The 144,179-nt window shown below is 42.5% G+C and overlaps 2 pseudogenes across 1 annotated transcript; one reads left to right on the forward strand and one right to left on the reverse strand.

Annotated features, from left to right (window-relative positions):
- The first annotated feature begins 64,660 nt into the window (after window positions 1–64,660).
- Window positions 64,661–104,567, forward strand: LOC111178341 (uncharacterized; annotated as a pseudogene). Its single transcript, XR_016394218.1, has 6 exons — window positions 64,661–64,734; window positions 76,510–76,615; window positions 77,278–77,454; window positions 82,229–90,453; window positions 90,961–91,139; window positions 92,749–104,567. The product of XR_016394218.1 is annotated as an uncharacterized LOC111178341 (transcript).
- A 26,447-nt stretch (window positions 104,568–131,014) lies between these two features.
- Window positions 131,015–131,816, reverse strand: LOC111182756 (small ribosomal subunit protein uS12 pseudogene; annotated as a pseudogene).
- Between the last annotated feature and the right edge of the window lie 12,363 nt (window positions 131,817–144,179).

Genomic DNA, 144,179 nt, shown 5'->3' on the forward strand with positions numbered 1-144,179 from the left:
CAGCTTGGACTAGGATGGTGGTAGTGGAGGAGATAGGAGAACACTTGTCTGGAGAGAGAATATTGGAGGCCACTGGCATCTGGACTGTGATTGCTCTGACATGCTCACCCAACAATCTGCTGTTAATTTGGCTTGATCTGCCTGTATGGTTACCCACACCTGGGATTTCAGGAAGTATTTATTGGCCAAAGAAATGTGAGTATGTTGGTCAGGCTGGATGGAGCAAGTGTCCAGGCTGTCTGATGACATATTTTTCATGGGAAATGAATCCATAGGCTTTGTGGCTTATCTGTCAATCTTTTATGAGCTTTGTTAACATGAATCAGTATTGATAAACATGATCATTTTTGGCACCTTAGTGAGATAGGCTTTTGGAGCCAACAGAGGGAGGGACAGAACCTGGACAGTTGTGAGTTCCCCGAGGTAAATGTCACCTGGTGGAGACTCTCTGAACTGCTACCTTTCCTAAGCAACACCCTCTTTTTTGATGGATGCTTTTCCATTATCATTTTTAAAATTTTTAAGTAAATCTGTAATATCAATAGCTATATTCACCAATTGTTTCTATCTTTAGAACAGAAATTATTTCACCCAGTGGGGAAGGGTGCTGCCACCTAAAAAAGAATTTCAGAGGGAACGTAGTTTGGAAAGGCATATTAAATGTAGAATGATTCAGAGTCAAGGAGACTCTTACCCTACATTGTTTCCCTGTGCATCTATCTTTTTATTATTATGCCATGTTGATTTCTTTTGAAATCATAAAATATTTGTTTTTCAAATCTCCTTTTATCGATACATGTAATGATATTGTCTTAATGGTTTTATTTAGGAACTCAGTAAAGTTAGGCAGTTGAAATAATTCACTAAAGTTTAATGAAGCCCTGTTGGTACTCTCAAGTCTGGAAGATATCAAAGAATGATATAAAACATTATGTGTGCATTTGTGACCACTCACTCACAATATTTTCCTCATCTTTTGCAGGAGAAAATGGAAAAAACGGAGGTACTTTTAATGGAACAGAATAAACCACTGAACAGGTAACTACATTATCAGGGGTTGTGTACACATTAATTAGAGTTAATATTTGTGAAGTCCTTAGAAGGTTACCTGGCACGCAGTAAATAACTACATAAGTGTTTGCTACTATTAAGTTCCTTTAGCTGTACCTGAGCCTAAAATAAACCAGTCATACATCCCAAAACTACCCAACAAAAACAAACCATTTGCCCCTAAAGCAAGTGTGAACATCACATGGTCTCTGTGTGACCTGTTACAGTGGCCTGAGAAACTTAATTTCTTAATCTTTGAGCCCGCTAAGTAGTTGAATACCCATTCACTTTTGGTTTTGAGCACTCGATTCGTGATGACCTTGTGTCAGATCAGTTTGTTTTTTGAAACAAAACAAGCTTCTTTACAGTTCTTGAAGAGCTTATCATTTGTGGAGATGGCTTCGTTTACAGGTAGCCACTGAAATGGCTTGTGGATGGTTAGTAAAGACGGAGAGCATGGCATTAAGAACAGAACTCACATTTTCTGATGATGCCGAGATTACTTGGAGTAAGAAGTTTCAAACTATTGACCCTGCCCAGGCACTGCCTTCACATCACAAAACTGTCGGTGTTATTAAGACCTACTGACACATTCAGCAAACATTGATAAGGGGCCTATTACGTGCCTAGTGCTGTGCTTGGCCTTGAGATTGCAAAGTTGAACATGTCACCTTTCTCCTCACCCACCCCATCTCTCTGGATCTGTACCGGTTCCTGCCTTCTTTACCTCGCTGCAGGGGAGACTGGGGTCTCCTGGCCAGAGTGATGCTCTAGATCCCACCTGCCCTCCCACCTTCAGCTCTTCTGTCTCCCCCGGCTCCACTCCCTCCACTCTTTATTCAGGGTGGGGAGAAAAACTCTGGGAGTGGAGGCCCCGCAGTCTGGTTTGGTAGTGTTAGACGTTTCTCTAGAAGGCTTGCTTTCCCTGGACTTCTGTGTCATAGTTCATTTTAAATATTCCGTGGTTTTGTGTTTTGCCATGCTTCCCCTCTGGCATTTGGGGATATTATTAGCTTTGGAAGTTACTTTTCTATTCAGAAGTGTGACATTATTAACTTGAGGGAGGCGGGCACTAGTGGTGTGCTCAATGTGTCAGTGGTTCTCATACCTTTTTTTTTTTTTTAATTTTCGGTACGCGGGCCTCTCACTGTTGCAGCCTCTCCCGTTGCGGAGCACAGGCTCCAGACACGCAGGCTCTGGAGCGTGGCCCAGCTCACGGGCCATGGCTCACGGGCCCAGCCGCTCCGCGGCATGTGGGATCTTCCCGGACCAGGGCACAAACCCGTGTCCCCTGCATCGGCAGGCGGACTCTCAACCACTGCACCACCAGGGAAGCCCTCTCATACCTTTTTATTGGAACCCACAGGAAGAAATACGTGTCACATTAGGACCCAGTGCACGCACTTGCACACGTGGATGTATGGTTTCCCGATACATCTTCACTATATGTGAGTGTGATAGAATTTTCTAGTCTATTGTATTCTCTATCACTTTTTCTTTTTCTCTTTTTTCTCTCTTCATTTAAACGTTCCTCATAACCTACCAAATGGGTTTCATAACCTACTAGTCAGTAGTGCTTTGACAGACTTGCTGTATTTTTGTGCTATGGTAGGGGCACCCGCTTTCTTGCCTTTCTGTCCACATTCTGTGGTAAGGTGTGTGTATCTTTTATCCCTAAACACCTCGCCCCACAACTTGCCTTAACTTAGTTCTTTATGTGTGAAACTCTCTCCCTCGTTTGTAATTTAGCTTATGTTTCTGTTTTGTCACATACCATTCACTCCTCAACTTTCTTTGTTTGAACTTTGACATTCCTCTCCTGACCAATAGACAAGAATTACTATTTCAAATGAAATAGATACCTCTGTGCTATTCGATCTTGCATATTAAATATAATTTTTAAAAAGTAACACATGTATTTTTCATTAATTTCAGTGTTTACTAAACTTTCATAGTGTGCAGGAAAGCTTGTATATTGGAATGCATTGAAGTTACCCACTTTAATCACTTAATCTCCTTAAGCATTTTTAGGATTTCTGGCTCAGCATCTAATAAACTGAAATGCGTTCATGCTATATCACTCAGTCAGGGAGCTGATATGCAGTGAGGGAAAAGAATTTCATGGTAAAACTTGATTCCTTACCTTCATGTGTTCTTTCTTAATGGGACTATAAAATGATAGTTTAGTAAAGCACCCAACAAGCCAGGATCTATTCAAAACTTTTGGAAATGATAATTCACTCTTCCAAGATAGTTAAGAACTTCATTTTAAATGTTGTAGGTTTGCGGCTTGATTTGTTAGATGAGAGATACATTTGGTTCTAGTTTTAAGGCTAGTGCTGGAAAAACAAGAAGCTAAAATCTATTGCTTAAATCTGTTTTGAACCCTTATCACAATATCGTGGTGACTTCTGTGCAGTGCTAGCAAAATTCTCACTGATTTCAGAGACAAGTTTATTTATAAAGGAATCATAATTATATACATCTAAGATTACTCAGTATGTACAATAAACTTTAATGGTTATAATGTGCAGAATGGTTCTTTTAACCTAAGATAAACCAGTATTCACCTGTCTTTGGAGATTATTTCTAAGGTTTATAGGCAATAAATGAGACAGAATATCCCAGTTTGCTGAGTTAAAAGATCTCATTTGAGTAGTCATAGAAGTTTCCAAATATTTTGTTATTGAAGCCAAGCCAAAGTTCATTTGGTTCTTTGAGTATGTTCTAATTTCAGTCATGATTAATGAGGCCTTTCCATATAATTATAAATATAGCATATTTGCCAAAATATAGCCAAATTATTATATTGTATTATTTTATATTATTATAATATTACTTAGCCAAGTATTATAGGTGAACACATTCCTATACTTTACAATGATTTTAAATGCCATATAGCACAGTTTGGATTGCTTTGTTTTGCCCTATCTAGGGTTTGAAAGTATTGTGAGAAGACAATAAAGCAGACTTCGACAGCTAGTAGGTATATTTACTAATATTAAGGTATATTTACCAAAATCCTTTGACAAAAATCATTATCTAGGATTTCATTTTGATTTCCCTTTCTTCTTCTTCTTTTTTTTTTACTTTCTAAGGCAATTTTTTTTTTTTTTTATGCGGTACGCGGGCCTCTCACTGTTGTGGCCTCTCACTGTTGTGGAGCGCAGGCTCCGGACGTGCAGGCTCAGCGGCCATGGCTCACGGGCCCAGCCGCTCCGCGGCATGTGGGATCTTCCCAGACCGGGGCACGAACCCGTGTCCCCTGCATCAGCAGGCGGACTCTCAACCACTGCGCCACCAGGGAAGCCCTCTATGGCAATTTTAAATGAATCATAAAGTATTTTTTCCATTAAATAAATAGAGCATGCACAACAATAAAATTTTCTGATGTTTTCTTCTTAGTCTTAATTAATTAAGGTACACTAACTTCTTCCTGGACGACTGTTCCTCAGATATATTCTTCCTTCTTTTACTCACTAATTTCTTTGAAGATTGATTGAATTGGTGCAGTATTCTACAGCCATGTGCATTTATATCATTTGGGCTGGGACACAATTAATGCATCATCTCTGCATGGAAGAGGACCTAGGAAGGTACAGGTGATGCAGTGGTACCTTTCTGGCAGCCATATCGTCTCCAGGCAGTTGAAGGCCGGTCCTAGGAAGATGCCAGAGGGGTTGGACTGGTAGGTGATCCAGAGCCCTCTCTAAATTGAGGAAAAACAAAAGGGAATATACATAGAGCTAATGGAAGATCCTATCTCAGAAGAACTGAGTAAGCAGCTCATATATAAATAAACCATGAGGACAAATCCTTCCAGCCTCTCCCAAGATGGCAGTCAGTGCTCTGTAGTTCCCTCATCACATCCCCATCGCCACCGAGACTGCGTCAACCTCGGTCTTGTGTTTACCGTTAGAGGGGGTTATTTTCATTCCTTTCCATTCTCTGTCCTCTTGCCTTTTGAGACACCTACTACATGTTCTCTTACCTCCCTGATGATTTCTTCCAAGTAACCTTATAAGCGATCCTAAAACTTTGGTGTGAGCCCTGGGTCTTCCCTTTGTCCCGTTCCGTTCCTGACCAGTGAGCTCACAGCATTAGCTCAGCATAGGCAGGGGCAGGTGCTAGAAGGTAGTGAAAGAGAGAGTTCAAATAAATACTTCAAAACTACTTCACTTGAATCCCTACTTTTTGAAAAAAATTAAGAAACCATAAAAGGCCTTTAACTAGGAAAAAACTTTTCGTTAAGAATGATTTCTAGGCTGTTTCCTAGCCTGCTCTTGTTTAGTCCTAGTGCACAGTACATGCCTGGAAATCAGTAGAAAAACACCAGAATGTATATTTGTTCGTCCCTTTAACCAGCAGCTTTGAGAGTATACAGAAGCAGGAGTTGATCCTTGCCCCCTGCCTGGCTCCGTTCGTAGGCATTTGTGCTGCTCCTCGCCCTGCCCTGCGCCCCCATTTCAGAAGGTAAACCACGTTACCATCGGACAAGGTTTTACTGGCTTCAGAGAATGGCACAGCTGAAAAGGATATTATTGATGGTTCAAGGGGACAAATTATGGCAGAAATCTGAACAGTATTTGGGAACATAAACTACCGTGAGTTTAATAACCCCCAAACAAGAACAACATGTATTTTTTAAAAAGTATTTATTTCATACTTGTCCAGTTTTTTGGGCCGTTTTCCTTTATTCATTTTCCGTGAGGGGAAACTGAAGTGAAAATGGAAATTATTTTTATCCCCTTTATTAAGGCACCTAGATTGATTGTGAAAAGCATGAGAAGTCACGTCAGGTAGCCAAGCACTTGTTTTAAAAGCATGAATAAAAGAAAAAGAAGACAGTCAACAACAAGATATGACATAGTGTGTTATGGGTTGCTAGTTTTGAACTTCAGTCCTTCATAGCACTAGAACCTAAGTATTTATGTTGTCAAGAAATAAAGTAAGTGTGGACTTCCCTGGCGGTCCAGTGGTTAAGACGCTGTGCTCCCAGTGTAGGGGGCACCGGTTCAGTCCCTGGACGGGGAACTAAGATCCCACATGCCATATGGTGTGGCCAAATAAAAAAATAACAACAAAAATAAAGTAAGTGAGATGCTAGGTTCATTCTAAGTGCTAAAGGCGTGTAGCTGATATTGTTGACACATACAGAGATACTCAGTGGTGCTCTCAGGAATTTCTTTTAGTTGTGTTTCCTGTAGTTCAGGATGGGTTTCTTTTGACCTGTCCTATTTTTTTGTGATAATTTGTATGGCAAAGAAGACAGGTTAATAGCCTTTATTATTTCCTACGTGCTAAGCATTGGGTGATGAGTGTGAGGGGAGATACTGCCACCATCCCAGTTTTACAGAATGTGTTTGATAACAGAAGGTTCTAGTCAGTTCCCAGCAGAGACCATAGTCTCATCAGAACCAAATGGTAGCTGGCTTTAAGTAATGTTGCAGCAATATTTAAAGGCTTAAAAAGCTTCTTTACATTGTTGATTAGCTGTGATAGCCACACAAGGAAAATACTCACTAAAAGAGGGGGTTTTCACAGAGTAAAAAAGTAACTCAGATTTTCCTAAGTTTGTAGCATTACTTTCATATTCTTGAGGTTAAAGATTTTTAAGTAAATATTTGCAATTTACAATCTATTGTTTAGTCCTCAGGGATAGAATAGTGTAATATAAGAAAATTGAAAGTAATATTCCCTTTTTAAATGTATATAATCAACATGTTTCATGTATTTCCTGAATATTTGCTATTTTCAGTTGTACATGATACATCTTGTGATTTCAGTAGGAAATGGACCTTTTAGGCAGACAGATTCTGAAGGATTTCCATATTGGGGGTATGTTATGTCCACATCAATAATTGGAAGAAAATAAATCCAATACCTCTGATTGAAGAGGCAAATAAATATATATGTAAAATCAATTTTCAGTTTACCACCTTAATGGAAGGGAACATTAGCATGGCTAATGAAAAGTTTTCAGCAGCCAACTCAGCCAGCTTTTTCTGTGTAACAAGGAAATAAAGGCTTACTTCTCTTTAAAAAAAAAAAAAAAGTTTTCTTTTCACAGTAACTTCTTGTTTAGTTTTGCTTTGGGTTCTTTGCTTTCTGGAATGCACAGCAGACAGCAGTGGATTTGGAAGTGGCTCAACATATATTTGTAAAATAGAGGAATATCCCTATAATCTAAAATAAGTTGTAAATATTGTGAAAAGTTTAAATTAATACACAATTAAATTATGGATTTTATTACATTTCCATTGTAGATTCAAATTCATTTGCCTATTCTTAAAACTATAAATGTCCGGGGTAAAACAGGTTAATTAACACTTGAATCTATCTTAACAAGCCCTCCTGTCTCCCATCGCCCACTATTCCTATCTTTTTAAAGGTGAAATTAGTATAGAATGAAGATCAAAGATATTTGAAGGGGAGAATAAGTCACAGAATAATTTACATGTAACCATTTGAATTTGGAATAGGAAGGAAGGCTAGAAGTCATTTAACCTTTTCAATTTACAGACAAGGAAACTGAGTTTCTGAGAGCTGATAGGACTGCACAAAGCCACAGAATTATTAAAGGGCAGAACTAATACTGACAGGTAGATAGCACTTCTTCAACCGGGACTTTTAATGATTTTTTTTCAGCTTTATTGAGGTATAATTGACAGATGATATTATAAAATGTTTAAAATGTACAACATCATGATTGATGAACATATACCTTGTGAAAGGATCCCCTTCACTTGAATAATTTTCAGAAATTAATAGTAAACCGCAGTCTTCTTTGTCTTTGCTTTTTGTTTTTTAACACACTACTTGGAAAGTGTGTGTCTTAGGAAAAGGTAGTGGAAAGCAAAGCCCACTCATACCGTGGGTACTGTTTTTTCCACTCTGCTCGATTGGGGGCAGCCTGGTGGGTACAGATAGGAAAGGAAGAGAGAGGCCTAATCGTCACTTCAATGACAATGAAGGTTTTATGCGATAATTTTTAAACCTGGAACCACCTGCTTTTCTAGAAATAGTTGTTCCCTGAGAAGTTCCATGTCTTTCTCAGCTACTTGTGCCCCTGTCCAACCCAGAAAACACCACCCCCTAATTCCTGCATTCTAGGGAGGTCTCTGGCAGATCCCCTCCTGTTGAGAATATTATTACCTGTATGATTTTTTACCGGTAGAAAGGCAGGTTTAGTGTTGTCAGTTAACTTACTGTGTTAGTGTGCTGAGCTTGCTGAGACTACAGATTTATGTTGGACTTCTTTCCCCCTACCCCGTAAATAATTTTGCTTCCCAATTTAGAAAAGTCGAATTCTTAGAACCAGGTACTACTATCATTTGCATGGGACCAAATGAATGCTCTTGGTTCCAAGTACAGTTAATGAGACGGGGTAAATGGGGCAGGAAAATGAGCATCATCACCAAAAAAAAAAAAAAAAAAAAAAAATCCCCATGTGTAACACCACTAGTCAAAAGTGTCATGTTTGTAGAGTGCAGACCTTACCACTCTTTCATCCAAAAGTGTATCTTTCTTAGAAGCTGACTGACTAGATTGGTATATACTTGACTCATCCTTTTTATTTAAACTACAGCAAATGTACCCTCTGACCCATGTGAAAAGTATTGGTTTTAGACACAATACCTGGTAGAAGTAAACAGTTTAATCCGACCTGGAAAAGAAGTAACCTAAATATACCTAAAACTAACCTAAAAATTGTGATAGTGGTAAATAGTAAAATCATATTTCCAGCTTCTAGTATTATATTGACACTGGCATATACACAGTTATTATTCAGTTAGAAATTTTATTTTGACAGCACTCTACCTCATATGTGTTTTTCAAAAGGGTGTTAAACCACTGCCTTACTTTTGACAGACTCCTTAGAGAATGTCTATGTAGCAAAGTGTGGTAAATCGTTGTCACAGTGCACTGAAGCCTCAGAGTTTGTCTTAGTTATCTGAGTATTTCACTGCATTTTGAAAGAATCCTGAATTATTCTAATAATTTAATCCTCCACATCACAATGTACAGTGCTTCATTATGCATTAATTTTTTTATAACTTCTTTACGTTTGAAAGATAATGATGTTTGTTTTGTCACAAGATGCTTTCATGAGAGGTTTCAAATTGTGTGGCCAGGTGTAGTTGTCAGACAGAGACCTAAATGTTGTTTCGCTTTTGTTCCAGAATTCATTTGCACTGGCTGTTTTAATTCAGATTAAATACGAGGAGGAATAGTACTGCCTTCTCCTGTCAATATGTGGAAGCATATTGTGTTTACTCAGCATTTAAATGGTGCTGTTTTGGGTTCTGAGGTAGCCGAGGAAGGGTAACCATGCTACCAGGAATTATGTTGATTTTTACTTATTTTATTATCCGTTTAGGCCCTACCTATAGGGCTTAGTATATAACCGGAAGATAAGGCTGGGTAGACGGGAGGAAAAGAAATCTTTAGTACATAATCCTTTCATATTTTTCTGAAACACGATGGTTCACTTGCCACAGTGTGTATTACACCTGCAGTTTCTTTGGATCTTATTTGAAAACCAGTGAGGGGAGTAACACAAGTGGGTGCAAAGAAAGAGGTACCCCCACGAGCTCTGTATCACTCAGACTGGCAGTGCTCACTGCAGCTACAGGATTCACTGGTTCGTGGAGATAAGACATGGAAGATGTGTCGGGAATGTTTGGCTAATAGAAAAGTTTAAGTGCCAGCACCTGAGAATGAATTCTTTTTAACTTTTAAATAAATGAGAGTTAGATTCATTACAGAAACGTAGGGACCTACTCATTCGCATTCTTACATGTTTTCTAGGGAAGGAAGAAAGGATGGAGTTTGAACTGATTTGCTGGGAATCATGTTCAGAATGGATCCAGGATATTGAAGTGTAAAAGAGGTGAGCTGCCTGCCTCTGGCCTAGACTGTGGCTTGTACTTTAATGGCAGGAGAAATGAGGACAGACAGCAAAGCCTGGGCAGTAGTGTTAGCGGCATAAGTTTGCCCCTGGGCTCCCGTTTCCCCAGTGCCACAGTCGGACTCTCAATTATGGATGATTGTGCTCTTAACTGTTAGGGATTCTGTACATTAAGAGTGAGGAGTCTGGCTCCAGACTTCTTGGGCTCAGATACTGGCTTCGCCTCTTAGGCAACTGACTTAATTTCTCAGATTTTTCATTTGTAAAAACAAACACAGCACAGGGATAATATCAGCCTTTACCTTTCTGGGGTTGTGAAGAGGGTCAGGTGAGCTAATGGCACGTAAGTGCTTAGAGCACCATCAGGCACACCGCGAGCGCTGAGTACGTGTTAGCTGTTGTTACAGCATGTGACCCTATTTAATTTTTAAAATTTCATCCTCTCTGCATAACCCTCACGTAGGGAGAGCAGACACTTAACTGGGTGAATGAGTGAGCAATGACTTGCCTGGTATCTTTAGAATTATTGATTGGTAACGTAAATGCATTTTGTAAACTAACTTGGTTAGTTTTCAACATAAGGCCGTGTAGGCACCGCACTGATTAAATTACATCCAAGCATGATCCTCCCACCTCATCTCAACCATGGTGCTTTATCTTCTTTCTAATAAACCACTTTCTTTCCTGGAACTCACGAAAAGGATTGTGTTTTACATCATGAAGAAGTACACACAACACACGTAAATGAAGCAGTTAACTTTATGAAACAATAGTTACACTACGTGGAGTGAGCTCTTGTTTTCTGTTTTATTCCCTTGTTTCATTTTTGTAAAAGTGCTGCTTGCAATGCATTGAAATTATTTCACAACCCACTAATGAATTACCCTACAGTTTGAAGAACACTGCATTAAACCTGTTTGACTCTTGTCTAGAACCAAAGTGGGTATACCTTTGATTATAACCAATACTCCCTCCCTTTTCATTCTCTTTCCTAACTTCCCCTGAGAGTGGAGCTGGGATTCACCAGCTTTAAACAAGCCCCCACCCCCACCCCCATATGTTTAAATGCCACCAACCTATTTAGCAAGGGCAAAGTTTGTATTGTCATTTAAAGGGACTTTAAGTATTACTGTATTTCCGATTCACTTTCAGCACATTTGTAATATTAAAAATACATAGAGCTCATATCACTATAAGATAGGATCCAATAATCATTTTCAGGAAGGTGTTTAAGGTTAGGTATGACAAGAGTAACAGATTTTTCAGATTGTGATACCTAACTTCTCTGCCCCACTCCTCCCCAGTTAAATAAGGCATTAAGAACATCACGCAGAAAAGTAACTTTATTGGTAGAACAGAGAGCTCCTGAGAGCTGTTGGCGTCCTGAGCTGTCCGTAGTCTCCAGCGTGTTCCGTCTTCGGCCAGCACCGATGGTTGGTTACTTACTGTTTAGAGCTGCTCGTGCCCTGTGACCATGAAGCTGAACATACGCCACTGCCCCTGCTGAGCCCTGATTCTCTGTTCTCACCAACTGAGCCACCAGCCAGACCAAACAACTGTTGATACTTCTTTGAAAGATTGACAACCAGATTCGGGCCAAGGTTACCACACAAGGCCTTACACGTGACCAACTGCACGTTGCCTTTGGTCAGCCTCCCACGCCCCTGCTCCACACAGCAGCCAAGCTGTCCTGGCTCAGGTGCTGTGTCTAATCCAGCACCTTTTCCATCGAACTTGGTGAAAGTCTGAATATTACATTCTCTTCTTCTCCTGCCCATCCCCCTTTAGGTCGTAGCCTTTGTTATTAAATCCATACATCTTTATCATATTTCAAGTAAATCTCTAAGATTTTTTTCTTTCTTCCCTCTGTTTGATTTTGGAGAGCCCCCAGTGGTGCTAGTCATAGCTGATAAGTCAGGAGTAGGGATATAATCATTATCAAGAGGAAAGAGCGTAGTATATTTGGAGGTAGAATAAAGCATAATTGTCAGTGTCATTAACTTTCAGATCTCTTAAGTGTCTTAGTCTGGTTCATCCTCTTCTGATTATACCTTCTGACACACTTGCATAGAGAAATAAACATCATTCTTAGTTTATTTTATTCCTCATATAATTGTTAGTATTGCAGCACAGTTGCAGTATACATCTTATTTCAGATGTGTGTGTGTGTGTGTATATATATATATGTATATTTATATTTATATAGTATTGTATTACAGATACATTATGAGTGAAATAAGTTTCTGTGGAATGACCTCTGGGTACTAACTTTCATTAGCAGCATCAATCCTAAGGGAAAAGTGGCACCAGTTCTAACCCACCGACGTTAAGTACATTTTGGGTATGTAACCAGGTATTACTTAATGTCTTTATTTCTCTTAGCCATGCTTCTGTTCATGGAAAAAGGTTGCCTATCTTAAAATCACCTAAGTACTACTAGAGTAGTAGGAGTAGAGTAACTTCCATAATTATTTTCAATAACAACTTAAAATGGAAATCGTGGGAAAATTTAGAGTATTCTGAAAATAGGAATATGTTTAAGCATGGATTTTGAAATGACAAATCACTTTTATCACTCCTGTGTATGTAAGTGTTTATGACACTCTCTTGTACATAAAAATTTACTACTTTCAAACACTACGTTTATTCTGAGGGACAGTTGAATGAAGAACATTGGGGCCTTTCCCCAGTTCAAGTTGGTGGTCCCAGGTGACTCAGGACAGCCCCTTCACTCTGGCCTCTTTCTCACATGTACACTTGAAATGTGATGGCTTTGGCTGATGAAACACATTATCTTTTTGAAGACTTGGAAACAGCAGTCAGAAAATGTTTAAAAAGAAAAGGCTAGTACACTTTCCTATTAGTAGAATTTGTAAAGTTTTGGGTCTTCATGAAGGCATTTCAATCTTTGTTCTCTCTGCCGACCTGGTATTATACCTTTCAAAATAATGGTTACCAAACAACTCTTCAAATTCATTATTAATCTCAGGGTAATATTTTTCTTTTGCTTGAGTTTTAGTATATAGTCTGAAACTTACTGTACTGTAGGTAGCAAGCTAAAAGCCACTGGTGAAAGTGAAATCATGGCAAGGGGTCTTGTACATCATGAATATGTTCTCATTCATTGAAGATGCAATATCTTGACACAATTTTGTGTTTATAAAATGACCTTGAACTTGCAGATATGCTAAGAGTATTGTTGACAAAGAGATACCGGGAGAGATTATAATCTCTCTGTTTGGGTCCACAGAAGCCAGACACGCACCAGAATTCCTAAGCTTAATGTAGTAAATAAGCAGCATTTGGACTTATGGCTTTTAACAATTTTGACATATGCCCAACTTTGAGACATAAAGGCATCCATAGAATAAAATAATGAAGTATACATTTTTAAAAATCATCGAGGTCTGAGAAAAGATAAAACAGAGCCCTTGGGGTTTGGCATTGTTGCCACGGTAGCCACGCTGAGGGGTGAGATGAGTCAGCAGGCCCAGATCAGCAGGGCTTTGCATCCTCTAGCCCACCACATCAACCGAGGATGCTCTGCTTTCATCTGGTGCCTCTATTGGGCTTTCACCTAAGATTTCATTTGGGGGAGGGCTTCCAGTGCTAACTAACGTACGGTTTGAGAACCGGTGCTCTGACAGATGCAGATTTTACCTATTTGGCAAAATAGTTGGAACGCCAAATACAGTAGACCAACTCACGGTAAAATTAAAGACAGCGAGTCGGCTTCCCTATAGCCCTGTCTGTGTTAGGATGTCAGAGTGTGTAGTCACCCTGAGACGCAGCGGGGGGCACTTGGAAAAGCTTGTTCGTAAGCACACACTGTTTTCTGAGTTGGGCTCCCCTCATCCAGAAAGTTTCCTTAGAAACCTTATGCACGTTGGAGGAACAGGTAAACCCTTTTTATCTAGTGAAACATAATTGTTATACTCGCTGGTGATGTTCAAATCACATTTCTCTATGCGCGTTGTAATGATGGTGCTTCCCCACCGCCACCGCCACCCTGCCGCCCAGCACTTTGGACTGAAGTGAACTGACTGCTTAAAGTGGAGCACAGCTTGATGGAAAAGGACTGTGAGTTTTCTGCAAGTTCACACAGCCTTGTGGTGGATAAAGGAGGAACCGAGAACAAGACATATGGACAGACGATATCATTTTAAGTGCATTTCTGACAATGTTGCTCAGTTTCCTTTTTAAAAATCCTTTTATGTTCAGAGGGTAACGGGGGTGGAGGTGGGCATACAGGGCCAACGTGAAGTCCGACGTAGAGAACGCGTTGCCGGTGGGTCCCCTTGCGAAGCAGGGTCTTTTGTTTTTGTTTCGGTGAGACTTCTGTGGCAAGGAAAACTGTCTGTAACGTTCTTGATGTGGTGCCTGGAAAATCGTGAGCAGTCAGTAAACGTTAGTGTCCTCTCTCCTCATTTTCCTCCTCTTGTTTTCAGCAGCGTGTTTTATTCTGGTAACATCTTTTCATGTAACGTTCACCTTCAACATCAAGTACTGTGTTCTTCAGCTCCCACAGCTTGAGCTTTTGTCTCTCAGGTAGAGAGGTGGTGGGGAGGAGAGGCCAGGTGAACCCAGGCAGGCTCTCCTCTCCCCTGGAGTGAAAGCCTCAGGACTGAGGTGGCTTTAGCGCCCTTATCGCTCCTGATTTCAGCAGGAGTCAAAGACAAAATAACTGAATGAAAGGGAAGATGGCAGCAGCTGTAATCAACTGTTCAGTTCCACTGACAGGAAAAAAAATCATCTTCCAACTTTAAAGGATTTAAAAATAACCTGGAATGCTTCTTAACATGCAGATCCCTGGGCTCCACCCCAGAGTTCTGAGTCAACTTTAGGTCATTCTGATGCACGTGGTCCAAGAGCTGCGTGTTGAAAACCCCTAATTCTAAGATCAGTTCCACCACTGCTCCATTCTTCGCTGATCATCAGTGTAGCATAAAGACTAAATTTCTTTTGAGAATTTTTACCGCTTCTTGGTAATTCTGAGCCCCAAAACCATGGCTTAGAATTCTTGGCTTAAAAATATGTGGACCGTGCCTATACTTACGTGTAACTCTTAGGCAGCTGCATAACACAGAGAACTTTGGCAGTGGCATGAGATTTATTTTTAAATTGCAGCGTCGACATAATTCTTTCTTCATTGACTTTGCCTGATGAGGGAGTCCTATCTCACTGTGGTTTGTTCTCCCGGTGGTTTCCGTAGGGTTAGGGAGAATGCTACAGAAAAAAACGAACCCTGCCTAGTTTTGACTCACTCAGACGTGGTGTGTCTTTCGTCTTTCTGAGATGGGATATGAGAGGCATGCCCCAAAGGTGGCAAATCAGACTTCCACACTCGTTGCCTTCACTTAGCCAATAGCTTGCTCAGAACGTGTATATTACGATGTGCAGTTTCACTAATCGGGGATTTCGGACTCCAGCAGGAAACAGCCTTGAGCCTTGGGAGACTTCTGGGCTTTGGGCTTGGCACTGACTCCTCCACAGAAGCAAGGGGTGCATCTGGCTGTTAGAAGAATTAATGGGCATCCAGGTAAGGGTAGATTGGAGAAATCGTTCCTTGTTTTCCTTTGGGTGGATTTGAGATTTTAGAAAAATTAGTCCTCTGAGAAGAGCTCAGAACTGTTTGTCTTAAGTTTTTCCCTCTGAGTTGGTGTTTAGGATTACCCGGTATGTCATCATTCCCTTTGATGTGAAATCCCCCCTCTTCAAAATGTAGTTTCATTTTCAAATCTTTTAAGCATAGGATTCCATTTCTCTTTCTGTGCATGAAATTTTTAAATAATATTTAATTAATATTTAAATTAACATAAAATAACTCTAGTTGCTAAGATGCTAATTACACGTAGGTTACTAGCTCATAACTTAAGTCTCATGTTTTTTTAGGGAGTATGCTTTAAAAGTTGGGCGGGGAAAATCGTGTTTGCATATGATTTATGAAACAATGATGTTACAAGTGTGTCAGACTTTTCCCTATGTTAAAGGCCAAATTTTGAGGCATACTGCTTAATCTGTTCTGAGGAAGGAGCCGTGAGACCTCTCCCCCTGCCACTCCCCCATGTTTACTCCTGGTGGGACCAGCTCCAGTTCTCTCCTCACGCAGGGGGTTCCGACTGTGGATATTCAGTGCAGTGGCATTTTTCTTGAAGAAGTGACTAAGCCTTCTTAGATGAATTTTCTCTTTGAGAGAGGTGGTAGAATTGCATCAGAAAGGCATTTACAGTAAATGGCTCCCTCCCCCCCTTCCTGTAATGACCACATATGAAAGAATGCATTAATTCTTGTTTTGAGGAAATGAGAGTAGTAGAGTTCTATGGAAAACTCCCTGTTCATCACTAATTAACTAGATTTGAAAGTTAAAAATTGTAAAGCCAGAATCACTTTGTGCTATCTAAATAAATGTCACAGAGATAACAGCTTTTCATTCCATATTCTATATGAAGTAACTAGTTATCTTGAATTCAAAAAGAGGAAATAGTGTTGAATATGGCTATAGTTAATGGCATAAACCTAAACGAATTTCTTCATAGTCATTTTCCTTATTAAATTAATATTTTTCTTAGGTATGTTACTGATTTTGTTCTTTAAAGTTCGATTCTCTGTGGTAGAATATGAAGGCTGGAAGGAAAACTCCCATAGGTCATCAGCCAGGGGTTCTCATGGCAACAGTGCTGCCCCCTAGAGGACATAGTATAAATTTGGTACGTTGTTTGGTTCTGCAGTGAAGGGCCTTGAATCAGAGATTTTAAATGTCCCACAGTGGAAAAGACAGAAAGAACTGCCCTGTATCCCACATGAGTTTCAACTATCCTGTCGGATATTCATGCAGTGAAAATTAGTTTATAATTATCCGATCTTAGACCTAAATTCATTTTACATAAAAGCACAAGATAACCTTGGCATACTTGAAATACGCACAGGATATACTCATTTTCATTCACCTGTACCTCTCCTCTTTTGTTTTCCTGTACTTTTAATATGGAAAGCTTCTGATTTGACTTCTATTAATCCAGGTGTTCTTTATAAGTAAGTGATAAGCATCTACCTCATTACATAGTTAATGGGACCTGAAAGTTATGTACATGTTGAAATATGTCATGTTTTTATTATAAATTGTTCTGCTTTTAGGCTCTACGTTACATTTAAGGTATTATATTGATGTTTTAAAAATATGTGTATACCAGGTAATGTTTACCAATGAATTTCATTTCAGAATAGCAAATATAAATAGGGCATTACAGAATTTTTTGGTTATAAAAAGAAAGCTTTGGGACTAGTGGGGTTTTGAACCAGTGGTTCAGTTCCTCTCTGTAGCTCCAGGAAGGACAGTATGCAGATCACCCAGATGGGAGGGATGTTTATCTTCTATGTGAAGATCTCCAGGGAAGATTTCACATGTACTACATTAATATGTTTTAGTATCTTGAGGTCTTCACGTTAAGCTAGTTCTTATTAATACTTTCCAGGAGTCTTTATTAGGTCCCTCTAAAAACACCACCTTTGGTTTCTCCCTTCCTGTAGGAAAGGACAGACAAGTATGGAGAGAAGCTTACAGGTCATCTTGCAAACGAGCAGAGGAGTTAAAAACAGACTCAGATTTTTTTGAACAAGGGGGCTTTGTGTCACTGTCTTCTTCCCAGGAACATGTTCTGCATGTGCCATTTTAGACTTCTGACTGTGTGCTGTAAATATAGGGCATCTTAGGTAAGGTATGGTCTGTGACACAGGATTATATCGTCAGAGTCACAGCTGTGAGGTCAGGGTACCCAGGCACATGCATGCAGCGCTCACTGATACTTCTTGTTTGGGGCCACATTTTTAATTCTGTAGGCCTTTTTCTTGGATTGCTATTTCTTGTGCATTTTTTGGTTGTTGTTATTCTTATGTGGATGTAATTATCGCTTCTCACATTTTTTTAGGGACACTCATGAAAGTTGTTTTGAGGGTTCTTGACGAAATATCTTCACTCTTTTGAATTTTCTGTTTCTTCCAGGGCCTTTTTGTTATGTATCTTGGTATTCCACTTTCACATGGCAGGCTTTCTTTAATTGTATATTTATGCTTAACTCTTCACTCATATAGAGATGAGGTGGCCTTAAGGCTGCCAGGGCTCGTTATGTTGGGTGCATCTTGCGTCCCTCTGGTGGCACAGAGCCAGCCCTCGTGTGGAGAGTGACTCAGTATCAGAGTGAAGAGGGCTTGACTTTGGGGTTTTCAGAACCACACTAGCTGTTTAGTTCTCACTAGACATTGTGTTTAATTTCTTTTGAGACTCATTTCCCTTTTTTAATTTTTAGTTTTTGTCTGGGTGGGGGGCTATGAGGTTTGTTGTTTCTCATAAAGATAGGAATTAGGCACGGAAGTAACAGTTGTTGATACGTAGACTTTTCAGTTAATCTTCTCCTTTCTACCCTTTTTGTCATCTCTGGCCCATACGGTCCTTGCTTTTTCTGAGTCTAGAGCCGCTTGGAGGTTTCACTGGGTTATTGCCTTAGCAGCAGCAGCCGTCTCAGAGAACCTCTGGGGCTGTGAGCTGCCTCTGCTCAGCCTCATCCGTCAGGACTTCATCATTTTATGGCTTCCAGATGTTGGTTGAAATCTCTCAGGCCCATGATAGCCTTTTAACTGTGGTGGGTATGTATACTTTTTTTTATAACTGTAATGGGATCTCTCATGTGCCCTGACCACCATTTTGAAATGGTAACTTAGTTCGGGCTTCTGTAACAAAGTACCATAGACTGGGTGGCTTATAAACAACGGAAATTTATTCCTCACAGTTCGGGAGGCTGGTTTATAGAAAGCTGTCTTCTCGTTGTGTCCTCACATAGTAGAAGGGGCAGGAGAGCTCTCTGGGGTCTCTTTTATAAGAGCGCTGATCCCATTCATGAAGGCTTCACCTTCGTGACTTAATCACCTCACCAGAGCCCCACCTCCTGAAGGCATCATATTAAGATTTCAGCATGTGAATTTGGGGGGAAAACAAACATTCAGTCCATAACAAATGAGAAGTCCTTTCATTTGTTGATTTGTCAGAAGCACATCTGAAGAATTAAGTCAGAAATGCATTTAGCCAGGAAAACGTTTAAAATGAGGGCGTGATGACTGCAGTGGGTATTGGGGTTTGGAAAAACTAACCCTCAAAATAACTTGGCTGGGAGGGATAAATTGGGAGATTGGAATTGACATACATACACTACTATATGTAAAATAGATAACTAATAAGGACCTACTGTATAGCACAGGGAACTCTATTCAATACTCTGTAATGACCTACATGGGAGAAGAATCTAAAAAAGAGTGGATATATTATATGTGTAACTGATTCACTTTGCTGTACGGCAGAAACTAACGCAGCATTGCAAATCAGCTGTACTCCAATAAAAATTTAAAAAAAGTAACTTGGCTGGGAAGAAACAGTGAGCTGACGTTATTATACAAAGACATGCTTTCCAGCTCTGGAGGCTATAGTCATTCCTCACAGAACACCCCAAGACACTCTTCTAGCTTTATTGCTAGAAGAAAAGATGCATCTTGTGAAACATGCAACTTAGTCATTTAAAAAAAAAAAAAATATATATATATATAGAAGTAGTGGTAGTCGTTCCTAATCTTTAATACAAGTATAAATGTGCATATGCTTACTTTTTAATTTCTTGTCTGCCCTTAGACATAGGAATTTTGGAAAGAATCTCCTGTTCCTTCATTTCTATAACTTTTATTCCTTAGCAGATAGACCCTCATACTTCTCCCTGTTCTTGTAAGAAGCATCTCATATTCTCCCTTTCCATTTTCCTTTGTGAAAAAAAGCTCCAAATTCTTATTCATCATCCCTTTCTCGTATTTGTCCCATAGTTCCTGAAAATGCCTAGTAGATACCATGAAGATGGGAAAAATCAGATATTAACTAATTAGTCCTTTAACTTCTCTCACACAAGGGGTATCCATCTGTATCTCAGAGGAAACTCTGAACTGATGTTTCCAGTCTTACCATTCCCTCATTTTACTCAGAAAAAGCAGCTGTTTCCCTGTGACGACTCCCTGGAGATCTTCCCCAGAGGTCCCCACGGTTAGGGCCGGTTGCTCCCATGTGATTGAACCTAACACAGAATCTTCTCGCTCTATCCTGATCTCTAGTACAATACTGGAAGCCCCAAATCTTTCTTGAGAATTTGCAAAGTAGTACCGTTGCGTATTAATTTTCCTTTGTGCGATGGCTTAGACGTAATTGAGGATAGTAAAGATCCTCTGGTATCTGACCTCTGTATTCTGTAAGTTGTTTACCAGTTTAGAGCCTCTGGACTGTTCTAGATCAAAGAGCAGGCCCTGTGAGGCCACGCCCTAGAAACAGATGTGGAGAGTGCTGAAATGTCCTGAGCTCCGAGGATGCAAGCTCCCAGAACATGCTTGTAATTTATTTCTGGTATTGGCCAGAACAGACATCATCAGCTTGTTCCACGGGCCCTTCTGTCCGTATCCACTTGGAATGTGTTGAGTGCGGCTTGTCAGTAGCCTACTGAAAAATGAGGGGCCTAAAAGCACACTATGACTGAGAATTTAGAGCACCGTCACACTGGTTCTGGGACCTGTCATATCAGTTGACTGCTACTGTTGGATGAGAGAAAAATCAGCAAGTTTTATCTTTTCCTCTGGAGGAAATACCTTGTATGGATGGTCCCAAAGAACTGAGACGACCACGGTGCAATGCTGGTGGCGTTAAGTACACTCACGTAACCCAATGCTGGTTAACACGTAGAACATTTCTTCACCTAGGTTTTCTCATGCCCCATCCAATCAGCCTCCACCCCCACTGGCAAACACTTTCTGATTTATATCACTGTTTTTTCCTGTTCTTGAACTTCATCTAAATGGGATCACAGAGCATGCACTATTTCGTGTCTGGCTTCCTTCACACAACAGTTTCATGTTGTTGTGTGTACCCTAGTTCATTCTTCCTTCCTTTATTGCTGGGTAGTGTTCTGTTGTATGAATGGACCCAATTCTTTGATCCATTCTCCTGGTGATGGACATTTGGATCGTTTTCACCTTTTTGGCTGTTATGAACATTAAGCCACTATGAACAAGCCCTCTCTCTCTCAGTCTCATTCCTTTTTGGATTTAGGCTTAGTTGATGGACCAGACAGTAGATCTGTGTTTACCTTTATAAGAAACTTCCAAACAATTTTCCAAATAATTATACCATTTTATACTCCAACCAGCAGTGGATGAGTGTTCCAGATGCTCCAGTTCCTTCTTCACAATTGTTTATTGTCGGTTTTTCTAATTTTAGCCATTCTCCTGGATGGCAAGTGGTATCTCTTTGTGATTTTTCATGTGCATTTCCTTGATGACTAACATGTTCTTATCAGCTACTTGTATACCGTCTTTCAATCTTTTACCCATTTTTATTTTTCTTGTGGCCATTTTAAAATTGGATGATGGGGACTTCCCTGGTGGCACAGTGGTTAAGAATCCGCCTGCCAATGCAGGGGACACGGGTTCGAGCCCTGGTCCTGGAAGCTCCCACATGCCACGGAGCAGCTAAGCCCGTGCGCCACAACTACTGAGCCTGTGCTCTAGAGCCCACGTGCCACAACTACTGAAGCCCGCGCGCCTAGAGCCCTTGCTCCACAGCAAGAGAAGCCACCGCAGTGAGAAGCCCGTGCACTGCAATGAAGAGTAGCCCACGCGCAGCAACGAAGACCCAGCGCAGCCAATAAACAAATAAGTTTCTAAAAACTGGATGATGATGGTGATGATGCCTGCATGGCATGCGGGATCTTATTTCCCCAACCAGGGAATCGAACTCGTGCCCCCTGCAGTGGGAGCTCAGAATCTTAACCACTGGACCCCCAGGGAAGTCCTTATTATTATTGATAGGAAGGAGTTTTTCTTCCTATGTATACTCTGAATAAAATTACTTTGTCAGAAACTTGTAATGCAGATATATTCTCCCAGTCTGTATCATTTTCTTAAAAATGTCTTTTGATGAGCAGAAGGTTTTAATTTTGAAGTAAATTAATCAGATTTCCTCATATATTATCAGCACTTTTTGTTTCCTAAGTAATCTGCCTCTTCAAGATTGTAAAGATATCCTTCTGTGTTTTCCTTTAGAAGTCTTATAGTTTTAGCTTTTATACTCTGGTCTATGATCCATCTCAGATTAATTTTTGTGTATTGGGTAAGGTAGAGGTTAAGGCTCATTCTTTTGCATATGTTTCTTCAGTTGTTCCAGCATGATTTGTTGACAAGACTTCCCTTTCCTCATTGAATTGCTTTGGCACCTGTATTGATAATTGGTTAGCCATATATGTGTGAGTCTATTTCAAAGGAACCCTAAAGAATGTTTGTGCAGACCACATGTGGCATGCACTTAAGTCTATGAAGTAACAGTTCACACTGGTCAACCTTAATAAGCCTCAGGTGACTGGCAGTCTTGAACTTACATATCATGGAACATTTGCGTCAACGGTCACTAACAGAAACTTCGCAGGGGCCATTTCTTGTTTGCTTTATAAGGCTAACCCAGCTGAGGCCTCTAGAAGTTCCAGCATTCCCACACTGAAGGTCAGGTTCTTATCTGCGCAGAAGTAAGTATACCATCAAATCTGTGCGATCCAACCTGAGCCTGCAGGCAGCTTCAAAGAGAACAAAATATCTGAACTTTAGTTTTCTTATTTGAAAACTTGGATATGCGTGGATTCAAAATGACTGATTTTGGAACTCATTATAATTAAGTGTGGGTCAGACAAGAAAATAACTACTCTTAAGAAAATTTTTCATTAACGTAAAGAAACTTGTGACGAAAAAATTGTTTTGCTGGTTTGTGCATATTGCACACAAAAAATAGATCTGCTGACTTTAAATAAGTCTTATCTACGAGTAGAATCTCTGCTTGGAAAGGTTTTCGTAAACAGTTTTATCTAGCGTTTTTACTTGAATATGGTTAAAAACCATCTTCTTTTCAGAGAGTCCTTGATTTGAGAACCGAAGGATGAATAGAGTAGGAAACACACCGCATTATCCCATTAGCGGGGTAGGATAAATGTCGCTTATCTCTTTTTGACACCCTGAATTTTCGAGTATTAGAATTCGTGTTTTCATGGTATGGCAGCGCAGGGAAGTGGCTGAGCGCAGGACTCTGACGCTGGAGGGCCTGGGTTGGAACACCAGCTCTGCGGGTCCCCGTCGGCGAAGGAGTCAGCCCCTCTGTGCTTCTCCCTAAAACCGGCAGAATCAGAGCGCCTTCCTCAAGTTCAAGGAAGGCAGGAGGCTCAGAGCTGTGCCTGAGTCATAGTGAGCACCATGGGGACTGTTGGCCGGTAGTAATATTATATTACTTTTATAATAAAGGTGCACAAGAAAAGGAAATCTTTTTAAAAAGAAGAAACTAAAAAGCAAAAGTACATTACTTTCCTAGGGTCCAGATATCTCACTATTTGTAGCACACTCCCCAGTCGATTGAACTGGTCAGGTTTTACTGTTAATTTCAGTTCTCCCCCGCAAAGGATGCTGAATTAAAGGTTTTTCTTTTGAGCTTCTTGGGAGGTGTATGCCCTGGAAATACAAGAGGTGCTTCATACTAATTACTAGAATTCCTTTTGTTGCTACAAAGAGACTTTACAGGGAAAGATATTCTTTGAGTCCGCATCTTCCTCTCCTCCTACTTGGCTCTGAGCTCAAGTAAAACACAACAGTTGCTCACTTGAAATACCACCTCCCCTAGCCTGTGTTTGGACTTGTACCGCTGTGCTCAGTTCCTGGCCCCTGTTTTTGCTTTCTCTAGCAATTTCCTGGCCAGAGCAAGAACTAGAGCCGAGTCTCGGAGAGGCGACTGTGACAGGACTGTTTTCCCACCCGTGCTTCCCCGCACGCACGACTCTGGAAGGAGGGGTGTGTCCGACCCTCCCTGTAATCCGTGTGCCCATTTAGCAGGGTTGGAGATGCCCGAAAGCAAAATCCAGCTCAGACCAACCACGAAGGTTGCTAATGCGCTGTTAATGGTGTTGAAATATGACGTTTTGGTTACACATCCAAACCGAGTTTGACTATAGACTGAAGCGTGAGCTTTCCACACATTGTCACAGGAAGGCCGTCATATGCCTTGGAAGCATCTGTCTTCGTTTTACCGTACGTGGTTAAGGCCTGAGGAAGACTGATGTTATTACAGCTGACTTACCTGACCCTACTGTACTGAAAGGTGGGCTTCTCACGAGGCCCACTCGGTGTCGTCGGGTTTTTGTTTATGTTCCCAGTGTTGTTTGGTAAATGCCGCAGAGGCGCAGAGCGGCGGCATGTGGCTGTCATGATTTGATGTCCGGAGGTCACTTTCTGCTGAGCGTGGCTGCTCCCTGCTGCCCCAGGCCCCTGTCATCTCTCGGCTGCCCTCTCCCTGGAGCTCGTTCTCACTCCTCGGTCTCTGTAGCTGTCCCAGCCTCCCGGGCATAGAGAAAACAGACACCAGAAGGTGAGCTCACTCAGGTTCTGGCCCCAGTCGACACTTCCTCTGCACCCGCCTTGCTTTCCCTGCCTCCTGCTCCACTGGAAGAGGAGCCCTTCCCCGTGCCCACGCTCTGGACCTTATCCCCTCTCACCTCCTCAGAGACTTTCTCTCTCTGACCTTTACCTGCCAGCCACCACTGACTTTCTCTCATGAGGGAGTAGACCTACTCAAGGCTTACCAATTGAAAACAAAACCACCGGCCTTCATATTGCCTTCCCTTGCGCTTACTTCTCCGTTCACTTCCCCTGCCAGGGCCAAATTTCTTGGGGGAATTGTGTGAATTTGCTTCCTTCATTTCCTCACCCTTGCCGCCTCCTCGGGCTCCTCCAGTGGCTTCTGCACCTGTGACCAAGTTGATATTGCTCTGGCCAAAGCTGATAGTTGTCTACCTATCCTCCTGTTGCCACATTCGCCAGATATATTTAGCATTGTATCTTCCGTGGCCTGTTTGATGTCCTCTCCTCTCTGGCTTGCCCTGCCCCTCTGCCTTTTTCTCCTGCTTGCCCTCTGCAGGTTCTTTCTATCCACCTCTGAGCGCCAGGCTTTGTATTCAGATGCCAACTGGACATTCCCACTTGATACCTTGCTAGCGCCTCATAGCCAACAGATTCCAAACTGATCCCAGTTACCCAAGCTTGAAACCTGGGATTTACTGCGCCTTTTCTTTCCTCATCTTCCAAATCCACAAAGAAACAAAACCTGGTCAAAATTCCACATCTCAGCCATTCTCAAATCCATCTACTCTGTCTCCAGTGCGTCCGTCTTGGTTACCATCACCTTTGACCTAAATTATTGCATTTTAGCATCCCGCTCCCTGCTTATTGATGTTCTTCCCCAATCCATTCTCCCGACTGCATTCAGAGTGATGCTTCTGAAAAGCAGCCTCATCGTGTCACTTCTCTCCTTAACTGTCACCCGGTTCCGTGATATCCTGTACCCAACTTGATCGGGGCCCTGTAGAGTATGTGTCCTCGTAAACAAATCATCAAACACTAGGATTCACAGGGGGACGCAGAAGGGATTTACTTCCCCCTCCACACAGCAGAACCTAATGAAAATCCCGACTGGACATCACTCACCGCTGCCCTCCAAGGTTCCTGATCGTGGGCTTCATGTTCCTCCCACCCTCCCCCACTCACCTGGTCATGCCTCCCAGCCCCGCCTCCCAGCCCCATCCGCTCCTACCTGTCGTATTCCTACTCCATTTACCACCCCCGTATTCAGAGAGCTCAGCTCTTTGCTGAATGTTCTGATCCTTGAGTTTCACCCCTGTCTTATCTTAGTTTGGGTTCCCCTCAGGGCAGATTCTGAAAAGGATACAGTCTGGTCTGACCCCCCTAGGTAAGAACTGGGTGACCTCTCTGTGCCTCAATTTTCTCATCTTTAAAATTCCACTTTATAAGATTTAATTTCCACTTTATAGTGAAAATTAATTTGTGCATGGAGAGTGCTTTTAAAAGTCTGTCTGAAGTGAGAGAGTGGCATGGACGTATATACACTACCAAACGTAAAATAGATAACTAGTGGGAAGCAGCCGCGTAGCACGGGGAGATCAGCTCGGTGCTTTGTGACCACCTAGAGGGTGGGATAGGGAGGGCGGGAGGGAGGGAGACACAAGAGGGAGGAGATACGGGAACATATGTATATGTACAGCTGATTCACTTTGTTATACAGCAGAAACTAACACACCATTGTAAAGCAATTATACTCCAATAAAGATGTTAAAAAAAAAAACCCAAAAACTCTATCTGACCCATAATAGTAGTCAGTCAAGTTTGCAACAATGATAATAATGATTACTACTGTTATTAAAAATGTCACTTCATACAGGTTTCCATTCTCAACCTATCTAGACCAGATGGGAGCCCCCTCTTACGTGTACCAGTAGCATCCTATGCCTCTTTTAAATCGTAATTGCTAGCTTGGCGACGGAAGGATGACGGCATCCTGTTCACCGTTCAGCGCTTAGCCCAGTGCCTGGTATTATAGTGTACGGTATGTACTGCGTGCTCAATAAATATTTGCTGAATGGAATTAATCAAATGACTTGTAAAAAGAGTATTCCAAATATTCTATACTTCTTACCTTTAATAAGCTGCCTTTAAAATACAAAGCATGCCTGTTAAAAAATACAACATGACAAACAAAACGTAACTGTGCTCCAGGGGTTTGTCTTTAAATCCAGCATCGCCGAGTGAGCCTGGGCAAGCTCTCCGGATGTCGGTGTCTCTGGAGCAGCTCTGCCCGAGAGCCTTTGTCCAGTTCCAGAATTCTTCAATCCTCTGATAACAGGGCGCAGTAAGGATAGAGTACGTTTTTAAGACACTCAGGGTTTCCCTCATAGTTATGTTTTTTCCTGTTAGCTGGTGGGAAAATGTCATCTTGTTTCTTGGGCTTGCAGGTTCTTTCCTAGTCCTGGGGAATTTTTCAAGCTGGCTATAATGAGAGGGTCTCAGAGAACCACAGAGAGGTCTGGTATGTTCTTTTCAAGTTAAACATAATGTCCCTTCTGATTTTCACTTCTGATCGTCTCTGTTTCTGAGCTGACTTCTGTAATTGTATTTAAAGATGTATCAGAAATAAGGTCTATTTTATTTTGACGCCTGCACCCTTGACATCCTTTAAACTGTGTTTCCTGCCAAGTCCAAAGCCTTCTTCAGAACTACTAACTCTAATGACTTCTTTCTTTCTTTATTCTTTTCTCTCTTTCTTTTTTCCTTTAATGGTATGTGTACACACACACACACACACACACACACACATATTATTAAATTGTGGTAGAATACATACAATGTAAAATTTACGATCTTAACCATTTTTAAGTGTAATGGCATTAAGTACATTCACATTATTGAACAGCCATCACCATCCTCCATCTCCCGAACCCTCTCGTCTTGCAAAACTGAAAGTACGTTCCCATGAAACACCAACTCACCATTCTCCCTTCTCCTCAGCCCCTGGCAAGCATAGTTCTTTCTGTCTCTGTGAATTAGACTACTCCAGGAACCTCATATAAGTCGACTCAGACAGTATTTGTCTTTTTGGGACTGGCTTATTTCACTTAGCATGATATCCTCAAGGTTCAACCATGTTGTACCACGTATCAGAATTTCCTTCCTTTTTAAGGCTGAGTAACATTCTGTTGCTCGTATAGACCGCATTTTTGTTCATCCATTCATTGGATGTTTGGGTTGCTTCCACCTTCTGGCTATTGTGAATAATGCTGCTATGAACATAGGTATACAAATAATTCTTTGAGACCCTTCTTTTAATTATTTTGTATCTAATGATTCCTTGAATCTTCTTTCTTGATGCTTCTGTTGTTTTCACGAACTCTTGCCTTCCTCTTTTGGCCATTTACCACCCCTCGCCCATCAGTCTTCTCTGCCATTTTGCTAATAACGAACGTTCTACTGTCAAGATTCTCATGCTTCAGTGTGGCCCTCACAGAGCTGCTGCTATGTGGAGAAAACAGTTTGGCAACTAAGAAATATTATTCGTTCCCACCTCCTGGACACCCACCAATTCCTGCTATTTTCTGAAGACATACCAGTGGTTCCTAAATTTTTAAAAAAAGACACCTTAGTGACAGGGCAGATTTTTGTGGCTATTGACCTTCTGTATTTTGAAATTTAACTGTTAATAGTAGCATCTTCTTGATGTATCAGTCCTATAGTTGTGATATTAATATCTATCTATTTTTCCTCATGAAAACAATATATGACAATCATAGAAAACTTGTATAGAAAAAATGTGTTACACACAATAGCACTGTCAAAAAGCAGCCACTGTTAACATCTTGATGCATATTCTTCTGGTCTTTTTAATGTGAATATTTATCTATTTAAGATCATATTGTCTTGTACTTCTTTTTTGCACGTAAAGTGTAAGCATTCTCTTGTTAGGTCTTTGTAAATAGTTTAATTATTTTATATGACTAAGAGAGATTTACAGGGTGTTCATAAGGTTATATAACATTTTTCTAATTATAAAAATAATGTTTCTCATACGAAATGTCAGATATCTCAGTTTTGCAAAGAAGTAACGAAAATCTAAGTTCTCTGCCCACCCCTTCTCAAGCTTTTTAAATGTATCCTTCTCCAGTCTCTCTTTGAGATTAGCTTCTCTACACCCCCGCGCCCCCCACCGTTTTGTCTGTCCCTCTCTCCACTGATATCATATTTATATACAATTTTATATCCAGCGTTTACCTAACATTATATTTTGTGATTTCCAATGTCGTTAAGTATTCTCCAAAAACCATGATTTAAACATATGAATTTGCTGATTTATTTAGTCACATGCTTTCCTCCAATTTTTGCTGTTTATGTTGTTTCCCGTTTTATGTTATTGTAAGTTACTGTATGTGTGTCCTTGTATAGTTATCTTCCTGTGTATCTGTGATTGTTTCTTCAGGAGATATTTATAGACATGTTAATCAGTCAGAACAGTTTGAGGGTTTGTAAAAAGATATTGCTGATTTCCTGAAATGATCGTCTCACCTCACCTCACCTGCTTTGCTCTTTTTGTTGTGCATTTTTGTGAATCTGATTGATGAAAAAAATCTTGGTGTTTGCTAGTGAAATTCCATACTTTTTCGTGGTAATTGACATTTTATATTTTGGGCTGAATTGTTTGTTAGTATCTTTTACCTTTTACCTTTATAATAATATAAAATATATTAGCCTCTTGCAAGTATTTTATTTTTTGTTTACCTTGCAGTTTTGTCTGCTGGTTTTGAAGCTACAGATTTTAATATTTTAACGTTGTCAGATTGAGGCTGATTACCTTGCCTTTTGTTGCTTTTTCTCCATTGCTTTTGTAAAGCTAAGACTTTTTTTCCTATCTCAAATTCAGAAATATATTCTTCTAATTGTTTCTTTTTCTCCCCTTTTACATTTAACTCTTTAATCTCCACAAAATTCATTCTGATGAAGGTTATAAAGTGGGAGCTAATTTTATTTTTTCGAGAATATTATCTTGTTCTCATGTTTGTCCAAAATCCCAGTAAAATTGTGATGTGAACCAAAACAAGTGCTTTTTCTTATTTTAGTGCCTTGATTTTCCCACTGAGAAAAATGAGGAGGCTGCGATATACCTGTGGACAGGATCAGTAGCTTCACTTCTCAGCTCAGAACTTGCCATGTCTCTTTCCGGCTCGGGAAGTATGATGCTCCGCACAGGTTGGTGGGGGACAGAGACGGCAGCGGTAATAAGGGATGGGGGCCCACGAGCTAGGGACTAAGTAGCCCAGAGTGAGCCTCCCGAAGTCTCGACCCCATTTCAGTTTCCCTCGACTAAGATAAGCTACCAGGGCTCGGCTCATTGGAGGCTTACTTGAACCTCAGGTTATAGCTGTAAGGCGGCACGTGGCGAAAAAAGAATCCTAGCCTGGGAAAGTCAGAGAGCTTGGGTCCAGTTTCAGCTGTCAGTCAACTATCTGTATAACATAGGAAAGTCTCTTAGCTTCTCTAATTTCCTGATTTATAGAATAAATCTGAGATTTAGTCTCAATAAGGTATGGTCTCGGCAAGTGGCAGAGCTAGGTTGTGCTATGACTTTTTGGGGGAACATTTCTTGGTAACTAGTTCATCTTTCCTTATTAATCCAGTCAGCCAGTATGATACCAAGTTTAGGAAGAATATCACAGTATCACGTAATACTCCACCTTGGGGCGTTTCTGCTTCTTACCATTCCGGACCGTTCCTAGTCTATTTCAAGCTTCCCTTCTGAGAGTCTTCCGTCTTCCCTAATAATTTCTTCTCCAGCTACCTCTTGTGTTTAAGAATTTAAAAAGATGAGCCTAGTAATCAGGAAACACTCAGAACTGATGTTTGTCACCGACCTTGCCCTGCCACTTGCCTGGGGTATGAAGTTTTTTAAAAAGCTGAAATAAAGATATGAAAAGCATTTTGAAAAATGTGAAGCATTAGGTGATAAAAGTAATAGTTATGAGGTACAAATACCTGCTGTCAACCATGTTAGTTGTTTTTATTGGTATTAATAAATTATTATTTATTAACAAATTAATAACAGAAATTGCGTTGAGAAACAAAACAGTCACAGGCCAAACCTTTTGAATTTCAAATATGTTTATGTTAACATACTCTGTTTTAGACAACCAGCACAGAGACTATGGTCAAGTAGTTTTTATATGATGAAGTCATGTATCCGTCAATCCATTACACTTTTTAAGGTGTTTTAATGTTTATCTCCCACTTTTTGGTTTCCAGAGTGAAATAACCTCAGATGAAAATTTCTATGGTGTTGATGTTTTCCTCTTGAGAATGTGTTTGCTGTAATAAAATACAGTAACCACTTGAAGTCTATAAAACCTGTGTGAAGTCTGGATAAACCTAAACAGTTTTTTCTTTGTGCTCCAGGAGCACACAGCACTATATATTAAATAAAGCACAAATATCTATACATAGCTGCAACTATGTTTCGTTTCATTACAATTATGTCTTGCCTGATCTTCAAATAACATGAAAAATGAACATAAAGATGAAAATCATCTTTAAAATAAACCTTGAATGGTTATGATCTTCATAGAAAGAGTTTCTTTATTAATTAAACTTTTGTTTTTCATAGTGCATTGCTTTGATCTCGTAATATTTTTTAAAACACCCTGAGGGCTTATTTTCAAGGCTTCCAAATGAATTTTTATTTCTTAAAAGCCGTAATATATTCATGGCTCAGTGAATCCCAAAGGCAGTATTTTTAAACTCCTGTTAAGTTTATTTTTCTTAGCATGCTAGTCTACTGCATAATTTTCTTTGCTCTATGGGTCACGTGATTCCTCCCGTCCATAACACACGCACTTAAAAATTTCACTTCCTGATTGAGCCATCAAGATTATGTAAAATGTAAATCAGTCCAAATACCTAAGAGCAGGAATTTTAAGGGAAAAATGCTGTTTTCTTTTTCTGTTTCATTATTGATGCCTAGAAAATCAGAGTGTGTGTTTGCCTATTTGTATTTGGAAACTAGAGACTGTTAGGGTGGTTTTTTGTTTTTGTTTTTGTTTTTTCTTTTGTCCCTTCCCTTTCAGATTGCATCAGAGTTTGCTTTCATTATAAAAATAAAGTACCAAGTAGATAGAACGTAGCAGTGGTGTAGTTGCAGGACTGGAATCAAAATGGTTCCGATTACTGAGAGAGCTGTTCATTTACTTATTCTTTTCATGATCTGAATGGAGAGTGCAGCATCTCTCAAAAGGTAACGATTTGATATTTCAGAGTTGTAAATGGCCATTTAACCTTTCTGCTGCCTGATATAAATGAAAGTAATTTCTAGCAGGCTGGATGACACTTGGTTTATCATGAATCTAAAAATCCCTCACATTTTCTCAAGGCAATTTTGAAGTTGTCATAGTAACGGCATGATATTTGGAGGGTCTTTTTAGTAGTTCTTTAGCTAGAGTTAATTAATTTTATTAACCCTGGACGCTTTTCTTTTTATTCTTCTCTGACAAACAAGGGCCATAATTGCTCAAGTATGTATTTGGTGTTTTTTATTTCTTGGTGACTATAGTTTGAGGACTTGATGTTTTGCAAATTGTTTCAGGAAAGGAACAGGAATGTTAGCAGTTGATTTCAGATAGTTTAAACTTGGGTTTTTAAATACTTCTCTGTAAAACTGCACTACCACTGTAGGACCAGAATTTAGTTTTATTTAAAGAGATGGGTTATGGGAGATGTTCGCTCAAATTTTACTGTGACTTACACAATTAAATTGTTGCAACTGTCCTCTTTTTTTTTTTTTTAATTCTGCTAGATCCAGAGTAAGAATTGAAGAGCACAGAAGGGAAATGTCAGACTTACAGGAGAAAATTATTTCTTTAAAAATGTAACAGTCAGATACAATACCAAAACCGTGTTCCATAAAAGAAAAAGAAATGGATAAATCTGACTTTATCAAAATTGAAAATGCAGCAACAGTGCTCTTTGAAACTCTAAAATACACTAAAATAAATTATCCTCTAGGAAAGTTTGTGGGAATTTTTTTATTGGGAGAAAGTAGGTCAGGATCTTCTGTCAGTAAAGCTCCGTGGCAGAAATTCTTGCCAATATGGCGATCGGTGAGGAAAGAAGCCCCTCTCTTGGGCAAGGAGAGGGTCAGAAGAAAGAATGGTCTGTACCAGGTCTGGATGCTGGGACTTGAAAAAGTATCAGAGGTTGGATGCTTTTGTTTTCTTGTAAAAGTGATCAGAGAGATGTGACATAATACAAAAGGTATCATGTGAGTTCTGTGGGCTTAGTGCTAATGCCAGTATCCCTAGTGTTGTGTGGAGTATTTGTTCAACCAGAGGTGGTTCAAGACAGTCAGGGTAGCAGCATGTGCAGCCAACAGCAGTAAAGGTGCTAATACATGTCCAGTGATGTCAGGAGTTACGAGACAGCAGTTTCAAAACACTGCAGTAAACAAGGTCATAGTGTCCCGTTTTGCTGGAAGAAGGTTTGTTTTTATGAGCTGGACAGTACATGGATGAAGTAATTTTTCAAAACAAACATCAAATTTATATGTTGGGTTTTTCTTCCTACTTTTTGGATTTAAAAAAAAATTAACCAGATGAGATTTAGTAAGGGTTACATTTTTAAGCAGAATTATACTTTTTCCCTGTTTTGTTTTGTTTTTTTTAATTGATTCTCTGTAGTTTCCACAGAGGAGATGAAAATACTGCTGATCTAGGATTCTTAAATGCAGTTTTAGAGAGCAAGGTATGACCCAGCACACGGCAAATGCCAATCACCATCACCAGTAAAACACTCCTTCTAATTTTGTACCTTTCACACTTATTTAGACAGGCATCTACGTGCGAGAAAGTTAATGGCGCAGAATGCTGCTGACTGCATGGTTCTCGTCTTAATACATTTTCCAACCTTGAACCTGAGAATGCCAGAGGCTCAAGTCTCTGAATGCTCGTCTGAGCTGTTATCTGCTGGTGGCCTGGTTCCTGACCTAACAAGTGGGTGTCCCAGGCGTGCGTGTGGTAATAGCAGCAGTGGTGCCACGTGGCGCCCAGAGGTCGCCTTGGTCTGCCCTGGAGATTCCTGGCCCTTGGTGAAGCTTCTGAGTTGAACTGTGAACTTGGGGCATCCTGAGAAGCGCAGGCATTTTGGAGTTCCACAGCAAACCTGGATGTTAAGTGTAAACACAGCTTATAAAGTGAAAGCAGGGGCCTTGAGGAAGGGAATTACCCTCATCTCGTTCTGGACCTGCTTACTGTGCTGGAAAACAAAGTAAGTTTTGTTTGTTTTTAGTCAGTCTCTCCTACATGTTTTTCTTGCTAACATTATTAAACACTCAGCATCTGGCAAATGCCAAGGTTTTTTTTTTTTTTTCCTTTTCATTGGGAAGTAGGAGATGAAGTTTGTTAAATAGCTGATTGCTTCTTTTATCTTTTCTGTCTCTCTTCCTGTATCTAGCTGCTGGCTGGCTTGTTAAGAGGTAAAAAGAGACTGAAATTTATCATCAATGAGAAAACAAAAAGTTCTCTTTTTTTCTCTTTTTAAATGGTTCAAGAACTTTGCCATTAATTAAGTGACGGTGGGTGACACAGACAAGGCTTTTTATGAGCTGCAGCCAGGAGCATATCTAGCAAAACAGCCCCAGTTCGCTGCCCTTATTTCCATTGGGAAGCAGGAAGGGTGCGTGTACAAGACAGGTATGAGGACGGGGGTGTCTGCACGTGGGAACTGCAGACACTAGGTGGGAATGGCTGTTGGATAAAAGGCTGTAATTTTAAAGCCTGTCAGGAAATGGAAAGGACCTGAAGAATACAAGTTATTTAATGATGTTGGGAAAATAAATTAATATAAAAATGGGATAAAATGTATAAAGTCCTAACCGAATTTTCCCTTCATGTTAGAAAGTTTCGTGCCTTGTAGATTTATAGAAAATATGTTTAATAACTTTAAAAAATAATAATTAAGAGGCTTCATCTCCTGCACAGAAGATTCTGTGACACCAGCCTGATTCTGACACTTGGCCCGTCTTACATTTTTGTTTGTTTGTTTTTTATGCTGGTCCTGTCTCCAGAGATGTTACACGTCTTGATAAATTTTTAATACAAAGCTCTGTGGTTTTGAAAATGCAAAACGAATAGAAATGCAGAGTGGTTTGTGATTTGTAATTAAAATTATCCTCATAAAAGGGACTGCTTTTACCGGAGAATTTTCTTGACTTCTCTGAACTTAAACAGTGACACTTTGAAGGTAGAAGGGGGCAGCATGTCTGTAGTGTGGCGTTGGAAAGCAGAAGTCAGGGGTCTTAGCTTCTAACTCTAGTGTGGAATACAGTGTGAATTTAAGTTCGGGCTTCTGTGCCGTGGGAGTTCCCATTTTATCTCAAAGTGGTGATGGTAGGACTTGAGGTGTCTGTATTTCATTTGAAACACTCCAGGCTCCCTATATGAATGTCTGTGAATTATTAATTCAGCAAACATCTTTAAGTACCTTCTTTCTGAAGGTACTTTCAGTGTTGTGCTCAGAGCTATAGTTTTTCACAATTAAATTTACAGACATTTGGTTTATAAATCAAAGATTGCGAACAGTTTGAAACAAGGGTGAATGAGCAGAGCATTACCATCGAAACGGTTTGTTAAAGATGGTGCCAAGTGAGCAGGGCTGTCCCCTCTGAGCTGCCCCTCCTAATTAAAGGGGAAGGTGGCTGCCATCTGTCTTCTTTCATTCAAGGCAGTAGGGGGTCTGGGGTGGAAGGAAGCAACCCCCCCTCTTATTTTTCTCCCACTCTTTTTTATAGTCGGCTTTCTCCCTAGTCAGTGACCCAGAAGGTTATTGATGATCTGTCTATCTCAGAATGAATAGTAACATAAGCATGCAAGGCACTTGCAAAAAAAAAAAAAAGTTTATAACATGAATTTATCCACTTAGAATTCTGCTTGAATTCTGTCTGAGAGTATTGTAATCCCTTTGTTGGCGTCATTGCCCCTTTTGTCGCTGAGGGCACTACTGGCAGAAAAAGTGGGGGGTTCTACTTTTATTGATTTTGTTTTTTCATGAAAAATTGTTTACACTCCACCGGACATAATGTAGAAGATGGCAGCACGTAGCTGTCCAGTGAGGATGTACAGGAATATTATTCTTATCAAAACCAAGGACACCTGTTAATTATTTTATATATATATATATATATATATATATATACACACACCTATATATATATAATCTCAAGGGAAATTGTGGACAAAGAGGTTAACAGGTCTCCAGGATACTCAGTGGTCTGCTGGTCAACTGCAGCTTTTTTGGTCCAGTCATTGAAATAACTTGCATTGATTATCCTTCAGTTAAGCAATAAGCCTTTTAAACCTTTTCTCGTGAGAATAGGTTATTGGAGAGTTTAGTTATAGTTTGGGGTCATGGCTTTAACTGCTTTTGAAACATAGAGTATTCTAACAAAATGATTGAGCTTTCTTGCCTCGGTTTCCACACCTTTAAATGGAAGAAATATGTGCTGCTTTTAAAAATATTTAAGAGAATATGAAATAATACTTTCTGTCTTTGATAGAAAATTTATTATAACTGAAAAATTCTACACCCTTTGGTTATTTTTGTTTTCAGTTTTCATATACAAAACCTAGCAAAGTGCCAGCCGTTATCTGAAAAGATTTGGTCCTTAACACACTCTGTTAAGCCTCCCCAAGAGGTAGATAGTGGACTCCGCAGAATATGCTGATTTTTGGAGCTCTCTGTGACGTGGAAATGTGTTTCTTAAACCCATAGCAGTATGTTTGGAAAGCCCAAATGTCAGAGTCATTGTCTGTAATTTTATTTAGAGTAATTTTTCAAATTTGTCATCAACCTGTAATGAGGTTTCTTGGAAACTTAGATGTGCTTATGTTGTTGAACGTTGGGAAGAGCAGTCTGTAGATTCTGGAGACACTGACAACAGTTTGGATTGGATGATACCTGAAAAGTAGCTCATTTCCTAATCACTGAAGGGTACACGGTGCTGAGCGGGCGGGTCTTTTTGGCTTTTTCATGTAATTTGGACATTGAACTAGATGCTTCCCTAACTATCTTTTTAAAGTTGTGATTTACACTAATTTGTTTTTACCCATCAGTATATATTTCAGGGCAACTAAATAAACTAATTAAATGAAGCACATGTATAAGGTGTGACTCTAAAGTAATGCAATTAATATTTTAACTCACAGAGCAAAAGACACATAGACGTGCAAATGGATGTTGCCTCCTTAAAGGACTGTGTTAGCTGGGAAGAATTTAAACTTCTCCTACAGCGATGCCATCTTTGCCAAGGACACATTCAAAACGTTTTTTCGCCATTGCCTTAAAAGCCTCCCATCCTTTTTTATTATCCACAGTGATGGGAATTCTCTGGCCTTGGAGGGTAGGAAGGAGCCAGTAGTTAGGTCTGATGAAAAGGTTTATGATCCATTAACTGATTTGAGTCATTGATTCATGTAAACATTTACTGAGCCACCGACTATATGCCAGCAGTCAGCACTGCAGATTCAGAAACTGGCGTGTCAGGGGCCTGCCTCCAGGAGGACAGTTGAGTGGGATAAATGACATGTAAAGAGGTAACATCACAGATTGACAAGTACTATAACAGAGATACACGTGGTGCATGGTGTTGCCAGAGCCCGGCGGGGTTGGAGGGGGGCAGTTAAAACTTGATGGAGGGCTTCCCTGGTGGTGCAGTGGTTGAGAGTCCGCCTGCCGATACAGGGGACACGAGTTTGTGCCCCGGCCCAGGAAGATCCCACATGCCACAGAGCGGCTGGGCCCGTGAGCCATGGCCGCTGGGCCTGCGCATCCAGAGCCTGTGCTCCGCAACGGGGGAGGCCACAACAGTGAGAGGCCCGCGTACCGCAAAAAAAACAAAAACAAACTTGATGGAAAAATGAGGATTGTTGTGTACGTGATTTATAAAGTGGCTTACATAATAGAATTTTGGAAATGAAAGCCCTGAAAAACACCTTCTACTTTAAGGATAAGGAGATGGGAATTTTATTTCTGAAATTCTTTAATTCTCAGCTAGTTGAAAGCCTTATGAGAAGAGGTGTTCATTCTGTAATAGACATCTTTTTTTTTTTTTTTTTTTTTTTCAAACAAAGAAGTTGTGGCTATATAAAAGGTGAGGTCTGTAAAAGATTTTGGACATTGTTAGAGTAACTCCATGTTCTCCAAAGGAGACTGTTTTTGAGGAATGATTCTTACTTACATGTTAAAATTGAGTACTCTGGACACATTAGATATACCAAAGCGTTACATGCCATATTGATTGCTGAGAGTAGCTGTCTAGCTTTCGGGAGACAGTGAACTTGAAGCTGGCCTGCATCCTAAGTATATGGTGGGAGAGAAAAGGCTTCCTCAGGTCTTCTTTCGTGTTTTATTCCGCGGGGACAGAATTTCTGTCCCACAGCCAATAGGTGATCTCCCTGTGGATAAGTCCATTTAACAGTTATTTGTGGAGTGCCGCTCTATGCCAGGCACTGTTCTAGGAGCTGAGCAGAAGCTTGACAGTTGCAGCCCCCCAGGTGCTGGTACATCCTCAGCAGGACCCTGTGGGTGTGCACACGCAGCTGCTGTTTCCTGGGTGCCTTTCCTGAGCATGACAGTGTGGGCCCGGACGTCATGCTGCCTGCGGAGAGCTTGGAGCTAAGGTTCCATGCACAGATGAACATAGAGAAGAGAGATAAAATGTATAAAAGAAAAGAGATAAACACACTACACATTTGTAGAAGAGATTTTTCTCAGGCTGGGCCATCAAGAAATGCATCATGGATCGAAGAGGCTTTGGCCAGACCAAGAAAGGTGGTGTTGGACTTGAGGACTGCGAGGGTCTGAGTCCAAGGACACATGAGCAGAGACATATAGAAAGGGATGGGAAGAACTGGTGCGCGGAGTGGGCAGTGACTAATGTGTTGTTGCTGGGCAACAGTGTGTGTATAAGTGACTAACGGGAACAGAAGGCAGCAAAGGTCAGTTGAGGCCGGCCCAGGAGGGCTGTGAAGGCTTATGACTGAACGATTTAGACTGGATACTAAGTCACGGGAACAGTTGAAGAATTTCGGTCAGGTGAATGACAATAGGATCTTCTGGAATCAGTGTGTGGGGTGGCCTGGACAGTGAGAAAACCATAGCCAGGGAAGCCCAGCAGAGCTGCTGTGATAGTCCAGGAGGGAGGTGCAGGGGGCCTAAGTGAGGGGGCACGACTGGAATGGGCCTGGATGAGAGGGGTTGCCTGGCGGGGAGGAGGATAGAAGCGGAATTACTCCAGATTTTTTTAAAAAATATTCATTGTTTATTTATTTTGGCTGCACTAGGTCTTCGTTGTAGCATGCAGGTTCTTTAGTTGTGGCATGCATGTGGGATCTAGTTCCCTGACCAGGGAGGAAACCCAGGCCCCGTGCACTGGGAGTGCGGAGCCTTAACCACTGGACCACCAGGGAAGCCCCAACTCCAGATTTTTGAACTCAGGTGCCATTTGTTATTTCTATGTCACTTGCCAGGCATTTCACATACATCATCTCATTCAATCTTAGACTAATCCTATGAGGTTGGTATTTTTGCCCTTATTTCAGAGATGAGAAAACTAAGGCTCGGAGAAAGATTTGTCTAAAGCTGCCCAGCTAATAGGATATAGAGCAGCATATTCCAGGCATCCCTGATTTCCATACCTGTTCTCTTTCTACTGTACTAGGTTTTGAAGAGAGCAGATGTGAGAGAGAAGATGATCCCTGTGCACTCTGTACATGTTCAGATTAGATACTGGTAAGACATCCATCAGGCAACTGGAGTTGTGGAGCTGAATCTCAGGGACAAAGTTAAGAGGATCAGAGACGGGGATTTCAGAATCAGCTGCGTGCTCCTTTATTCAACACATACTTGCTGAGTGTCCTTATGGACGAGCACCGCGTGGCAGTGGGAATACAGTGCTGAACGAGAGAGCCGCGGTCTTACCCTACAGAACAGGCTGGCGAGGGAGACTCCATACTGTGGGGTGACTGTAATGTAGGGGGAGGGGAGTGCAGATTTGCTACAGGCACACCGACCCGGGGCACCTAACCAAGTCTGGGGACCAGGAAGTCTCTGAAGGAAGTTATAGTACTTAACATGACACTTGCATGATGAGTGCCAAGGTAAAAAGGAAGAAAAAGGCATATTCCAGGTAGGGGAACTAGAATGTACCAAGACCCCAGAGGCAAGAGAGAAGCATGATACATCTGAAGAACTGGAAATTATGTGGTGCTGAAACGGAGAAAACAGGAGATACGGCCAGGGGGGTGGGCAGCAGCTAGATCAAGAAATGCCCCAGAAGCTGTATTAGGGGATCTGATCATCTCGTTAAGGACATGGGAAGTGTTCATGGGTTTTAGGCACTGGGGTGATGTGATTAGACTTATGTTTTAGAAGGACCATTCTGTCTGCTGGAGAATAGATTTTAGGGAAGCAAGTACCAGAAGCAGGAAAACTGGTCACGAGTTCACTGGAGAGAGGATTCTAGATGAGAGGTGAGGGTGATCCGGATAGAGAGACTCTGGTTGATGTTTAAGAATGGTAGACATATGGAATTTGCGGGGTTGTTGGATATGGGGGATGAGGGAGAGAGAAGGATAAAAGTTAACATGTAAGTTTCTTAACTGGGCAGCTGGGTTGTTGCTGGTACTTTCCTAGGGGACACGGTGGAAGGATCAGATGTGGGGTTTAGGATTATTAGGTTTGGTTGTCCTGCGTAACCAACTGGTATCCTAAATAATTAGTAAAGGGAGCTGAAGGAGAGGGGATCGTGGTCAGAGGGAGGGACATCAGCACGTACTAGTTCAGAAGTGAAGCAGTTCAAGTGATAGTAAGAGAGCAAGGTCGTTGGAGTGGACAGGTCCAGAGGAGGGGAGAGCTGGCCGTGGGATATGAGGAGGTTAAGGAGCTAACAGACCCGTGCTGGACGGGTGTTCATGTGCAGGTTAAAGTCACACAGGTTGCTGGCAGGACTTGCAGGGGAGAGGGTCAGCGTGTAGGTCGGTCACTACCTGCTGCGTAGGTGTGGAGGTTGGGCACTGAGGTGTGTGAGTTGAAAACGTGATTTCCACGGACTGCGTGCACAGCGTCAGAGCGAGGAGAGGAGCTCGAGGAGAGAGTGAAAGGGCCCTAGGACTCACCTCTGGGGTGGGGGGGGGTAAGGGGTGGGAGGATACCGCGGAGGAGCTTCCAAAGGGGAAAACGGGGAACTTCGGAGCCTTAGAAGGCCAGTGGACGTTGGTGCTGCGGAGAGGAACTGTTGAGAGGTGCCCCACTAACGCAGGGGTAAGGGGGGGGGGGACTGTGAGAGGCCTTCGGATTGCTGAGCCCAGAGTCATGAGTGCCTTTAAGGGAGAGGCTCATGGAGTGGTGGGGGCGGGGCATGCAAGCTGTGGAGGAGTGAGTGGGAGTCAATGGGTACCGGCAGCAAGCATCACCTACACTTGCGACAAATTTTAGGTTGAAAGAAAAGACAGAGAATCTTCTGGTAGCTGGAGGGATAGAATCTATTATAGCATCTAATAGTCCTATTGTTTTATATCTTTTGACAATCTTCTAGTATTCTCTGCTGTGTGTCTTTGGTCAAATTATTTACCCTTTCCCTGCTTCTTTTGCAAAATGAGTACCTGCCTCGTGGGGTTGTTGTGAGGATTAAATGAGTTGCAAAGTAGTGCCTTGCACATAGTAAGTGCCATATAAATGGTGGTTAATAAAAGCAAAGTCGGAAGCATGTATATCAACTGTCACATTTTGGGCACTTTTCCCTGAGTGTTCACAATAATTCTGTAGTGTAAGTGGCAGTGACCTCATTCTACAAACAAAACAGAGGCCTGGAGAGTTTTAAGGAACTTATTCTAGGTCATGCTGCTAATGAGTGGTGGAAGAGAGAGACAGGGCTCCTTTGACCTGATCGAAAGTCGATTGTCCTCCCACGGGCTCATGCTTGTGTGTGCCCTCTCGAGCTGTTGCAGAAAGAAAGCTGGACTTGGAGCCTTCCTCGGCTAGAAGCTGGGGAGCAGTTTTACTCTGCATGTCCCCCACCCTGTTCGTTTCACTCATTTGTCTTATCTGTCTGGCCTGTATAGGTACTGAGTTTGCAGCCCTTGTTCTAAAGGCTTGTCCTTTCTGTGGACTGGAGTACATTCTCCTGACTCTTCCTACTTACTATTCAGATACCATCTTCTATGTCTGCTTTCAAGGTTTTTCTTCAGCCTTAGAATTCATCTCTAAAGAAATGGGTGCCTCATCTGAATTTCTTGCCTCTAATCTGGTCTCAGAAAGTGAAGTTGCTGTGCATTCTTAGAGGCTTTTCCTGCAGCAAAGGATCATCTGAACACCATCTCTTCTGAAAGGATAGTGTGATGGTTAATTTTATGTGTCAACTTGGCTAGGTCACAGTACCCAGGTATTTGGTGAAACACCAGTCAAGAAGGTGAATAAAAATACCTGTTGAAGGTATTTTTAGCTGAGATCATTTAAATCAGGGGTGTTGAGTAAAGCTGAGATCAACATTTAAATCAGGGGTGTTGAGTAAAGCAAACATTTAAATCAGGGGTGTTGAGAAAAGCAAATTATCCTCCATAAGGTATGTGGGCCTCATTCAATCCATTGATGGCCTTAAGAGGGAAAGATTGTTGTCCCCCAGGGATGAAGGAATTCTGCCTCCAGACTGCCTGCCGGCTTGAGACCACAGCATCATCTCTTCCCTGGGTCACCAGCCTGCCCTGCAGATTTCGGATTTGTCAAACCCCAGTGGAATTGGCCTAAGCATTTCCTTAAAATTCCATCTCTTGATCTCTGTCTCTTTTTCCCCCGCCCCCTCCACACCACATCCTATTGGCTCTCTTTCTCTGGAAAACTCTGACTAATATAGACAGGAAGATACAGAAATTTAAACTGTTCAGCTGCTGTTGATATTAGCAAAAAACGGCATCAGGCCTCTCTAGGCATTCCTGGTGGAGATGTATATTGCTTGTCGTGTAGGTGAGGAGAGTGAATTACAGAAGGGATGTGGTGCACCCAGTGTAATGCAGAAAGAAGATGTGAGGGCCAAGGAGAGGACTCCCGACTCCTCGGGTGTGTGGTTCAGTTGCTCTCTTGCTATTTGGCTCTCACATGCTTATTAGCAGCATAATAAAGGTACTGGGTTTGCCAGGCATAATTATTGCTAACATTTTATAGACTATTTTTCTAGGGCTCAGGTCTATCATAATTGCTTCACAGATGTTAGTGATTTTAATTCTTACAACTACCCAATGAGATAGGGACTGATATTAACCCCCTGTGACCGATTTTACACACCGAGCCCCAGTGAGCAGCATGGTCATTGCTGCACAGCAGGTGAGAGAGCCAGGCGTGGGGCCCAGGCAGCCTGGCTCCAGAGCCTGTGCTCCTAACCCTTCTGCTCTACTGCTTCTCAGTCTAAGATGTCCTGAATGTAGCCTCTCATCTGTCCCTTTGGGGCCATCATCTAGAACCTTCATCATGGTTAGTGGTGCTTTGGTAGGGCTTTTTGTTTTGTTTTGTTTTGTTTTTCTGTGGTACGCGGGCCTCTCACTGTTGTGGCCTCTCCCGTTGCGGAGCACAGGCCCCGGACGCTCAGGCTCAGCGGCCATGGCTCACGGGCCCAACTGCACCGCGGCATGTGGGATCTTCCCGGACTGGGGCACGAACCCGCGTCCCCTGCATCAGCAGGCGGACTTTCAACCACTGCGCCACCAGGGAAGCCCAGGGCTTGTTTTAAAAGAGAAATGCTCTAAGTGATTTTTCAAGAGGCCTTCCAGTGATACTCTCTTGCTACCTCCTTGAGAAACAGAAAACATTCCCATTATAGCAACAGTATGGGGTATATTCTTGCTGGGGTATATTTTTAGCGACTAGACTTTCCTGTCTAGCTCAGTGACACTGTTGGCTACCTGATTTGCCAAAAGTCATACAGAAATGTGATCAAGTGGTGATGTGGCTTTAGTTCCTTGTCCAGCAATTTGGGGTGTGTTCTGGGGAAGAAGATGGCAAACTTCTTTGTGGGTGTCCTTCAGTTCTCTGAGGAAGTAACCCCCGTAACTGTCATTTATGGGGCCTTTAGTGTGCCAGGGACTGTTTTAAGTGCTTTACAAACATGATCTCCTGGAATCTTCTCAACATTATCATCCCATTTTACATATAAAGAAAGCAGTAATTAGGGAGTTAAACAGTGTTTTCCAGGGCAGGATTTAAACCTCATCTAATGACCCCAGCCCTGTTCTCAGTCACTGTGCTGTACCTCTGCCGCCAGCTCCCTGGTGTCCATGAGGGCAGGAACTTTGTTTTTCACTGAGTTCATCATCATATTTCTGCATCTACCAAGTGCAGTGCCTGACACGTAGTAGGTTCTTATACATATATGTTGAGTGACTGACGGACTCACTCCGTTCTCTGAGATCACTCCCAAATAGCCGTTGGGGATGGGGAGAGAGGGTATTACAGAGCATGTGGGTTTAGCCCTCAGGCACCTATTTGAGGGTGTTTTCTCCTCAAGGTGAGCCTATCAGCCTGGGCTTCAGTCAGTGCTACATGGCTCTGTCAGTAGCTCTCCTTCCCAAAAGAAATCTGCATGGTACTGTGTACATCCCTGTCATTAGCATTCAGGACCGACTTTTCATAGCTGGTATGCCACACTGGTCTAGGGCAACATCTAAGGAATTCTGGTGCTTTTAAGGAATCATCAATTATGTATTTTTAAAACATTCCTTAAACTCTCTGTTTCTTTAATTATTCCAGGTTCCTCTTTGTCTCTCCTTCTGTGTCTCTCATGCTTTCTTGGTCTTGCACACATGCACACACATACCCCTTAGTTTGTCACCTACCTATCTCACAAACATATATATCTCCTTTCTTTTTCAGTGAAATACGCAGTATACTTGGAAAACCACTTTGTAAAATGAAACTGTATGATTTATATGTATATTTTGTCTCATTTTTCCCTCAAAATTCCTTTCCTTTGCTTCTCATAAATGAAAACTAGATACTGTATTCAGTACCATTTATGTAAGCTTATTTTTCCTCTTGGAAATAGTAAGTTATGAAGATGTTCACCGAAAAATTACTGTTAATGTAAGAAGCCTTAGAATTTACATCCAACTCAAGGCCACGCAGAAATGCAGATTCACTCAGTAAGCGCTCACTGACAGCCTGCTTTGTGCCAGACTTCACCTCCTCTTAGCTTTGGAAAGCTTCAAAGTGGGGCAGTTTATGTTTGGGAATGACCAGTTAAAATAGCAAGACAGGTAGGCAAGAATCTAACTTTCAGAAATTTAAATGGGGTGGGGGGTGGGGGGCGGAAGCATGCATCAAAACAGATCACAGTCTTATCTTATTGGAGCTCCAAAATTAATAAGTACATTTGAAAGATGTACTCTGTCAACCTTCTTAACGGAATTTTTGCTGGCACTCCTCTTTTTGAATCTCTGTTCTGAATCGTTTATTCTTTTTATTTAGTAAGGAGGAAGAAAAAGTTCTCCTTAAGAATTCATTAGAAATTAACATTAATCTCAGCATTTAGTGTTCTTCAGAATATGATGATAAAGACTGATTTGAAAGGGCAGTGCCTAGTTTGATCAGCCATGGAAAAGGAGGACAGGCCATGGTCCTGGCCAGCGCATCTTCGCCATGGTGGAAAAATGGTGTTGCTTTAATTGTAATTCTTTCATTCCCTTCCTTGCCAAGCCCACTGGCTTCTGTTATAACATGTGGCGACTTCTCCCTTGGAGACTGACTCAGTCCAAGTTGCCATAATATTTAGGACCAGTTACAAAGACATTTCTTCCCCTAAACCCATGCCAAATCTAAATCAAACTGTCTTCTCCTCCCTGGCCATTCAGATAGATCCAGTTCCTATTTGAAAAGCACAAGGAATACACAGGCCTCTTTTTGTTTCATTGCCTGTTCGAACAGATAAATAAACAAGGCACATCATGCCTAGTGCTGCTTTGAGCTTGGTCACTTCCTTCAAAAATAGACTCTGATGCTGTGTTCATTTTAAGAATTGCAACTTAGATGCTCTAGAAAAAAGAAAGCGTATATTTTAAGTCTGTCTACAATAAACTGCCGCTATCAGTGCTGATGGGGGAGAGAAGGGTAACTCCACAATCACGGGCCTTCACCAGGTGAGGTGCTGGGCTTCTCCTGGACGAGCCTTGAGAGACCCAAGCCCGGGCAGGACAGGGAGATGTTCTCGTCCTTAGCGGCCTTGGATCGTCCACCTGCTAAACAGGGAACGCTAAACAAGTAATATCAATCAATCCATTTTGTTTTTAAGAAAGAGAGCCTAGCGAAAAAAGGTCCCCGATAAGTAAATATGTTCTGACCTCTAAACCTAGTCATTTTTTTTCCCTTGGCATTTGATCCATGTATTACATATGCGTTTTATTCATCCTTGTAAAAATAATTGTATTCTATAACCCAACTTTATGAGTATACATTAATTTCTTCATATTTTTAGCAAGATTTACTCTCCTTCACTGCTTAGTTTGTTTTAAAGTATTAACTTTCAGCACAGTTCATTTTTACGGGTTGTATTTCTGTCTTTTTAATTTGTTGATTATTTGATATATACAAAAGATTATGCATAACATACACGTAAGCTCTAAAGCACGGTTTTAAAAAATGTACTCCAGTGACCCACCACCTGCTTTAAGAACTAGAACATTACAGATGCTTCTGGATCCCTCTGTGAACTTCCTTCCCACTATTCTCCACCTTCCTTGCAATTCTGAAATTTGTGTTTTTAATTCTCTCGATTTATTTTAAACAAACATATAAATCTTATCACACAAATGTGCGTTGCTAAAGGTATTTTGAGATATGTAAAAAATGGTGTCACACCATGTGTAGTTTTTTGTAGCTTACGTTTTTTTCCCCCATATTATATTTATAAAAGTCACCCATGTTTTTGGGAGTATAGCTGCAGTTCCCCTGTATACATTGCTGCAGTGTTCCAGAGGTGTGAATGTATCACAGTTTACCCATTAGCTTGTTTATGGGGAGAGGGGAGAAAAAGAAGGAGTTCTGTTTTAGTCATGTTGACTTTGAGATGCCTGTTGCAATTCCAGTGGAGATGTTGACTTGGCAAGTGGATAATCAAGTTTGTATTTCAGGGGAGAGGTCTCAGATGGAGATACCAGCATGCAGATGGCCTCTAAAGCATTATTTCTCCAGCCGTTTCTGGAATGCTATTGAACCTATGGATTGAGATTTTTATTTAAAAAAAAGTTTTTATTTTTCTTTTTGCTTCTGGTCTTTCCAGTCTGCCTGGTCACTTTGCTGAAGTGTGACTTGTAAAAGAATAAATGAGGAGAATATGAACCTCAAAGAAAACAGGGGAAAGTGTCTTGCAAACTCTAAAGGGGTGTAGAAGGTTAGGTATTTTATTATAACCTCTCTCATGGAGTTTCATTCATTACAACTGGAACTCTCTATAAATCTGCTTTGGAAGCTGAAAAAATATATACTTAATAAATTATTACATTTGATTTTAATACCTTGTTAACTTTTAGCTAACAGCTAATGTTCACCTAGTGTTTACTTTACAAGAATTAACGCATCTAATCCTCACAACAGCCTGTGACAGGTAGATGGTATTTATTCATACCTTACAGACGAGAAAACTAAAGCTCGAAAATGGTAGACTCAGGATTCGAATCCACAGAGTTGGCTCCTAAAAGCTGTGCTCTTACCTAATATGTGGGACTGCCCCTCATTTCAAGGACAGGTTTCAACCAGTTCCTTCAGCTTCAAGCTTTCAAAAATTTTATGGTCACATTTCAGCATGGCCACCTTGAGCCAGCTACAAAACAGCACTCAAGGCCCTGGGCCCTGGCAAAGGGCCTCGTCTGCACTGACTTAGTTGCGCCACTGGACCAGCCTCAGACCTCACAGGGCACTGCCCACCTGCCAAGTGTCCACTGTGTGCCCGTTTCAAATGATGCACTTGATTTAAGTTCCCTGCCTGAAGCCACCCAGTGAATCAGTAGTGGGCCAGGGACTGTGATCCGGATCTCCTGCCTTTCAGGCACTGCATTTGTTCTGTGTTAATAAACCGTATTTCTCCAGGGGATCTGGCAGAAATTTGAAAGTGCTTAATTTTACTGCAGTAAATACTGAGAATCCTTTTTAAAGCATAGAAACCAAGCCCCAGGCAGGGAAAACATAATTTGCTCTCAGGGCCTTTGACAAACTCACCTTGGCACTGGGATTAGATCATAGATCACTGGCCTTGATTCCATCGCCCAGTGGAGCTGGCTGAAGGGGTCAGGACCTCTGCTGTGGCCACGAGGCGGCAGTTGGACCTGGAAATACTCTTGCAAATGAAGCTGGAACGCATGACGTCCTACCCACAGAATCAGCATGTCACAGCTGCTTGCCATCGGGGGTGTGATGGGGAAGGCTACATTCCTGGGACATAGGTGATACAGGTCAGGACCCAGGTGAATTAGCCCAGCAGTCAGAGCTAACACCTTTCTTGCCTTTCTTGCTCTGTGATGGGTGCCGTGCAGTTAACTCCCTACGGTTGTGAACGTGCCATGTTTTCTAAACCCTAGCCAGTCAAGAAGAAATTATAGGCATCCAGAAGGGAGAACAAAATCTGAATCATAAAGTACTTGAGTGCAGAGGGTACAGGGAGTGATTTTTTTATTTTGTCATCAGAAGAATGCTAGATGTATTGTAGACCCTCAACCGATAACACTTGTGATACACTGATAGAGAAAAACTGAGAGAAAGGATTGAGCAAGATGAAAGCTGACTTGCCAGGGCTGGTCTGGTTGTGTTCACATGGGAGCTGGGTTTGAAGGCAGTTTTCGCAGGAGACCCTCAGCGTTAAGGTGCACAAGGGCAGGCGTTATTTCTTTTAATTCTCGTAATTCCCACGGCAGCCACAGATGATGGGAGTCGAGGTTCGTCTCTGCCCCGAAAGAAGGGCTTTAGGCATTCGTGGCAAAAACGGACCTGATTAGGTCTGCGCTTGGCTCAGCAGGTTAACTTTCCTGTCGGTAACTGTTCCTAGACAAGGTGCTTCAAAGCTATGATGATCGGTTTGGGCTTGTCTGTGTTCACACTTTCTCTGTGGTGCAGGTGATTTTGCTGCCACTTCCTGCGGCCCTGCCGGTTCAGAGCCTGCGCAGTGAGCAGCCTGGCGGCCAGATGAGGCAGCAGACGCGGCCTTTAAGACCTGGGGCTGCATCCTGACTCTGTCAGTCGCGGGCTGTGTAAACTCAGGCGAGCCCTCCACAGTCCTGTGTTGATGACCGTGCCCGTCACACCCTCATAGGACGTGCTGCATGAGGAAAGGGCTCCTTGGATTGCTCCCCCTGGAGCCAGGTGACGGGAGGGGTCTCAAGCATCCTCTTAGTGACACTACCTGCCTTCCTAGCTGTCAGGTCTGATGTTGTCCTCTGCCCCCAGTGACCCTGCTTATTATTGGTAAATGATTTCCTCATTGAGAGGCATCCTTTACCAGAAGCTACATTTCTATGTAGGTGGTAAAAATGAGAAGAGTTGCTTGAGAGCTAGTTCTGCCTTCACATGGATATATCCAAAGTTAAAATCGGGCTTTGTGTTTCCAAGAGATGTTGAATGAATAAAAAGGGCAGAAATACTGGACCTTGGTCACAGTTCTTAAACTGTTCACTTAAGAAACATAGCTCTGTATTTACACACAGATAAGCTGAGAAGTCAGTGAGCAGAGCTACCTGCTGTAGTGGCTGTTGTACAGATAAAACATGAAAGATCTAGGAGCTAATTATTCCTTATTTTTGTGCCTCCGTGTCACATACATAATAATTTTAATTTCATGCCAAAAGAAGCACTCCTTGTCTTTGCTAAAACCAGTGTAGCTGCTGTTGCAACTCTTGTCTTCCTTTCCTTCCCTCCCTCCCTTCTTCCTCTTACTACTTCTTTCTTCTTCCCTCCCCACCCCTTCCCCACCCTCCTTCCATCCATCCCACGGTGTTTATATAAGGAAAACACAGACACTAATCCTGCCTTCATGGAATTTACAGACTAGTGGAAGAAACAGGCAGTGTACAGATGCACAAAGGCAACTGCAGGTTATGATGTGCTATGAAGAAAAGAAGCATGTACAGTAAGAGTCTCAATAAAACCTTGTGTTTGCCTCTCCGTGTACATATTAGAAATTAAGGAGAGTGACGGAGCTGTTCTGTTGTCACCTATTGGAGGGTAGATTTATAAGCATAAAGACTGGTTTTAGAGACTTCCCTGGTGGTCCAGTGGTTAAGACTCCGTGCTTCCACTACAGGGGCACAGGTTCCATCCCCAGTTGGGGAAGATCCCACATGCCACGAGGCATGGCCAAAAAAAAAAAGGGGGGGACTGGTTTTATAAAGCTACCTACGACGGAATCACTGTTGGAGATTAGTATTATGAGTTTGTTTCCGTATAGGTAAAGAATAGATAGATAGATAGATAGATAAAAGTTAGTTTTTCCTAACAAGCATAAAAGACAATTTGTGAAAACCAATGTCTCATGTGTGCATTATAGGGTTGGCTGATGACTGTTGGTTGAGTTGTAATAACCTGGAGGAGAAGCTTTTATTTTATTTTATTTGTTACAAATAAGTTTAGAGCAAGGCTGTACATATTCTCTGCCGCTTTCAGAGGAATTTGGAAAGGGAGAGCTCATTTCTGTGGTATTTATGATAGCTGTCTGTTCCTAAAGATGATTTCATGGAAAATTCCCATCAGTGTCCTTAGACTGAAATCAGGGATCGGGTCTGCTGTTCGTGTAAGACTCAGTGGGCAAGAGAGCGTGGAAGGAAAGCCACCGCCCCGCTGAGGGTGGCCACCCTGGCCGGCAGGTCGGCCAGCTCAGGCTTAACTTCTGAACGTGGATACCTCTGCACATGTGCTGGGAGCTGAACGTGGATACCTCTGCACACGTGCTGGGAGCTGCTGGGGTCAGTGCACTTCGTACTTCCTGTCACCTGAAGAGAGGGCTCTGGAGCTCGGGTCCTTCCCAAGGTCTCACCACTAAAGCGAGCAAAGACAGTGCTTTCAGTTCAAGCAACATGTCCAGGGTTTAAATTCTCACAATCCATCTTTGAGTCCCCTCGGGACAGACCTTGTCTCTTCTTCTTTGGCCCTTCTGACTAAAAGCAGCCAGGATTTTTAAACTGACTGACCTTTAAAGATTTCCGAACAGAGGAGAAAATTAGAGCAGAAACCTATTAAAGCTGAAGGTTACCTTTAAAATTACCTTTTCTCATTAGGAGTAGAACACTAGATCATTGAAAGTTTGTTCATGTTTGTGACTGATTGTATATTTAAATAATTTAAAAATCAGTACATTTTAATGTTGGGTGCACTTCATGTCCATATCACCGCCATCATTTCCATGAGGTTCTAGGTCTTTTGTAAACAAATTAAACACAGCACTTTCTTTACGACATGAATTAAATCTAGATCCCAACGATATTTGGCACCTTCTAAATACCCAGATGGGCACAGCGTTTGCCTTGAAGTGAAGACGTGCGTGGGGTTTTAATCACATCATGTTTTATTTTTTCTCCTTTAAATATCGCCTTTTCAATAGTTGCTTCTTAATGAATGACTGGTTGTTTACTGTGGTTTATAACCAAGAATTTGAACATTAAAAAATTCTAATCAAAATACAGATGGAAAAAATTTTCCTTTTCAGTCCCTCATCTTTTATATTAGAATAAAAATAATTTGTCTTCCTTTTGGAAACTTAGTAGTTTAAGAAATCCCATCATTCTCTTCTTGAAAACTTAAGTTTAATAAATCAGTTCTGAGGAAATTTAACTACAGTTCTTAAACTATAAAAAGCTCTTATAAAATAAAAACAAGGGTAAAGCTAGAATAAGTTTCACCTCTTGAGCATAACCGTCATTTGAAAGAAAATGCAGTTAACAAATAATTTTTGCTGTATCTTCTCCATTGTTTAATCACTGAAGATACTTGGATTTTTTTTTTTTAAACAGCAGAAACAAGGCATGGAATTTGTTCTCTACCCAGGTAAAGATCATTTGAGTCCAAAGACCAGATTGCAAAACAGGCCTCAGATACCTACAGAGGTTGAGAGATGTTCAAGACAACCTGAAGGCAAGAAGGGGTGTGCTCTGTTGTAGGAGGTCTTAAATGAGAATTTTATATCAGAATTATACCCTCTTTTATCTTTGAAAGTGAGTATATCTTCATGGCAGATTATTCTCTTGAAACAAGACGGACCCGATGACCCACAGGGAAGTTATGCTTTGGGAGTGCTCATCAAATTAAGAAAAGAGGGACTTCCCTGGTGGTCCAGTGGTTAAGATTCCATGCTCCCAGTGCAGAGGGCCCGGGTTCGATCCCTGGTCAGGGAACTAGACCCCACATGCTGCAACTAAGAGCATGCACGCTGCCAACTAAGACCTGGTGCAGCCAAATAAATAAATATTAAAAAAAAATCAAGAAAGGAAAGAGCTTATAAAAGGGGCCAAGTAGCTCAGAGGCGTTGTTCCTTCTGCTGAACTTCTAAATACGAGCACAGACGTCATAAGAGCAGGTGTTTCCATTGCCCTCTGTGTGTTGCGCTGCTACAACACACACACCTCAAAGACGTCCCATCAGCTCCTGGTTTTCGAGCTTCGGCTGTCCCAAAGGACCCCGAGCACTGTGGGTTCTGGCTAGGGTTGGGGTTTGGTGAAAGTTGTTATTGCTTCAAAGGCAGAGGGCTGAACTTGGGTAAACATGTGGCAACCGAAAGCTGTTCTCTGTTCCATGAAAGCAGTGGCATGATGCTTTCAGATCCTGCCTGCAGACTGCCCGGTATGTCTACAGTTAGCATTGCATTTATAATGGAAATAAGTGATCCGACACTCACGTAGCTAAATATAATTTATAATTTTGAGGTAAGGTTGAAACATGAAAGATCATGCTTTTCAAACTGCTGTGATGACTTAGACAGACAACTCATTTTAGATAATGGTGAATTAAGCCTGCCAGCCATCTGAACATTTTTCACCCATGTGTTCAAACACCTGCAGTTGGGTGCTAAACGTGCATGTTTAATTGCTTGAACTTAACTTATAAAATCCCTAAAGGATGTTTTTATATAGAAGAAAATAAGTCTCTTGCAAAAACTGTCTGCCTGCTCTCCTGAGCTCCTTGCCTCTCTCAGGACGTTTGTGGCAGTCCCTCTTAGAAGAGGTCCGCTTTGAAATACAGGAAGTTCAGCTCTTTGGGGAAAATGCAGAGGTCTGAACCGTGAACAACATCACTCCAGGCATTCCCTGGGGAGTCCACTTGGTCAGAAACAAGCTTCATGCAAGAGCTGTAGTTCATCCAGGTTTCTTGGAAGGTGATGATTAACATGGTCAAAGGTCTGTTTTATCAGCCCAGAGCCCGCCTCTGTTTTTAAGCTCCAGCCATTCACCTCTGCTCTTGCTGACTCTCTGCAGCCACAGAAGATACCAGAACGGGATGAAAATGGCCCTGCAACAGAGCAGGGCGCTCTTGGCTTGAGCCTTTTTATTTGTCCCTCCAGCGGTTCCTAGCTGTTGTGACGTCAAGGCTGCCATTTAAAGCAGAGAGAAAGGAAACCGTGGCCTCTCTTCGCATCAGTAGCCTGGACAAGCCGTTGTTTCTCAGGCATCCACAACGCTGTCTGTCTGGCAGAGCTGTGCATTCCATGCCTGGGTGACCTGGTTAAATGGAGGAAACCAAATGCTCTCCGTTGAATGCTCTCCAAAGCAAGCATTCCACCCTGAGCTTCTGAAGCCCAGGCTTCACTGCGCCCGAGGACTGTAAATGGAGCTGCAGCATTGCTCTGCATTATCTGCTTGCATATGCAGCTTCTGTGTAGTCTTAAAAGAGAGCATATCGTTCACAACGGCCTTCATTAACGTACACTGCAACAGCGACATTACGTGCTGCCTTTGGCCTTTGGGGTCAGTGCTACAAAACCCTTTTTGGAAAACCAGTGTTGTGTTAAAAATCTTCAGGAATCACAGTCAGAAGTTCAAAACCGCTGAACTGCCACTCGTTCTTCCCATCCCACTTCTGCTCACCCTGTTCCCCAATTTCAGATTTCTGAATTCTAGAAAGCTCTTGTATTTACTTACATATTAACTTCTCACGGTGCATTTTTGTGCTTGTATAGCCTCTGCGTGTATATGAAAAAGAATCTCTACTATAAGGTGTAGATCGCAGGCTCTGGATTTTTCCTTATGAAGGGTAACACCTCTTGCTTTTCAGAGAGAAGGAGCTATTTCAAAGTATCACAAAACCGCTCTCTGTTTAGTAACAAGCCAAGATCCCTACAGCAGACAACAATCTTGCAAGGCCAAAAGCTCACTAATAACGTTCTGATCGCTTACTTACATGCCTCAGAATTCACCGACTTAAGACTCAGTCTCCCTAGGGCGTGCCTTCTTGGGTTTCTGTGGCATCAGAGACAACATTATTTTATTAGATTCTTGGAGGCGGACATGACAGTTACGAGAAAAAGCACAGCAATCACATCTTGTATTCCAGCATTGTCTTGGTTAAGTCAATAATACGCTTTTGAGGTTTTATGTTACAAATCCCATTAAATCTTTCTCAAAACAACCCTTCTCTGAACGCTTGATTGAAGGATATTTGCAGAAACCAAAACCATTAATTTTATACAGAGGTGTATATACACGTGTCAGGCGGGATCTTGATACACGTTGAGGCCTTTATAACTTGAATTATCATAAGACAAAATTCTTTCAGTTTATAAACTCTTGTCTTCTGGGGAAAAAAGTAGAGACCTTCAGGTAACTAGATAAAGATAGAATAGGTGGAGTGGATCTTGTAAAGTTAGAATTTACACAGTTTACCAGACTGCGGTCTAGTTTTGCCTAGACAATCAGACTTGCCCAGAGGCTAGCCTGATGCCATATGAATGCCGTATCTATGCCACCATAGATACAGTGGTGGGACCAGGGCATGGAGCTGATGAGCAGGTCTTCTTTTTGGGTGCTTTGGGCTGGGTAAGCCTGAGAATCTTGAAATGAGAGGAAACCTAGGGCATTACTTCCCATTTGTGGGCTGGAGAATTAGTTCTCTTATTGTTCGCTACTTTGTGCATATCAGTCATTCTTTTATTCTTCCTTTTTCTGTTACTCCCATTTCAAGAGGTCCTTGTTATCTGAAGATAACCGCTCCGAGACAACTGTTACTTTTAGAGAATTGACTTAAAACTGAATCAGATATTTTAAACAGTAAAATTTAAAAAAAGATTTTATTGGGGTTAAGTCTTGAAAAGTTTAAGGAAAGTTGAATCTCAGTTTGTTTTACATTATACAACAGAAATTTGGACTATGATGAAACAATAGGCTATTTCTTAGACCAAAGATGGTTCACTTCTGTGGCAGAATCATAAAGAGGGTGATTTTTGTTAGAAGCATTTAATTTCCCCAAGGACCTCGCTTAATCTTTTGATACACAAGCCATTCTCTTGAAGAGCCTACCTCTCGTGTAATCATATCTGTTGACTTTTGCTTCCTCAGTTGTTAACTGTTCAAACTCCCTTTGATCCTTATTTGTCAGTGATGGTGTGTGACTCAGGCAGTTCCCCAGCATCACTTTTATCAGCTATGTGTAAAACTGCAGTTTCTGTTACAAGTGAACTACATTGTATTTGCATTTTTATTCTGCAGTACTGAGCAGCCGAGAAAGTGAGCAGCAATAGATACTGACGTTAACACTAAGTGATCACCTTGTCGTTGTTTATATTCTGACGATCGGTGCTTCCTTTTGCATCCTGGTAACTACAGGGACTCAGAGAATGACCATTCAAGTAGTAACATGGTACACTTAAAGCACTCAGTATGGCTTAGTGGGCTTTATAATCAACCACATGTAGATTTGTATGCCATTCCTGGCACTTAATAGATTTTATAACCTTGGGTGAGTTATTCGCAGAACCTCAGATCCTTGGTGTGTAATGTAGAGTCATAAAACCAACCTTGTGGAGTGGTCATGGGGATTAGAGCCCACATATACAAAATTCCTGGGTAATGCATAGTGCATGTAGCTCAAGAAATGATCCCTGTTAGGGTCACTGTTGCAGTTGTGTGGTGCCGTACGCTTTATGAGACTTTCACGTTCAGTTCAGGCTGAAGAACTTAAAACTTTAGCCAAGTCACTGAACATTTTTAAGGTGTGCATTTACCTGAGGAAACGAAGTTTCAGAAGGTCATATTTGGTGACTGTGCATGTCCCAGATTAGATCATATCGTTCGATAACCATTCTCTTCATGCTGTAGGTGACAACACCAAGTTCCAAGGAAACCACATACCTTTCTCAGGACCACATGGTTTGCATCCGGCAGAGGCAAACCCAGAACCCAATCTTCCTACTCTTTACTGTGTTCTTCTGCCACGCAGTTGCTCTTTGGCAAGTGCACAATTAAAAAGGCTGTCACAGTTGTCCAGGAACAAAGTGATAAAGGTCCGACATGTCTTTTTGAATCGGGAATGGGCGGGAGAGGACAAAGGCAGCAGTCACTGGAAACAAGCGCTGATTAGACTTGGCGACCGACTGGCTCAGCTCTGCTCCCTGAAGAAGGGTCAGGGTCCAAGCTCTCAAGCCTGGTCCTGTGGCCGTACAGTTAATTAAGCTAAGACAAATAGACGTTGTTGGTTTTGTTGTTTCCTGATGAGTTTGAAAGGACCACCCTGTCCAGATGGAAGTATGTAGGATTGAAGGTAGGAGAAGACGCCTGTGTGAAGAAATAAATTTGAGGTTCTGATGCCAAAGAAGGACCGTTGAAACCACTGTGCTGTAGAGAAGTATACACACCTCTGTGTGCGTGCGCGCGCATGCATGTGTTAAACTGGATTTTCTGACATATTCCCAATTCAGGACTAAGCCACATTATAACTTACGGCTCAGTTATAATTACAAACGGTTATACCTTCATCAGAAAGAAGAGCTATTCTCATAGATTCTTCTGTGTCTGTGTGTTTGTTTTGTTGGATGGATCCTGCTGTGGCATGGAGAAACAGACTTTGCTGGGCCCTGTTTTGTAAACAAATCTGCTCACACACACTTTCTTCTATCATTGTATGTGTACACTGGCTCTGCTTTTCCCACCAGACACACGGAAGCCTAGGAATTTAGAAGCTTGTTTTCTTTTAGAAATATGCAGCCATCAAAGAAAAATGTGGGCATGCATTTAAAATGTGCGCATCTACCCAGTGTAAGTTTTTGACTCTTCACGATTCTAACTCTGGGCCATGAACTCCTCAAGAACATTGCAGCCCGATGCACATACGGTACCATACGGTACCCCTGGGAGGCATCCTGAAGCCACCTTAAAACTATTGATTGAGCTCAGCAAATAGAGAAAGCTTTCTACCCTCCAAGTTCATTCTGTGGGATTAGCCAGCCAAGATGATAAAGTATAATACTAGTTTTTCCAAGAAGAGGTGATTCGTCCCTTTCTTAGATTGGACTATGAACTTAGCATAATATATATTTATACAGTCACTTCCTACCTGTAGTTTTTTGCATGTTTTATTTAATATTCCAGCCAAGTTCAAGTTTTTATGACAGGAAGTATGTGAATGGTTATGACAGGAGTAAATAACATTTGATTTTATGATTACAGGAAGTGACTTTTCATGCCAAATAAATCTTTGGGGGGAAAAGTGCCCGCTTATAAATTTAACGTACATAAATTTCCCAGAATCTTTGCTCTCTGAAGGGGAAACAAAACCAGAATGTGGCCTTATTTCTTTCTCTTCTTAACTTTTCTTGTCAACAGATGTCTTTGTTTTAGGATGAGGTATTTTCGGGTATTTCGTTGTGACCCAGTATGACACGGAACCATTAAAAAAACTCTGCGTGAATATAATAAGGCCAAATGTTATAGAATAAATAGCGTGAAAAGTTTGAATACCCTAAGTAGGAAATTACTTTTCCTTCAAAAGTAAATGACCAAATTATCAGTCACCATCGAAGCCAAGGAGGCCCCAGCTTCCAGTTCCTCTGGTTTCCACGTTCCATAAGCACATGGGAAAGATAGTTTGTTTAATATCAGGTCTGCATATGAGCAAGTTTACAAAGAAAAGAAAGAATTGGATAGAACTTCAGTTATGTTCATCATAGGAGAACTTTGATAGAGGCTTTGTGTTTCCCTGACTTAAAAAAAGAAGAAGAAAAAATAGGACGTAAAGCTTGATTTCCCTCATCTTTCTCTTTTCTTCTTAAAGTCTGAGGAGCTTGTAGTGAGAAGAAAATGTCTGACACATTTCTGAGGACTGATGTTACACCTGCATGCGTCACATGAGTGAATGAATGCCTGACAGATCAAAGTAGTACTCAAGAAGTGCTTCCCAGTTCCGGGCGGCTGTGAGGCAGTGGTGCAGCACCTTGTGGTGGAGGGGCAAACCTTGCCCCTGCGCCGGGGATCCTCACTCCACCACTCTGATTGAAGGGATCTCTAGATCCCTTCTGCCTCCAAAACTCAGTGTCACAAATTTTGCAAAGAGGTAGTTTGCAAATTATATGAAGCTGTTCTCAGAGAACACACGGATGTGTTAGAGTTAGCAGTACTTAGCTGTCATTGGTTTTCTTTCAGCTCTGCGGAGAATACATTTGCATGTGACACGAGTAAAAATCTGCCTCGAGTAGTAGTTTTCAGGGCGGCTTTACTTAACACGCACCACAGCCTGGCGTGGCGGGCGGACGTGCTGATGGAAGGCTCCGAGCAGAGTGATCAAGGTGAGGCTCCCTGGCTCTGAACCCTGGCTCCACCACCTGCCGACTGTGTGACCGTGGTCAAACCCGTAAAGCCCCTGAGGCTGTGTCCTTATCTGTAGGATGGGAATAATCAAAAGAACTGAGCTTGTAGGGTTGCTGTGAGGATCGAATGAGTAGATCCGTGGAGGTGCCTAAACCGGCCCTTGTAGTCAGGTTGCTGTCACCATGGACAAACTGGCTGAAAGAGGCTGGGTGATCTGGACCAGAGCAAAGCATCACCGGGGGAAAGAGGCGGAACCCCACGCGAGGCCTCCTGACTTCCCGCGTTGGGTCTGGTGCCCTTCCTGTGTGAGGCCACACCCCAACGTTTCTATAAAAGGGCCACTAAAGAGTGCACTCCTTTCCGTTGTTTAAAAGGAAACTTTGAGCAAACGTTAGCTGTGAAGAACATTTGTGACAGGGTTTTGTTTTGTTTGGGGGGGATGGGGGGACAATGGGCCCAGAGGTCTGGAGAGCAAACACTGATTCTGTGAACTTGGGCTTGCAGGATGTCCACAGCGTAGCAAATTAGAGCAGGACCTGGACAGTTCCTGTAGCTTAATCACATTCTGAATACCCACCTTTAGAAATAGTCCCCTCAGCCTCCCCCACTTACAGGAGTTCCTAGAGGGCAACAGCTTCTCGGCAGCAGCCACGTGGGTTGGGTTCATATTCTCCATACTGTCCCCGCATGTATTTTTATGATCTTTATCCTGTTTTGTTCTACTTTTCCTTTCTCTTTTTGAAACCTCTGCATTGGCCACCCAGGACTTAAGAGGAACTTTCATAAGGCACAGTCTGAAACAGGAACAAACTGCACAGAAGCTTTGAGAACTTGGAGCATGTGTATGAACGTGACACAGTGGGAGGGGAAATTAGATATTCTAACATTTGAGGAAGTGTCTGGCCTCTAATCATTCACCAAGCTCAGTATCAATAGGAGTTTTTTTTTGTTTGTTTTTTGTTGTTTTTTTTTTGCGGTACGCGGGCCTCTCACTGTTGTGGCCTCTCCCGTTGCGGAGCACAGGCTCCGGACGCGCAGGCTCAGCAGCCATGGCTCACGGGCGCAGCCGCTCCGCGGCATGTGGGATCTTCCCAGACCGGGGCACGAACCCGCGTCCCCTGCATCAGCAGGCGGACTCTCAACCACTGCGCCACCAGGGAAGCCCTCAATAGGAGTTTTTTAAGCTGTAGATATTTAAAACTGCACTCCCTCTAGGGTTCCTGTTCTTTAGACATCATACAGAGAGGTCCTCTTTACATTGAGCAAGTTCATGATGAGGTCTTGGGAGTGAGGCCAGAGGGATGACTGTTGTGTAGTATTGTTGGTTTGAATCAAATCCTTAAGGACATTTATTGGTGCTGTTTTTTACTCATCCTCAATTTGAAGGTTATATTCACACCGTGCATATGGTTTCCATACTCTTCTTTTTAAAGTATCAGTTTTGGTAAAATTGTGAAAACATTTCACATTCGTGAAAATTTCCTTCCAGAGTATAAAACGCAGACGGTTTTATTAAAATTTTTCACATGTATTCTTTATGTTTATCTTGAGTGTTCAAAAATGAGAAATACAGGAGCTGGGGTAGAAGGTATCACCACATTAGAAATTGAGGGCTGAGCGGTGCCATGTAACAAATAACGTGAACACATTGGATCTGTTTGTTTTTATTCTTCAGTCCCATTAAGTGGAAGCTCGTGTTTTTCTCTTTCTGCCTGCATGAACTCCTCTGCTCCCGTACCCCACCATTCCCACCCAAGATAGAAGCACATAAACAGCCTGAAAATAAAGGACAGGTTTTTTTTTTAAGCTCCTCATTTAGCAAAATGTCTACAAGTCTCTTCAGAAAATGAGCTGTGTCACGCTGATGCTCCTTAAGATGGGATAAAAGGAATTTTTCTTAGTTTGCCCAGTTATCAAGAAATTCTACTCTTCTCTAAGTGATCAGGTTTGGTTAAAGCCAAGAGAAATACAGAAGGTCACATCTTAGCCCTTCGTGGTCAGTTTTCAAGGGGTGCTTTGGTGCGAAAATCACGTGGTCACTGTTAATGTGAGGGGGTGTTAGAAATAGGTGTTTTTCTGCCCCCATCACAGACAAATCTGAAAATGTTCCCTCTTCTCCCAAACCCCGGGGATGGCACTCAGAGGCTGTGTCTTCAGTGTCTCAGCACCCAGTGGGGAAGGTGATTTCCATATTTGAAATGTAGGGACAAACGAAAATAGCTCTTTTTCCTTGAAGGGTTAATGTTCTAAACAGCTTCAGATTGGTTCACTTGAATCTTAAAATTACTTTTCTGGTCACGCGCACTGAAGGTCTAAGCGTTTGTGAAATGTCTTTTTTTTTTCTTTCTCCTGATGCTGTTCTCTCTTGGCTGTCTTAATTACACAGGGGTTGAAAAACCAAATTAAAATTAGGCGTGGCTGGTAAACAGCGATCGCGTTGCATGCTTTTAGCTTTGAATGCTCGTTGGAGTTACTTCTCCTCCCTGTATTGCTTTCCTCCCCACTTTTTTTTTTTTCCAAAGGAAATATCATAAGCTCTTTTAGAAGTACTCACAGGAAGTGAGTATCCGTATGCTGGTTACTCGCCAGCAACTGAGCGTTGACAGGTTGACAGTGCTGCTGCCCTCCTCCCAGATTTATTTGAACCTTTCTGCCAGAGCCCGGGAATATTCAGGGTGTACAGACCAAAGGGTTTTTGTGTACTGAGGGAGTTAGAAGAGGAAATTGGTCATCGCGCGTCATCTTGGTGGATGGTGATTCAGGGAGCTGTGACGGGGGGTCAGCGAGGCACGTGGCTGCCGCCGTTTCTGAGGTTTCTGCTCACTTCTCAGAGGGCGGGCTGTCTTCTAAAAATTAGTGCTCCCTCCGCCGCCAAAGACGATTCTTTTGCAATGAATCACTTCCAGAAATGAATAGCCACAGTGTTTTGGAATGAAGGTTGTGAAATCCCTCGTTCATAATGGCAGGTTTTCAGTTGGTGGTTTTATCAGAGAGAATTTCTCAAGATCAAAACGAAACTTCCTCTTTAAAAGGAAAGAAAGTACTCTCAATACAGAAAGCAAAAGTATTTCCAGTCTCCTCCTGACGCACTGTCACAGAAGATCTCTGTACTTGTATTTAGAGATACACATCCATATCCTTGCCTGAACGTGTGAGTCCTTGGAATTACGGATTCATTGCCGGTAGCTGGTGATTTCCTACGCAGAAGGTCGCTAACTACAAGAAATGTTACGTGCGGTGAGTAGGTGGTAGATTCCGAAGATTATTGCTAACCCCGTGCTCATCCTCTTGAGTCATGGATTCAGAGGACTGCTAGCAAGCTCTTAAATACTTCTGCTTTGTATGATTTAATGGATGGAGCTGCCGGACTCATGGAAGCCTGTGAAAGGTTTTTCAGAGCATGGGTTAATTGCATAATCATTGAATCTTTTGAATATACTAGTCCTTTGGAGGGAGAAAAGATGTTTTACAGAAGGAAGCAGTTTGTGGGGGGCTCTTAGAGATGCAGTTACTTCTCTTCTGTATTTTAAGTATCACTCCATCTTCTTGTGTGAAAGAAAGAAATGACTACACGGTTTCAACAGAGAAAAAGTTACGCCAACTCTTTTTAAGTGAAGAAATTTCATCCACGTGTTACTCCTAACTGGATTTTTGTCCTCCTGACTATTCACAAGGGGAAACTACCCCATGAAAAAGACTAACCTTCTGGCAGTATCTGCGATGTGTCTCACCCAGAACCCGGTGGGCTTTCCATGGATTATTGGCAGCACTTTTATCGAGGGGGCAAAGAGAGGGAATCCAGTTCCTGGAAACAGTGAGTGCAGCTTCAGAAATTGTTCTGTCTCCTGAGCGGAGAAGTTGTTTGACCTACTGACTCATTTCATAGGAATTGGGGAAAACAACCTAGTGTGGTTTTCATTGTTAGTCCTGGAGGATTCCAAAGTCTGTGTGTCTGCAAATAAGATGAGCTGGAGAAAGGTAGTGTTGCCCCTTGCTGTTTCTACTTGCTTGTTCTCCTGATGGAATTCAGTCCCTTGCTTCCAGGACAGGTCTAGCCTGTGCTGGGAGACCCTTTGTATGGCTGTTCAGTGGTGAGTATGGATGACAGCAGTTTCTGATTTTTACTAGTGTTTGCTTCTCAGTTTCTGAAGGGCATTTAATCCAAGTAAACGCTTTAAAGAGCATTTTTTCCTGGCACGTTTATGCTACGTTTTATGTTGACCTGTAGAAAATACACTAGGTGCGGTGATAGTTATAAATAAGATAGCATAACCCGTAGACAGCAATGAAAGTTAAGATTTAAGATATATTTTGACAGAATAGATTTTTGCAACTTAATGACACGAAGGCAGTTTCGATTTTGACATAGTTAAGTGATTTTTTTGGTAATGTTATTTAAAACACAAGTATGGAAGGTAGCAGTATATTCTAGCAAAAATAATATAATTACTAACAGTTCATGAAAGGCATGTATTTTTGGCTACTAACATAATATTTATGTGCAGAGAAACTTTTGATTCTTGATGTTTTGGTTTTAAAGTAAGTTTTATTGAATCAGCTAGAGGTATCAAAAGAGGACAAAGTAAGTACCCTGTACTTGGATAAAGGCAGAAGCTGAGGGTGCTTGAAGCGTTAGATTATGGCCTGTGTATAATTTCATACGTGATGGGCCCACCAGGCCACACCCTCAAGGCCGGTTCTTCACTCATGCAACAGATGCTTAGCGCATAATTATCAGAGTTGCGCATATTCCCTTTGGAGATGGATGAGGAGAGAGTTGATTCGGTCATGCTGGCGCTGTTTATCCAATTTACTGCTTTATGTCTGAGTGCCTTAGGGTGGGGCTCTTACCCTTTCCAGGGTGTTGGACCCCTTTGAGATTGTGATGGACGCCACGAATCCTCCTCCCACACTCATACACAAACACTTGCCCGCATTTTCGGCGCTTCTGCAGCCACAGTGGGGCTCATCCGCGGGCCCCGCTTACGGGCCCGGCAAGAGCAAGACCTCACTCACCATGACTCTGCCATTCCCTAGCTTCCCAGCAAACTCTAGAATTTAAAAGAGGAGCCATCCAAGTCGGAAAGAAGTCATTCTCTGTGGTTGCTGGGTGGGGATGAATGTAAGGTAGTTTAGCTGAGCACACAAAAAAACGCCATTAAAAAGAAAATGTGGCCCTTATAGGCCGTCACCTAAATTTAAGTCAGTACTGTAATGCGGTTGTGGAAAAACATAGACATGATTCTTGAGTGCATTCAAAGGAGTATGACATGAAAGGGTAAGAAAATAAGACTTGCATTAGTCAGACTCATTATTATGTCCAATCTGAGTCACATTTGAACAAAGATTTTGGGTAATTGTGAAGAGCTCCGATATACAAGCAACAGAAAGTTATATACCCTTCTAGCAAAAGAGAAAGTAACCAGAGGTTTTAGTCCCCAAAAGGCTAAAGGATTTCTTGCTAAAGGTTTTTAAGTAGTAACAGTCTGATTTATCTTTGTAACACACTGCCTGCTTTCAGCAAATTGCAGTCCTTTAAATGGCTGTCCTGTGTAGGGACACTTGTAGCACTTCTGTGATAGCTTTGGCAAGAGCAAATAAATTCAAATAAAACCAAAGAGATGTCGTCAAGACATAAAGTATATAATAAATACACTTCTTTGTTGATTAATAGATAAGAAAATCTCTATTGCCAAGTTGATAAAGTAAACGAGTGGCTGAGGGAAGTTATGAAATCTCTGGGATCTCTTTCAAGATGAGAATAGGGAATTCTGTTTTAGACGGTGGAAACATTTATTAATTCCTTCTACAAGCCCTGAGGGCCTCCTTTGCTAGATGCTCACGATCTGATAGAGGAGGCAAAGGCACAAAAACAGATTCGCAGTGTATGATAAGTGCTCTGGCGGCAAGAAAACAGCACATGCCGCAGGACCTCATAACACTCAGCCACCATCCGTGAGTCTTCCCAGCGGAGGCGGTGTCTGAATTCACCCTTAAAGGACAGCCTTCAAGGAGTTAGCTGGACCAGGAAGGCAGACGTGGTGGTGAGGGCTTCAGGCAGGAGGAACAGTGTAGGCACAGGCTCAGAGCAATAGGTGGTATGGTGGAGGGTGTGGGGAAAGGAATGATGAGAGAAGGTGAAGCAGAAGGAATCACTGATAGAGGGGTCTAATGCGCTGTGCCGTGTTTGCCTGAAGGTGTCCACCTAGGAGGGTAACGAGGCCAGATGTACCCTTCAGAAAGATCACAGGGCTGCCCTGGACGGACACCGATGGCTGTGGATTCCAGAGAGATTAGCGAGGTGAAAATGGGGAAAATGTGAAGTAAGGTTAGTGGCTTAGGTTATTAGTTGGTATCGATCACCACAGAATGAAATCCGAGAGGAAAAAAGGTTTGGAGGGGAAGACAAGGCGACATGGATGGAGCAGGCCGAGGTGTAAGAGCCCAAGCGGGCCGGAAGGCGCTTTTTATGGGTGTGGACCTTGAAATGTAGGTTAGCAGCAACAATTCGAAGTCGGTGGTGGCCTTGACTTGTGTGAAGACCTGTTGCTAAAGCAGTGGGTCACTCTTCCAAATGGTTTATATGGTATTTAAAATTTTTTCTGACTAACTTGTAATGAAACTTTTTTAAAAATGTAGAAGATGAAATAAAAATTACCTCTGATTCCATCACCCAAAGCTCTGTTAATATTTATGTATATTGATTTCCTTCCAGTATTTTCCTGAATATGCACACATGTGCGCGCGCGCACACACACACACACACACACACACACACCCCGTTGCAAGATCAGCATCATTCTGTATAGGCATGTTTATATCTTACATTAAATGCACATCTTCTCCACATGCTTTAAACTGCTTTAAAAACATTTTAAAATGTTTTTAAATAATGGTGCATTATTCTCTAATTTGGGGGTGTTCAGTTTGCTTCCAATTTTTTAAAAGCTATTTTTACATTACAAGAATTATCCTTTTTTTTTTAGTATAAAACTTTATATTTTGGCTAGAATTTTCCTGAGAAGTTTTTTTTTTTTAATTGATTTACAATATTATATTAGTTTCAGGTGTAGAGCGTAGTCATTCATAACATTTTTATAGATTATACTTCATTTAAAGTTATTACAAAATAATTTTATAAAAGGTAGTTCGTATCTATTAATCCCATAGCTCTGTTTTACCCCTCCCCCCCATTCCCTCTCCCGACTGGTACCCAGTAGTTTATTTTCTAAATCTGTGAGTCTGTTTCTTTTTTGTTATATACATTCATTTATTTTTTAAAAACTTATTATTATTTTTTAAATTTATTTATTTATTTATTTTGGCTGCTCCGGGTCTCAGTTGCGGCATGCGGGATCTTTTAGGTGTGGCATGCATGCAGGATCTAGTTCCCCAAGCAGGGATCAAACCCATGCCCCCTGTATTCCCCCTGTATTCCATGCCCCCAGATTCCTACCCACTGGACCGCCAGAGAAGTCCCTACATTTGTTTATTTTATTGTTTTAGATTCCACTAACATACAGTATTTGTCTTTCTCTGTCTGACTTATCTCACTCAGCATAATACTCTCTAGGTCCATCCACGTTGTTACAAATGGCAGAATTCCACTCTTTTTCATGGCCGAGTAATATTCCATTGTGTGTGTGTGTGTGTGCGCACACGCGCGTGCATGTGTGTATGAATACATATATATGTGTATGTATACACACACACACACACCCCACATCTTTATCCACTCACCTGTTGATAGACACGGGTTGCTTCCATATCTTGGCTTTTGTAAATAGTGCTGCTATGAACATTGGGGTGCATGTATCTTCTTCAGTTAGTTTTTATTTTTTTGGATATATACCCAGGAGTGGAATTGCTGGATCATATGGTAGTATTTTTAGTTTTTTTGTGACACCTTCATACTGTTTTCCATAGCGGTTGCACCAATTTACATTTCCAGCAGTGTACAAGGGTTCCCTTTTCTCCACATCCTTGCCAAAATTTGCTATTATTTGTAGATTTTTTAATAATAGCTGTTCTGACAGCTGTGAGGTTATACCTCATTGTGGTTTTGATTTGCATTTCTCTAATAATTAGTGTGTTGAATATCTTTTCATGTGCCTATTGGCCATCTGTATGTCTTCTTTGGGAAAATGTGTATTTAGGTCTTCTACCCATTTTTTAAACTGGATTGTTTGTCTTTTTGATGTTGAGTTATATGAGCTGTTTATATATTTTGGATATCAGTCCATTATCAGTCATATCATTTTCAAATATTTTCTCCCATTCAGTAGATTGTCTTTTTGTTTTGTCCCATTCAGTAGGTTGTCTTCTCGTTTTGTTGAAGGTTTCCTTTGCTGTGACAGTAATTAACCTTTTAAATACATGCATCTTGGATTTTTTTTTTTTGTGGTACGCGGGCCTCTCACTGTTGTGGCCTCTTCCGTTGCGGAGCACAGGCTCCGGACGCGCAGGCTCAGCAGCCATGGCTCATGGGCCCAGCCGCTCCGCAGCATGTGGGATCTTCCTGGACCGGGGCACAAACCCATGTCCCCTGCATCAGCAGGCGGACTCTCAACCACTGCACCACCAGGGAAGCCCTATTTTTGGTTGATTTATTCAACAGCTATTTGATGAGTACCCACTCTGTGACAGGCATGTGGCATTTTTTAATGGCTATCAGTAAAGTTTAACTTCTTTATGTGTTTATTAGTCCATTGTTTCCTTTTGTAAATGTTCTGTTCATGTCCATTACCGACTTTTCTGTTGGGGTGTAATTATTCTATAATGTATTTGAACTGTTCTGTAATTTATGTAGTCGTGTGTGTGTGTGTGTGTGTGTGCACGTGTGCACGTGTGCGTGTGATATTTGCAGCAGATATTTTCCCCAGCTTCTTTGATTTTTAATTTTGCTTATGATTTTTTGAGATATAGAACCCTTACATTTTATTTAGCTGAAAATGAAATGATTTTTGTCTGTTTTTTTTTTTCTTTGTGACTTCTGTTACTTTGGGCTTAGGAATTCCTTCCCACCCAGAAGTTGGAAAATATTCATCTAATTAAAAATTTAGAGAAACATTTTTAATGTAAAATCCACCAAATTAGAAGTGAAGTGTGAGAAAAAGATCCAAATTTTTTTTTTTTTTCACAAAGTAGATCCCTCAACATTGTGTGCTGAGTCATCTGCATTAATCATCTGCATTAATCTTTGGTGCTTCTTTTATATTTCAGGACCTTGTACTGTTATATCTAGCTGTAGGAGTCCATGAGTTTTGGTGCATATTAGCACCCGAGCGGAGATATGGAAATACTTTTTTTCCAACATCTTATTATAAAAAATCTCAAGCACACAGCAAAGTTGAAAGAATTTTACAGTGAACCCCCATATAGACACCTACTGGATTCTGCAATTAATGTTTTAGCACTTTTTCCTTTATCATTGATCTATTCATGTGATACCTTTTAAACCTCCTGAATCATTTGAATTCAAAACTGGGCTCAAAGACATTTTCCTTCATTCTGTTTTTTCTCTAACTTGTAGGCTTGATTTCCAGGAAACTTTTAGCAATTTATATTAATACGGTAAAATAGTGAACATCCTAATAGATACCAAAAGAAACTGCTTGGTTTCTCTTAATTTCATGGATATGGTTTGATTGGTCAGCGTTAATGATGATGATTCACATCACGATGGGTTTGTTTTCAGACATCATTCTCTACTAAGGGCTCCGTCCTCCACTACAGTACAGTTGCTTTTTGTTCTTTTCGGGTGGAACTGAAGAGGACATTGAAGAAAGGGATAGAAAGGCTACTCAGTAGACACCGAGATGCTTGTGTAAGTCTGTGGTGGGTGGGCCTTGCCAGAGCTGGCAAGGGGGCTGGCTGGGCCGCAGTGGGCTTTGAGAGAAGGCTTTTGCCGGAGTCAGCCACGTTCCCGAGTGGCTGCCATGAGGCTCTGCCGCCGGAGCCCTCAGCATGAAGGCTGATTTACCCAGGGCAGCCTGTCCCAGACCTGCCCTGCTAAACGTTTGGCTTTGAATGGCCCTGGTTCACAGCGAGTGATCAGGACGAATAAACCTTAGGTCAAGGAGCTTAGTCACCTCTTTCCAGCCTAAATGATGAGCACCCTAAATTCCCATGAGTTTTTGGTGCTTGAACGCATCTCAGCTTAGAGATGGGTTTGCAGCCATGTCTTAACAGCATACCGACCTACCGCGTCCGCCTCTTGGTGCAGCATACAAGTAGATGATGGAAGAAGGCACAACCTGCGTTAAAAGACTCGCCCGTGGTCACCGCTAGAAATTTACCGTGGTTTAATTTTTTTACTTTTTTTCCCCCATCCGAGCCTCAATTTCCCATATGCAGAATAAGTTGATTTCATTAGATGATATAGAAGATTTTTTTTCTTTATCCTAAACCTTTGATTTTAATCTAGAGCATTAAATGTAGGTCAGTATTCACCCCTTTCTCAGAAATCTGGGAAGACAGTTCTTTTGTTTGTTTGGTTGGTTTTTTTCCCCCAGTTTCTTTGAATAATACTTTCCAGGCTGTTAAGACCATCGATGAAGCTCACCAGACTCTGGATCTAGGGCTAGAATTGTAAAGCCGTTACTTGTGAAAGGAAGGAGAGGGCATTCCTGAGGCGGCGCAGAGGGGGAAGCCTTACTCACGGGAAGCATATTAGCTGCCTACGGAGCATGTTCCCTCCTCGACCTCCGGGAGACTCATCCTGTGGTCCAGTGTCACCTTTGTTCTAAATATTCTGCTCGTGGTGGATGATGCTGCGATAGTATTTTAGAAGTCTAGCCAACCAGTGCTTTGAAATGGAAGGATAGCTATACCGGAAAAAGTTAACATAATCTAAATTGATACTCTAGTAATATCAGTATTCAGAAGAGGCATCCTATTTGAGGGATTTTCAGGAAAAAGAAAAGTTCAAGAACCTGAGTTTTTCCCATGCCGCTGTCCCCTCTCGCCTTTACACTCCAGCAAGACTCAGCTTGTTGCTTCCCAAACCCGCCGGGCCATTTCCTGTTACCCTCCCTCTGAACATGCAGCGCCTCCAGCCTTACCCCTCTGCCCACCTCCCAAGCACCATCACGCCCCACCTAGCCCAGTGCTGCCTTTCACTCTGCAGATACACAAACACTAAAGTGTGGAGTTTATTTGGCTTTCACTAATTTGCCAGAAGCAAGGAGAGGGTAGTTACAAAGCACTACTCTATAACCTGTTATTTTCCACGCTATTAGAATGTAAAGCAGACTGATGTAAGAACCGGCTGTCCCCACCAGTCATCACCATGCTGTGCATAGTGTTTATGAATCGTCTTCTAAATCCACAGCTAGTCTTAAAATCTAGCTTCCGGGCTAGGTCTGCAGGAAATAAGACTGTGAGATCATAAATGCTATGGAGTGAGTATGAAGTTATTTACCAGGTCCTGTTACATTAGCGCTTGGGAATCGTACGAAAGCTGCTTTGTAAGCTGGGTGGTACCTGTTTGGAACCTAGTATCTCCAAAGGGGTTAACATGTCAGAAATATAAATGGCTTTAAAATGAGTTTAAATTAAATCATAAAGTTTTTAAACATAAAATAAGGTTTGGGGTACATTCACAGGCAGTGGGATTATATAACAGGTTTGTAAGGAAAATAAGATACGTGAGGTACATCGTTAACTTTTAAGATAGATGTCTTGAAGAGAAAACTCTAACGAAATACCCTATGGCGTTACTCTCAGGGATTTAAGAAAAACAACAGAGGGCACAGAAACAATGTTTTAGGTAGATGGGAGATATTTTCCAGTATGGAACCTTTCATGTACTGATTTAATTGAGAGCCCTCTCATTTGAAACTGAAGTATGAATATCATCACCACTGTGGTGATAACAGTGTCAGTTAGCTGTGACCTAATCTGTACCAACCATGACTAACCAAGGGTTCCAGGTCACTTCGGTTATATTTCCTGTGGCCTCACTGTTCTGGGGGCAGGATTAACAAGGAATAACTCATTTCCGTGTTCAGGCCTCTAATTTTTCATTCATGTAAACCATAGGTGAGAATGGACCTGACCCAACACAGGTGCAAGAGATTAGTAACGCTAACAACAGTAGGTAACACTTTGAGCTGGGCCCCATATGTCAGGCACTGGGCCGAGTACTTTACTTGGTTGTCTGTTTTAATAAACAATCCTGTGTGGCAGGTGCTATTATTAGACCCATTTTACAGCTAGGGAACTGAGGCACAGAGAAGTTAAGTTTTTTCTCCCAAGATTACACAGCTAGTAAGTGGAGGAGCCAGGATCAAATCACAGAAGTCTGGCTCCTAAACGCAAGCTCTTAATTTGTATCCTATTCAGTTTCCATAAATGACTCATATATTGGAGGTATTTTTATCCCTTGGGGCCACTCAGTTTCATTTAGTCAGTTATCTCTTGTAGTGGTTTTAACGTGTTAGGGAGGATGGATGCAGCCCCCAAAGCTGCGCATCATCGTGCCTTACCTTGCCCTGGACCTTCACCTGGTTACAGCTTGTCATTAACGATGCGCGTTACCACAACCTGCCCCCATGGCTCCAGCCAACGCGCTTTTGGTAATAAGAGAGTAGTATGTCCAAAAAAGGTAATTAACAAAGTAGCTATCCCAACTACCAAAAAAGCGATGAGGTGTGGCCCATGATGGAATCCTCTTTTCTTTTATTACTGGAAATGAATAGAAACTCATTAATATTGTGCCTTCCAGTAAGTTCAGGCCCTATAATTTAAGCGCACTGTCAGGACCCAGAAATCTGTCATCTTGTGAGACTACTATTGCTTGGTAGACTGACTGCATAATGCCTTGGTCAGGAAGAGCGGGTTTTCCAGGGATATGGCACAAAGGCCCTTCGTGCGTTGGTCTCATCTTTTGGCATTACCCCATCCTTACCCCTATTCCATGGTCTCTGGTCCAGCCAGATGAAGCTGGTCATGTTTGCCCTCCACGTGGAATCTCTTTCCTTCCCTCTCTTCCTAGGCAACCACTACTGTTCCCTTCAGATGAAACCTCCTCCAGGCAGCCTTCCCTGACTGCTCAGGACCAGGTCAAGTGCCCCACATGCTTCCACAGCACCCTCTGCTTACCCCTTTGTGCACACATCATACCAAGTTCTAACTTCCTGTTTCTTGTCTGTCTTCCCTGACTTGCGCTGGCCCTTTAAGAGCCAGGATTGGTATTGTTTACCTTTGGATAAACACCCTGACACACAAGACAGTGCCTGACACATGGCAGGTACTCAACAAATGTTCGAATGAGAGAGAGGTAGAAATGACATATTTGGTGACAAGGGAAACTAATACATGAAATATCCAGTGTTGACAGATCCTAAGGTACATTCATGATATTACCTGACTGAATCCTCACCGCAACTCTGGGAAGTCAATTTCTTTAACCCCATTGCACTGACATGGAAACATCAGCTTACCCCGGTGCATATACACAGTTTGTAGGTGGGAAAGCCAGGACTTGAGCTTAGGTCTCCGACCCCAGGTCTTACGTTCTGACATACCATGTGAATATTCCAAGGCCGGTCTTAGTTCAGGTATTAGACTCTGTAACAAAGCAGTGTGTCACTCTTGTTCTCACCAAGTAGGTCCAGAGGGAGAATCCACAGGTTTTAATTTCTCTCCCTTTTAATGTCTTCCTTGGCATCCTCCTACCCCCCTTCCCCACCCACGTTTCCAGTGAAAGCCTTACAGTGACCTGTGATGGATCCTGTCCAAGTTTCTAGGTGTTGACGGTGAATCTTCTGTAGGCAGACCAAGCTGGCTGCTGCTCTTATTTGGGGGAGAGGAGTAGTAGAGCTTTGGGAAAAATGGAGAACTGCGGGGGTTCTGGTAAAGGTCTTGAGCAAATTGAGTAAGATCCTGCTGTATTAGGGAGTACGAAATGAGCAGGGTGGGAGGTGTGTGTGTCTGGGCGCCAAGAAAGGGAGCAAGAGGATATGAGTCGGGGGGCTGGTTCGGTTGACAAGTAAGAGGCTGTTGAGAGGTTGCTGGCTGTGTAATTGACCAGTTGAATAGATCTTAATATCAGACTGGGGTGTTCTCCACGGGCCTGCTGGCGGGGGCGGGCTGGGGCGGGCGGCAGGGCAAGCTAGTGAGCCGGCGGCGTCTTGGACACACAGAGCTAGGTGTGACGGACTCACCTGGAATGCAGGGCCTGTCGTCATTTCCGTAAGCAGGTAACCCGCAGAATACAGAGTCAGGCAGAGAGAGATTGGGGCAACGTTTCCTAAACTTTAAAAGTTCAGGATTTAATACTCAGCCCTGCTCTGTTCTAGGTACTCCTGGGAATGTTGTCAAAGGGAGGAATTTTTAATTTCACACAGGAATTAATTTTGCCACCACGATAGAACGTTAGACGAAGTTCATAAATTCCTCCAGCGGTGGTTTGGAGTGTCAGTTATGGACGTCTCCTTTTGTACCTGGTTATCCACAGTAAGAAGCCATCCCAGCATTTTATTATGGTTTAACTGGGGGGTGGGCAAGGTCAGGATGAAATGGCGATGCAGTTAGAAGTACCTTCTACAGGACATTCACAGATCAGAGTGACTCAGGGAGGTCAAGGCAGGCTGGCGTCATTGCTCATTCAGTCAACAAAGATTTCTTGAGCAGCTGCTATGTGCCAGGCACTGGTCAGCGCTGAGACGGTGATGACAGCGACCTCTGTCACCATGGCACTTGAGTAAATGCACAGAAAAGCAGTCTATTAAAACTCAGGCTCCATGAGACGAGGGGAGAGGTGCTCTCTGATGAAAGAGGGCCTTCCTTTCAAGTGGTTCTGTGAGGAGGTGATTTCCAAGGTTAGAGCTGCAGGATGGGAAGGAGTATGTGGGCGGAGGAGTTGGGGGGAAGGTTCCAAGCACCAAGAACCGCACGTTTAAGAGGCTCTGGAGGGCTTCCCTGGTGGTGCAGTGGTTGAGAGTCTGCCTGCCGATGCAGGGGACGCGGGTTCGTGCCCCGGTCCGGGAGGATCCCACATGCCGCAGAGCAGCTGGGCCCGTGAGCCATGGCCGCTGAGCCTGCGCGTCCGGAGCCTGTGCTCCGCAACGGGAGAGGCCACAACAGTGAGAGGCCCGCGTACCGCAAAAAAAAAAAAAAAAAAAAAAGAGGCTCTGCAGTGGGAAATGAGTCTGGCCTTTGAGGATCAGGAAGAAGGCAGGTGTGGCCCAGGTGAGGGAGGGGCAAGCAGGTGCGGCCCCTCAGAGGCCTTCAGCTTGGTCCCTCCCTGCTCTGGAAGGTGTCCATCCCAGAGGTCTCAGGGACATGCTCGATGATCCCCGGAAGTGTCCGCGGCCCAGGCACCCAGGCTCTTAGGAGAGCTCTTGTCCCCAGAAGGCTGCCTGCCACTTTCCTCTCCTGATACTGTTACTTGTTGAGGGGAATAAATAAGGATATACGGCAAAAGCAGATTTTAGTGAACCCAGTAGTCACACCAGGTGCCCCAAAGTGTGAGAATATGCCCACAGGGACTATACAGTGACTTTAAGTGGAGCTGGTTTTAAACCGATGATCTGCCCGCTGTACCGTGGGTCACACGTGCCAGTCTTGTGAGCGGGAACACAGCCAGGCCGGCAGGATTTAAACAAAAACCCCGGTCAGGGCTGCCAAGTGGAACCTGCGTTCTTGGCCCCCAAGGTTCTGGTGGTCCACCGAGCGGGCGGGGCGGGAGAGGCCCTCTTCTGACGTTAAACCTCCTCCAGTCTGGGCCTCCCCAGCGGGCAGCCTGGCGGCCTCCTGCTTGGCGAGTCCCTCCCGAGTCCTGAGTCCCGTGTCCCGTGTGTCCCCTGTGCTGCCCGTGAGGTCGGGGCAGGCCTCTGGCCACGCGTCCCTCCTCTTTGGCCGCGCACCCTCGCTCTTCGAATCACCTCTCCCCCATTTTAGAAGAAATGAACTTCGAAGCCGGGGGGTGGGGTGAGGCCAGGAGGAAGAGAGTGCTGGGACATGTTGTGTAAACACTGCTCCCGATCCTTTTTTGTCTTTTACTACCTGTAGGGGCAGGTGGACACGGAGAAGCTGCTGGCAGGAAGGGCCGATTGTTCTCAAGGTTATGGGTTATGCAACAGAGCAGAAGAGCTTTGAGGATGCAGGAGGTCAGAGCAGCTTGTCCACAGGCATTTTACGCAGAAGTTTCCCTTTATATAAGATCCTATTTGCTTGACACTGTCATTAAGAATTCCTGTGCCAGCATTTAGCTGGATCTCTGGGGTGAGTCATCATTGCCAGTCTGCAGTTAAAGTAAGTGATTTCCTTTAAAGGACTCCACTTCCAAAGTTTTCCTGAGATGCCAGGCTGAAGCAGGTACCCTTGGCGCCTGTTTTTGAATAGAATGTCATTATATCCTAGTCTGTAAATTTGTACTCGAGTCCATGAGAAAAAAAAAAAGGAGACTATTCCGCCTTCTCTATCCAGTTACGAAGTGCAGGTAGACGGTGATGTAATAGATTCTGTGGACCAGGCTGTGCTGAGCTTGCGTCTGGGACAGTGACCAGACGGATGAGAGTAGAAGCAGGAGATATTTTTAGTCCGTCAGGGCTGCTCTGAGACATGGGTTCTTCCCCTACCGCAATACTTCCCAGCGGGAGGCTCAGTGCCGGGCGCACTTGCTCTGGTTCACTTCACTTCTCTATTATGCTTTCAAATATTGATGAGGCCTGGTGGGCTGCCGATTTGATGAAGCAGCTTTGAAGCCCACACAATTCAGCTCGAGTCTGTGACATTGCTTAGAGGGCCTCTCAGAGGGCTCTGTGTCCCACCCAGGGACCAGTGCCTTCCCTCTGAGGTGTGGTTTTCTCTGGAAATCGGGGCCTGGGGACATAGTTCACTCTTTTTCTCTTTTCCTACATTGAGGTGATTCAGGCATGCGTGGGAGTTCTGATGCTGACATGACCCCTCTACGCGTAGGTTCTTAAAATTTGGGGTGAGCCGATTTAAACCACCAGCGATGGTAAATCAATTGAAAACTTCAGTGAGGTTATAAGCCAAGTACAACTTGCGAAAAGTGATAAAAGGAAGGGAACCTGTCTGGAATATACGAGCTGTCTCTAGAATCACTTTTGCAAGCTGGAGGGCTTCTGTCTGTAGTAAGAAAAGTGTAGGTCAATTTCCATACAAGGGTTTTTGCCTCTTTGGTAAACTTCTGCTTGGCTGGTCGCTGTTTTGATTGAGGGCCGGTCCGTCTCTCTGGCCCTCTGAACAAGTGATGCCAGTAAGAGCATAGAAGGCACCACGTACTGTGTGGAGGAAGCACTGGGTGGGATTAGGAGGCCGGATCCCTGTCTCTTCCATCCAATTCCCGCCCCCTCCCCAATACCCATGCCAGCCCGTGAGCACCAGTGACCCTGGGAGGTTCCCGGGCCTCTCCCTCTCCCTGTTGATGAGACAGGATATAACCTACGGGCCCTGAAGTCAGGCCACCTGGGTCTGCAACCCACTTCTGCCACTTGCTGGCTGTGTGACTCTGGGCACGTTAATGTTGCTTAATGTCTTGGTGCCTCAGTTTCCTAGTCTGTCAAATGGCAGTAGTACCTACCTCACAGGCTGCTGTGAGGCCTGAATGGGTTAAAGTGTGTGCAGTGCCTGCAAGGTGGTTTGCCTTTCTTGGGAAGGATCACAAACGCTGGTTCCAGTGATGGAGTCTCTGTCACTTTCTCCTACCTCTTCAGGCAAATGGACCTGCGTGGTCACGAGAGCCAGTCAGAGCAAGTGACAACCCAGGAAGCCCGAGGGGGCCCTGGGCTGGGGTCTTGGCGCCCTCTCTGTGCCTGCCTTCCTCCCCGGCTGCTTACACAGCAGCCCTTGCCTCCCCAGGAAAGGCTCAGCCCCACGCAGAGCACAGGCTCCAGCAGCCCCCACAGATAACTGTGCAGGGGGACACGGGGCCTCAGGTGGGCAGTGTTGCTGACCTGGGGACGGTGCCCCTGGGCCTGTCAAGGTCCCGGCAGCATGTTTCAAGGATCATTGTCAGACTGGGTCATGGGGCCAAGCTCTTTACTAGCTGGTTCTCTTTGGTGAAAACTTACAGAAAACTTTTCCTTCTCAGTCTACATTTTCAAACGCCCGACACACTTCTCTGAGGGCTTGGCTGGCTACCCTTCAGATAGCCCAGTGAGAGACAAGACCACCAGCTTTCATGCAGCTCACACCTATCCACCTGATACTCCATGCTTTCTACAGAGGTTCTCAGTGGGAGAAAAGTTATGTTTATGGGGCAAGTTCAGAGAGCTTGTGTCTCCTTTCCAGAATTTACTTGGTGGCTTCGCCCTATGTGGTGGAGAACCCCGTTCTCTTAAGTTTGGGTGGTTCCATCCAGCCTCCACCAGGAATTACATCTTTAAAGGCTGCCTGGGTAGGAGAGTCCAGGACTCCCTTGGGGATTGGCGAGGGGCATCTGTGAATCCAAGGGGGGAGCTGAAGAGGTGAGCAATCCGGGAAGAGGAAGCCAGGTCGAGGGCAGATGAAGTTGTGCTGATTGCCTGTAAGTCACAAACCTGAAGTTTTGTCAGATCTCTGGGTAAGGAGAGAACCACCCTGAATAGATAACAGTGTCTTAAATCGACTTTACAAGGAACTAAGCTGAGAATGGTAGATATTCTTCATCACTCAAAATTGTTAGTCCAAAAGGCCTAGAAAAGGCTAGCCACTTCTGGTGGTTAAAACCAAGCGCTCCCAGTTTTCTGCACAAAAAACCTGGAAATCTCTCTCCCTACATCCTGGAGGGTCTGGCCATGGAATGGCTGTGTGAGGCTGCCCCCTTGTGGCCAGCATCAACAGTGTGTGTGTAACCTGTTGCTGGAGGCTCTCTGAAATGCAGTCATTTTAAAGGTCTTTTTTAAAAGACTTTTCTCGGTCACTCTCTCTCTACACGTGTCACTCCATATCCAGGGCTTAACCATTCTGCTTTGTTATCTTTCTAATCCGTACTTTGCCCTCTTTGGACTCCAAGGTCACTACTTTCCAATAAGTTCTTCCACTGGCCTCCCAACTGATCTTTTTAAAATGTAAATCTGCTTGTCTTTCTCTTACTCAGAGCCCTTTAACAGCTCCTCCTTTTCCAGGTTCCAGTGCCTCTCTCAGAAGATCCCTGAGGCCCGCTTCTCTGCCCTGGACCGCGTCTCTGCCCGTGTTCCTCTCTTTTCCTCATCCATTCATCTGCTGACACCTGTGCATTCTTAGGAGTCGTCTCAGGTATCACCTCCTTCAGGGAGCCCTCTGGATTACATTAGATAATGTGATGTAATGTAATAAGGGGCGGGGGAGGGAGAAAACGTGAGCACACCGCATTATAACCAAGTGCTTTTCTTCCCCTCCCGCAAGACATAAGCTACCTGAAAGGGGAGACTTTTTTTCTCTGTGTCACAGTGTCTGGCATATCACTGTTGCTCACCACTATAGAGGGAATAAAGGGAGACAGGATAAAAGCAGGCGAAGACCCAGATCACCGACTGATTCCTCTTGGGCGTGATGGAGCTCGGGAAAGAACTAAGCTAAGCTCCAGGCCCAAGAGTGAAGGCACAGCCAGTCAGTGCGGGCGAAGAGAAGTCCATCACGACGTGGAGCTGGCCAGCTAAGCCCTCCTTCCAGCCCGCCCTCCTGCTCCTCTCAGAATGCTTCTGTGGACCCACCCGCCTGTATTGCACACCTTTTTGATATGTGCCCTAAGTACCGTCCAGAGTCTAGGTCTCAAGAATTATTTGCTGATGGACTTAATTACTTATTTGACAGGCGGCAAGAGCACATCCTGAAGTGTCAATTAAGACCTGTGTTAAATCAACTGTACTTCGATTTTTAAAAAAAGAACAGGGAAGGAAAAGAAAAATGGCATGTGTTTCTGACCGTCTGTGGGTATGAGGCCCTGTGCTGGCCACTGTGGGCCAGCAGAGAGAAGGCATTGTTCTGTGCCTGCAAGGAGCTGAGCGTCTAGCTGGGGAGAAGACAGAGCATGCAGGCCACGTTAGGGAACGAGATAGCAGATGTGAACGTGTCACAAGGCCGTGTGTGATTAATTGCCAAGCAAGGAGCTCAAGAATGTGGTGGGGATTGAGCCAGATAATGTATGTCCAAGTGCCTCAGCCCTTCAGCACTCCTGACCTCAGCCAGCCCTGCCGTCCGCCTCTCTCACACCCTGTTGATCCACCTCATACAATGTAGGTACTCGGGCAGTGCAAAGCCCCACATGCCCAGGCCCCGGCCCACCTCCCAGTCCCGTGTGCCCCCCAACCCTTCAACCCAAAGCTGCAGAGATACCGAAGTGAACTCGCCGTCTTACTTCTGTAGCGCCCACCTTCCTTCCTTGTCCAACCTTGTCCCTCCGTTAAAACCTTCCTTTTCCTTTAAAATTCAGCCTAGAGTTCCTCCGTAAAGCCTGCTGAGTCTGCAGGCAGAGCTCCTTTCACGGGCTAGGTGGCGATGCTCGCGTACTTCTGTCCTGCGAGGGATGTAAACTCCTGCCACAGGGACAGTGTCTTTTCCCTTCATACTCGGAGCACCTGACATGCTGTCTGACGTGGAGCACATGTCCCTTAAGTGTTTGTCATTGACTGAAAGGACTTAGCACATTGGAGGGACTGAGTAAACATCGGTTGGCTTTGCACCGTTAAGACGTAAGTGCTGTGAGTGCAGGAGAGGGTGACGTGCCCGAGTGGTCCAGGGAGGCTCCGTAGAGCAAGAAGGGAATATTGAACTGAACCTTAGCGGTTTTGTACACCTAAAACGGGCAAGGAATGAGAAGGATCCCGGGTGGAGTAGCTCAGTGTCTGTGGCTGCTGGCAACCCAACCGGCCTCTCAAAACAGAAAAACAGACCAGAGGGAGGGAGCCCCGCAGAGTGGGGCGGTGGAGGCAGCCGATTTTAGTTGGAGCAGAGGGTTTACCTAAAGGAAGTCGAGAGAACGCCCTGGTGGAAGTTTGGACTTAGGTAGAGGAAAGACCTCAAAAGCACTGGGCTATCTTGCTGGCAGCGGACGCCCTTTGTTACTTTTGAAAACCATGGTGACTTGATCAAAGTGGTGTTGAAAGTGGGAGCTGCCCTGTGGCCCTGCCTTCATTCTGTACCGCAGCCAGAGGCCCAGGTGGTGACCAAGATGCTTAGCCTCCAGGTGTGAAGCCCCTCTGCTACGCAGAGCCTCACCTGGAAAGGCTGGACTTTCTATAAACAAAGGTTTTCCTTCTGACGCTGCCCTTGACCTGGCTCTGAGCTGTTGACTCTTTGGGTCCATTCAGCTCTGTCCTGTCCTTCTACCCTCGTGACTGGCAATGACCCGGAGAGTGGCAGCACCCCTGCAGCAGGTGGCCTCCAGAGCTGAGTCACCGCCCTGGGAACCGTGCCCTGGCAAACCGGGAGCTCTCCACTTCACCCGGCTCTGCAAGGCTCTCAGGGCACCGCCAGAGCTGCGGAGAAAGCTTTATGCATCTAGAGTGTCACCGAGCTGATAGGAAAGTGAAATAAAGGCAATTGAAGACCAAAAAGGAAACTGTCCTAATGGTAGTTTCTAGCTGGTATCTTTGGCAAAATACGAAGAGTTTTTTTCACAATTATACGTACGGGCCGTGGTGGTTTTATTTGAACATACCCAAATTATCCATTTACGGGTATCTTTAAGAATGGAATGAAGAGGATTTTAAAACGATGGTTTAAGATTCTGTTAGGACTTGTAAGTTAAGAGAGCTTAAGGAATAAAATGATATGAAGAGATACCTTAAGCTGTCAATATTCTCGGAAATGAGCAAATGAGGTTTAGGGTTTTTTAAGTTTTTCTTTATCATTCATAGATACTCTGATGGCTGTTGTTTTTAAAAAATTATGGTGCTTTTAGTTCATCTCAGAGAAGATAAAAATGTAGTGTTGTTCTTGAAAGGAGGGTTTTTTGTTGTTGTTTTGTTTTGTTTAAGTCTGGCTTGTTTACTACACCAGTGAATAGAGATGACCTCAGTCTAAAAAAACAAGTTAAGTGTCTCCTTGCCTGGCAAAATAAGCCTTTTTCAAGTAGCAAAAGAATCGCAAGTCTGATCACCAAGTCGTCATTTTAGCTGATTAGATTTTACAGAAGACAAAACAGAAGGCTCTCTACATTTTCACAACTGAATAGCTCTTAGGACATACTCCCAGCTTATTCAGTTCCTGTAAGGCCGTAACAAGTCTGGTGACAATTAATCAGACAGTTGCCTGAATGCAAATGCTCTGTGTGGTTAACTGTGCTGTGGCCACTGTGAGCTTTCAGAATCGGAGAAAACGGCATCATGTCTCTTGCTTTTTGAGTATGCAATTCTTGAACTTAAAAAAAAAAAAAAAAAGCTTCATTTTTTTTTTTTTAAACTTCACACATCGTGTGCCCAGCTATTCTCTGCAGCTGAAGTGTCCCTGAAGGCAAAAACCCCAGTCATTTTCTTGGGCAAATGGTCTTGAGCGCTGGGTTTTTTCACATGCTCTGACCACCCTGGGGCAGTTTTCAGCAGGGCCGGGGAACTCACTACTTAGTTGCCAAAGATGCTGTGAGCTGTGACCAGGAAGTTGGGTTTTTTCTGTTATCATCTTGTTTACTTTCCATGAGCCACACAAAACTATGGACGGTCCAAAGTGTTCCCAGTTTCTCGAAGGCAGGAAGAATTAATGCAGCTTCTGCCAGCAACCAGAGCCATATCCTGATTCCTACAACCTTTATGATCTCAGATCAATAAAGGCCAAATTGAAATGCATTTGGAAGTTAGAGGTCAGTTGATTCTAGAATCCATTCCAGTCGAGAGAATCTCTAGACTCCCTGGATTTGGGCGTGCAGTTTGGAGAGAGGATTTTAAAAGGAGGGCAGCTCTATTCTTTGTTTTTTGACCTGTGCTGGGAGGGAGAACTAATCTGCTTTGGGAGTAGAAGTTGCAAAAAAGCCAATCCCAGTGACCATACAGAAAGATAATGAGCACTCTCCCTGGACTCGGCATGCCCGCCTGTACGGAAACCGGCAAAGGGTACCAGCCTGACAGCGTTGAAGCATCAGAGCGTCAGAAGGCTCTTGAGAAGCACTCGGGCCCTGAGGGGTTAAAAAGGCAGAGACAGCCAGTCAGCAGGTGCCCGCCGGGCATGGATTTGTTCATCCTGCCCTTCTGAAGTCAGAGCCAACCAACGTTCTTCATGGTTTTGAGTGATTCACAACGTCTCTCTCTTGGCAGGGCCACTTTCCACTCATGGGCTTACGACTGAAGCCCCTTAGGAGCAGGCCAGAGTGGAGACCAGCCTCACACCTCATGTCACATCTTAGAATCATTTTAGAGCACAGGGGAAACTGTCACAGACAAGCTGCTTGTTTCAGAGATGAGACTGAAGCAGGGGCCGTGGTCGGCCGGAGGTCACGGTGTGGGGAGCAGAGGCCGGTGGGAGCCGGGCCGCCCTCCTCTGACCACACAGCTCCTGCCCCAGCCTGGCGGGAGAAGCTGCTGCCCTTGGACGATGCTTAGAAAATGGCTTAGGTCAGAAAGGAGAACCTCATCTGTACAGAATGAAACAAATCCGTTACTTGTGTAGACAGCTTCCGCCCAGCCTCCTTTGTCAGCCTGGTGAATTTATTAGCTCCTGGGCTTCCAGAAATAAGAATAATAGCATTTCTATCTATGTGCCGAAATGGGAGACTTGATAGACCCCTCTCTCTCATTTTCTTTTTTTTGGATGAGAATTAGCTTATTTCACGCTAGTTCTTAATAAAACAAACGTCGACTCCTTCCCACAGGAGACAGAATTGAGCAATGTTCTGAGAGCACACTGTGCTCCTCGGGGCACTGAGTGAATGTCATGCTTAGAAGATGCTCTAGAAGCTTGCACGTGTCTCCTGGGAATAGAGTGAAGGGCGGTGGAGACGGGGCAGAGAAGCCGCCGCTGGAGGAGCAGTGACTCACCCTTCCTGCTTGGCCAAGGACTGCAGGCCGGGCCTCGAGAAGCCCACGGGAAAGGACTCGGTTCCCCGTGAGCCCCGGCGTGAACCAGTGACCCCCGCTGGGCCCATGCACCACCATGTCCTCCGACACCCCCCCTCCCCACTTCTTCTGTGTCCACAAGATCTGCAGAGAAGGACATGCCAGGTCCCTAGCTCTCTGCCAGCGGCTTCCCTGATCCCCTAGGAGGACGATGTCACCTGTCTTTGTATAAGGACAACACCCTGAACCAAGAGATGGATAGAGTTACTCATCTGAGGAGGAAAACCCAGTCAAAGGAAGTTTCCCACCCAAGGCCTCGGTGGTGGTGGGGGAGCGGGGGCGGGGCGGGCAAGGGGCAAGTGCCTCAGGGTCCTTTCAGGTGGCACGGAGGCAGCTGTTACGGCTCGCTTTGTTGTGTTAACCTCGCGATGCTTTCGTTAACTAAACATGTCAGAAGTATCAATGAAGCATGCCCGACAAGATATTTTCGTGGGAGGAGCTGTCCCGCAGTGCCAGTAACAGTAAGTTACACCTTCCGTCCTCCCAGCCCTGGGAGACAGGGCGGAGGGCAGTCAGCTTGTGTTTAGCTTCTTAGCTTCTGAGCATGATTTTACGGGACGAATAACAACGTTTTCCTCCCCATCACCTATATTGTCTTCATCCTTAAGGTAAACAATTTATTTTAAAAAGAGGCGGGAAGAAGCGTTGGGCCGTGTCCCTGCCAGCTTTCCCGGGCATCGCGCTCCAGGGCGCTGGGCCATCCCTCCATGTGCTGCACACAGAGCTGGCCCCAGGGAAGGCCTGGGCGGTGGTTTAACTTACGTCTGCCTCGGATTTTTTAAATACTGGCTTTATTTGTATGGGCTTAAAAAATTATAATCCAGCAGATGTTTCAAATTTAAGCCGTGGGTAAAGTTTTCCTAGCAGAAACTTACATGGTAAGCTGGAGAAACGGAATAGAAAGCCGCACGGGGTTCTCCTTAAGGTTTTTTGTATTCTCATGGGACTCAAAGGCGCCTTGGGCCTCCAGAGACGAAGGGACTGGGGCGGAGAGTGTGGAGCTGCCCCTCCCCGAGCGTCCTGCGCACCTGCAGAGGGCAGCATCTCCAGCTGATGTAACCCAGCGCCCCAGATGCCTGCATTCCCCACAGACAGGGGTACCCGTATACCCTATTCATCAAGGCATCCTGAGAAAGGGGCTCCCAGTCTCTCTGGGGAACCCAGGAGGAACCGACCACCCCAGTATATTCTTGCCCACCCCTCTGTGGACGTGGAGGAAGCTAGGAGGCCCTGGGAAAGCTTATTATCCTGACCCCAAAATCTGGTGCCTCACCTGTGGGCCCCGTAGCCCCTAGAGTTTCCCCTGTCCTAGAACCTAACCCACTGCCTGCTTGTCTGGACACCTGCTAGCCTGCTGAGGCCGTGAGGACTGGCGCCCTGTCTTGTTCACTTTGTGTCTCCAGCATAGTGCTTCCCATCCAGCAAACATCTGTTTCTTCTGTTCTTCATAAATTTCATGTGTTTTCTCATCTCCTGCCACCTCAGATCTCAGTTAACTTTCACTACTGTGTGAGTGTGCGCGCGTGAGGAATACATACGTGAGCTCACGCTCACACACACACACACACACACACACACGCACCCTGACTGCAGTCCTGCGTTGCCTCAAATCCCTGGCAGTCTAATTTCCCAAAGGCCCCAAATGCAGTGGCATTTCCCCGTTCTCACTGATTTCACCTGCCTGCTACGTTTAACAATGCTAGCATACCCTCCCAGAAACCCCCCGTTCTTCCACCTGCCCATGTCACACCTGTGGAGCCCAGCTCAGGCCCCTTTCCTCTTCGAACGCCCCCCCCGCCCCCCCCCCCCGGCCAGCCCCACACTCACCCAGCCCTAAATGACTGCTGTGCTGTCCTCTGCGTGCACCCTGCAGCAACTTACCTGTTCTGTGTGTTAGACGTCATTCCACAGTTAGATTGTAAGGTCGTGTGCAAGTGCATCGGCATCATCTCCTTACCTGGTTTTCTAGTGTCCAGCCCAGTGCCGGGCTCTTAGGAGGCAATCAGTGAGGTCCTGCTGATTGATTTTGAAGCACCTGTCTTTATCATTAGTACTGAGAAGTGACTCGTGGCTCTGTAGCACTGCTGTTGTTAATCAACCTCAATGAAAGACATGACTGTCCCAGCCCCTCCCTCGGATGGACGTGGCCCTAAATTTGCCCCCATACAAGCCGTTTTCCTGTGGAGCCCTTGTTCCATCCTATCGTTATCTGTTTATTTGTTTACTTACACTGGACTCACCTGCCTTGCTTGCTCTCGTGTCCTCTGAGCCTCATTCAGCTCCTGCTACGTTGCAATCTCGGTGAATCCGTGATGCGTGAATAGATGGCGGGACATGGTTAGAATATCCTCATCCCAGTTTCAGATGTATCTGTCTTCTCTTTTCTTGGACTCTCGACTCCTTGCTGCAACATCCCTTGGCTTATGTGCTACCCTTTCCCGCCAGAGAAGCCCCCAGCCCCACAGGTTCTGTGTACTGATGGCCAATATTATTTCAGTCTTTCACACCAACTTTAACATATTGATTATAATGCCTTAGGAACTGTTATCCAGAATGTTAGATGAGCCATCCCCTCATGGGGAAACTTGGGGGTGATGGGGTTAGTTGACATTTATTGAGGGTCTGTGTACCTACCGTGTGTCTTATTTGAGTTAGTTATATTTTCACAACTCTGAGAATTAACATTATTATTTTCACTTTATAAGTAAAGAAACTAAAGCTCAAAAGGGTTAAACAGTGTGTCCAAGCTGTGTAACAAGTGACAGAGGGAAAATCTGAATCCTGGTCTTTCTGATCTCAAAGCTTATGCTGCTCGTCTCTCTGTTCCCAGTTAAATGGGCCATTAAACGGGGGGTTGCTTAATAGTCCTTTAGGGTAAAAAGGCAGAGTGCATAAGTACTAACCTCAGATAAGCTAATGCTCATGAGGAAAGTCAGAGATAAGGGAAAGATACTCATTGGCAGGTTGATTCTAAGCAGGGATTGACAGAGGTCAGCTTCTAACACCTTAAAAGTTCAAAAGGGTGACCGCTGAGCACCTAAGAAGACCACCTTTGGGGGCTCTGTGACAGGGGGCTGTCAGTGGAGAGTGTAGGTTGACCCCTGACAGCCCCTGCCAAGAAAGCAGCAGGAATCCCGTTAGTGAAGCGTGCTCACTGGCTCTCGCTCTCCCCTTTAGTGATGGGCTCGGTACAAGCCTCAGCACCATACTTAGATGAGAGCAACTGTAGAAGGCACAGACTTCCAGTGCTCCTGGGAAGGGGGAAGGGCAGAGAAGTTATGGGAAGCTGAAAATGCCTCTGTCAAGCTTATATCCTCATAGTTAAGAAACCTTAGCACCAACTCGTACAGTTTTCTTGACCAAACCTTTTTGTGCTCTGGTCTCCCCAACTGCAGATGACGTCTGTGCATCTAAGTCTTAAGAGGCTGCAGGCACAGGTCCCAAGTTCCTCAGAGAAGTGACAGCAAGGATGGAAGAAGCATAGTGCAGAATTAGGCTTTATCACATGCTTTTACAAGAAAAGGTTAATTGAAGGAGGACTTCCCAGCAGCTTAAGTGAACTATTCCAAATACTTTTCCAAAGACTGAAAAGCTCCCAGAAAATAGCAGACTGGCATTTCCCACAGTCTGATGCACGTCTCAGCCATTGTCAAAAAGGGAAAGAGCTCCTCTCTGACTTGGGTCCTATCCTCATTTTTATGATCAGACAATTTTGGAAACACGCTATCATTTTATAACGTTGTTTAAATATTCCAGAATTGTGTGTGACTCCACGTCGGCTTGAATTGTGTGTGTTTACCCTGATAGATCTTCCTTCCCATGTGTACTTCTCCACTTGCTTGATTTTTTTTAGATTGATTTTTCTGTTGTAAGACAGTACTGAATATACCTGTTGCTTTTCTCAACCGTTTCTCTTACTGGTCAAGATCCTCTTGAATTTCAATCCCAACTCTGAAGAATCTTCCTAACATAGTACGTCCCTGTTTTGACGGCATCTTGAAGCGCCTGAGCACAGTCCCGCTCAGTAGCACTCGGCTGAAAGGTCACACCTGTGAACCAGGTCCGACGCGTCCGCTGATGAGCAAGCCTGCTCTCTGGCCTTGGCGGTGTTGAAGTTCCTCCTCCGAGGGGTTGTAATCATTAACTTAGACATTTCAATAGGCAGTCACTTGACAGGACAGACTTTCCTGCATGGCCTGCTGAGTCACTCAGCCTCTCGCTGGCAGAAACGTGGGCGTTTGAGAGCCAGGCCTCCCTAAGAAACCTTCTTTGGAGCTGCTCCGAAGCCCTCCCAGGAGCTGGGCAGGCCCCGTGGGCGGAAGACTCGAGCGTTCCCTCGAACAACCAGTTTTCAGGAACGAAGACCTCGACGACGTGGGCTCCCGCTCCTGTGATGTGGTGAAAGGTGCTTTCCACCTTTAAAGTTAGACCACATAGGAGAGAGTCACCCGGATCCTTTTCTAGATTGTCCTCTGCCTGATTCCCAAGCAGGAAAAGGGCAAATTTACAGACTCGTGCTGCCCTCTGCTGGCCCTCTGGAGTCTGTGCTGCTGCAGCAGGAGGTTGCAAAACCAGTTTGGGAAATAGAAGCCTCGTGTGCAGGCTGCTTTCATGCCTTTCTCCGTGACTGGAGGTATAGGGTCCATACAGTGCTTTATTTCATAAGGCGTCTAGCTGAACACACTTTGAGGGGCTGTGAAATGCACACAGCCACACCGGCTTCACACAGAGAGAACTCCAGCTTGAGGAGGCGTGTGCCACTCGCTGGGCAGGAACTTTCCCAGCCTGTGTGTCTTAAGCAGGAAAGAGAAGGTGCTCCTTTTTCCTTCTAAAAAATTCATCTCTTTATCACACTGGTGGAGTAGCGAGCGAAAAAACTGACTTTGTTTCCTCTGTCAACTCTGGGATGTTTCCTAAGGGCTCATATACTGTCTTTTAAATTCCAGGTGCTGGTCTTCTGAACAAATGCCCCCTGAGGAAGTCTGTGCCTGGAAAATATCTGTCTACAGATTTCTTTGACACCCTGTGTAAGTAGAGGCTTGTGCTCAAAACTCAGTCTCACGGGAGCTTTGTTTTATTTTGTTCCTGGAGGATCCCCCAGTAAGTTTTTTTTTAGGCGGTCATCAGTGTTTGATCTCGGTTTTTTTTCTCTAAAACACTCAACTTCCAATTTACTATCAGAAAAAGTCTGTAACACGAACTTCTGCTCAAAATCAAGGGTATGGATCCCATATTCAGGTCTCACAATGGGAAGAGGAGAAGGCAGAAAATACTAAAACCACTCACTTTGGTCCATTCCGTTGGAGATGCCATTTGTAGATCTGAGGGCATCTTTGCAGGGTTTAGTATTCATCAGACTCCTCTGTGGTTAGCGACTGTGGAATGTGCCCCGTACAGCTCAGGGTGTGGGCGCGGGATCCGGGAGCCCTTCCGTTTGGGAGCCGTGACAGATCTCTTAGCCACATCTCTGCTTATAACAGGCTGAAGGAAAACCGATATCTTATTTTTATCATTGTAACCGTCATTTATTGAATGTGTACATGTGCTATTTCTAGTTCCACTTGCTTCTCCTTCTCTGTCTTAATTCTCACAACAACCTTACGTGGTAGGTCTTGTTATTACCCTGATTTCACAGATGAGGAGACCGAGGCACAGAGAGTCAAGTAACTTCCCCCAGTCTGTGCGGGGAGCGAGTTCCAGAACTTGATGTTCCAGCCCCAGAAGTCTGCGTTGGACCATTCCACCAAACTGCCCCATAGAAACGGGCAGCTTTGGAGGACGAGCTGGCGGGCTGTATTTGGAGACGGTGTTTTAGCACTGCCACGATCCCATGCAGGAGGGGGCTGCTGGACTTACAAAGGCTTGAGCTTGCTTAAGACTAGTAGGAGAACAAGGCTTTAGAGACGATGTGACTTGCTTATGGTCACGCCGCCAAGTCAGAGTGTGGCGGAGGGTCTGGGGCCAAATCCTACCGGTTTCCAAGTTTTCTCCTTCCTCTTGGTTGTTAGGTGCCGCTTCTGATGTTCGAGACCAAAGCTGGTTTCAGTGGTTTGCTCACGTGCTTATTGACGAAGCCCTGCACCTCAGAGCCCGTTTATGTTCAGAGGTCCACATGGCCATGTGAAGATTGGCCGTTACAGTATCTATAAAGCACCAAGCAGCAAAGAATGGTGAGTAAGAGCCTGGGCCTGGAATCAAGCGGAGTGGAGTCTGAATCCTGGTCTTGCCATTCCTAAACTTTGTGACCAAGAGCAAGTGCTGTACCCTCGCTATGTCTCTGTTCCTTCACCTGAAAAATGGAAGTAACGCCACTAGCCTTGTAGGTGGTTGTGAATGATGAGAAAATGCATAGAAGGCACGTAGCACAGTGTCTGGCACAGAGTAAGTCTTCCAAAAATGGAAGCTGTTATTATTTATCAGAGTACCTTCCCATCCGCTCCGCAGTTCATGTCGGCCTTCACTCTGAAACGGCACTGCAGCGTCCTGATCCATCTAATAAAACAATGTTTGTGTGTAGTGCTTTTTTAAAAATTACAGTTGTTGCCGTACACGGAATTCCATATGCCTCTAAGAACCAGTGCAGGATAGGAATTTGTATCTCCGTTCTCTAGATCGGCATGCTGAGGCTCGGCAAAATTAAATGATTGCCCAAGATCCCACAGCTAGTCAGCAGCACAGCCAGAACTTCAGCTTGGAGCCAGAACTCCAGATCCTGCGCTACTTATTTATCTGCTTCCTGTAAGAAAGTATTCATTAAAGGCACGTAAGTCAACAGAGAACTAACTCCCCACCGTACGATCCAGCACCTTCCAACCGATAACAGTTGCATCTTTAGTCTGGCCTGGATATTTGGGTTAGGACTCTTGTATCCTGAAGTCTGTAACGTTCTGAAGCTACCTTCTTTAGAGACGCGTCATAGTCAGATACTGTCTCCTTATGAAATATCCTCACGCCCCAGGGGACGTTATCTTAATCCAGTTTGCTCGTGCAAGAACAGACTGGCATTTCACTTCAAGGAAAGACAACGTGTTTCCACTGTTCCGCTTTTGCCACACAGGAGTTACCGGTGTGGCTTATTGATTCACATTTCAGGCTCTAACTTTCCTATCAGATCTGGAAGAAAAAAAAAAAAACAAAGAATGGCAGCTTGCTCCAGAACAGCATGAAGTAAGGAATCGCAGGTGGGATTTTGAAATAGAAACACATTCTTGTAGCCCCTGTGCTGAGAGACACCAAGAAGGGATTTTGTTCTTGAAAGGTGAGCACTTTAATGTGGAGGTGGAGAGTTTAACAATGTTAAGTGTGTGTTCTGTGTGTAAGAAAGAGTTGTTAAAAAATAACATTCCTTTCAAACGATGCAGTACCTTAAAACTGTCAATGGTTAAAATAGAGACACCCTGAGTTACAGAAGTTCAGCCCTGCCGTCTCCTGCCCTGAAAATACAGAACAATCAGGTTGATTGTTGGAGGTTGGAGGATGGGGAGGAGTGGAAACATGCTGATGTTTACTGAGTAAGATCTTTCCTTGCAGTTGACTGTCACTGAAAGACTCAACAAAGTAAGCAGAGGGCTCCCCTGGTGGCGCAGTGGTTGAGAGTACGCCTGCCGATGTGGGGGACGCGGGTTCGTGCCCCCGTCTGGGAAGATCCCACATGCCGCGGAGCGGCTGGGCCCGTGAGCCATGGCCGCTGAGCCTGCGCGTCCGGAGCCTGTGCTCCGCAACGGGAAAAGTAAGCAGATACCACGTGCTGTCATCCTGTTTACCTATGTAAGTCCTGGAAAGAGAATGAACGAGCCCCTGTTAATTTATCAACTGTTTTTTTCTTTTTCACTTCCCTACTAATGAACAATGGGATTTTTTTTCTCTGTGTTAATTTGATAGCCAGTCTGCCCACGCAGACCGCTTTGCAGGAAACCGACCTCTTGCTGGACGATTAAACACAAACAGAGGCCCAACTCAAGATCTCTACTTCACTGTATTTTGTTTAAGTCATTTCACAGTCACCAACTAAATACCTCAGTTTCCCCCCAAGGGCTTACAGACTTCAGAGAAGTATACTACGTGACTGATCCCTGTGCTAGTAATTACTCTTTGTCTGCTGAAAATGCCTCCTCGTGTGAAGAGACATACATGGGAAAGAATATATCCACCTTCGTTCTTCTGAATTTTTTGAAAAACATACTTAAAGGATAATACAGAAAACTTACCATATCTCTTTGTTTCTGCTCAGGTAACAGAACGGTATAGTTGTATATATATGTGTGTGTGTGTGTGTGTGTGTGCACGCATATATGTGCATGCGTGGGTGTGACATAATATTTGATGTATAAGATATGTATGATCTTATCAGTCATAAGTAAAAGGAAGAAATTCACTCTTCAGGGAAACAAACAAAAAAAACAACAAAACAAAAAAACTTCTAAGTGGCAGTAAGCAAAAGCTGTAACTAGTCATTTGTAAAAAGTAAGCAGACCTTTTAGTTCTGGGTTTTGAATTTTTTAACTAATGAGAACAATCTGGCTGCATCTTGCATACTTCAGTCATTGTTATTATCAATCACAATAGCATATCCAGAAGGATACAGGGGACCCCTAAATTAATCACAAAATTCGTGAAATAGTTATTTGAGAGTGCCAGTGATTCTTGGCACTTTTTCAATTTTAAATGCTTGAATTTACTATTCAGTTGAAATATTTAACTGCCTGTCACTTGACAAAATATGTGCATTTCTTTGCAGTTAGTGAGCTACTTGGATGAAGTTAGTGATTGCTACCCAGCAATGATTGCTGCTGCAGCCCATAGTGTGCTATTTCCTTATTTAAAGAGATGGAAAAACCAGCCTAGTAGTGGTAGGCACGTGCAGTGATGCTTTTTCATTGTGAAGGATGAGTCTGCGTTGGGATCTCCTATTGAGGGGTAAGTGGCCAAGCCTGTCAGGGGTAAAAATGGGAATCAGACCTGAGCTGAAGCCTCTGTTCCTCCTGGCTTATATTAACATCCTGCTGAACCCACCTGAAATCCTCAACCACAGGCACATTGTAATTGGCTGTTCTTCCCACAGTCATTTGATGTATGAGGAAAGTTAAAAAGAAAAGCTAAGTTTCTGTTAATTTATTTAAGCAAAGAAAGCAGAATAAGTGAACGGTACAGCCAAGAGTAGAACCATTCTCACAAGGTGACGCTATCATGATAAAACCAAAAAAGGGTGGGGAAATGTTTTAGGTTAAAAGAAACCAAAGAGTCTTAGTGAGTGAACCTCAACGGGATTTGGGGTTGAAAACAAGCCAACAAAGCCACAAAAGAAATTTTTTTGGAGAAAGTGGGAAAAATTGGATATAGGCTACATGTTAGATGATGCTAAGAAATTGTTAATTTTCTTAGGTATGAATAAGATATTGTAACAATATAGAAGAATGGCCTTATTTTTTTAGACCTGCTCAAGAAGTTAGGAAAACAATCTCAGGATGGTTGCTGATTTACTTTCAAATGATTCAGCAAAAAGTATACATATGTTGTACATGTAGATAACATCACTAAAGCAAAAGTGGCAAAAATGAACAGTTATTGAATTTAGGTGGAAGAAATTTAGGAATACATTTATTGTCATTCAAAGTTAATGTATGTGTGGAATTTTTCATAACCATTAAAAAAAAAAGAATGCACATCTCTTTAGTTAGGTGTCCCAGATACAGTAAGTATCTTCTTGAATCCCTAGAACCCTGAAGGGAACGGCAGTAGGCTTCCTAATAAAATGATATCAAGAACCATGATGGGAAGGAGGAAAGAACTGCAGCAAAAAATAATTTAAGGAGAAGGGAGTGCAGTGAGTGGAGGGGAGCAGAATCTTAAGTAAAGCCAACAAAAATCCTTTACTCATAGGTGCAATCTAAGGAATTCCATTCTGGAAAAAACATTAGGATCTCATTAGCATCAATATATTACTTTACCTCTGAGCTATACCATTGTCCTCCTTAGACCCCCAAATCATAGTCATCCTTTGAATCAAACAAAATTATCTTCAAACGAAGGCACCAGGTTTAGGGAAGCGTTTTCTTGAACGCGTACCAGAGCGCCTGCTTACTTGGTACCATTTACATGTATGTTGTAGCACTTTGACTTATCCTGCACCTGGGCACTCTGATCTGGGCAGCTCAAGAATAAAGAGTCACAGACACACACACACACACACACACACACACACACACACACACACACACACCTCCCAGCCCTCAAATCCAGAGCCCCACCCCACCTGGGAGGGTGAGGCTTGCTCTCAACCCTATCACACACACACACACACACACACACACACCTCCCAGCCCTCAAATCCAGAGCCCCACCCCACCTGGGAGGGTGAGGCTTGCTCTCAACCCTATCACACACACACACACACACACACACACACACCCCGCCCCGCCCCGCATCAGATTTGGTGAGAGCAGCACATGTACAGAGATTTGCTAAAGCTCGATTTAGACCACAAAGTAAATACCTGACAGCAGAGCTTCAACCTTTTCCTTTCTAGGTTGTCTTATTTATTCACTCTGAAGGAAGAACAGATCCTAAAGCTTCTTCAGGAAGCTGGTTTCACATGGTGGTTTAGATTTAAATAGTGATTGTCTAGCACCATTTGAAATCAGTGTTCTTGGGGGAGACCAGCTGCGCTGCCAGCGGCAAAAGGAACGAATGGGACCAGCCCTGAAGACTTTGAAAGCAAAGACCAGCCGGTGAGGGGAGCCCACCTGGCGCTGCCGCTGCAGCTGATCCATCCTCCCCGCCGTCACCCCACCCCCCACCCCGCCCAGCTCCCTGCCGCCAGCGGTGAGCAGTGCTGTTACAAACAACAGGTTAATTATGCGACGTCTCACTGCTAGAACTTCACACTCATTTGTACAATAAACCTTCTGTAGTATTTTTCCTGTAATACAGACTCCGTCGTGCATGGGTTAAAAGGCTGAGTGTGTGGCGGATTTATTAATCTTTAGGCCCTTCCCAACCCTCGCATCCTCCTATGACCCCTTAGAGGATGACTGATTTCTTTTGGTGTTCAGAGTCAATATAATTTTCTAGCACCATCTGAAATCGGTTATAATGATTGGGGAAGAGCACCGTGCCGCCGATTAAGAGGAGAAAATGTATTGGTGACCTTTGGGGCCGTGAATAAGAAACAAGAAAACAAATACCAAGGTGGTTTTTCTTCTTTCAGTTTTTGAGTTTCATTGCCCTGAATTACGTGTGTTTTTAATGCTAATAAATGGTTAATAGCATATTGCTAATGGTTGTATTTTAGAGGAATTCCACAGAATTTGTGGGGATATTTGTTTTGATACTGGATACCTAGGAAAAAGTGGGTGAAGTGATGTCTCGGGTCACTTGAAAGGCGTAGAGCGGGAGTATATCCCACTGCGAGCTTGTAGACCTCACCTTCAAACGCTCCCCTGCCTCCGTGGAGTAGAGTGGATCCCGTGGTCCGCCAGGCCCTTTTATTACAGGGCAACGCCAGGCTCAGGTGGGCTGGAAGCTAAATCTGACAAGGCGCGGGAGGGAACATGGCACAGATGACTAGGTTTCTATGTTCAGGACACAACAAAGTTAACGTTTCCATTCGGTTTGGAAAGCAAGGTGAAGAAGGCCCCAGGTCACACTTGAACTACTTTCCTGAATTTTACCGTCTTACCCTGGAAAGGAAGTTGTTAGACCAAAAACAACGCCGGGTTTTCTAGGTCCTAGCAGTGGGGTGAAAAGGCGCGGGAGGGGGCTTCCCTGGTGGCGCAGTGGTTGAGAGTCCGCCTGTCGATGCAGGGGACACGGGTTCGTGCCCCGGTCCGGGAAGATCCCACATGCTGCAGAGCAGCTGGGCCTGTGAGCCATGGCCGCTGAGCCTGCGCATCCGGAGCCTGTGCTCCGCAACGGGAGAGTCCACAACAGTGAGAGGCCCGCGTACCACAAAAAAAAAAAGGCGCGGGAGGGAGCTGTCTCAGCCGCCCACCTCCCAGGGCTCCTCTGCCGCTTCTTTCTGCCCCAGGTACTGATTTAGCCGAAGGCCATCCTGCCACGCCACCAGCTGCCTCCACGTGCCATCCTGCTGCATGGAAGGGGCACCTTGGCAAAGTCCAGGCCTTGTCCTTCCGCTTTCCCTCCGGCCTGGAGCAGCTCCGCAGCCTGACGTCAGGTGACAGCTCGTCCTGCTTCCCAAAGCTCAGGCCTCCACCTTCCTACCCTTCCCACACCCGCCCTGCCTCTCCCCACTCCTGCTTATAATTTGTCCGGGAAAGGCCTTTCACCTCAGGGCTAGGGCTTGGACTTTCTGTCTGCCACGCAAATCAAATGAGACCATTTCGCTTCCTTTTCTGTCCTGTGGTTATTATTTCCCCAGAACTCTGTCTTTTCCTTTCTTACTCTGTTTTCCCTGAGTAACCTTACTTACTCCCCTGTTTCCAGATAGACCTGCTACGTGATGACTTTCCCCATCTAGAGCTCCAGCCACAGATATTTTTCACAACTCCTTGTTTCCATATTTCTAGTTTTTTCATACAAAATCTTTAAGTTTTAAAAGAAAGGATCGCGTGTTCATTCAGACAGCTTTACCAGACTTGGCCACCCAATAAGTCACACACGCACACGGGTATTTGGAAGATAATTTGCGTGACTTTTCAACTGGTCCAGTCGGGACCAAGCAGCCACTTGCCCTGCAACCTTCTTCCACCAGGACGCCTTACTCAAAACAGGCTATGGGGCAGCTGTACTTGAACCTTGCCTCCAGAGGGTACTAGATAGCTTAACCTGCTGTTCTAAACCTCTTTCAATTATTATGCCAAAGCTGTGCTCATTTTCATTGCCCAAAACCAGCTCTCGCAGTGGTTAAAGCTGACCGCCTCCCCTGCCCCGGCCTCACCCACACTCTCCAAGCCTTGCCTCTCTTCTGTCTTAACTTCTTCAAAACCCACCCCTTTCTCTGCACCCTCAGCAGCCTCCTAGGTGGCTTTCTTGCCCCACCTCTTAACCTTTAGTCCAGCTTTTGTGTTTTGTCCAGTTATTCTTCTACTGACACGTGACTTTCCTCCCTCTCTGTCTTTCGTGTGTCTCACCCCTGCCTAGGTGGCCACCCTCTTCTCCAGACACCCCCCCACCCCCCACCCCCAGTTAGGGCCTGGCTTCTGAGCTCACCCAGCTGCTTGCTGCTGCTGACCTGCAGGCACCTGCACATTTCCAAGCGTGTGTGTAATATTCCCTCTGCCCACATCTTCCTCCTCCTTCTCAGCCTGAGAACTCCAGCAATTCTTCAGCGTCAGGCTCAAGTGACTCTAAATCAGATAAGAAACAACAATAATGATGACAATAGTAACAGCTACCACTGAGCTTTTATTTTGTGCTAGGCACTTGCTCAGCATTTTACATGAATTATCTCACTTAATCTAACTTTCAAAATAGTCCCATGAAGTAGGTATTAATTCAAATTTCTGCACGTGAGAGAACAAACAGAAGAATTAAATAATTTGTCCAAGATCATGTAACTGTAAGGTTTTTGTGTAGGAGTACAAACCCAGATCGCTCTGATTCCAGTGCCTCTCCCTTGATCAGGGCTGTTCTCTTCATTGTGGATGTAATCATGGGGCTGCTCGTTTGGTAGACGCCTCTCAGATGGCCCCCACTGATCCCCACCTATGGGTATTCATGACCTGTATAGTCCCCTCCCCTTGAGCATGGGCCGGACCTAGTGACTTGCTTCTTGCCGATAAAATGCAGCAGAAGTGGATGTCCCTTTTGAGATTAGGTTACAAATGGACTGTGATTCTTTCATGTTTTTGCATGTGCTGTCTGTCTCTCTCTCTAAGGAAAGACACCTGCCACGTTGGGATCTGCCCAATGGAGAGGCACATCTGGCAAGGAATTGATGGCTTCAGACAGTAGCTCATGAGGACCCGAGGCCTTCCAAGAGCCACATGAGTCAACTTGAAAATGAATCCCCCTGCAACCAGCCTGGGGATGACTGCAAGTGCAGCCAAACCCTTGACTGTAGCCTATGAGAGACCCTGAACCAGAGGACCCAGTTAAAATGTGCCCAGATTCCTGACCCACAGAAATTGTGACATAATACATGTTTGTTGTTTTAAGCCACTACATTTTGGGGTTATTTGGTATGCAGCAGTAGATAACTATACAACTCAAAGTACTCATGTCTAGACTCAAACTTTCTGCTTACAGTACCTAACTTTTTAGATAAACTTTTTCTTGGAATAACTTTAAAGAAAAGATGTACAAAGAAGTTTTCTATCTCTCACCCTCTGTTATATTGTATGTAATCATGGTACATTGTCAATACTAACAAACCAACATTGGTACCTTATTGTTAACTAAATTTCAGACTTGATTCACATCTCACTAGTTTTTCCACTAAGGTCCTTTTTCTATTCCAGGATTGGGGTCATATTTGTAATAGCCTAATAGATATCATACCTGATAACTCTTTGTGTAGAGAAAGAGAGATGAAATATGTATGTGTTTGCTAAAATTTGGGAGACCTACCCATAGATAAGAAAAGAATATTACCAATGTCTTTAATCAGGGATCTTCTTTATAATTATTTGGAAAAATAACCATTACATTACTTAACTGAAAACTATTATGTGAAGTTACTGAGGTGAGAGGTGGGAGTGGCTCCAAGTAATAAGTGATAAGGCCCTAACAAGTCACAAATACTTTAAAAAAATAAAATATACCTTTCTAAAAAGCAATAATATTGTAATAAACTAAAACGTTTAAAGTTTTCATTTATTAATAAGCATGTCAAATACTACAAGATTCACAAATGGTTCATTTGCCTTATGATGTTGGTATAAATTAATTTTTATTTATGTAATATGCAAATACCTAATTTGCTTGTAACTATTTAAATGGCAACTATTCAACTAAAAGTACTAATCTGCATTTTTCTTCATTCCTGTGCAGAGTGTGATCCTGGCAAGTCACTTGGTCTTTCTGGGTTTTTCTTTGGAATGAATTTATATTGCTAGAATTTTACCACAAATCAGTCATGCACTACAACCACTTAGTAGCTGTAAACATTTTGCAAACAAAACTCTGTGTACAAAGTTTAATAAAACTAACCACTCTCTAATTGCTTAAACATTTAGCTGCATTATTTTGCAGCATTGTTCCAAGTGATTCTTAAAGAACAATCCACATAAAAGTAAAACCTTTAGGAAAGAATGAGTGATGTTGCTTAAAGGAGAAAAGACATCCCATTTCTACGTACACTCTCGTGGTTGAGTTTTCTAAGTAGGGTGTATAAATGAGGACATCAAGTGACTTAGGAGAAAATAACAAGCACAGCGAAGCTTTGGATAGATCCTAAAAAGCTATTAAGTGAGATAGGATTTTTCAGATCTTCTTGGCGACCTACCAAAAACCCAAATAAACAAACCACTAAAAAATAACAACAGAAACAAATTTGAACTCTGAAAATAATGCCCTCATGAGACCCCAAGTCTTAGTGGCCAAGGTTTGTTTCTTGGCTTGTCTCTTAAGGATCAAGCTCTTCTTTGTGGCCAGAATGACTTACCTGATTTTCAGTGATTGACTATTGAATAAAACAGACAATAGAAGATGTTGCAGAAGGACTGGATGCCAAAGAATGAGAAATAAATATGATTGGGGAAAAAAGGAGCAGAATACAGTGTAACCTCATTCACAAGCCGTCACTTCCCAGAACTCTGAATTCATTAAGTTTTCCGCACTTCTCTACTCTGAGAGTGTCAGATGACAAGAAAGCAAGCTGTTAAGTTTACTGAAGAACTGCATGCATAAATATTTCTAATATTATATTTTGAGGTTAGTACATAATTCATTTCTGTCTAATGTGCCTAAAGTATAATCTTGGCGATGCAGGATGATGACTGATGCTCAGAAACCGTGGAAACCATAAATCATCGAAGGCTTCAATCATATTCATCATCCTTTTCTTACTAAAGCCAGAAGAATGTAGAAATACGTTGTAGAGACTTTGTAAACAACTCTCATTTAGCCAAAAATAAAATCTGTATACTCTATAGACAGAATCCAGTATTCTTCATATTTTATTACTGAGATACAAGTCACCTAACATAAAGTTCACCATTTTAACCACTTAAAGTGTACAATTCAGTGGCTTTTCGTACATTCACGACGTTGTGCAGCCTTTACCACTATCTAATTCAAGAACATTCTCATCACCCCCAAAAGAAACTCCGTAGCCATTAAGTAGGCACGCCTCAGTGCCCCTCTGCCACCGGTCTGCTTTCCGTGGATTTGCCTCTTCTGGGCATTGATCCAAATGGATTCGCACAATATGTGCGCCTGGCTCCACTCAACTGGCATAATGTTTTCAAGGCTCTTCCATGTTGTAGCAGTGTCTGTACTTCATTGCTTTTGTGGCTGAATCACATTCCACTGTATGGGTAGACCACATTTTGTTTATTTGCCATCAGTTTGATGGGCATTTGGCTTGTTCTTTACATTTACATTTTTATTTCTATCAATGGCATACATGTCCATAGACTATCAAGTCAGATGGTGCTAGTCCCACGATAACAATGAGCCATCCTCTGCCCTCCCACAAGCAACCACTTTCAGCCCATTTGTTTCTTTTTTTTTTCTTTGCGGTACACAGGCCTCTCACTGTTGCGGCCTCTCCCGTTGCGGAGCACAGGCTCCAGACGCGCAGGCTCAGCGGCCATGGCTCACGGGCCCAGCCACTCCGCGGCACGTGGGATCTTCCCGGACCGGGGCACGAACCCGCGTCCCCTGCATCGGCAGGAGGACTCTCAACCACTGCGCCACCAGGGAAGCCCTCTTGCTTTACTTTTAACTCTCATCCTCTCCCCCTTTTTTTTTGTGCCCATCCTTCAGTAGTTTCCTAAGAAAGGATGACCAGGAGGTAATTTTTTGAGGCTTTTCAGTTTACTCTTATATTTTATTGATAATTTGACTGGAATTCCTGGTTGGAAAACAGACGTTTGTTTTCTAGCCCCCCGTGTTGCTGAGTAGCCTGATACAAAGCTGATTTCTGGCTCCTTTTCTCTGGAAGTTTTCAGGAGATTCTGTTTCTCCCTTGTGTTGTTTAAATTTCATCATGTGTATGATAGAGGTTTTGTTCATTTATTTGATCAGGTATTTAATATCCCTTTCATTCTGGAGGTTTATTCTTTCAACTCTCAAAAATATTTCTGTTGTTTCTTAGGTAATTTCCTTTATTCGTTTTCACTATACTTTCTAGAACTGTTATTTTTCCTATACTGGACCTCCTGGACTAACCCTGTGATTTTTCTTATTTTTTCCTTTCCAGTTTCCTACCTTTCTGATCTTGTTCTACTTTCTGGGAAAATTCCCACCTGTATTTTCAAAACTTAATACAGAACTCTTATTACTGCTAACGTGTTTAATATCTGAGAGCTTTTGTCTGTATTCTTTTAGCCTTTTGTTCCTATTTTGAGGATTCACAGATGCCTCCAAGATGTTAAACAGTTATTCCCCTGCCCCCTTTTTAAAGGTTTCTGCTCCCTGCATTGTTGCTGTTTATTCAGGTTCTTTGTGTTTTAATTTTTGGTTTCGCCTTTCATGTTAGAGGCTTGCTCAGATGTCTTGTGATCCTTGACTATCCGTTCATATTTAAGGATGGGGATCTTAAAACTGTTAGAAACTCTCTATACGTTGGCAGGACTTCCCAACTGCTGGGCTCACTTTAGGGTGGGTGACAGGCAGAATAACGATCTTCCAAAGATATCCACATCCTACACCCCAGAACCTGTGGAAATGTTACCTCACATGGCAAAAGGGACTTTGTAGATGAGATTCAGGTCGAGGCCCTTGAGATGGGGAGAGTAGCCTGCATTACCCAGGTGGGATCAATCTAATCACACGAGTTCTTATAAGCAGAGAACCTTTCTCAGCTGTGGTCAGAGGGAGCCTGTGACTACGGAAGAAAGGTCAGAGAGATGCCTCGTTGCGAGTTTTGAAGGTGGAGGAAGGAAGCCATGAGCCAGGAACACAGTCAGCCTCTAGAAGCTGGAGAAGGCGAGGAAAGAGAATCTCCGCTAGAGCTTCCAGAAGGGAACGCAGCTCTACTGACACTGCTTTTACCCCAGTGAGACCTGTATCAGACTTCTGGCCTCCAGAATGGTATGGTCATAAATTCGCGTTGTTTTAAGCCACTAAGTTTGTAATAATTTGTAACAGTAGCAATAGAAAACTAATATAAGGTGATTGGAAGGACAGTCAGTCAGCTGCTTCACTGAGGATTCCCAGTGTCGTTATTTATAAAGTTTGGGGTGTTTTTTTTTTCCTCTCTTGGTCTGGTCAGTTTCCTCAGAAACGAGCCCTTCATTCTCCTGCTGGGGGGTCTATCAGTTAGACTGGGTCAAACAGAATCACCATAGATTTCACTAGAATAAATTAAGACATTAGGGCCTTCACAAATGTGGGAGGAGGCTGCTGAGGAAGGGAAGGGCTTGAAAGCTGCGGCTAGAGAATTAGTGAAATTGTCACTGAAGACTTGAGCCTGCGGCACTGGGGTGGGAGAAGCTGGAGGTACCAGGAAATTCCAAGAAGCCACAGCATCTACCAAAAGAGGCCGCGAAATGGGAGCTTGTGGGGAGAGATCCGTGAACCCGGCACAGCTGACCGTTGGAATGATGGCGTTCTCTCCTCTCAGCCGCCCGAGTCTTACGCACGTTCCTCTCACTGGCAGGTTGAGCCTGGAATCATGCCAGGAAAGGGGTTCTGGGAAGCGTGGTTCCCAGCCATAGACAGGCATGGTGATGGCTGTGAGTTGACTGACGGTAGACAACCCAGCCGGAGGTATATTGTAAGCCAGGTTGCCAGGTTCTGGAAGCTGAACTAAAGAAAACGGCTGGAAGCTGAACAATGAGGAAAGCTCACTGTTCACAACGTGGACTTAAATCTAACCCTCTTTGTAGTAAGGCACCTAATCCTCCCTTGGCTGTGCCTGAGATTCCTAAGTCCAGAGCTTCTCCAGAGAATGGAATTTGTGTTGGGAGGACGGGAGAGAAGACTGGAGTTTAACTGAGCCCTTACCCAGACTCCCAGTGAGACTGGTTTTCGGTCCCCGTCTTCAGAGGTGGCTGGCTGCAACTCCGACTTTCCCCCGATCTGCACAGGAATCAGATTGCTTCTTGTGGACTTTCTTCTCTGGGGTCTTAGGTTTCGGCCTAAGTTTCCTTACCACAAATCTGTCCCTTCTCTAAGATTTTGTTGACAGCCTCACGGGCTGCTGTCTACTCTCACATTCTCTTTGTCCTTGTTGCTTCATACTTATTTTACCCTTTATCATCATATTAGTGGGATTTCAGAAGGAAGTCAACAAGCCCATGAGTTCACTGTGTTTAACTTGAACGTCTATAAGTTGTTTAAGGAAAATTGTATAATATCGTGCAAAGTGCTCAAAGCCAAGTGGCCTAGGTCTACTTCCAGCTATTTTACCATTTTAAGGAACCACATTTTCTCATCTCTAAAACAAGGTGGTTCCAGGACTTCCCTGGTGGTGCAGTGGTTAAGAATCTCCCGGCCAATGCAGGGGACATGGGTTCGATCCCTGGTCCGGGAAGATCCCACATGCCACGGAGCAGCTAAGCCTGTGCGCCACAGCTACTGAGCCTGTGCTCTAGAGCCTGCGAGCCACAACTACTGAAGCCCATGTGCCTAGAGCCTGTGCTCCGCAACAAGAGAAGTCACTGCAATGAGAAGCCCGTGCACCGCAACAAAGAGTAGACCCTGCTCACCGCAACTAGAGAAAGCCTGCGCACAGCAACAAAGATCCTATGCAGCCAAAAATAAATTTATAAAAAATTTAGAAAACAAGGTGGTCCCATCGAGGTCCTTTTTTAAGGCTCTAATGACAGCTGTGGCCCCTCTCCCTTAGAAGAAAAATAGTACACATGCACAAACACAAAAAATTGAGTATATTTTAGAAGGGTCACAGGTCTCTGAGGCCCTTCCAAGAAGTCTCCAAGGTTGTTAACCCCCAAGTTTAGAACCCCTGGCTCAGATCACCTCCGAGGTCACCTGACATTCTGATTTTTCAAAGCTGTGAGGTTTAAATGTAGTATATTTCAAAGGTGACATTTCAAGGCCTTTTTAAGAGTTAATGAAATAGTTTTCAATGCACTATTTATCAGGAAACCAAAAAATCTGGAGTCCAAGTATTAGTCTGAATTCAGTTCAGAGAGGTCAAGCGGCTTTATCTGCAGCAACATGGATGGACCTAGAGATGATCATACTAAGTGAAGTAAGAAAGAGAAAGACAAATACCATATGATACCACTTATATGTGAAGTCTAAAATACAACACAAATGAACACATCTATGAAACAAAAACAAGTATAGAGAACAGACTTGTGGTTGCCAAAGTGGGGAGTGGGGGAAGGATTGGGAGTGTGGGATTAGCAGATGCAAACTCTTGGGTTGGCCAAAAAGTTTGTTCAGGGTTTTCCGTAAGGTGTTATGAAAAACGCAAACAAACATTTTGGCCAACCCAATATATAGGATGGATACACAAAAACATCCTACTGTACAGCACAGGGAACTATATTCAATATCCTGTGATAAACCATATGGAAAAGAATATGAAAAAGAATGTGTGTATAACTGAGTCACTTTGCTGTACAGCAGAAATTAAACGACATTGTAAATCAATTATACATCAATAAAAAATTTTTTTTAAGTAAATTAAAAAGGCGGCTTAGAGTTTAAGTGGCTTGTGGACTTCTAGATGGTTAGTCGGCATGGCTGGTGGAAGAGGGGGTCCAGAATCTCTCACTTGCTCATCATGAAAAACGCCATGGAATCATGGTGAGAAATCTCAGCAGAGGCTTTGCCAGCAGCCACTGGGGGTAGTCCAGGTTACACTAGCAATGGCCGCTCTGACCGTGCACTCGTATGGCACACAGTTTTTGATAATGATGTCAAGAAAACAGGCTCAACTGGACTACAGACTAGGTAAAACTACAGATGGTAGGTAATAGCATCACTATGTACCGAAACGACTCTATATTAGTTTCGATCTTTTTTTTTTTTTTTTTTTTTTTGCAACACGCGGGCCTCTCACTGTTGTGGCCTCTCCCGTTGCGGAGCACAGGCTGCGGACGCGCGCAGGCTCAGCGGCCATGGCTCACGGGCCCAGCTGCTCCGCGGCATGTGGGATCCTCCCGGACCAGGGCACGCACCCGTGTCCCCTGCATCGGCAGGCAGACTCTCAACCACTGCGCCACCAGGGAAGCCCTAGTTTTGATCTTTATTTCCAGCTCTTTAGGACCTCAAGGGCAGCACAGCTCCTGGGATTCTGTGCATGTTATGCTATGTGCGGATAAGGAGCAAGATGATTTGTTTGGGGCTGCACGTAAGTGGCTGACAGAACTGTTTTTCTGCATTTCTGAGAAAGATGAAAGGAATGAGGGCAGTTTTTGCCTAGGTCAGGAGGAATTGTGAAGGGAAGGATATCTACTAACTGTCCTCCAAGAAATCAGAGCAACGTTGCAGTTACAGTTCTTCATCTCTGGACCCGGCACGAGCTTAGACCAGCCCTGCGAGGCTTAATGTCTTCAATTGTTACCTGATTGAGGCTACTTGGAAACCCAGGTGTATGGCCACAATAGGATTTTTATTGAGTGGATGGATGCCATACACCTGTAACCTTGGTGCCATCTTCCTTTGCCTTAGTAGTTTTGTTCACCCTCTTTCTTTTGCGTGCTGTAAGTTTTAGAAAGTTGAGTCTGCAGAATACAAGTTAAGTTTGATCATTTCATACAGCATATAGTTAAAGCAGTAGCTCTACCAGCCAATCATTCCTTTTTTTAAAAAGACTTTGAAATGAGTTTTAACAGTATTTACCCCATTCTACAGTTGGTAAAACAGGGGTATCCAAAGGGAGAACCGTTGTCTCAGTACCCACACGGTGGGTCAATGGGGGATGGGAAGAGGCACTTAGCATCCCCTTTGTTCTACGCTATCTAGGCACAATGGCCACCCATGGCCATGAGTTTTGATTCTCCTGAGACTGGAGCTTAGAACCCCATTGAAATTGTTTTAAGTTGATGAAAGGATTTTTTGGCATTGATTTTTAATTCCCATGACCTGATTCTAGAGAAGTTCTGACCTCCATGCCCCTCATTCACTCTTTCTCAAGGCCAAGGAACAAACTGTAGCCAACTGCTTTGGACCCACCCTGCTTTGAAAAGGTTCGTTCCACCCAGGTGGCCTTAGTACCCAATGGCCAACCCTGCCCACTGGGTGGAAACAATAGATAATTGCCTTAGCTGGCACTGCCCTGGTATGTGGGTGCGGTTGCGAAGCCTCGTGGCCAAACTGTGCAGATTTGCTGTCTCACGATTAGCACTTTCTAAAGCTAGAGAAGAGATGAGTGCCGGTAGACACATAATTCTTCCTTCTGGGAGATAAGAGGATCTGTAGGTGGACAGGGAGCTTGTCCATCAAAAGTCCTAGGAGGAAGTCAAAGAGGAGGAGGACGGAAGGGCGATGGTACATCTACTGCTTTTACAAATCCTGTCTGCAGGATTTGTATCAACCTGTATCAACCCTGATACATGTTGGATACCACCTGCCATGGTTTAGGCAGAGATGGTACGGGCCTGGCAGAGGTTGGGTAGCCAGTCCTGTGCCAAAGCCTTGATGCGGCAGGAGGTGACAGAACAAAGGTACTGGAGTGTGCCAGTTGGGCGCCAGCCTTCTTAGCTGTCAGAACTGGTCTCGGAAAAAAGCACAGCCCTTGGGTATACTTTTGTAAGAGGCATTTTTACTCTATGAAAACAGCTGCCCCTCCCTTCAGGCTTCCTTCCTGTGACTGAACAGGCCAGAGGGGAAGGTCAAGGGGCAGGCAGGAGACCAAGGGCAAAGGAATAAGGTGTGGATTGTATATGGAGCCATTTTCTTATCCTACCTCACTGACTGACTTCCTGCAAAAAATAGAGTTGGGTAGGGAAAAGGCTGGGAGAAATATAGATGAGCAGAAATTCAACAACAAAACAATGAACAGTTACGAGATTCTTGGGAGGACCCCACCTGTGAATGACTTTGAAATGACCTTGGAAAAGGTCCTGTTTCCGCACTGATGGACTGAAAGAAACCACTAGCCCCATTTTTCGTATCTAGAAGGTAAGGTCAATAGCAATACCTCACTGAGATATCCTGAAAATGAAAGTGGCAATGGCCATAAAGAGAAAAAGAGGGATTGTGGACATGCATATTGGCCTTTTTTATCTGAAGATGATGTGGCCGGCTGAGATGGGCCAGATTCCAGGTCCTTGGATGAGCTTTTCCTGAGTTCATGCCTCTTGTCCCAGCAGCAAGAGTTCTCCTCGGTGCTGTAGAATGTGAGGATTATGGTCTGCTGGGCTGTGGGAGTGTCTCAAAGGTCCAGAACACACGACTTCTTCCTGTTTGTCTACTGGAACACAACACTGGCCCTGGGAAGCAGCGGTCCCCCCATTCCTTTAGCATCTCAGCAGCAATTCAGTTGAATAAAGATTTGTTGAGCACCTACAATGTTCTGAGCACTGTCTAGGCCTTGAGAGGCGAGTTCCTCTGTAACGTGCCCAGAACTCTACTTCTCAGGCCATTTCCACCTCAAGATATTGGTAAACTGATTGCAAGTGCCATCTTTTCATGCAGTTAAAATCCCATGCTGCTCTCCCCATGCTGTTCCCCCAGCATGCCACAACTTTCTCTCTGAAGTACTTTTTTTAAGTCCTGAGAAAGAGACCCAAAGAAGGGCAACAGGAAAACCTGCTGTTTAATCAGGTGAAAGACACTGTAATCCTGTTGCTGACCAGGGTCCTCCCAAATCAGTGGAGGAGAGTCTGATCGTGTGGTTTATCCTTGCTGAACAAATTCCTGTGTGACCCTTTGTTTACACCACCTCCGCACACTAATCTCTGTCTTGTCTGTTTGCAGAGAGCTGGTGGAGATGGAGCTGCAGTTTGTGTCCATGGAGCAGGTTAAACACTATCTGTCCCAACCTGCCTGAGATTTTCCGCTCCCTGGTTGGCAGTACTTGAAGGAAAAAACGGCAATCCACCCAAGCTCCCAGCGAGCGGGAGTCCCAAGAGTCATGACCAGGATCTCGTAGCAAAGTGGAATGCATCTCTAACAGGAAATTTATGGCTGACCGGACTTCGTCAATTCAGGTACGTCTGCCCCTGGCCTGGAATGGAGGGTAAGTGGAAGGTCAAGACCAGAGCTCAGGACTCTGGAGAACTCTCTGCTTAGGTTTTACATCAGGAAGGATCACTGTCCTGTCACAATTCTTCTAACACATGGTGTCTCTGTTAAATCACATAGTACATTCCGCCTTCCATTAACATCACCCACATTCATGTTTTTCTCACCTAATAGACTGTAAGCTTCTTGATGTCAGGGTCCACATTTCCCAGCACACGTTTAGCACAGTGTAGGCACTCAGCATTGAACTGAATTGGCATGAAAAGTGCTATTTCCCGCAGATTCTATCTTTAGAGGATTAACCTACGATAAAGCTTTACATAAACAAAAATTTGCTGGATGTCAGCAAGGCAGCACCACACTGAAGTTGGGAATCCCCACTCTGAGAAGCAGAAGCCTCTCTGTGGTCATTGTCTTAGGAGCTATGGCATAGCTATTGTTATTCCATTAGAAATTGAGGGGAAATACTGTACTTGACCTGCATTCCATTTATTTTGGCACTGGTTGGTTTCCTATTTAAAAACTTTATTTCTACTCATGGGACTTCCCTGGTGGCTCAGTGGTTAAGAATCCGCCTGCCAGTGCAGGGGACACGGGTTCAATCCCTGGTCCGGGATGATCCCACATGCCACGGAGCAGCTAAGCCCTGTGCACCACAACTACTGAGCCTGTGCTCTAGAGCCCGCAAGCCACAACTACTGAGCCCACATGCCACAACTACTGAAGCCTGCACGCCTAGAGCCTGTGCTCTGCAATAAAAGCCACTGCAATGAGAAGCCCGTACACTGCAACGAAGAGTAGCCCCCGCTCACCACAACTAGAGAAAGCCTGCACGCAGCTACAAAGACCCAATGCAGCCAAAAATAAACAAACAAACAAACAAAACCTTCTACTCATATTCAGATGGAGTTCAGGAACTGGGAGCATCCTAATCTGTAAATTTTAACCAGAAATTCTCCCCAAATCTTATATTCCTTAAAAGGTGCTCAAGGGAGCAGGTGAACTCTATAGCTTAAATACATGGCTTTAGGAGGGGCACATGCTTCCTTATACCACGTTTAATGCATCCCACAGCTGTTGAGAGTGTGAATCTACTACCATGGTAGGAGTTGAATTTTCAAGATCAGAGGATTCAGCACCATGGTCAGAGCCAAAGAGATAACAAATTTGGGCATGAAGTAAATCCTCTCTGTAGGAGGAAAATAAAGGGAATCTTTACCTGAAGAATTCTCCTTCTAAACAACGATGAGATACCACTATATACACCTATTAGAATGGCCAAAATTCAGAATGCTGACAAAACCAAACGCCAACAAGGATGTGATGCAACAAGTATTTTCTTTCATCGCTGGCAGGAATGCAAACTGGTACACACAGCCACTCTGGAAGTTAGTTTGGCGGTGTCTTACAAAACTAAACATACTCTTACTATACGGTCCAGCAATTGTGCCCCTTGTATTTACTCAAAGGATTCGAAAACTTATGTCCACATAAAAACCTGTGCATGGATGTTTACAACAACTTTATTCATAATTGCCCCAACTTGGAGACAACCAAGATGTCCTTCAGTAGGTGAATGGATAAATAAATGGTGGTACATCCAGACACTGGAATATTATTCAGTGCTAAAAAATGAGCTATCAAACTTTGAAAATGAGACTTAAGTGCGTATGAGTAAGTGAAAGAAGCCAATCCAAAAAGGCTACATACTGTATGATTCTAACTGTATGACTTTCTAGAAAAGGCAAAACTATGGAGACAAGAAAAAGATCAGTGGTCACCAGAGATTAGGTGGGGAGGGAGGGGTAAATAGGCAGAGCACAGGGGATTTTCAGGACAGTGAAAATACTCTGTGTGATACTGTAGTGGTGGATACATGCCATTATAGATTTGTCCAAACTGATAGAATGTACACCACCAACAGTGAACCCTAATGTAAACTAAGGACTTTAGGTGGTAACAATGTGTCACTGTAGATTCATCAGTTGTAACAAATGTACACTCTGGTGGGGGATATTGTAATGGGAGAGGCTGTGCGTGTGTGGGGATGGGTTACATGGGAAACCTCTGAATCTTCCTATCAATCTTGCTATAATCCTAAAACAGATCTCAAAAAAATGAAGTCTTTTTTTTTTTTAAGAAAAGAATTCATTCACCTTCTTCCCGGACTCTAATGGCCGGTCAAGCCAATGCTCAGGTCAGCAAGAGAAAAGACACTTGACGCCCCAGTGCTGTGCTCTGATGGGCACCACTCTGTCCTCAGGTGTTGCCTGGACAGTGACCTATACCCACAGGTCTCAATCTGAATTTACCCCATTAAGTGTCGTTCTGACTTTGGAGGTAGCTGCTTTCCCCCTGTTGATTTTTCGGTGTCTGCTAATCTGTGAAACGGAAAGAGCCATTGTTTCTCTTAGCTATGTTAATCCAGATGTCTGAGGGGTCCTCCAAAACATAAGGTAGGAGCTGACCTCAAGGGCCCTCCCAAGGGCCTCCCCAGAGATTCTGGGGAGGAAGACCTGTCCCCAGAACCATTCCTTTGCCCCTCCTAATGGCTCTTCAAAGGGAAAAGCTAAACCTATGCAAGTACAGACAAACTTAGATGCAGATGACCCTGGAGGACAGAGGGGACAGGAACTAACACCTACTCATCATCCCCTGTGTGCCAGGTATGAAATGGAAACTACCTCCATCCTCACAGCAGCCTGATGCAGATGCGAGTCTCAAACTTCCTTTCACAGGAACCTGCGCACAAGCATGGGTGCCACACACAGCCGTGGTGGAGAAAACCATTCTTGTTAATAACCTGTGTGCCTTGCATTATGTGATGTATGCACTTCTAAAGAGGCATACGAGTTCAGCTTCACATATGCATTGTGTTGTCTTAGATCAGAGAACACATCATTCAAGTTTTTTTTTTCTTATTTCAGAAAGCTTAAAATCCAGAACTAGAATTGAAATCCTTCCAGTGGGAATATAAAATGTTAAATGAAACACTTGGTAGTAGATGACTAATTGCTTCTCTGATCTATTCTAGAAAGTATAAAATTGAACAATGTAGAATATATAAAATTGAGACCTCAGTAAATGAATATTACAGAGTAACATGGACACACAGGTACACCCACCCTCTTTAGGTCCTAATGGTGATACACTGCAGGTACCATCTCAATAACAGGTGTCCTGGTTATCCATTTTAAATATAACCGACAAGAACCTACTGTCTAGCACAGGGAGCTCTGCTCAATGTTATGTAACAACCTAAATGGGAAAATGTATAACTGAATCACTTTGCTGTACACCTGAAACTATCACAACGTTGTTAATCAACTAGACTCCAATATAAAATAGAAAGTTTTAAAAAAATAAATAACAGGTGTCCTGGGAAGTGGAGCAATGATTACATTCCACAGCTCAGCCTTTCTTCACAGGACTTAGTAGTTAATTACTGTTAGTTGAATGCCTAGATGCTTTCTTCAAGATCTCCTTCAAATTCTCACTTTTTATTCTTTTTGCAAGTTCTAAAACCAGATGCTTCTTTTATGCAAAAGTCTAATTGCTGTGGAATCTAATGTATTTCCTCCATTCATATCCAAATATCCTCCTTCCTGTTTAATTTACAACCCTCCCATGATTCACCTTTTGGTAATGGTCTATAAGGAACCACACCTTTTTTGGTCCTGCCTACACATATTGCTAAGAGTCTTCAACGTTGGGGAAAAGCGTTCCTGAGTTATGTTAATAATATGAGACATTAAAAGGGACTTGTCTGCAAATGCAAAACGATAATGATAAATCAGATTTTTTAGGCCCCATGTGCTTCTTTCTCATACCCCACAACCTATACCTATAAAATTTCTGCACTTTTATGGCATGAGGCTTGCCTAGAAAACTCATCATAAGATAGCAAGTGCCTGGTTAAATATTAAATTCTTCTTGAATTAGTGAAAAGAGACAAAGGGAAGTGAAACCTAGATACTTAATGGGCAGTGTAAAATGAACAAGACAGTGATGAATAAGGCAATGAAAACTGTGTGTTCTGTTTTTTCTTGGATAGTAGAAATTTCTGAACAAGTTCCCAGCATTTACCCAATTTGATGATACTAGGAAAAAATAATGCATGTAAAATCCACATTCAAATAACTTGTGGCATGCATCACCCTTCTTTTCCCATCCTAACAGAATGCCAGTTTTGTTCAGAGGATGAGATATAATGTATCCCCCACTAAAAATACTTGTCTACCACATGAGATGGTACTGCGACAGTTCTGGTCAATGATACTAACAAAAGTCCTCTCGGTATTTATGTGAAAGCCCTTGTTTTCCTGAACTGGGCACTGCTCCTTCCTCCTGCCTTGAGTGGTGATGTGAAGCCAGGTACTGCGACAGCTATCTTGCAACCATGAAGTGATGAGTATGAGAATAAGGGGCCACGGGCTAAGGATGGCAGAGAAATATGGTGGGAATCTGAGTCCAGGATGGCCTATTGCCTCCTTTACCAGCCCTGAATTTCTTATTGCTTGAAATAAATATTTGCTACACTTGTTTAAGCCACTGTTAATGTGGTTCTTCGCTGCTTGCAGCCAAATGCAATACCAACCAATACAACCTTGCACACATATCTTAGCTTCTCTTTCTAAATCTCCAAATTGAAGTTTTACATTTCTTTTAAATTCATAGAGAAGCCAAGTAGCCACATTCCCTAGTTTTGAGCTTTGAAGCTCTACAATAACCTATTGTATTTATTATCATCACTAGAGATAAATGTCAGAGTTAAGTGTATAAAAAATAGGAAACGATAAATATATAAGTAATTACATATAAATAGGTGCTGGATCTCAGGATGAAGGACAACTATGTATGAAATCATTGGAATTTTACTTTTAGGCCCTCATTGAAAAGTCTACAAATAATAAATGCTGGAGAGGGTGTGGAGAAAAGGGAACCCTCCTACACTGTTGGTGGGAATGTAAGTTGGTGCAGCCACTATGGAGAACATTATGGAGGTTCCTCAGAAAACTAAAAATAGAACTACCATATGATCCAGCAGTCCCACTCCTGGGCATATATCCAAACAAAACTCTAATTCAAACAGATACATGAGGGCTTCCCTAGTGGCGCAGTGGTTAAGAATCCGCCTGCCAATACAGGGGACACAGGTTCGAGCCCTAGTCTGGGAAGATCCCACATGCCGCAGAGCAGCTGAGCCTGTGCACCACAACTACTGAGCCTGCACTCTAGAGCCTGCAAGCCACAACTACAGAGCCCGCGTGTCACAACTACTGAAGCCCAGGTGCCTAGAGCCTGTGCTCTACAACAAGAGAAGCCACCGCAATGAGAAGCCCACGCACCGCAACGAAACATAGCCCCCTCTCGCTGCAACTAGAGAAAGCCGTGCACAGCAACGAAGAACCAAAAACAGGGAAAAATAAATAAATTTTTATATATATATATAAAAGATACATGCGGGCTTCCCGGATGGCGCAGTGGTTGAGAGTCCGCCTGCCGATGCAGGGGACACAGGTTCGTGCCCCGGTCCGGGAAGATCCCACATGCCGCGGAGCGGCTGGGCCCGTGAGCCACGGCCGCTGAGCCTGCACGTCCGGAGCCTGTGCTCTGCAATGGGAGAGGCCACAACAGTGAGAGCCCCGCGTACCGCAAAAAAAAAAAAAAAAAATACACGCACCCCTATGTTCATAGCAGCACTATTCACGATAGCCAAGACATGGAAACAACCTAAATGTCCATCGACAGATGAATGGATAAAGAAGATGTGGCACATATACACAATGGAAGCCATAAAAAAGAACGAAATAATGCCATTTGCAGCAACATGGATGCAGCTAGAGATTATCATACTAAGTGAAGTAAGTCAGAAAGAGACGAATACCATATGATATCACTTCTATGTGGAATCTAAAATATGACACAAATGAACCCACCTACGAAGCAGAAACAGAATCATGGATGTAGAGAACAAACTGGTGGCTGCCGAGGGGGTTGGGGGAGGGATGGAGTGGGAGGTTGGGGTGAGCAGATGTAAGCTATTACATACAGGATGGATAAACAACAAGGTTCTACTGTATAGCACAGGGAACTATAGTCAATATCCTATTATAAACCATAATGGAAAAGAATATGAAAAGAGAATGTGTATGCGTATAACTGAATCACTTAGCTGTAGAGCAGAAATTAACACAACACTGTCAATCAACTATACTTCAAAAATATATTGAAATCAATGGAATTTTACCCTTTAGAATGGCAAAAATCACCATCTGACAGCACCAGTATCAGCAAGGTTGTGGGGAGGTGGGATCTCTCATATACCACCCGTGAGCGGGTGAACTGTGCAGCTACTAAGGGGAGCAGTTTTCCACGTCTAGTAAAGCTGATGATGGACATACCTGGTGACCCAGCAAATCTTGCACATGTGCACAAGAGAGATGTAGAAGGGTGCTTGCTGTGGTGCTGCTTTATAACAATGAAAACCTGGAGACAATCTAGGTGTCTGTCAGCAAGTGAATGGATAGAAACATCATGACACAGTCTTACAATATTAAAATGAAGAACAAAACCAGAGCCCAGATCTACACATGGATATGGAAAATTTAGTGGAATGCTGCGGCCGGGTCTCAAGAGCTGATTGTTAAAATTTCAGGAATTTTGCGAGCTGGTTGATATTACATCAGTACTTTGAGATCAGCCATGTTAGGAGTATTTACAACATTGAAATTAGAAAAAGCTACAAATCGCACCCCCTTTCCCCCCACAGAAGAGCTGGTAGTTATTTACCAGCACATCACTAGATAGGCTTTCAAAAACAGCGTTTATTTTAAAAGGCAAGTTGCAGAATATGTGGTGGCATATGTTTAGAGCTGAAAAACATATAGAAATGTTATATATTTATAATATTTATCAATGGTAATAAAATGTAATCTAGAAGGATAAATGCCAAATTTGTGGTAACAATTGTCTCTGGAGAGGGGGGTCATGTAATAGGTGTGGTGAAGGGGAAAGGGGGGGCTTGAACTCTTTATCTGTTATGTTCTATTTATTTTTTAAAATATCTAAAGTCAAAAAGTGAACAGAAAGTTAAATTTTGTCAATTATGGGTGCTAAGTATAAAAATGCTTATTATTCTATGTGCTTATCGCTGTTATTTAGATTTTAAGATAAAAGGCAGAAAATGAGAGTCCAAAGAAAATTTGCATATCATATTTTATTGACTCCACGACACTGACTAGAAGATGCACTATTACTTGTTGGTAAGGGCATGCAGAATCATACATTGCTGGTATGAACGTAAAATGGTGCAGCCACTGTAAAAAACAGCTCAACAGTTCTTCAGAAATTTACACAGATTTACAAATGACCCAATAATTCCACTCCTAGGTATATACCCAAGAGAACTGAGAATGTATGTCCAAGCAATAACATGTACACGAATGTTCATAGCAGCATTATTCCTAATAGATAAAAGGTACAAACACTGCTGGTACATTGCTGGTGGGAATGTAAAACGGTGCAACCACTTTTGTAAAATAGTTTGGCAGTCCCTCAAAAAGTTAAAAATAAAGTGACCATATGACCCAGATATTCCACTTGCCAGTATATAGTCAAGAGAACGAGAACACACGTCCTCAAAAAAGACTCTACACCAACATTCATAGCAGCATCATTCATATAGCCAGAAAGTGGGAACAACCCAAACACGCATGCATACCTGAGGAAAGGATAAACAAAATGTGGTACAGCCAAACGATGGAATATCAGCCATAAAAAGAAATGAAGAACTGATATGTACTACAGCATGGATCAACCTTGACATTATGCTAAGCAAAATAGGCCAGACCCAAAAGGCCACATGCTGTATGATTCCATTTATATGAAATGTCCAGAACAGGCAAATCCACAGAGCCAGAAAGCAGGGTAGTAGTTGCCAGAGACTGGGAGGGCGGGGAGATGGGGCGTGATACTTAACAGGTACAGGATTTCCTGTTCTGGAACTAGATGTGGTGACACAGCATTGTGAATGTACTAAAAACAGCTGAATTGTACACTTTATTTTTTAAAATTTTTTTGGGGGGGGGTCGGGCACTATACCACACAGCTTGTGAGATCTTAGTTCCCCAACCAGGGATTGAACCCATGCCCCCTGCCCTGGAAGCGCAGAGTCCTAACCACTGGACAGCCAGGGCATTCCCTGAATTCCCTGAATTCCCTGAACTGTACACTTTAAAATGGTGACTTTTATGTTATGTGAATTTCACCTCAAAAAAAGTCATTTAAACTGTCTTTCATTTTAAGATGATAGTGATTTGAGACACTGCATTGTAGAAACAAAAGCAAACATGTCTTAGAGTTGATGAAATGTGGTATATTATGTAGAAATTTGCAGGCTCTATCCAAATAGCGTTGTATCAGTTAGGATATGTTTTGTGCCTAACAGCATAATAACAGTACTTAAACAGGTTAGAAGTTTATTTTCGTTTCACATAGGTGAAGTCGTGATGTGGACAGCCCAGGGCCCATAAACTATCTCCATGGTTTGCTCAGACACCCAGATTTCCTATATGTCGTCCTGTATTCAATATTTGGCTTCCATTTTCAAAGTTACAGCAGTCCAAGATGGCTGTTGGAGTGCCAGCCATTATTTCACATTTCTTGGTGTACAGCTGGAAGAGGGAGAGGGCAGAATGCCTTCCTCCCAACTCAGCTCTCTTTGAGCAGAGGAAAGGTGTGCTTAAGTACATGTTCATATGTCCATAAAATGGGAAAGTCTCTATGAATGCAAGACTCCTGTCTATTTTACCAGTGCATCCCCAGCACCTAGCACAAGGCAGAGCACGTTGAAGGCACTAAAAATCATGTGAAAAGAACGGAACATGCAAGGAAATGGATAAATGCATCATAACCATTTAAATATTTTCATAAGTAAGAAACAGGGAAATGTTGAGTACAACATAATATGTGAAAACAGACTATAGTGTAATCCTAATTCTACTGAAAATGTATAGTGTGCCTAGAAAAAAGAAATATACTAACCTACTTACAGATTTTCTAAATATATGGTGAAATTTCTCTGATTTTTAATAATTTTTTTCATACCTTTATAAATTTTCTAAATGTATGCAAAAAGCCAGAATATTTTTCTAATTAGAAAATAAATCAATAAGCTTAAAAATCAACCAATCAGTCAATCAAGAAGAAGACCACTTCAGTCTAAGTGTTAAAACCAGATAGTGAGTTTATAAACCAAAGAAAGTAACCAACAGCCACATATGCTGTGGAGAGTCCAACAATCCTGCTTCTCTCATCCAACAGCTTTGTTTTACAATTGGGGGAAGGAGATGTTGACATCTGCAGTTGATGCCCTTGTGGAACCATGCCTGTCCTACATTTGGGGTAGCAAATTGATTCCCTATCCCATATCTCAGGTTTTTCAATCTAATAGTTAGCATATAAACACTCATTTTTTTAAACGGGAAAACCATTTTAAAGCTTACCACAGGGAAGTTATCCATCCATCAAAGTAAACTCATTGTCTGCTTCCAGGTCCACCCCGATCACTTGGAAATGATTAAATCGAACTCAGCATTTCTCAGCACAATGGAAAGTCACCACCACCCCTGAATTTTCTTGTGTTTTCCCACTATTATGGGCTAAATTGCCCCTTCCCTCCCAGATTTCATGTGTTGAAGTCCTAAATCCCAATACCCCAGAATGTGACTATTTGGAGAGAGTCTTTATTTTTAAAATTTTTTAAGGTTTTTTTTGATGTGGACCATTTTTTAAAAAGTCTTTATTGAATTTTTTACAACATTGCTTCTGTTTTATGGTTTTTTGGCCATGAGGCTGTGGGATCCTAGCTCCCTGACCAGGGATCGAACCTGCACCCTCTGCATTGGAAGGTGAAGTCTTAACCACTGGACCACCAGGGAAGTCCCTGGAGATAGTCTTTAAAGAAGTAATTACATCAAAGTGAGGTCACAGGGTGGACCCTAATCGAATATGACTGTTGTCCTTAGAAGAAGAGGAAATTAGGACACAGACCTGTACAAAGGGAAGACAATGGTAAGACACAGAAAGAAGACAGTCATCTACAAGCCAAGGAGAGAGGCCTCAGAAGAAACCAACCCTGCTGACACCTTGACCTCAAACTTCTAGCCTCCAGGATTGTAAGAAAATACATTTCTGTTGTGTAAGCCACCCAGTCTGTAGTACTTGTTATGGCAGCTCTAGCAAATACACCCACTCATCATGTTAATTACATGTTTGGTGATTGCGATGGTTAAGTTTATGTGGCAACTTGGCTAGGCTATGGTATCTAGTTGATCAGATATCAGTCTGGATGTTGCTGTGAAGGTACTTTTTAGATGTGATGGACATTTAAGTCAGTAGACTTAGACTCTCCATAATATGGGTGGGCTTCATGCTATCAGTTGAACGTCTTAAATAGGAAGACTGAGATCCCCCAAAGAGGAAGAAGTTCTGACTCCAGGCTGTCTTTGGACTCAAGATTGCAGCATGAACTCTGGCCAGAAGTTCCAGTCTGCCTTCCCTGCATATACCAGACTTGCCAGCCCCACAATTACATGAGCCTATTTTAAAAATACACTCCCGGGCTTCCCTGGTGGCACAGTGGTTGAGAGTCCGCCTGCCGATGCAGGGGACACGGGTTCGTGCCCCAGTCTGGGAGGATCCCACATGCCGCGGAGCAGCTGCGCCCGTAAGCCATGGACGCTGAGCCTGTGCTCCACAACGGGAGAGGCCACAACAGTGAGAGGCCCAAAAATACACTCCCACCACCCACACACATACATCTACACACATCCTGTTGGTTCCGATGCTCTGGAGGACCCTAATAACAGTGAATAAGGACTGATATTCCATGTACTTAACTCCATGCTCTTGCACTTGTTTTATGCAAAATATCTATTTACTTCCAAATTTGTGACTGGAAGAGCTAGTCAAATACTTGCAAATTAATTCATCAGTGTGCTGTTCTTTCTTTTTAAAGATGACATTGAGCTTTGCTAGAGGATGTCATCAGAGAGCCAGAAGGAATGAAGGACGATCACTCATCAAAATGCCTAACAATTTACACCCACAGTGTGCTGACAGCCAGTAAATTCCAATAGGATGAACAATTATGGTTATAACTTTAAACTGCCTTTGTTATGAGCATCCTGCTCTTGCCTTTTGATCCTGCCTAATCTTGTTGTACCCAGTACATTTGCAACCTCACTTCTTTTTTCAGAAATGACAAGTTTTCTTTCTGCTCTGTTAAGTACATAAACTGAGCTGCTTATCCAGAGAGAAATCGGATAAGATAAATTGGATAAATGCGGAGGGTTTGGCCAGGGAAGAAACAAAGATGTGAGACAAGGAAGTCTGAGGAACGTCGGGGAGCAAGAAGTGCCTGGAGGGCAGGGCACCTGGGGGAGAGGGGATGGTGAGGAATGACCCCACGCTCACCAGTAGCCAGGAATGCTTATTTGTGACACCAGCCAACAGAAGATAGCTGGGTGACCAGGCGGATCAAGAGCTAAATAAAGCTGACAGAACTACACAGGTGGCACTCACGAGACTGGCATTCTTGTCGCCTTGCTCTAAAAAGTCATTGCCCAAAAGTTTCCTTTCCTAATACACCTGTGAATTAAATTGGAAGAGGCTTTCTGTGGAGGTGAGGGAATGCAGAAACAAACAAGAGGCACCTTGGCCCTCATGAAGAGTGATATGTGTGGGGTAGAGCCAATTAGAGGCTGGGCTTTGAGAGATCTGAGACAGTCCATGAGGAAAACAGCAAAACCATTTGGGAAACCTTGCTCACCAGGGCACTAAGAAGCAGCCCTGTCCAGTAGGACTTTCTGCAGTGATGGGAGTATTTTACATCTGCACCATCCGACGGGGTGGCTACAGAGCACTCGAAATGTTGCTGATGAGACTAAGCAACTGAATTTTATGTTTTATGTAATTAACATGTAAATAGCCACATGTGGCTAGTGACTACCATATTGGATAACACAGCCATGTGGTCCTCATAACACAGTGATTGACGTGTCTCCCAACACATCAACACGTCAACAGTTTGGGAAAGGATTGTTCCAAACAAATGAACTCAGTGATCCTCTTGCTACTGAGTGCTCCATATTTAAATTACTAGCAATCTGAAGAGTTGGTGGGGGGGGGGCAAAGACAATGATGGTGCCTCCTAAAGACCCTAAACCACTGGTTAGCCACCAGGCAGGATCTAATCTGGTAAACAGTGAATTAGAGCATCTTCTGCAGGAAACACTAGTACTTATGTTCACCCAATGTGTACAGGATAAGCCCCTGCCTAGTAATCACTTATAACTAAAGAAACAGAGCTAGAATTTCCCACCTTGGAAGGAAGGTTTCCTTCCAAAGGTGGGATTTATCTTTAAATTTACTTCAATTTGTGGGAGATTTGGAAGAAAAATCCTTCCAGCTATTAGGGAGCTTTCTAAATAGGAGAAATAACATTTGTCAAGCTTGTCTTGGGAGAGTTTTTGTTCAAGTGATTACGAATGAAATGAACTTGGAATGTTGAAATTTCTCATGTTTGACATGATGGCAGAAGAATATTGAGCAAGAAAATAATTTGGCATTTGGTCCCCAGCATGAGTTCGTACACGCAACCCCATTAAATCATATTAGGAAGGAAATGTGCTTTACTGGGAAATGGGCTGGGCTAAACCAGAGACTCCAAAGTTCTGGGGCAACAGCGTGACTTCCCCTCCTTAATGACTGGGGGACACTCAGCCTTGATGGGCCTCTTCTCCTTCATCTACAAGGATGGGGAAAAATGCTTTCTCAGGGTTTCTTCAAGGAAGAAGACTAGAACCATAAATCATTTTGACAAATGCAAAGTACCCCTCAATACAAATTATTTACAGAGATGTTATTTATTTGATTTCCTTTTGGGGGGAAATGAAGCATTAGTTGAGTATAATACGGAAGTGGTTCAATAGCACCATTACAAGTGAGTTTTTTTAAAGAGTAGGGGACTTCACAAAATAATCTCAAGGTATGAAAAGTACTGTTTGGTTTCATATGCAAGTTTTTAAAAGAATTGTTACAGATTGAGAGGGAAGTAAGCAGCTGCAGTATACACTGTGACCAACTTTCAAATAATGATTGTGACTTGAGTCATTTCTCAGAAATAAGTAAACAAATTCTTTTACTTTGATGCTGAATGATATTGATCAAGTCCATCTGCTTGTACCCATTAGAAGGCACCATCTCACATTATTTTGGAAATGGTCATCCTGAGTCAGACTAAGTAGTCATAGTTAATACATTTGATTTCCCTCTCATTTGTTTTTTGCTCCATCCTCTGTATCTACCCAAATTTAGTCTTCTTCCCTCAGAGCCACTTGACCACGTGAGTATCATCCTTAATCCTAAAGAGCAAGAAGGGAATTTCCATGTTAGTAGAGGAACTCAACTAAGAGTAGAATGCTGCATAATTTATTGTCTAAACTGAGATGTTAGAGAACAAAGGGAGGCATTTTAATAATTATGCTGGAACAACAAATACAAACCAATCACCCTAATTAAAAAATAAACAGAAAACATATGTAAAGGTCAGCCTCATTTGTATCAAAGCAAAAATAAAATGAGACCATCATAGACCCACCAGACTGACAAAAATGAAAAAGTTCAACAATCCTAAATGTTGGTAAAGACATGGAACAACTGGAACTCATAGTGTTGGGAGTATATTTTACAACACTTTTGAAAACAATTTGACATTATCTAGTAAAAATGAACATGTACGTATCCTATAATTTGGCAAATCCACTCCCACAAAATATGTACTAGAGGGGGACTGGCCAAGATGGTGGAGGAGGAAGACCCTGAGCTCACCTCCAAATTTAGACACACCAGACACACCAAAATTACAGCTATTTACAGAGCAACAAGCAATGAGAATGACCTGAAGACTAGCAGAAAAGATCTTCTACAACTAAAGATATAAAGAAGGACCCACAACAAGATGGATAGTAGAGCCAGAGATGCAGTATAGCCAACACCCATACCCCTGGGTAGGCAACCCACAAATTGGAGGATAATTACTATTGCAGAGGTTCTCCCCAAGGAGCAAGGGGTCCAAACCCCACATCGGGTTCCCCAGCATGAGGGTCCTGCACCCAGAAGATGAGCCACCAGAACATTTGTCGTTGAAGGCCCCTGGGGCTTACTTTCAGGAGAGGCAGAGGGCTGTGGGAAATAAAGCCTCCATTTTTAAATGGCACACACAAAATCTCACACACCCAAGACCCAGAGCATAAGCAGTAATTTGAAAGGAGCCTGGGTCAGACCCACTTGCTAATCTTAGAGAGCCTCCCAGAGAAGCAGGAGGCAACTGGGAATCATCTTGGAGACAGATGCTGGCAGTTGCCATTTTGGGGAGCTCATCCTACCATGAGGATGCTAGTGTTGCAAGTGCCATTTTGGGATCCTCCCTCTAGTTTATTAATGCTGGGACCCAGCCTGTCCACCAGTCAGTCAGCATCAGTCCTGGGACACCCCAAGTCAAGCAGCTGTCCAGGCAGGGACACAGCCCCACCTACAAGCAAGTTGGCTGCCACAGGACCCCTGAACCACAAGCTGCCCCAGGACATGGCCCCACCCACCAGTGAGCCAGCACTAGCCTCAGGACACCCAGGGCCCTGAGCCAGCCCTCAGGACCTGACCCTGCCCACCAGCAGGCTGACACCAGCCACAGTATCCCCTGGGCCCAGACCCCAACCACCAGCAGCTGGCAGCATTCACACTAGGCAAGGCCTGACAACCAACCTGACCAGGGGCTATCCACACCTACCAGCACACCCACAGTAGTCAGCCCACTGCAACAGAAGGGCACATGCAGCACACATAGAGGGTACCCCCAGAGCATATATCTCTGGTGGCCAGAGGGGAGTGTCCTCCTGGGGCCTATAGGACATTTCTTACATAAAGCCACATCTCCAAGATCAGGAAATATAACCAACTTACCAAATGCAGAGAAATATAGAGAATTAGGCAAAATGAGGAGACAGAAAAATATGTTCTAAGCAAAACAAGATAAAATTCTAGAAGAAGAACTAAGTGGAGATAGGCAATCTACCCAATAAAGAATTCAAGGTATAATTGTAAAGATGGTCAGAAGAACTCAGAAGAATGGATGAACACAATGAGAAGATAGAAGTTTCTAACAAAGAGAAAATAGAAAGAGGAACCAAACAGAGCTGAGGAATACAATAACTAAAGTGAAAAATACACTAGTAGATTAGAAGATAAGAGAAACAGAGTAGCAATCTGGAAGACAGAATAGTGAAAATCACTGAAGGTGAACAGAAGAATGTAGAAGAATTTGAAAAAATGAGGACAGTTTAAGAGACCTCTGAAACAACATCAGGAATATGAACATTTACATTATAGGGGTCCCAGAAGAAGAGAGAAAGGGGCAGAGAACATATGTAAGACATAATAGCTGAAAACTTTCCTAACTTGGGAAAGGAAACAGACATCCAGGTCCAGGAAGCACAGAGAGTCCCAAACAAGATGAACTCAAAGACAACCACACCAAGACACATTGCATTTAAAATGAAAAAAAAAATAAAGATAAAGAGAGAATATTAAAAGCAACAAGGGAAAAGCAACTAGTTACATAGAAGGGAATGCCCATAAGACTATCAGGCTAGAAGGGAGTGGCACAATATATTTAAAGTGATAAAAGGAAAAAACCTACAACCAAGAGTACTCTACCTGGCAAGGCTATCATTCAGATTTGAAGGAGAAATAGTTTTACAGACAAGCAAAAGCTAAAAGACTTCAGCACCATGAAACCACCTTTACAAGCAATGTTAAAGGGACTTCTCTAAGTGTGAAGGAAAAGGCCACAACTAAAAATATGAAAATTACAAAAGGAAAAATCTCATTGGTAAAGACATATACAGCAAAGGTAGTATATCAACGACCTATAAAGCTAGTAGGAAGGTTAAAAGACAAAAGTAGTAAAAATCATCTATATCCACACTAAGTAGTTAAGGGATACACAAAACAAATGTAAAATGTAACATGAAAAACATTAAATGTGTGTGAGAGGTAGTAAAAATGCAAGGTTCTTAGAATGTGTTCAAACTTAAGAGATCATCAACTAAAATAATCACATATATAGTTAAAATGAACCTCATGGTAACCACAAACCAAAAATCTACAATAGATACAGAAAAAAGAGAAATGAATGCAAACATAACACTAAAGATAGTTATCAAATCACAAGCGAAGAGAACAAAAGAAGAAAGGAGTGCACAAGAGAACTACAAAAACAACCCCAAAACTATGAACAAAATGGCAATGTACATATCTACCAATAATTAGTTTAAATGTAAATGGACTAAATGGTCTAATCAAAAGATATGAAGTGGCTGAATGGATACAAAAACAATACCCATATATATGTTGCCTACAAGGGACTCACTTCAGATCCAGAGACAACACAGACTGAAAGTGAGAGGATGGATAAAGGTATTTCATGAAAATGGAAATGAAAAGAAAGTTGGGGTAGCAATACTTAAAGCAGACAAAATAGACTTTAAAACAAAGACTGTCACAAGAGACAAAAAAGAACATTACATAAAGGGTTCAATCCAAGAAGAAGATATAACAATTGTAAACACACATGCACCCAACATAGGAACACCTAAATACATAAAGCAAATATTAATAGACATAAAGGGAGAAATTGACAGTAACACAATAATAGTAGGGGGCTTTAACACCCAACTTACATCAATGGACAGATCATCCAGACAGAAAATCAATAAGGAAATGCTGCCTTAAATGACACATTAGACCAAATAGAATATATATATATACATATATATGTATATATATATATATATAAACATTGCATTCAAAGGCAGCAGAATACACATTCTTTTCAAGTGCACATAGAACATTCTCTAGGATAGATCACATGCTAATAAGCCATCAAACAAGTATCAGTAAATTTAAGAAAATTGAAATCATATCAAGCATCTTTTCTTACCACAGTGCTATGAGACTAGAAATACACTACAAGAAAAAAAAAACTGCAAAAAATGCAGACACATGGAGGCTAAACAACATGCTACTAAACAATCAATGGATCACTGAAGAAATCAAAGAAGAAATAAATAGATACCTGGAGACAAATGAAAATGAAAACAATAATCCAAAATCTATGGACGTCAGTAAAAGCAGTTCTAAGAGAGAAGTTTATAGCAATACAAGCCTGCCTCAGGAAATAAGAAATATCCCTAACAACCTAATTTCACATTTAAAGGAACTAGATAAAGAAGAACAAACAAAATCTGATATTAGTACATGGAAAGAAATCATAAAGATCAGAGCAGGAACAAATGAAATGGAGACTTTTAAAAAATAGAAAAGATCAGTAAAACTAAGAGCTGGTTTGTTAAGAAAAAATAAACAAAATTGATAAACCTTTAGCCAGACTCATCAAGAAAAAAAGAGGTAGGGCCCAAATAAATAAAATCAGAAATGAAAGAGAAGTTACAACTGACACCACAGAAATACAAAGGCTCATAGGTATTACTATGAACAATTATATACCAATAAAATTGACAACCTAGCAGAAATGAACAAATTCTTAGACATGTACAATCTCCCAAGACTGAATCAGGAAGAAATAGAAAATATGAGTAGACCAGTTACCAGTAATGAAATTGCATCAGTAATAGAAAACCTCCCAACAAATAAAAGTCCAGGACTAGATGGCTTCACAGGTGAATTCTACCAAACATTTAGAGAAGAGTTAACATCTATCCTCTCAAACTATTCCAAAAATTGAAGAGGAAAGAATGCTTCCAAACTAATTCTACAAGGCCAGCATCACCCTGTTACCAAAAACAGACAAAGATAGCACACAAAAAAGAAAATTACAAGCCAATATCACTGATGAACATAGATGCAAAAATCCTCAATAAAATATTAGCAAACCAAATTCAACAATACATTAATAGGATCATACACCATGATCAAGTGGGATGTATCCCAGGAATGCAAGGTGGTTCAATATCTGCAAATCAATCAATGTGATACACCACACTGACAAACTGAAGAATAAAAATCATATGATCATCTCAACAGACGCTGAAAAAGCTTTTGACAAAACATCCATCTACGATAAAAACTCTCAACAAAGGGGTATGGAGGGAACATACCTCAGCATGATAAAGGCCATATATGACAAGCCCACAGGTAACATCATACTCAGCAGTAAAAAATGGAAAGCATTTCCTTTAAGATCAGGAACAAGACAAGGATGGTCACTCTCACCACTTTTCTTCAGCATAGTATTGGAAGTCCTCACCACAGCACTCAGACAAGAAAAAGAAATAAAAGGAATCCAGATTGGAAGAAAGTAAAACTGTCACTACTTACAGATGACATGATACTATACATAGAATATTCTAAAGATGCCACCAAAAAATTACTAGAACTCATCAATGAATTCACAATGAATTCAGTAGAATTATAGGATACAAAATTAATATATAGAAATCTGTTACATTGCTATACACTAACAATGAACTATTAGAAGAGAAATTAAGAAAACAATCCCATTTACAATCACATCTAAAGAATGAAGTACCTAGGAATAAATCTAACTAAGGAGGTAAAAGACCTATACTCAGAAAACTATAAGACACTGGTAAAAGAAACTGAAGATGACACAAACAATTGGAAAGTTATACCATATTCGTAGACTGGAAGAATTAATATTGTTAAAATGACTATATTCCCCAAGGTAATCTACAGAATAAATACAATGCATATAAAAATACCAATGGCGGGCTACCCTGGTGGCGCAGTGGTTGAGAGTCTGCCTGCCAATGCAGGGGATGCGGGTTCGTGCCCCGGTCCGGGAAGATCCCACATGCCGTGGAGCAGCTGGGCCCGTGAGCCATGTCCACTGAGCCTGCACGTCCGGAGCCTGCGCTCCGCAACGGGAGAGGCCACAACAGTGAGAGGCCTGCGTACCGCAAAAAAAAAAAAAAAAAAATGGCATTTTTCACACAACTAGAATAAGTAATTCTAAAATGTGTATGGAAACGCAAAAGACCACAAATAGCCAAAACAATCTTCAGAAAGAAGAACAAATCTGGAGGTGTCATGTGTCCTGATTTCACACTATACTACAAAGCTACAGTAATCAAAACAGTATGGTAATGGCACAAAGACAGACACAAATCAGTGGAACAGAATAGAGAGCCCAGAAATAAACCCATGCACTTATGGTCGATTAATCTATGACAGAGAAGGCAAGAATATACAATGGGAAATACAACCTCTTCAATAAATGAAGGTGGGAAAACTGGACTATTTTCTCACACCATATAAAAAATAAACTTAATATGGATTAAAGACTTAAATGTAAGAGCTGAAACCATAAAATTCTATAAAACAGGCAGTATGCTCTTGACATCTGACTTAGAAATATTTTGTATATGTCTCCTCAGGCAAGGGCAACAAAATAAAAAATAAACAAATGGGACTACATCAAAGTAAAAAACTTTTGGACAGTGAAGGAAACTGTCAATGAAAAGGCCTCCTACTAGGAGAAGATATTTGCAAACCATGTATTTGATAAGGGGTTTATATCCAAAATATACAAAGAACTAATGAAATTCAACATAAAAAAATAGATTAAAAAAAATAGGCAGAGTCAAAACTACAAGATATCACCTCACACCTGTCAGAATGGCTATCATCAGAAAGTCTGCAAATAAATACGGGATAGGATGGGAAGAAAGGGACCCCTTGTACACAGTTAGTGGTAATGTAAATTGATACAACCACTATGAAAAACAATACGGAGGTTCCTCAAAAAACTAAAAACAGAACTACCATGTGATCCTGCAATCCTGCTCCTGGGTATTTATCTGAAGAAAATGAAAACACTAATTTGAAAAGATACATTCACTCCCTATGTTCACTGCAGCGTTATTTAAAATAGCCAAGATATGGAAGCAACCTAAATTCCCATTAATAGGTGAATGGATAAAGAAGATGTGATATATGTACACACACACACAATGGAATATTACTCAGCCATAAAAAGAATGAAACCTTGTCATTTGTGACAACTTGGATGGACCTAGAGGATATTATGATAAGTGAAATAAATCAGACAGAGAAAAACAAATACTTCATTATTTCACTTATATGGGGAATCTAAAAAACAAAACAAATGAACAAACATAACAAAACAAACATAGTCATAGATGCAGAGAACAAACAGGTGGTTGCCAGAGGAAAGGGGGTTGGGTGGAGGAGAGAAATAGGTGAGGGGCATTAAGAGGTAGAAAATTCCAGTTACACGATAAATAAGTTATGGGTATGAAATGTACAGTGTGGGGAATACAGTTACTAATTATGTAATATCTTTGTATGGTGACAGATGGTAACTGGACTTATTGTGGTGATCATTTTGAAATGTAGAGAGGGACTTTCCTGGTGATCCAGTGGTTAAGACTGCACGCTTCCACTGCAGGGGGCACAGGCTCAATCCCTGATTGGGGAACCAAGATGGTAACTGGACTTACTGTGGTGAGAGATGGTAACTGGACTTATTGTGGTGATCATTTTGAAATGTATACAGGGACTTTCCTGGTGATCCAGTGGTTAAGACTCCACGCTTCCACTGCAGGGGGCAGGGGTTCAATCCCCTGGTCGGGGAACCAAGATCTTGCATACCACATGGTACAGCCAAAACAAATAAATAAAAATAAAAAAATTTTTTAAAGCTAAATTTTGTAAAATGTATAGAAATATCGAATCACTATGTTGTGTACCTGGAACTAACACAGTGTTATAGGTCAATTATACTTCAAAACCAAGTAAACAAACTCAGAAAAAGAGATCAGATTTGTGGTTACCAGAGGTAGGAGATGAATATTGAATAAAGGCAGTCAAAAGGTACAAACTTCCAGTTTTAAGATAAATAAGTGCTAGGGATGTAATGTACAACATTATATAATATATATATATATTACATGTGTGTATGTATGTATATGTGTGTGTATATATATATAATTAATACTGCTGTATGTTGTATATGAAAGTTATTAAGAGAGTAAATCCTAAGAGTTCTCATCACAAGGGAAATTTTTTTTCAACTTCTTTAATTGTTTTATGAAGTGTAGTTGATTTACAACATTGTGTTAATTTCAGGTGTACAGCTAAGTGATTCAGTTATATATATATATGTTTTCAGATTCTTTTCCATTATAGGTTATTGAATATAGTTCCCTATGCTACACAGTCAGTCCTTTTGTTTATCTATTTTATATATAGTAGTGTGTATTGCTAATCCCAAACTCCTCATTTATCCCTCCCCCCACTTTCCCCTTTACTTTTGTATCTATATGAGATGACAGATGTTCACTAAACTTATCATGGTAGTCATTTCATGATGTATGTAAGTCAAATTATTATGCTGTTTACCTTAAGCTTATACAGTGCTGTATGTCAATTATATCTCAATAAAACAGGAAAAAATAAAGATATGTACTAGAATATTCATAGAAACATTGTTTATAAAAGCCTAAAGGTAGAAAAAACAAATATGCCTAAACATAAAAATGGATACATTGGACTTCCCTGGTGGCACAATGGTTAAGAATCTGCCTGCCAGTGCAGGGGACACGGGTTCGAGCCCTGGTCAGGGAAGATCCCACATGCTGCGGAGCAACTAAGCCCGTGTGCCACAACTACTGAAGCTGCACGCCTAGAGCCCATACTCTGCAACAAGAGAAGCCACCGCAATGAGAAGCCTGCGCATGGCAACGAAGAGTAGCCCCCGCTCACCTCAACTAGAGATAGCCCGTGCGCAGCAACAAAGACTCAACACAGCCAAAAATAAATAAATAAATAATTTTAAAAATGGATACATTTAAATAATAACTACATTCATCAGTATAGATTAACTTTACAAATGTTACATTTATTGAAAGAAACAATTCCAACTATATGTGGCCATCTATATAAGTCCCAAATAGCCAAAACTAAACAAGGATACACGCTTATATAGTAAAACTATAAATAAAAGCATGGATATTATTAACCCAAAGGTTAGGATGGAAGGTGGCTCCTTGAAGAACACATTAAGGAGGGGTGTCTAAGGTCTTGGAATTATTTATTTCTTAACCTGGGTGATAGATACACAGAGATTTATTTATTATCCCTCACACTTTACATTATGTAACGTTCATTCTTTTTTGTTGACATATAACTGACGTATAACGTTATGTAAGTTTAAGGTGTACAATATGTTGATTTGATCCATTTATATATTGCAGTAAGAGTGCTACCACAGCATTAGCTAACACTCTGTTATGTTACATAATTGTCATTTCTTTTTTGTGGTGAGAACAATTAATATCTAGTCTTTTAACAACTTTGAAGTTTATAACACAGTATTGTTGACTATAATCATTATGCTGTACATTAGCTCTCCAGGGCTTATTTATCTACTAGTTCCCAGTTTATACCCTTGAACAACATATCCCCACTTCTCCACCCCCCACCTCTGGTAAACACCACTCTACTCCATTTTTTACAAGTTTGTCTTCTTTAGATTCCACATATAAGAGAGATCATACAGTATTTGTCTTTCTCTGACTTGTTTCACTTAGCACAATGCCCTTGAGGTCCATCCATGTTGTTGCAAATGGAAAGATTCCATTCTTTTCGTAGCTGAGTAATATTCCAGTGTGTGTGTGTGTGTGTGTGTGTGTGTGTGTGTGTGTGTGTGTGTGTATAACATCTTATATATTGGGTTGGCCAAAATGTTCATTCGAAACCCAAATGAACATTTTGGCCAACTCCCCCCCAAAAATATGTATATATCTCACAATTTCTTTATCCATTTATCCACTGATGGACACTTAGATTGTTTCCATATCTTGGCCATTGTAAATAATGCTGTAATGAACATGATCTTTTTGAATTAATGTTTTCATTTCCTTCAGATATATCCCAGAAGTGGGAATGCTGGATCATATGGTAGTTCTATTCTTAGTTTATTGAGGCACCTCCATACTGTTTTTCATAGTGGCCGCACCAGTTTACGTTCCCACCAATGGTGCACAAGGGTTCCCTTTTCTCCATATCCTCGCCAACAGCTGTTGTTTCTAGTCTTTTTGATGATAGCCATTCTAACAGGTGTGAGGTGATATCTCACTGTGGTTTTGATTTGCATTTCTCTAATAATTAGTGATGTCGAGCACCTTTTCATGTGTCTTTTAGCCATCTGTATGTCTTCTTTGGGAAAATGTCTATTCAGATCTTCTGCCTGTTTTTAATTGAATTGTTTATATTTCTGCTATTGAGTTGTATGAGTTCTTTACATATTTTGTATATGAACCCATTATCAGATGTATGATTTGCAAATATTTTCTCCCATTCGGTAGGTTGCCTTTTTATTTTGTTGGTGGTTTCCTTTACTGTGCAGCTTTTTTGTTTGATCTAGTCCCACTTGTTTATTTTTTCATTTCTTGCTTTTACATTTGGTGTCAGATTAAAAAATTTATCACCATGACCTATGTCAAGGAGTTACCACCTGTGTTTTCTCCTAGGAATTTTATGGTTTCGGGTCTTACATTCAAGTGTTTAATTCATTTTGAGTTAATTTTTGTGTCCAGTGTAAGATAGTCCGATTTTATTTTTTCATGTGGCTGTCCAGTTTTCCCAACACCGTTTATTGAAGAGACTGTCCTTTCTCCATTGTATATTCTTGGCTCCTTTGTTGTAAATTAATTGACCATATATGCGTAGGTTTACTTCTGGGCTCTATTCTGCTCCATTGGTCTATGTGTTTATTTTTATGCCAGTACCATACTGTTTCAGGAATTGCGATACCTCCGACTTTGTTCTTCTTTCTCAAGGTTGCTTTGACTATTCAGGGTCTTCTGTGGTTCCATACAAACTTTAGGATTTTTTCCTATTTCTGTGAAAAATGCCATTGGAATCTTGATAGGGATTGCATTGAATCTATAGATGGCTTTGGGTAGTATAAACATTTTAACAATATTAATTGTTCCAATTCATGAACACGAGATATCTTTCCATTTGTGTCTTCTTCAGTTTCTTTTATTAATGTCTTATAGTTTTCATTGTATAGGTCTTTCATCTCCTTGGTTAATTTATTTCAAGTATTTTATTGTTTTTGATGCTACTGAATCAAAATGATTGTTTACTTCTTTTTCAGATGTTTTGTTGTTAGTGTATAGAAATAATTGATTTTTGTATGCTGATTTTATATCCTGCAACTTTACTGAATTTGTTGATTAGTTCCAACAAACAGTGTTTTGGTTGAGTCTTTAGGGTTTTCTATATATAGGATCATGCCATCTGCAGATAGTGACAGTTTTGCTTTTTGCTTTCTGATTTGGATGACTTTCATATCTTTGTCTGGCCTAGTTGCTCCTAAGTAGGACTTCCAGTACCATCTAGAATAAGAGTGGCGAGAGTGGGCCCCCTTGTCTTATTCCTGATCTTAGAGGAAAAGCTTTCAACTTTTCAGTGATGAGTATAGTGTAAGCTGTGGGTTGATCATATTTGCCTTTATGAGGCTGAGGTATGGTCTTTCTATACCAAATTTGTTGAGGGTTCTAATGATGAAAAGATGTATTTTGTCAAAAGCCTTTTCTGTATCTATTGAGATTATCATATGATTTTTATCTTTCATTCTTTTAATATTGTATATCACATTTGCATATGTTGAACCATCCTTGCATCCCGGAGATAAATCCCTCTTGGTCATGATGTATAACGCTTTTTTTTTTTTTTTTTTTTGGCATATGGAAATTTATTACTATCATGTTTTCATCATCAAAACTTATGATCTTGGTCTTTCCTTCCTGCCTTTGTATAAGGCCAAAAGAGAGACATTGGCTACTTTGACAGCCTTAAAGCGGACTCCAGGAATGTCACCAACAGCATGACCTTTGTGACCAAATCCAGCAACCAGAACTTCATCATTTTCCTCAGTAAAATTCAAACAACCATCATAGGGTACAAAGGCTGTGATTTTTTTGCCATTCTTGATGAGCTGAATCCTGACACCCTTCCTGATGGCAGAATTTGGCTGTTTGGCTTCAACACTACTTTTTAAAACACACTTCCCTTGGCGTTAGAAGTGCCTCCAAAAGGGTTGGCCTTCAGGACTGTGCCCAAATGGGCTTTCTTGTACTGTTTATCATGCCACTTCTGGTCTCGTTGGTGGCTACAGAGCTTCCTCGCAGTACGAAGACCGCGACACTTGCCCATCCTGCCGGTGCCACGGGCCTGAACGAAAGAGTATAACCCTTTTAATGTGTTTCTGCTCTAGGTTTTTGCTTTGTGGTTACCATGAGGCTTACAAAAGACTTCTCAGAGGTAACACAGTGCATTTTAATTTGATAGCAGCTTGACTTCAGTCATCTATGAAAGTTTCACCCTTTTACTTCTCTGTTTTTATATTTTCGATGTTGCATTTTTATATTGCATATTCATTAACACATTATGGTAGCTATTATTACTTTTAATACTCTTTTCCTTTCACCTTTATACTAAAATTAAGTGGTTAACAAACTATCCTATTACAGATTTAGTTTCTAGGTCTGATTGTATATTTATCTTTACCAGTGTGTTATATACTTTTGTATTATTTTGTCACTGATTAGCTTCTTTTCATTTCAGCTCAAAGAACTCCTTTCAGCATTTCTTGCAAGGCAGGTCTAGTGGTGATGAACTCTCTCATCTTTTGTCTAGAAAAGGCTTTATTTCTTCTTCATATCTGAAGGATAACTTTGCTAGATAGACCATTCATGGCTAGCAAGTTTTTTCTTTCAACCCTTTGAATATGCCATTCCACACTCTTGGCCTGTAGGGTTTCTGCTACCCATTGATAGCCTAATGGGTGTTCCTTTGTAGGTTACAATCCTTTTTTCCCTAGCTCCTTTTAGAATTCTTTCTATATCCTGAGAAGTATCAAAAATATAAAAAGGGAGAAGTAAAAGGGTGAAACTTTTGTAGATGATTGAAGTCAGGCTGCTATCAAATTAAAATGTACCGTGTTATCTGTTAGATGTCTTGTGTAAGCCTCATGGTAACTGCAAAGCAAAAACCTAGAGCAGATACACATTAAAAGTGTTATACATCATGACCAATAGGATGGTCTATTAGCATGTATTTGGGTGCCCAATTCTCTCCTCAGGTTTAGGAAATTCACAGCTATTATTTCTTTAAATAAATTTTCTGCTCCCTCTCTCTCTTTCTGGAACCCCAGTTATTATATTTGTCCTTTTGATAGAATACCATAGACCACGTAGGCTTTTTTCACTCTTTTTGATACTTGTTTTGTTTATTTGCCTCTAATTGGGTTATTTCCAAATTCCTAATCTCTAGCGCACTTGTTCTGTCTTCCATTTGCTCTGCTCTACTGCAAATTCTACTTCAGTTTTCATTTCATATATTGAGTTCTTCAGCTCCAGAATCTCTGTTTGGTTCATTTCTATCTCTTTGGGGAAATTTTCATTTTGATCTTGTTTTTTTTTTTTTTTTTTTTGAGATTTCATCAAACTGTCTTTGAGTTTTCTTGCAGCATGTTGAGTTTCTTCAAGACAGCTATTCTGAATTCTTTTTTGGCTAGATCACAAAATTCTGTACCTTTGAGCTTTGTTACTGGAGAATCATTATTTTCTTTTTGTAATGGTATGTTTCCTTGATCTTAAATGTTCCTTGTAGTTTTGCATTACTGCTCTCACATTTGAAATTAAGGAGATGCCACCTTAAACCTTTGTTAGTTGGTTTCTGATGGAGTATCCTGTTCAATGGTGTCGTTATTACCTGGGGTTTTATCTATCTTTGTATTGGTACTCTTACTCCACTTCTCTTGCTCCCTCGTGTGGCAGGATTCTTAAGCTTTTAGGTCTTCTCTGATGCTTACAAGTCACCAGGCAGGCTCCTGGAATCCTCTCTTTTGTTTTCCAGAAGGTGGTGCTATAGCTTCAGTTTGTGGTTTCTCCCTTGTCCACATTACGTGGCCTGTTTCTGAGTGTGCTTCCTTCCTAGCCACAGGAGCTTGCTTTCACTACTGCAGTAGGAAGCGTGCACATGGAGATGCCAGAGACTAGGGCGAGGTGTGGGTTTAGCACTAGCCCATGGATCTAGTAGGGAGCTCCTCAGGTGTGGTACTCCCAGGGGTTTGTGGGTGGACTTCCTGCTGAGTGCAATCAGCAGGAAAGGCATCCCTTCTCTGCCTCTTACCCCATCTCCAGTCATGAAAGACCAACCTCAGTACTCTAGGTGCTATTGGAGAGAAACAGGTTTGTCCCACACAACTGAGGTACCTGGATACTCACCCCAAACTATCCTCCCCTACCCCTAACGAGGGAGAGGGTGCCGCCTCTGGATACATCAGCCTGGTGCAGTGTTTCCTTGGGGGAGGGGACACTGGGAAAGTTCCTCTTACCACCCCCTCTTCTGTGACCAAACTTGTTTTGTTGTTGTTGTTTCTAGAATGGTGTGCTGGAATCTCCAATCAGGAAGGCTGGACTTCTGTGAATTCCCTCTCATGCATAAGTATCTGCCCAGGTCAGTACTCTCCAGTTTCAGTATATATTTTTTTCCAGTCATAGCAAGAGGGGGTTCTGGGCAGGTTCACTGGCTCCCCTGATTCTGCAGCCTATACCGAAATCTGTCTGTCTATTACTGGATGCACAGGTAGGTGAGACTCCTGGATCCCACAGCTCCCACAAAGGTGCTTTGGTTTGTGGATGGATGTCTATTCTGTTGTTTTAAAAAGGGGACAAAAAAGAGGAATGTTTTATGCCGCCATGGTGCTGACATCGCTCCCCTGATGTAATGTTCATTCTTTATGACATATTTCATAACTGGAAAAATATTGTGTAAACAACATGATATGATAAGGAGTTGATAGCTATCAGAGCTGCCACCTTCTGGGTACACAATGGGATTATCCTCTGGCTCTTTGTGGTTGGGCAAGGGCTAAAGCATATATAAATTGTAGACTACGGTGCAGAGTTTGGACTTTAGTACAAGGCAGCCACTGGTGGGTTTAGGAGAATGATGTGATATGGATCACATTTTAAAGGGATCATTCTTGCTGCTGCATGGAGGATGTATTGTTGGGGGCAAGTGTGGAAACACAGAGCCCAGTTAGAAAACTGGTAATGGTGAGATGATGGTGACTTAAACTTCACTGATTACAGGCAAAATAGAAGTGGAATTTTTTTGAATGCATTTTGCAGGTGTATCTGAAAGGACTTACAGATAAGTGGGGAATAGGGGTTGAAGGAAAGAGGGGGATTGCTGTTTTGGGTTGAACAACTGAATATACGGTAGGGCCATTTACCATAATGGGAGTAAATGAAGGATTAACAGGTATGGAGAGAGGGAATGGAGCTTATTGTTCTCTGTATTAGCTTTAGACAGCTATGTGCACATGTTAAATAAGCCACTAGAGAGACAACCCCATCCCTCAAGGGAACGCCCAGAGCCAAAGATGTATATATTTGGAAGTCAGTAGTATACAAATGATATTTAATTCAAAGGACTAGATTAGATCATCCAGAGAGAATATACATAGAATAAAAGATGTGAAGACAGGAGAAAAACCAGGTTAGTATGCAGTCATAGAAGCCAAAAGAAGAAAGCGTGTTTTGAATGCTGTTGAGAGACTGAGTGAGATAGTAAGCAATGATAGTATTTGACAAATGGAGCTAACTGGCAGCTTTGACAAGGGAAGTTTCCACGGAGTTCTGTGTGGTGGTGGGGAACGGGGGAGGCAGATGGAGAGGGTTGAGGAGAAAGTGGAAGAAAATGAAGAAAGAGAATGAAGGGAATTTTGGTAAGTTTCCCTCTGAAGGGGAGCCAAACTGGGCTTGGAGGAGGTATGTGGTGAAGGCAGATTTTCTTTTTTTAGGATAGGGGATACTAGAGTGTGCTTGTTTGCTGATGGTGATTCAGGAGTGAGGAAGAAGCTAGTGATGCAGGAGACGAAGAGGTTAATACACCGGGGAAGACAGGGTTCTGATCCAGGGCACAATGGAGGGGCTGTCCTTTCACTAGAAGAGAGATCCTCCATCCAAGGATGGAAAGGCAGGTAGATGTTGGTTTTAATGATGAAACTACGAGGGAGGGAGTGCTCCTTGATTGTGGCTCTTTTCATTGACTTATGAGCAAAATAAGTGGAATAATATTTGATGGAACTGAATAAAGACCCCACTGCACATCAAAAAGATTCCCATGCAACAATAAATTAATGAAAATCAATCAACCCCTATATATTTCTTGGTTAATCTTAAGATTTAAGGGTAAAGAATGAATTCTATAAGCATGTAAGTAGAAAATAAAATTACAAACAAAGCAAAAAGGCAGGTTGTACTTCTGGTCTAGCCATGATGGAATAGCTAATTCAGATGAATTCTCCTGCTGAAAACAACTATAAAAGATGTACAATGTACATTTAAAAGCTGTTTAAAATATTTAGAGAATATGTAACTCAGACAGGACTTGAGGGGCTACAATATGTGAAACAAAGGAAACATAGTGAGGTGGACTTCATATTTCCCCTGGCTTTTCCCTTGAGGGCATTTGCTATTCCACAGTAAAGCAGGGGGAAAGAATCCTAGTAGAAAACAGCAGATAGAATGTTTAATTCAGAGATGACACAATCATATATACAGAAAAGAATCATTTATCATAATTAATAAATGCATTAACAAGGTCACTAGATACAAGATGGATATTAAAAAATCAATTGTCTTTCTATATACCAGCAACAAAAAATTAAACAATGGAATTTCTGAAGATGTGCTGGCTTTGACTCACAGATATAGAGAACAAACCAGGGGCTACCAGTGGTGAGAGGGGAAAGTGGGAGGGGCACTTTAGGAGTGAGGGGGGAAGGGGTTATTCTGGGATTATATGAAATCGTGTGTGAAACTTCTCAAAATTGTAAAGCACTGTAGAATTTAAAGAATCTTTCATTTAATTTAAAAAATGGGCTGACTTCATATTATGACCAATATGTGATGTCAGAAAATAAAACATTGTCTAACAAGTTTTGAGGGGAAATGTTATTTACTTATTTATTTTTGGCTGCGTTTTGGGTCTTCGTTGCTGCGCGTGGGCTTTCTCTAATTGCGGCGAGCAGGGGCTACTCTTTGTTGCGGTGCACAGGCTTCTCATTGCCATGGCTTCTCTTGTTGTGGAGCACGGGCTCTAGGCCTGTGGGCTTCAGTAGTTGTGGAGCACGGGCTCTAGGCACACGAGTTTCAGTAGTTGTGGCACGCAGGCTCAGTAGTTGTGGCTCACGGGCTTAGTTGCTCCACGGCATGTGGGATCTTCCCGGACCAGGGCTCGAACCGGTGTCCCCCGCATTGGCAGGCGGATTCTTAACCACTGCGCAACCAGGGAAGCCCGAGGGGAAATGTTTGTGATGTGCCAAATTTTCTTTTTCTTTGAAGCAACAGAAAGACAATCTTAAATATGCAAGGCTGTGCTAGTTTTAATGGTGAAACTATGAAGAAGTGCTATTTTCCACTAAAAACTATTTGATTTTGTACTTCAGCTGCAAGATGAATCAAGACAGAGAATTCATGAATGCTAAAGACATAGTTTGAAAAAAACTGGCAGTGAGCATCAAATGATCTAAAAACAAGTAACTTTAAGATGCCATTAAGTGTATTCATAAAATATACCTTTTAGGCATATATGGACAAAACAACTGGACAAAAATAGTAGGTAGGTTATAACAAAAGTGGAAGATAGAAGATAATTTTCTCAAACATACTACCATTTCATTATTGACATTAGTCTTTAGAGAATTATAGACTTAAGTATATTTTAGCTTTTTATTGAAGTGTAATATGCATATATAAATATGAACATGTCATAAGTATACAGCTCACTGAATTTTCTCTAGGTGAACACACCTTGCAACTATCCCAGACATCAAGAAATAAAACCTTGTTAGAACCTCAGGAAGTTAAGCATATTTTTAAAAATAACTAGTAATAACTGGTAGAACAAAATGAAAGACACCAACCTACCCTCCAAAAAGTGTAATTATTAAAGGAACTACAATTTACTAAATAAACAGAAGAGGGCGCACGTGAACTGTGAAATACAGTAAGCTGTCAAATCCTTATCCTTGCCTGTTATTGCTAGTCCAAGAAAAAACAGAACATTTCCAAATGAATGGCAAATGGAAGATAACATACAAACAAAGCCAACATATAAAGGTAACATAGAATAAAAATCATAACATTTCAGCCAATAAAAAATCCCTCCCAAAAATGAAGCAGAAGGAAACATGCACAATAACCAAACTGAATTAAACATTGTTAAACATTTGCGGATATGAAAAACACCTAGTCGCATATTCAAAAACTCAATCCCTCCCCCCCAAAAAACAAAACAAAACAAAACCCAAGATAACATAAAATGAGAGTCTTGCAATAATGGTGGAAGAGTTTGTTTGGGCCAATCCTCCTACAAATAAGAGCCATGAAATTCCTATCAAAATATAAAAATAACCACTTGAAGGCACTAGAGAACAACCAAAAGGAAGAAGAAACAAGAGGGGGGGTTGACACTTGGGAAAAGAGACCAGACTGGGTAAGTTTTCCCTTTTGATGGCTTTTAGACTAAGGGAAGCCCATAGTCCTCCTCCAAGGGAGCTACTAAAACTTAGATGGAGGTCCAGCGGTTAAGAGTCAGTGGTTGAGACTCCACGCTTCCACTGCAGGGGCCGCGGGCTCAGTCCCTGGTCAGGGAACTAAGATCCCACATGCCATGCCATGCGGCCAAAAAACAAACAAACAAACAGAACTTAGATGGAATCTCACAATCTTAAAAGCTTGAAGAATCAAAGGACAGAGTTTGAGGCACCACAGAAGATATTAAGATGGGAGTTGTTATTGTTGAGTTGTGTTTCCCCAAAATTCAAATATTGAAGTCCTAATCCACAGTATTTCGGAATGCGACCTTACTTGCAAATAGGGTCATTGCAGGTATATTTAGTTAAAATGAAGTCATACTGGAGAAGGGTGGGCCCCAATTTGATAGGACTGGTATCCATAAAAGAGGGCGAAACTTGGACACAAACACACACAGGCAGAGTGACACGTGAACATTGGAAGGTAACTGCAAGAACAAATTTTCAAATTTTTCTGAGCATCAAAAAAATTTTAAAGAGAAAAGGAAACATACTACACAGAGAAAGGAACATATTAAATAAAACAAAATGCACAGTAAATATAACATTAAAATAGATATTAAATCAAAACTGTCACTCATTTCAATGCGTGTAAATGGAAACTTACCTGTTAATAAGATTTTCAGATTGATACACAAAGCACAACGCTACTCTGTGCTCAGGAGATACAACTAAATCAAAGTGATTCAAAATGGCTAGAACGAGGGAGATGTGTAAAGGTATAGCAGGCAAATAAGACAATAAGAAAGCAGAGACTGTGATCATGATGTCAGAAAATGTTGAATCTGGACAAAAAGCATTAAATGAGACAGCAGAATACTTGATAATGCCAAGAGCTTAATTCACAATGATAATACATCAGTTGTGAATATATGTAACACAAATAGCACAGAAACTATCTGTATAAATCAGAAAGTTAAGGATATACATACATAAAACCGCAGCAAAACTAAGAGATATCACTTTTGGTCCAACACAGGACGCAGGTCAAATGGACAAAGAATAAGATTATAGAAAATCTAACCAGCATAATCAATATATAGAATACATATATCATGCTAACAGGGTCCCACCTCAAGGGCATGCCAGGCGTTTCTGCTTTTGTGCCTCAGAGCCTTCTGAAAGGCACTGAAATCTGCTGATATGGACTGAATGCTTGTATATTCCCCCAAATCCATAGGCTGAAGCCCTAACCCTCAGTTTCATGGTATTTGGAGGTGGGGCCTCCAGAGGTAATTAGGTTTGGATGAGGTCATGAAGGTGGGGTCCTCATGATGGGATTAGCGACTTTATAAGAGAGAAACCGGAGAGCTTGCGCCCTCCCTCCCTCCCTCTCTCTCTCTCTCTCTCTCTACTGTGAGATGACGCAGTGAGAAGTTGGCTCCCCGCAAGTCAGCAAGACAGTCTCCACCAGAACCTGACCATGCTGGCACTCTATTCCCAGACTTCCAGCCTCTAGAACTTGAGAAAATACTTTTCTATTGTTTAAGCCACCTAGTCTATGGTATTTTGTTATTGAGTTGACTAATATACCTGCTCAGCACATGAGCTAGCCTAGAAGAATGGAGAAGAGAATTAATGCCCCAGTGCCTTTCATCAACCATGGTGGATGAGAGCTGGTGGATAAAAGTGAGAGTTACAGAGTTGCAGAGGCTAAATTCCTGGGGAGTATGGCTGAGGGGTCAGGGCACCCTTCCTCCACCCAGCCCAGGCTCATAGTATAGAGGCTCTACCACAAGCACAGCCAGTAAAGAATATCGGAGCCTCAAGTGCCCTTGCTCCAGCTTGCTCATAGGGAAGACTCTCCATGCCAAGAGAGGCAAGCCACCTACCCAGCTCCCTGCACCTAAAGCAGGGTGTCCTCTCCAAAAGAAGCCAGTTCCAGAGATTTTGCCAAGAGGGAAAGACAGTCTACAGGATTAGAGAGCATCCAAGCTGTCCCCCAAAGAACTGACTTTATTTGAAATAGTGCGAGAACATTCAAGCCTAGGACACTCTCAAAAACAATGGAGATTTTGTTGGTGAGCAACTAAGAGGAGGCTGGTAGCTTCATTAGAGCAACATACTAAATCGTGGGCCAGCTAGCCTAACCATAAAAAATCAGGGAAAGAGACAGCTACAAAAAACACTTCTGAAGTCAGAACAAACCTCAAAGACCTGCCTCAAAAACAACCCCTGCAAAGTGGCCTGATGTAATCAGGTCAGACTGAGGAGTAACGTATATACCCCGGGGCATTGAAAGCAATAGACCAATCAGCCGGCAGTGAGTGAGCCTAACCGCTGGTGAGAAAGAGACAGTCCAAGGGAGTCCTGCAAAAGCCATGGTCAGACCAGGATGACCACGCACATGCCCAAGGCTGCACCCACTGAGAAGCAACATCAGAGGCTTCACGCTGTGGGAATAATAGACTTCACTAAAGTACTGCAGCCAGTCACTAAACAAATGAGCGGACAACAAGCCCCAGCATGGGAGGAAATCAGTATCCAGAGTTGCTACAAAGTATTCCAACATGTACAACTTCTTTCAACAAATAATTAGTACAAGACATGCAGAGAGACAGGAAAGACCATACACAGGAAAGAAGCAGGCAACAGACTGCTTATGAAAGGGCCCAACTGTTGAATTTAACAGATAAAGATTTCACAGCAATCCTTAGAACTATGCTTAAAGAGGTAACGGAAACAGTTCTTAAAGAAGTAAAGGAAGAAAGCAATTATACTCCAATAAAGGTGTTAAAAAAAAAAGTAAAGGAAGGAATGATGACAGTGTCTCATAAAATAGAAAATATCAATATAATAAAGAGATAGAAACTACAAAAAAGAACCAAATGGAAATTCTGGAGTCAAAAAGTATAACAGAAATGAAAAATTCACTAGAGGGTTCAATATTACATTTGAGCAGGCAAAAGATAGAGTCGACAATTTAAAAAATAAATTTATAGAGATTATGAAAAGTGAACAGAATCTCAAAGAAATGTAGGACACCATTAAGCACATCAATATACACATAATGGGAAGGAGAGGAGAGAGAGAAAGGAGGAGAAATAATGGCTGAAAACTCAACAAGCTCAACAAGCTCTTAGCAAAATAAACACAAATGCTGAAAGTCAAAGATAAAGAGAAAAATTTGAGAGCAGCAAGAAAAAAGTGACTCATCGTTTACAAAAGGATCCCGATAAGATTAACACCTGACTTTCCATTAGAAACAGCAGAGGCATTGGGGTGGCATATTACAAAGCACAGAAAGAAAGAAAAATTGAAGGGAGAGATATACAATTCAACAATAATATCTGGAGACTTAAACACCTCGTTTTCAATAATGGTTAGAATATATATATAACATTTTCTCCTATCATAGGACCCAGCAATCCCTTTCCTAAGTACATTCCCAAGAGAATTGACAATCTTCACAAAACAACTTATACACAAATGTATGTAGCAGCTTTATTCATAATATCCCAAACCTGAAAATACCCACATGTTTAACAGGAGAACGGACACATTGTGATACAGCCTCACAATGGAAAACTACTCAGCAATAAAAAGGAAGAGATTACTTTCCTAGGCAACAGCATGTAGGCAACAGCATGAGTGAATCACAGAAACATATGCTTAAGGAAGCCGTCAAACACAAAGGAATATATATGTACTTCATTATTTCACTTATATGAAGTTCAAAAATAGCAAACTCATCTCTGGTGATAAAAATCAGAATACCAGTTGCCTCTAGTGGGGGAGTATTTACTGGAAAGTGACACAAGGGAATTTGGGAGGGTTATGAAAGTGTTTTATATCTTCACTTGGGTGTTATTTTCATGGGTGCCTACTGAGTCAGAGAAAGCTACAGGTCTCCTCCTGTGTAGGGAGAAACCCAGTCTTTCCCTTTTGAGTTTCTCCTGTGTGTCTCCTCTACTCTCACACTACTACCACGTTCACACAGAACACCACTTCTGATACTTCTGCTCACCAAACGTATGGGAGTTTTTCCTACGCCAAGCAATTCTCTGTTTCGCTGGCTGTCCTACAATTTAACTCAGTTCTGACTCAATCTACCTGGAGATAGTGTCAGAACCCACAGGTTAAGACTGCTCCCACACCACTTCAAATGCCAATTGCAAGAAGTAGGTTCCCAGGTTCCCCACAACTTCTGTCTGACGTGGCTATACATCGGAGGGTCCCATGACCCCCTCCTCAGTGTGATTAATTTGCTAGAGTAGCTCACAGAACTTAGGGAAACATTTATTTACATTTACCAGTTTATTAAGTATATGATAAAGGATGCGGATGAACAGCCAGATGAAGAGATACACAGGACGAGGTCTGGCAGGATCCTGAGCGTGGGAGCTTCTGTCCCTGTGGAGGTGGGGTGTGTCACCCTCCCAGTGCCGATGTGTTTGGACCTGGAAGTTCTCTGAACCCTGTGCTATTGAAATTTTTATGGAGACGTCCTTACATAGGTATGATCAATCATTGACTGGGGCTAAAATTCCAAGCTTCTAATCATGTCTTGGTCTTTCTCGTAACCAGCTCCTACCAGAAGCCATCCAGGAGCCCACCCACAGTCACTTCAATAGAACAAAAGATGTTCCTAGTGCTCTTATCACTTGGGAATACACAAGGGTTTTAGAGCTCTGTGCCAGGAACTGGAGGCAGACACCAGTATATATATTTTCTATTATCTCATACATACATTTGTCAAGTGTATGTATAATTAAGATCTCTGTATGTATAGTATATGTAAACTGTATCTCAATAAAACTGAGTAAAAAAGGAAATTCATAGAACTAAAACTGAAATTCAGAAATAAAATCTCTGATTATTAAATAAGCCAAAAATTCAAATCTATTTTTTTTCTGCCATCCTTCTGCTCTAGTTTCAGAGAGAACACCTCTAACCAGGGGCCGATGTGGATCTTGTGGGGTCTGAAATGTATGTAATTTTGGAGATCTGTTGTGAGCAAGAGAACACAACTGTACAAATATAAAATTAGGCAGGAATGAGAATGTTCATTTAAAGTGATAAAACAGTCATAGCAAATTTAAAAGTTGTAAACATATGACAAATACCACAAACATCATAAATCGAATTCAATGTTTTTATCGACTTATTGCCTGACAAACCTCTATGATATGTTTTGTACATATTTTGGCTGCATACTCTTTGATCACCTGTTTATATGAGAGTGACTTTATAATATTTTCTATAGAAAGATATTTCTTTCCTCTAGTATGGTCTTATATATATATTTTATTATATATAGTGTATATGCTTATTGCATATAAATGTATCTTTTATGATTGTTTGTAGGGATTCATAAAAGGTGCGACTTCATCCGTAGAAGTTACTGTTTGTGGTTGTAGGCTCATGCCCTGGCAATATTCTTTTGTGTGATTTGCCTAAAAATGTTTGGTGTATTTATAATTGGATATGCTGCATTATCAAATATATTCCTGATAAGAGTACTTCTATTTTGACCAGGCATCTATAAGAACCAAATCCTGTGCTTATAATTTTACATGTCTAATGATTGTAAGAATTCTCTGTGGACTAGCTTCTGTGTCCATACATTCCAAATCTTGTTCTTCCACCACGACTGACATAATTTGGGGGTTTTTTGTTTTGTTTTTCTTTTTTATTGTAGCATAATTGCTTTACAATGTTGTGTTAGTTTCTGCTGTACAATGAAGTGAATCAGCTGTATGTACACCTATATCCCCTCCCTCTTGGACCTCCCTCCCTCCCACCCCACCATCCCAGCCATCTAGGTCGTCACAGAGCACCGAGCTGAGCTCTCTGTGCTTTATAGCAGGTTCACACTAGCTATCTATTTTACACATGGCAGTGTATATATGTCAATCCTGATCTCCCAATTCATCCCACCCTCCCCTTCCACCCCTGTGTCCACATGTCCATTCTCTACG

Source organism: Delphinapterus leucas, chromosome 9 (genome assembly GCF_059928025.1).
Source record: "Delphinapterus leucas isolate spDelLeu-1000000601 "Yukka" chromosome 9, BTC_Dleu_Yukka2, whole genome shotgun sequence".
Taxonomy (NCBI): domain Eukaryota; kingdom Metazoa; phylum Chordata; class Mammalia; order Artiodactyla; family Monodontidae; genus Delphinapterus; species Delphinapterus leucas.